Genomic DNA, 144,179 nt, shown 5'->3' with positions numbered 1-144,179 from the left:
TAATGGCCATGCTGTACATTACACCCCTATGGCTTATTTATGTTATAACTGGAAATTTGTACCTTATGACCCCTTCACCATTTTACCTACCCCCAACCCTCTACCTCTGAAATCACCAATCTGTTCTCTCTGTCTATGAGCTGATATTTTGTTTTAGTTTTTTATCGATTCCACATAGAAGTGAGATCACGTGGCATTTGTCTTTCTCTGCTGACTTATTTCACTTAGCATAATGCCCTCAAGGTCTATCCATATTGTCATAAATGGCAAGATTTTCTTCTTTTTAAAAGGCTGAATAATATTTCAGTGCTTATGTGTGTGTGTGTGTGTGTACAGGGTGGAGCAAAAGTAGGTTTATGATTGTTCATATGGAAAAGAATACAATAATTAATAAATAATAATACAAGAATAAACTTTCGCATATCCACAACTGTAAACCTAGTTTTGCCCCACCTTGTATAGAAAACATTTTCTTTATTCCTCCATCTACGGACTCCTATGTTGCTTCCATATCTTGGTTATTGTAAATAATGCTGCAGTGAACATAGGGATTCAGATATCTTTTAGAGTTAGTGTTTTCGTTTTCTTTGAGTAAATACCCAGAAGAGGAATTACTGGATTTTGTGGTAGTTTTATATTTAATTTTTTTTTTGAGGAAATGCCACTATGTTTTTCACAGTGGCTGTCCCAGTTTATATTCCCACCAACAGTGCATGAGGGTTCCCTTTTCTTCATCTCCTCGCCAACACATGTTATTTGTTGTCTTTTTGATAATTACTGTCCTTATAGGTGTGAGGGGATATCTTATTGTGGTTTTGATGGTTAGTGGTGTTGAACATCTTTTCACGTGTCTATTGGCCATCTGTATGTCTTTGGGAAATTTTTTATTCATATCCTCTGCCCATTTTTAATTTTTTGTTATTATTGAGTTATATGAGTTCTTTATATTTTGGGGGTATGAACCCCCTTATCAGATATGTGATTTGCAAATATTTTTCCCATATTGTAGGTTACCTTTTCATTTTGTTGATGGTTTCCTTTGTTGTGCAAAAGCTTTTTAATTTGTTGTAGTCCCACTTGTTTATTTTTGCTTTTGTTGCCGTTGCTTTTGGTATCAAATATGAAAAATCATTGCCAAGAAGATTACCACCTGTTTTCTTCTAGGAATTTTCCCACCACCTTTTATTGAAGAGACTGTTCTTTCCCCATTGTATATTCTTGGCTCTGTTGTCATAAATTAATTGACTATGTATGTGTGAATTTATTTTGGGGCTATTTTATTGCATTGATCTATGTGACTGTTTTGTGCGAATACCATAGTCCTTTGATTACTATAGTTTTGTAATATAGTTTGAAATCAGGAGCATGATGCCCCCAGTTTTGTTCTTCTTTCTAAGAATGCTTTGGCTATTTGGGGTCTTTTGTACTTCCCAAATTTTAGGACTGTTTGTTCTGTTTCTATGGAAAATGCCATTGGAAATTTGATAGAGATGATATTGAATCTGTAGATTGCTTAGAGTAATATAGATATTTTCACAATATTAATTTTTCCAATTAATGAGCACAGAATATCTTTCTTCAATTTCTTTCATTTTCTTATAGTTTTCAGCATATAGATCTTTTACTTTCTTGGTGAAATTTATCTGCAGGTATTTTTTTATGCAATCATAGATGGTTTTTTTTAAAAAAATCTCTTCCTGATAGTTTGTTATTAGTGTATGGAAATGCAACAGACCCTTGTATATTGGTTTTGTGTCCTCCAACTTTACTGAATTTGTTCATTAGTTCGAACAGTTTTCGGTGGCATCTTTAGGATTGTCCATATACAGTATCATGTCATCTGCAAATAGTGACAGTTTTACTTTCTTCTTTCTGATTTGGGTGCCTTTAATTTCCTTTTCTTGACTAATTGCTGTGGCTAGGACTTTCAGTACTATGTTGAATAACAGTGGTGAGAATGAGCATCCTGTCTCGTTCCCGATCTTAGAGGAAAGAACTTTCAGCTTTTCACCATAAAGTATATTAGCTGTTGGCTTGTCAAATATGGCATTTATTATGTTGAGGTTTATTTCCTCTCTACCTGCTTTGTTGAGAGTTTTTTTTTTAAATCATAAATGGATGCTGATTTTTCTGCATCTATTGAGATGATCACATGATATTTATTCTTCCTTTTGATTTGCATCTTTGCATACCTGGGTTAAATCTCACTTGATCATTGTGTATGATAGCTTTAATGTATTGTTGTTTGCTAATACTTTGTGGAGAATTTTTTGCATCTGTGTACATCAGGGAAATTTTCTTTTCTTGTGTGTCCTTGTCTGGTTTTGATATCAGGGTAATGCTAGCTTCATAAAACGAGCTTGGAATTGTTCCTTCTCCTATTTTTGGAAAACTTTGAGAAGGATTAGTATTACTTCTCTAATTGTTTGGTAGAGATCCCCAGTGAAGCTATCTGGTCTTGGATTTTTGTTTGTTGGGAAGTGAGAATGTCTTATTCTTTAGATTACAACCTCTAGGATAGTACCTGGCTCATAGTGGGTCATGTTAAATATTTGTTTAAGGATAAGTTAATCATAGCAGCTAACAACAATTGAATAGTTCCTATTCAATATAAGACACATTATCTCATTTACTCTTCACAATAACCCGGCAGGATATGGACTTATTTTCTTCATTGAGAAGACCAAGAAATCTGGCTTACAGTCTACAGGGCTAGGTTGAGATCACACAATAAGTAAGTAGCTGAGCCAGCACCGGACTTCTGAGCTGGTGATTTTTACACTGGGCAGCAGCTGCTATGTGATCTTGGGGAGAGCCCCCTTTCTCTCTGCTACTCCTCTTCCTCTTTTGAAACTGATGGGGCAAACTGGACCATTTCTAAAACTTCTCCCAACTCTGCTCCTCTATTATTCCATTAGAAGCAGAAGACAAAGTTATAACAAATACCACAAAGATGAAAATCTACTTCATAGAAAGATGCCCCCAAGTCCCAGTTAGTATTCCATTTCTCTCCAAACACTAAGCCTTACTTTGAATTTCCCATTGAATTAAAAGAGCTTTGATGAGTTCTCGGAGTTCGTTGCCTTCATATTTGGCCAACCCAGGGGACAGGGACCTTGAGCAAGTTCTTAGTTGCCATCTCCCAAACCCACTCTGGCTAGCTGAAGGAGAAGTGGAAACTTATTGAAGATTATTAGATGGCTCACAGGTTCTCTAGGGGACTAAGAGTGTCAGACTGAGGCCAGGGACAAAATCCAAGCCACAGTGACAACCTGTCCTGGAACAGCCCAGGCCCAGATTGTAGCTCACGCCATGCCACGGGCCCTGGACACCCGGCTTCTCTCATGGCTGCTCTCAAGCACCAGAAGCTCAGGCCACTGCTCTGACCACGAAATGGGTTCTGCATGTTAGTCTTGTAAATAGAAGGCTCTCTGGCTCTGTCTGATTGGAGAAGACTGGTCACACATCTGCACTCCATCTTCACGGGAAGCCAGGAAGGTGGGCAGGTATCTTCTCCCTCTGGGATTCAAGCCTTACAATGTGGGCAACTCCCTAAACTGGGAAAACCCCAGGGGGTGCTGGATGACCACACAAGAGGGGACACTTGATCACTGCAGAGATGCATTTACACTGGCTCGAGGAAGTCAGCTGGATCTCATCACGTAGGTGTTTGTCTTAAAGCCAAGAACCTCTTTGAATCCAGACATTGGAATAAATCTGCGAACATTCACTCTGTTTCAGGCCTTGTGCTAAGCTATGTACATACTTTTTCCATTTAGACCTCACAACAATTCTGTGATGTGTCTACTCTTGTCCTCAGTATGTGTTGTTATTCTCATCTTATATCTGAGGAAACTGAGGCACAGAGGGCGAGTACATGTCCTACATCACTCAGCTAGTGAGTGGGGGAGCATGGACCAATGAGCCACAGCCCACTTCAGACTCCAGCAAAGAGGTTTATTGGGTTGAAACCAAACCCAGGCGCTGGGTCACCACGGGCACTGGCCCTCCTCAGACCTGAATGTAGAATGTGCCAAAAGCAAAGAGAACTTCCCAAGAAAATAAGATTGACCAGGTTTGTAAAAATCATTATGCACGTTTCTCTTAACGTTTTTGGAGGTTTAGGTTTCAGACCTAGGATGCTCTTTTATCTACTTTAAATAGAAGATGTGAAAATGCTCAGTGTCTTTGTCCTTCTTTACCCTGACGTGCTGGGAACTGAGTCCCGATGGAAAAATATCACATAAACTCAGTCAGTGCCCAGGGGTCCCACTTACTACTCTGCTGCTGCCTCGAGGAGAGGAAAAAAAGTTTTCTTGACCCTGTTAGGGTCCCTGGCTGAGTCTGAAAATTAAACTGACAAAGGCAAATTAACAGGAGAAAAACACAAATTTATTGAATGTCAATTTTGCATGCGGACACACATAGGGAAATGAAGAACTGCTATAATAGAATAGAACAGAGACTATGAGCTCGGGGCCACTTGGCAAAGCCTGTTTGGATTCTCCTTGCTGTCCCTCTGTCTTGAAGATGCTCCTTTTCTCCTCTTAGAGAGATGAGGGTCTTAGGACCTGCTTCAGGGGAGGAGGGCAAAGGTCAGAGGGACCTTCCTGCTTTTGCCATTTTTTTCTCAAATTCCTTCAGCTTAAGATATCCCATATGCCACAGTGCCATCTTTTGGGGCACTGTGTCCTGAACCCCATCACTTGACAGAAATGGCTCTGTTCTCTTCACAAGTATTCTTACAGCTTTTTTGGACAGAGTAAGCAGCCACTTTGGAGAAACAAATACTTAAAACAAAACAACCCCGCCTCCCACCTTGCTGTAAGTACATAAACTCTGGTTGTGAAATTCAAGGCATATTTGGCCTGAGGCTAAACCATAAAGGAGTTTTATGGGCCTCATGCAGGATGGAGATAAATGCACAAGTGAAAATACATATAACTTGGGGAACACACGCAATTAATGATGGCGGCGGGGGGGGGGGGGGGGGGGCGGGAGGGGGAAGAGGGGAGGGGGGGGAACACCCTCTCTCCCGCATCTCCTGTGGGCCCTGGTCAGGGAGAGCTGGCAGGAGGCAGGAAGGAGGGGCCACTGCTGCCTCAGGGAGAGAGGACAACTGAAGCCAGGAGGGGAAGGAAGTGGGAGGAGAGGCCCGAGCGGAGGGCCATAATCTCATTATGAATTCCTTCCTATTCTGAGCAGATTGTCCCCAAATTTGTCATTAAACATGCAATTTCCTTTCTGAAAACTGTCTTTGCAAGGACCCCAGGAAAGATGATGAGAACAGGAAGTGGGGTATCCAATTATTCGTGCTGGTAATGAACTTTATTCTGTGTTCATTATTTATGAATTCCGCATTCTGGCCTATCTTTGCTTAGTAATAAAGTTCGTATTACTTTTTGTTTCTTTATCTGGGCATTTGTCTAACAGATGTTTACTGATTGCTCCCTATTTTGGGACACTGGGCCTGCTGAGAAGGTCCTGGTTAGTGCTCTCTGATGCTTACGCTCTATCAAGAGAGGCAGACATTGAGGATCTAATTACAGACCGAAGCTATATAGTTATCAGGTTGGCGTGTGCTATGACGGATGAAAGCAGGTAACAGGAGGAGCTGACTGTGTCCAGCGGGTCAGGGAAAGCTCACCTGGGGAAGTGACATTTGAGCTGAAGCAGGATGAATAGGTGAGAGAAAGAAGAAAAAGCAATCAGATGCAAGGAATGGCTGTGCAAAGATGTAGAAGTGGTTTCTAAACCTGGGTTTATCGTCGCATGTCTCATCAACTTGACATTAACTCCATGAGAGTTTTTCCAAGTGTGAGCTGTGAGGCACCCGCGTCAGAATCATGCGGAAGAGTGTTAAACATTCAGATCCCTGGGTCTCACACCAGGCCACTGAATCAACACCTCTAGGAGCAGGGCCCGGTGACCTGCACTATAAATTCCGCACCCTCCCCTCCCCCAGTGATTCTTACACACACCCAGTTTGACTTGAGAGCCACTTCCTTGTAGTAGAGGGAGCCTTATAATTCTTGCATAGGCTTCTGCTTGTAATACCCTGTGATCCCTACAGCAACCTTATGGTCCACAGTTAAGCATCATTATTCCATGTTTACAGGTGATATAACTGACACCTGGAAAGGTGAAGAGATTTACCCACTGATCACTGTCTCTCAGAGCAGGATGACATGACCTTACCCACTTTACAGATGTGATGGAATCTACCAGGAGTGGATGGCTAGCTTGGAGGCTTACTCCTGGTTTCCTCCCAGTGGTTGTTCTTGCCTTAATGTTACCTAGTAGCTCAGCAGGTCTGCAGTCAGATAGCCCTGGAGTCTGGTCCCGGCTCTGCCACTTACAGTAGGCTCCCCTTACACTTGGATTTGCTTTCTGCCCTTTCGGTTAGTTACCCATGGTCAACTGCGGTCTGAAAAGATTCAATTAAAAATTTTCAGAAAGAAACAGTTCATAAGTTTTAGGCTGTGCACCGTCCTGAGTAGCATGAGGAAGTTTTGTGCCTAGTAGATCCATCCTGCCTGTTCCCTCTGCCCAGTGTCTCCGCGCTGTATACACTACCTGCCTGTTAGTCGCTAGTAGCCGCCTCGTTATCAGATCGGCTGTCGGGATCGCAGTGCTTGTGTTCAAGTCACCCTTATTTTGCTCCAAAGTGTCCCCGAAGCACAAGAGCAGTGATGCTGGCAGTTCGGATATGCCCTGGACAAGCCACAAAGTGCTTTCTTTAAGTGAAAAGTCTCCACTACAGGGGAAGAAAAACATTAGGTTGAGGTTGCTAAGATCTACGTTAAGAATAGATCTTTTTAAAAAAGAATAAATCTTTTATCTGTGAAACTGTGAAGAAGGGAAAAGAAATTCATGCTTGCTTGTTGTCATACCTCCAACTGAAAAAGTTATGGCCACAGTATGTGATAAGTGCTTAAATACACTGCATTTTGAAAGCAAGAGAGCGCATATTTATGTAACTTTTATTGTAGTATATTGTTATAATTGATCTATTTTATTATTAGTTGTTGTTAATCCCTTACTGTGTCTAATTTACAAGTTAAACTTTATCATCGGTATGTGTATATAGGAGAAAACACAGTACATTTGGGTTCAGTACTATTTATGGGGGTCTTGGAACACATCTCACGTGGATTTCTTGGATAAGCGGGACTGCTGTATTAGCTGTGTGACTGAGCAGGTTACCTAAGCACTCTGTACCTCACTTACTTCATTTGTAAAATGGGGATAAAAACGCCCATATCATTGAATTATTACAAAGATTAAGTGAAGCCCTGCATGTAAAGCACCGAGAGCTTTGGTGCACATATTAAGTATTTTTAAAATGGCAGTTGTTATACCTATAATATTTAGGACACACTGGATGTACAATAGTGTTGCCAACTAACGGAAACCCACTACAAATCACAAGAAATGTTACACGTGGGAGATTTAAATAAATGCTGAGTCATTTAGGCAAAAACATTTGAGACAATGCCCACATCTAGCACCCCAATCCTGGTTTCTAAATACCATTTTTCACTAAAAGGAAGCAGGTTTTCTTGTAGAAATGCCGATTTATGGTTCAGAGAAGGGAAAATATAAGGTTAATGTGGAGCATTTTATTGTGTCACAAGGTAATGAAGTGCTTAAAGACTGATGAGGACATGTTGAAAAGAGCTGGCCCACACTGGCTCCCACTTCTCAAATTTGGGACAGTTTGGGCATCAAAAAAAGAAAAAAACACAAAATAAAATCTATAATAATAAAAGCATTATATGCTAATTAGACCAGATGTTCTTCTGGACGAAGCTGGCCGGGGCTGCGAGGGAATCCCGGTCCCGGGTGCCAGAGGGAAGCTGGTGCTGGCAGCCGGGGGAAGGAAGGCCTACTCTTGCACGAATTTTGTGCATTGGTCCTCTACTGCTACTAATAATGACAATGATGTTGATCATAACACACTGAGAAAAGAAAATCCACAAGTTTACAGTTGTGATTTAAAATGTGGGCTAGAGCAGGGAAAGATTCATTTTTATTTTTATTCATTTTATTTTTTACAAAGTTCCAACAACATATGTGGAAAGAATTATAGATTTGGAAAAGTCCGAAAATTACTATTTTGTAACACCATTATAATAATGGATTGAGGCAAGGATCACCGTGGGCGCTAAAACCTTTTGTTAAAGGCTGTTGGGAAATAAGATATTCACACAGTTTTAAAGACCATTTATATTAATATTACTTATTTTAAATTATACAAAAAAGTGTATCTTTTATATAGGGAGATGTGGTAAATACCATCTAATCAAACGACCAAATTTAGCATCACCAATTATGAGACCAGCTGACATTATGTCCTTCTAATGTGATGCAACAGGAAGTATACAGCCTCACCCATGGGGTACTATTGCCAAAATTTTCTACCTGAATCAAATTCTAGGAAACAGTCAGAAAAGTCCACCAGGACATTCTCCAAGACAATCAACCTGTACTCTTTAAAAATTTCACTGTTATAAAAGATAAAAAGAAAAAACAAAAAGGTAAGAATGTTATAGAATCTAGATTAATGTTCTAGAATTAATATTGTAGAATTTAGAATGAAAGGAAACTAAAGCCATGACAATTAAATGCAGTGTATATTCTTTTATTGGATCCTGGCTTTAAAAAAAACTATGAGCCGTGGTCAGTGTGGCTCAGTTGGTTAGAGCGTTGTCCTGTGCACCAAAGAGTCACAGGCTCAATTCCCAGTCCAGGGCACATACCCAGGTTTTGGGTTTGATCCCCAGTCAGGAGGCAACCTCTCTGCCTCTCCCTTCCTCTCTCTCTGGGATCAAGGAAAAACATATTCTCTGGTGAGGATTAAAAAACAAAAGAAAACAAAAATTGTGAAATGACAATGTCCATCAGCTGACGAATGGATAAACCAATGTGGTATTTCCATACAATGTGATACAATTCAGCCAGGAAAAGGAATGAAGTGCCAATACATGCTACAACATGAATGAACCTTGAAAACATTATGCTAAGGGAAAGAAGCCAGACACAAAAGGCCACATATTTTATGATTCCATTTCTAAGAAATTTTCAGAATAGGCAAATCCATAGAGACAGAAAGGAGACTACTGGTTGCCAAGAGCTGTGGGGAGTGACTGCTAACCAGTTAATGGGTTTCATTCTGGATGATGAAAATGTTCTGGAATTAGATGGTGGCGATGGTTGCACAACCCTGTGAATATATTAAAAACCTGAATTGTACACTTTAAAAGGGTGAATTTTATGATATGTGGGTTATATCTCAATTTGCAAAGCTGTGAAGACATTGGGACAGTTGGGTAAATCTGAATATGAGCTATCAGATAAAATTCAAATGTCAAATTTCTTGGATATGATAATAGTATTATGGCTACGTGGGAGTGTGTTCTATCTACCATGTAGGAAATAGTTAGGCATGTATTTTAGTATGGCATATTTAGGGATAAATGTCATATTTGCACTTTACTTTTGTATGAACCAGAAAAAAGGTATTGGAAGAAAGCAAATGTGGTAATATTGTAACAATTGGTGATATATGTAAAGGAGATTCATGGGTTTGTTGTATTATTCTTTCTTATAGCTTGAATTTTTCAGACTGAAAGGTGCAAGGGCATTTAGTGAGTGTTTTTTACACTCTAGATAGGGAGTGATAGATTCCTGTGGACTGGGACAAGGAAATTAGGAGTGTTGACATATGACCCTTCCTCCTTTCGGAGTGAATCCTCAATGGAGAGTGAATTCTGTGCTTCCCTTCAAAACTTCTCATGGTCCCACCAGCATCAGAGACAGATGGTCAGGCTGTTTGTCTCCCAGGAAAGTCCTTCTGTACTTGGGTTTCATAGGTAAAGTGGGTGCCCCACTGTGTTGTCTGACATGATAGCATTTGGGGGCGGGGGGGCGTGTCTTGAAATTTTCCAGAGAGCTAGTGTTAACTTCACTGGTGATGAGATACAAGTCGGTAGGGGGTGAAGAGCTAGGAACAAGAAGGAAAAAAGGGGTGAACATGGTCTCCTCTGTTGGGGAAGACGAATGGTCAAGGCCAGCAACCAAAGCTTGACTCGCTGAGTATGAGTAACAGACAGGAAGCGAGGTGAGCCAATACCCCAGGCCCATGTGTAGATGCTGAGTAGCAAAATTGATCCTTGGGCGCTTCCTTGTTCTGGACCCAGCTACTCCTATGGGTGGTTAGAAAAGGGGCTATTTCGTGTCCTCTGTTGTCCCATCTACTCAGGTTACTTCTCTCGAGCAAGAAATCATGGTCATCTGCCCAGCCTCATTTGGGGGGGGGGGGGGAGGGGGGTCTTCATTTCATTAGTTTTCCCTTAAGGATTCGAGGAGAGAGAGAATCTGATAGAGTTGAACTAACTGGTGTTTAATTTTGAACCGAGATCAGGGTCTCAGTTTGGAGCAGGGGTTGGGGTGTGGAAATGGCTGAGCGGTGGCAGCAACATGAGAGAGGTTTTTGTGACTCTAACTGGGGAGAGCAACTGGATTTCTGGTTCACCCTGACCATCAGCGCCTTCTGTTTTTAAAACAGACGTGCTTCATCTTTCCCAGAGCAAGGGCCAAGGATGGGAACTCAAAATGCAAAGTCCCAGCTGGGGAAATTTAGGCTGCAAGAGCTCAACGCCTAAAAAATATTGACTGTTTCTTTTTTTAAGCTAATATTCCAAATTTCTTGTGAAAGTCAACTTAGACATCCAGGACACAGGAAATAAGGCAAGAGGCCGCAGCCAGCTGCCTCAGAGGACCTGGGACACTTTCTTAATAACATCCAGATGGTTCCACAGAAATTAACATCTTGAAAAAAAAAATCAGCTGCAGGAGAAATGAGATTCAAGTGGTTTAGGAAGGACAGCCTGGAGGAGAGTCCCAAGGGGCCGAGTGTGGGTCTGAAATAGAAACCTCGGTGGTGGGATTACTGCTTCCGATGGCAAGACTGGAGGGGAGTGGGTGTAAAAATCAGGGCTTCTAGCTGAGCCTTTGGGAGGGCAAGGGAACCTCAACAGCATTGGCCTGCTGGTCATATAATTTCATTTCACTAACCTGGGTTTGCAATAACTTTTTACATTCCTATTTTTTCTTTGCTATAGAGAGTACTATTTACCTCCCACTCTGCTGTCTACCAGGCTCTGTAGGCCTGGGCCTTAGAACTCACAGGATTTTAAGGGCCTATGGCAATATTTAACGTTGAAAAAAATTACATAGTATATTTATAATCATGTATAGGATATATAGGGTGCCCCCCAATGTATGCACACACTTTGAATAATTATAAAGGCAGTGTTTATTAAAATTACATTTCATTTTCAAAATTGCCTATCAGCTGTTAAAGTGTGTGTACATATTTTGGGACACCCTCTATATAGAGAGCAAAATATATATTTCAACATCTGAAAACCCCCACAAAATTTAAATTCGTAAATGTCTAGTGACATGGCTCCAATGGCCAACATCTTGTCAACTCAATCATAAGTTTAGTGTTAATTAAAAGTTTATATCATTTGAAAACAATTTGGAAGTTAAATATTCTCATTTCCCACGCATTGTTTATACATCAGTTCTTTGGAGCCAAATAATTTTAAAAGCAACATTTAAAAATCTTCTCATAATTTGACCAGGAAAAGAAGCATGCATCTTTAGCGTGGGATGTTAGTGTTCTGTCGTATGTTTGCATCAAGTAGGGAAAGAGTGGAACTCTCAGACAAAGGCCAAGCGCCTACGCAGGCCTGAATGCGATCCTAGTTTTCTGAAGAGGTGTGTGCTTCTTCCTCTCAGTCCTCTCCATTGCCTTCCCCCAAGGAAGAGGAAATGGCTTGTTTGTGGAATGTAACTGTTTGCACGCAAGTCATTTATTTGGAACCAAGAGTGAAGGAAAGGGAAGTAGGAGCCACAGACTCAGGGCTTGATCAGCAATCAGCAAGCCTCTGCATTTTCCCACCCCCCACGGCAGCCTCTCTCACCTGGACCACTTCAAAGCCCATGAGAGGTATCTCCTGCCTCCCGCCCGGGGTTAAGGGTTTCCCTCTTCCCCCTTCCGCCCTCCCCCCGCCCCCAACAGGTTTCCGCCGCCTTTGTCTGGCTGTGACAGTAGATCAGAGGTGGCCTTCCTTGCAGTTCCCACATTCTAAATCTGGAAGCATGCAGGAGTGGGGATGGAACTTTGGGCCTGAAATGCCTAGGGCAGGGGTGGGCAACCTTTTTGTGAGTGCGTGCCAAAACCAGCAAAATCTCTGACTCAAAATTCTTCTGCGTGCCAACCCTAATTTTTTGAGAACATGTTACGCCTACTTGATATCTCTTAAGGTGTACATATGTGAGGAACCTTGAAGAAATAATAAAATTCATTCGAGTGACAAAAACACAGTATATGATGATGAAAAATACATTTATTTTTTAATGTATACATGTACACTGATAGTCCGACAGAAAACTTTATGACTCCGTTTGATATTATCAGTGGGACTTTTGCTGCTGCGTCACTGATGACAGAGATTTTACATCAGGTTTATATTTCGTGACCTTCAGAGATATGCACGAGCTACTACTTTCATCCGTCAGGCTACTCCTATTATGAGACTTAACAAAATTCATCACTGAGAACAAAGATTCACAATTGTAAATGGAAGATTATAAGAGAGGGTTTTGCGTGCCAGCAAAAGTTACTGGTGTGCCATATTTGGCATGTGTGCCAGGGATTGCCCACCCCTGGCCTAGGGTATTTAGCATGAAAAATTGCTGTACATTATAAAACCAAACCAAACCAAAAACACCTTATAAAAGAACCAGAATATTCTGCAACAAGCAACATTACCCAAAAAAGACAAGCAAAAGCGAGCCCTCCAGAACGGGTTATGGAGCGTTAACCAGGTAAACTCATTAGATGGAGCCCCCATTTTCCTTTGGGAGAACATTGACATTTAAGCTCTGGCTTCTTGAGATTCAGCTGGAGGACTCTTCGGTGGGATGCAATGACTCCTTCCTTTCTCTCCAAACTGAAATCCAGGCTATTACAATTCCAAATGGACACAGAGTCCTGCCAAGTTTATATGAAATTGGAATGGCAGTGTAGATTCCCACCACCAGGGATAGCAAAAGCTCAACACTCAGAGAATAAGTAACATTTCCCATGTGATTTCCAAACACATCTATTTTTATTTTAAGGGGTTCTGGGTTTCCATTTAGTTTTGTGAACAGAGGAATCCATATGGAATTTTCACCAACTTCACTAAATTAAAAGCATGCAACTTCCCAGCAGTGCACTGAAATAGCCACGAAGATTTAAGGATAGGTCGGAGAGGTTTGCAGACATCCACTTGCAAAGATCTGTGAGAAATCACCAACTAATTTTCAATGGGTATCTTCTAGGCACTGGGCAGAGTACAATATTAATTGCTAAATTCATACATGAGAGATACTGTCTTTGACATAGTAAAATTCATCATGTAAAAGAAAGTGTAAAATAAATGGTATTAGCTTAATCTATGTGAAATATGAATATATATTTTTTATTTATAGTACAGGATTTTGGGGGTGGGGGTGAGGAAAGAGACTCATAAGTAAATCACCACGCATAAAATAGGTATATTTTTGTTGGTAATTTTCAGTAAGATTTCTTGAAAGTGTATATTATTAAGAACTATTTGAAACTATCTTGTTCATTTATCTGTGTGCTTATTTATGATATTCTTCGTAGCTCTGTCCACTTCCATCTGTATCCCCGTGTTCTCCCTGTAACATAAGTTGCACAAAACGGTGCATACCTTTTTTCATGCTGTACCTCCAGAGCTAGAATAGTGCCTGAGACATAGTAGGTGCTCAATAAATGATTTTCCTCCTCATTCACCCAACAAATAAAAACTTTTCTTCTCTTTTGATTTTTAATAGGTTAGCTATGAAAAAACTAAATGATAGTTCCGTCATGAAAAAAGACATTACACATATCTGAATAGCTGACTGTTTTCTGTTGTACTTGTGGCTGTTTGTTTTGCTTTATGCTGCACACTAACTGGGCAATGTGCAACATCATTTGTTTTTAAAATACCTGTCTGCTTTGTTCTCAGGAGAAAGACTCCTATATCCATGGAAGTTACATCCTAGTGGGGAGAGGCAAACAGTACAAAATACATACATACTCTGTGAAGTGGGGATAAGTATTACGAATAAAAGTAAAGTAGGATCAAGGGGTGGGCAGGGAAGGTTTCTTATCAGCGGGCATTTGAGAGCAACGTGAAGGAAGTGAAGGAGCAGACCTTGCAGATAGCTGGAGGAAGAGCAGTGTGGGCAGTGTTCAGCTCTTGTCTCCCTTGTGGATTGGCAAGGAGGCTGGAGCAGAGCAGAGGGGGAAGCACAGGAAGTGAGGTGGGGGAGCCAGGACATGTCACCGAGGGCTTGGAGCCCTGGGATGGACTTGGGCTGTGACTCTGTTATGTAGGGAGGTCCCCAGAGGGTCTGGAACCAAGGGGTGCCTGGACTCAGCTTTGGTTTTCAAAGGTGGAGAGAATGGGGTGAGTGGTTGGTGAGAGGAGAGCAGTGAGACCGATTAGGAGAATTTGTAATAACCCAGGTGAGGGAACTGCCACCTGGACCAGTGAAAGTGGTAAGAAATGGTCAGTTCTGGATATACTTTGAAGGCAGGGCTGATAGGATTTGCTCGTGGCTTGGAGATGGGATGTGAGAGAGGGAGCCAGGGAACGCTCCAAGGCTTTCAGACTCAGTACTCAGCAGAATACACTGGCCATTTAGTTGGAGGGACAAGGCTGGGAGCCACACGTTTGGGGAGCGCTCAAAGGTTGATTAGAGTTGCACTGTAATTTGAACAGCTTGGTAGAACCTGTAGGGGAGAGGCCAAGTGCACGGTTGCATTATGAGGCAGGATTCCTGGTTTGGGTCTTCATGGGCATGATGACCACTGAGTCCCCACTAGTCAAGGGCCCTGGAGTACGGGGCCAAGGTTGGGGTCAGTGTCAAGCTCCCCACCGGTGCTGAAACGAAGTCCTCACGTCCGGAGCAATGGTCCTTCATAGTTACCAGGAAATTCTGTCAAGGAGCCTCTGAACTCCCACCTCTCTGAGTCATCCGCAGGGCCTTGTTTAGTCTGTTGCTTTCATGTTAATGTTCTGTTTCTTTATCTCTAAATCCTTATACGATTTACTGATCAAAGCACCATAAAGTGACTTGTTTTTCACAAGACAGAAGACCACAACATGTAGGTTAACTTTAGGGTCTAAACATTTGGCTTCATACGGTTACATGGTGACCTGCAAGCTGGAACACATAGAAGCACCCTCGTTCTAACTCCCAATGAAGAGCCGTCCTGTGTCTGGGAACCTGCGGTAAGTGATGTGTGGCAGGGACAGGAAGGCTTTAGGTCTCCTCTTTGCAGAGACTTACTGAACTGCCGTCTTTGGTGGTTCCAAAGGTGGGAGTCCAGTAGAAATGCTCAGAGAGCCTGCCATGATTACTCCGGAACAGGATTCAGTCCTTCCTCATCTTGGGAGTCTTGGAAGTCCCAATTCCTTTATTACTGTTAAACTACTATCCTTGATCCCCAGGGATCCAGTGTAATCAGCTGGTGAATTCCTTTTTCCTTGAACCTAAATCTGAAGCCCCACGGGCCTTTCCCATAGCATAAATAGAACTCTATTCCGGTACATATTGTCCCGCTCACAGGAAATAGTCTCTGAATGACATCACAGGCCAGTTCTGTATTCTGCTGACGTTTATTGTGGAACTATTATGGGAATGACACGGTTCCTGTCCCCAGTGGCTAGTATATGCTATCCATGTTTAGGATTCTAGAGCTGGAGGCAGAGAGGGGAAAAACATAGGCGAGTGAAATTATAGATGTCTCACCATCCTTTCAATGATAAAAAATTAGCAAAACTTTCCTAGAAATGTCTTCCTAAGCTCATAAAGGTGGGTATATGGCAAAACAGAATGTTTTTCCTTATCTATGCCATCTGCTGAGATGATAAAAAAATTTATCATTGGAAAGTAGCTGGAATGGAGGAAGTAGATTAGGTCAGTGTGGCAGAAACCACTGGTCATCTCCCAATATCTAACCTTCCCTTCTTCTATGGTAATAACACAGAACCCCAATTTTAAGCTGTGTCTATAGCCACTTGGCATTATGACTACATTTTCCAGCTTCCCTTGCAGCTAGGCAGGACATAAGACCGAGTTCTGACCAATGTAAGTAGGTGAAAGTGTCTAGTGGTAGCTCCTAGAAACTCCACTTAAGAGACATTATGTGCATATACTTTGCTCCTTTTTCTTCATGTCTTCCTCCATCCTGCTTCCTCCATCCTAGACCATGAGGCTGAAGCCATGCTTGATAGAGCAGAGAGGATGTACCACATCATACCCTGACTATCTCTGAAGCCTTTTATATGGGAGTAAATAACTTTTTTAAAAAAATGTTTTTATTGATTTTAGAGAGAGGAAGGGAGATAAAGAAAGAGATAGAAACATCAATGATGAGAGCATCATCAATTGGCTGCCTCCTACTGGGGATCGAACCCATAACCTGGACATGTCCCCTGATCAGGTAAATCACCTTGACTTCCTGGGTTCATTTGTTGATGCTCAACCACTGAGCTATACCGGCCAGGCGAATAACTTTTATTTAAGACACTGTTATTTGAAGTTTGCTTGTAATCACAGCTGATACAACTAGCTAAAATTTCCTCTAATTACAGCACTCAGGGGTGTGCCTCACAGTGGCATTCTCGGCTGATGAGAACAATGTGCCCGTTCTTGCCGACAAGTCATGGAATCTTTAGTCACTCCAAGACAGTGCACTATGCTGTCAAGTTCATTCATAAAAGCATCGCTTATTACCTGAGTATCAAAGAATGAAAAGAATGGTTTCATATCTAAGGTAATTGAGCTTACATGTTCCCTCAGCCACAGGGACTGGTCCCAACACACACCATTGTCTTCTACTTTTGCGTTTCTAGCACTTGGGATCTAAAGCCAACAAAGTTTCTAAATGCAGCTGGGAGGAGTGCCTACTACTCCTTGACACTGGTTTTTATTGTTACAGAAGTTATACATGTTAAAAATTCAAACAGTACAAAAATATATAAGGGAAAATGTGTTCTCCCTAGAAGTCACTATGTTAACAGCTTTTGGGACATCCTTCTAGAGTTTTTCCTTGTGCATAGAGCCTCTCTTTTATTTTTTTAAGTATAAATATATAAGTATATATTTTAAATGTAATAATAATTCTCAACATCTTTCCCAAGAGCATATACACATTGACGTCTGTCTGATGCATAGTATCCCATTGTACAGTTGATGTACCATAATGAATTTAACCAGTCTCCTGTGAATAGACAGTTGTTTCCAGAGTCTTGCTATTATAAATGTTACTGCAACAGATTCACTTGCACATATATCTTTGTGCACATGTACCAATCTATCTGTAGAAGTGGTTCATAGAGTGGGAATTGCTGGATGAAATGATATGCTTATTGCTATGTACATAGTCATTTACACTCTCACCAATAGTGTAATGCTGCTTTTCATACTCAGGTTCCCATCAGGAGCCACAATTTGACATCCACTTCTTTTCCTACTCACTTATGACTTTGGCTATTTGGGTTTCTTTTGTTCAGAGAAGGTGCGGCATCTGACTCTTTAAAAAACAAATGAGAAGCAGATGAGCTGCTTCAGTATAAAACTGTGTATTGTTTAAGCTGCATTCTGAGCAAAAGTCCCGCCTTATTGCTGAAAAGGTGCTGGTGCTTATTCTTATTTAAGGTATGGGCATATGGGCGCTCAAGAACTGAAGGAGCTAGCTGGAGAGCTTTGTGGGGAAAGGATCAGGGATGCAATTAGGAATTATAAAGGCCAGTCTTGTAGATCCCAGGCTCCAGAGCAGTTATTCCACCATCAAGACAGAAGGAACTTTGAATATCATTGGAAACAGAGAGATACCTTATGTAAGGGCCGGGAAAAGGTCCCAGTTGAGGGCTTATTCAGTATCCTGTGATCTCTAACTACCCATCCATCCCTACATTTAACACTTCCCCTCTTTTCTCAGAATCTTTAAAAAACAACCTTAGAGTACACACCGGTAGTGGTGGTGATGGAGGTTTTTCTCACATTATCTCCAGTGCCCAGTGAGCTGCTTGGATAAGTACTTAGAACACAAGAAACTTTGCATCGGTTCTGCTACGTTCATGCTCCCTAGTTTCCCGCCTGTTGTCGGTTTAATTTAAAAGAAGAGTTCCTTGTATCAAAGGAGGGCTTGGGAAGTTGGAACATTTTCCCTGCAATGGTGAAAGGGCTGTTCAGAAGCTCAAACCCCAGCCTCATTTCAGAGGACAGGCCCTGCCCAGCATTCTTGGCGAGCCTGTCTTGGAAGGAGGTAGCACCCTCTCCTGGGCTAAATCCAAATGTTTTCTGTTTGTTCTGAAATCATAGGATAATAAGCAGCATTTCCCTTTCTCTGGCAAGCTCTGCCCCATCACTGCCCCCTTCTGGCCCCTTCTGTTTTTTTATTTGAATGCTGCACTGATCCATTTGCCAATCCAAAGGAATCAAGTTGAAGATTCCAAGTAAGACTTATTGGGGAGCAAGAACTTACTTGAGTACTTACTATGAGCAGGACAACAGGGCAGGGGTGTGAATGAAAAGAAAGAAAAGCTTGTAGTCAGTATAGATAAGGAATATGGAGGATGAATAAATGTACACAAAATACTATTTTAAACAATTACAAGACAACAATAATGCTAAAGGGACTGTACATAAAGCAGAAATCCTAGAGTAGTGAGGTAGTGGCAGATACTAGGATAGGAGTTGCCCAAAAGATTGGGCTAATTCCTTTCCTCTAAGAAGAAGTTTCTGGAAATAGATGTCCTGAAAGGTTCTTTTATTGAACCAGTTAACCTAAAACTGCAAATTTAAAGCTTTTAGGACACCTCTATCACCAAGTTCTACAGCCTTTTTTTCACCAGGCATTTTTTTTCTCAATGAAATTTGCAGAAAACTAAGATATGTTAATGCTACCTTCTCAATTCTATTCAGTATTCTATTTTAGTTTCTGTTTCATCCAAACATTTATTCCAAATGGAATATAAATTCTGCTTTATTTAACTCCGTCTACATGATAAAGACCATGGGCATTGTTTATCTTATAAGTTAAGGATGATTTAAGTCTGTTTTGCTTGTTCAATTTTCAATGCAACAACAACAAAAAATAATTATAATATCGGTCACTTAGTACCTGAAGCCAGGCACATAATAATTTTCCATTCTTTCACCTGACACTCACAATTACCTGCTGGGATAAGAGCTAGCTTTAGTATTCCTATTTTTACATACGGGGAAATGACAGTTCAAAGATGTTCAGTAACTTGCAAAATGGCAGGGGTAGGATCTGAAGCTGGAGACCCAGCTCTAGAGACCTTGTTCATATCCATGTGCAAATTGTCTGCCTCGGTATTTGCAAGAAATTAATAAATGTGCAACTAAGGAAATAACCATGTTATCAAATATAGTTTATTTCATAAAGATTAATGTGACTTGGGCATCACGAAATTGAGCTAGGGAGGAAGTAAAGCAGTTCTGGTGCCTTGGGAATGTTTTGTTAATAGAAGAGGCTCTGAGAGCAGGATTGGGTTACTCTAACAAAGCACACAGCCCAGACCTTCAGGGTCATGGCCAAGACTTAATGAATGCTTACTGTGTTCAGGAAGTGCACTCACTCAAAATGAAACCCGATTGTTTCATTTAATCCCCAAGACAACCTCACCTTACAGAAGAGGCTCAGAAAGGTGAGGCTACTTGCCCAGGGTCACACAGCTAGTGATGGGTGGAGTCAGGGCACTTGACCCCTACTCCCCTGGACTCTTCTCAGGTGCCATGGGGGAGCTTCTAAGAGCCAAACTCTCGCAGGCCAGTCGGAAAAGCCAGATGGTCCCATGGGCCCCTATGTAAATGTCCCACCACCTCCCAGGGGTTCCCCTTTGAGTGGGTGGGGGGCAAGAAGAGGGCTGGGGTCTTCCAGGTTCTGCAAAGGTGTGTGCAGGGAAAGGCTCTCAGTGTGCCTGAGGGTCTGAAGGCGTGTGTCTGCTCCAGGCTAACCCAGGATGGGCCTGGAAGAACCATGTCAAGGCCCAGGAAAAGGCTGCAAATATATTTGGACTCTGTCTGTAAAATGTGACCTCTTGTCTTCAGAAGCAGGGATGGGTCTTGTAATTTCAAAGTATCTAATTCTGCTGGTCGCACCATCAGTACTTAATAAATATACAAGGACAAACAAATGAATGATGGACAAAGCGAAGGCAGCCCCTGCATTTGGGTAGGAATCGACTTAGGCACCCCTTTTTTCCCAGATACAAATATAAAATAATGGTTCTGGTTGCTCTTATGAAAAATCTCCATAAAACATGTTATCAATTGGACTTTGAGTTTGAGGCTCTGGAGATAGAATTCTAGCCACTCCTAGCTCTTTTTCTGTGGCAAGCTGGCGAACCTGTCTCCCCAGGTCTCAGTATCCACCGTAGGGTGCTGTGAGTTAACGCAGGTGAGGCACCTGGCTGGAGTGAGCATTTGGTAGATGCCGGGTATGGTAACAGCAATGCCAGTGTACCGGGCCAGCTGGAATCAGGGCCGCCCCCTTGCTTTACAGGCCCGCACGCACGGGAGCGCAAAAATTCGCAGTCCCAAATTGAACCCAAACAGAGGAACAAACACCTGGCCCCAAATATAATTTCCTCTTGCCGCTCATTGCAGCCCCTGAGGAAGTCGCCGGGGGGCAGGGCTTGGGAGCGCAGCGCCAGCCCCATAATTTCCAGAGCCCTTCTCGGAGACTGACACATAATTGTCAGATTGTTTTATGAGAGCAGCTTCCTGCCCCCTTCCCGCCCCGCTTCCAAATGTGCTCATTCCCGAGGAAGCCTCACTTCTCCCTCTCGCCCTTAATCGCTCCTTTCCTGCCCGCCCCAGCCCTGGGGCCGGGCGATTTCCTAAATCACTCAGGATCGGCTTCCAGCGCTGGCGCCCAGGGTGGGCCGGGGGAGAGTTCAGCGTTTGTTCTAAGTGGCTTGTGACCCGGAGGTCAGAGATGCTTCCACTCTGTTTGATGTCTTTCCCAGGGGGCCTTCCCTCACCCACCCCTCCTCCGTCCCTCCTGAGCTGGTTTTAATTCCGAAGTCAGGAAGAGATTAGGGCGGTGGGTCCTGCCGCTCTTCCCCTCCAGCCTGGCACTCAGGCCCCAGGTGCGCACAGGAGCCCTGCCTCAGCCCGCAGAGTCCCTTCCACGCCGAGTGCAGAGACTTGCGGAATATTTCCTTCCAAACTGAGCTCTGCACAATTTCACACAGGAGATTCCTCTCCTTATGGCATTTCCCTTTCTCTCCAAAAGCTCTTAAGAGGAAGTGAAATGTCCTAACATTTTTAACTTAATTTTCCCCATTTGAGGAATTTCAGAGGAAGTAGCACGGGGCCTTTTGTATTTTAACTATATTTTTTTTATTACTATAGCAATACACGATCATGATAAAAATTTCAAACGGAATCATTTCCAGAGGAAACCACAGTTAACAGAATTTTGTACATCCTTTCAGAAATGTTCTAGGCACATACAAGCATAAAAATGTGTGTATATATATATATATATATATATATATATATATATTTACACAAATGGGAACATATTGGACATCTTGTTCTACAACTTGCTGTTTTCACTTAGTACATTTTGGATGTTTTCATCCAATGTAGATTTCATTGGATGAGCATTTCTAGATTTACTCATTTTAAAAAGTGCTGTGTAGTAATCAATTGTATGACTGTACTAATGTATTTCACCAGTCTGCTATTAATGAATATTTAGGTTGTTTTGCTTTGTTACAAACAATGCTACAACAAATACCCTAAATCTACATCTATATATTATATTTTTAAAGTAACTTCCACTTAGAGCTATATATATATATTTGGATTAAAGAACCTGGGAAGTTAACAGTTTGACAGATGTTGTCAGATTGTCCTTCAAAAAGTTTATGTCATTTTAAACTCCAGAGGGAATGTGAGCGATTGCCTGGTTTTGCACACCATCACATATACCTATACAACCAAACTTTAACTTTGCCAAGCTTAAAATAAGTGCATTCTATTATTATTTAAATTAATATTTCCTTAAGAGTGAGCTTCCAATCTTATTCTCAAATAATCACCATTTTTTTCTGTGAACTTTCTATTCATGTACATGTAACCATTTTTTGATTGTATTATTTACCTATGTCTTATAGATTTGAAGATCTCTTTATATATAAAGGAAAAGAGCCCTTTCCTGTTATAGGTATTTTCCGTAGTTCCCCACTTTATCACTTGTCATTTGGTTTTATTTATGATATTCTTTCCATATAATGTTTGAAATTTTATTTTAATAGCAAATTTGTTTCCCTCTCTCTCTCTCACTCTCTCTTTCTTTGCTTCTGGACATTCTTAGAAAGTCTCCCATAAACTAATTGTTTTTTGTTTTTGTTTTTTAAGTGACCCATGTTTTCTATTTTTTATATTTAAATCTTTAATCCAACTAAAATTTGGGGGGAAGAATAGATCATGCAATAGAGGTCAACTTTATTTCTCACCTAGTCAATTGTCCTCATACTGTTTATTAACTAGTGCATCTTTTCTGGATACTTTAAAAAATGAAACTTCTTGCCCTGGCCAGTGTTGTTCAGTGGTTAGAGTGTTGGCCTGTGTACCAAAGGGTCTCAGGTTTGACTCCCAGTCAAGGGTATGTACCTGGGTTGCAGGTTCGATCCCGTCCCTGGTTGGGGCTCATTTGGGAGGCAGCCAATAGATGTGTCTCTCTCACATCAATGTTTCTCTCTCTCTTTAAAAATCAATGGGAAAAATATCCTCAAGTAAGGATTAACCAAAAAAGAAAGAAAGAAAGAAACTTCTTAACATAAACAAAAACACTTACTTATCACGACTTCCCCACTCTGTGAAGCTCTTTAGAGAAGAAAGTAATGTGATCCTCGACTGACTTGGAAGATGCTGAGGCCCATCTTCCAGAAAGAAGCAGAAATTAATTGCTGGTGTTTGACATGTCTTTGGGAAATGCATGAATCATGAGATGGATTCCGGAGGCCGTTTTCCATTCACTCAGGCAAGAAGCTCTCACGGCCTCTGTGCGCAGTGACCTATGGATCTCAGAAATGATTATAAACAAGACTTGCCCTCAGGGAGTTTATAATCTAATGGGGAAGCCGCAGGTCTTTTGCTTTGTGGGGGCATGTGTGCATTAACAACTCTTCAATGTGCCCTGCTTCCTGGGGGCTTGAAAATGTTTCCATGTGTCTTAGAAACAAAGTCTTTCTGAGGAGAGCACCCCTAAGGGTTAGAATCTCAGAGTAGGGGGAACAGGAAGGAGAATAACTATGCATTATTATCCCCATTTTACTGAACAAAAGCTCTGTATTTCCCCCACTCCTAAGTAGCAGAGGTAGAATTGTGATCTAGCTCTTTCTCCAGGTGTCGTCAGGATTGTCTTCTCCTGAGGCCTATCCCTTGGCTTACGGATGGTGGCTTTCTTGCTGTGTCCTCACAGGGTCTTTCCTCTGTGTGCACGTAGCCCCAATGTTTCTCTCTGTGTCCACATTTCCTCTTAGAAGGACACAAGTCACATTGGATCAGGGCACACCCTAATGGCATCATTTCAGCTTAATCCCCTCTTTAAAGGCCATGTCTCAAAATATAATGACATTCTGAGGTACTGGAGTTTTAAGGCTTCAACATATGAATTTGAGAGGGCAGGGCAGACACCATTCAGTTCATAACAGGAACCAAACCTAGTTTGGCCATTGAAACCTGAGAGGAGATTTAAACTGAGTGCTACTCAGATGGATTTTCTTCCCAGATCCACAGGCCCTGGGAAGAGAGAGCTTTTATCCTCCTGCCGGCCTCTTCAGCTTAGGATGCTGATGCCTGGTGCTATGGCAGTTGTCTTGTGATCATGAAGTGGAAAAAAAAAAGTGCATAAAATGCCTCTGTGCTGGGTATGAGTAAACAGAAGGATGGAAAGACCTGCAACCTTCACAAAATTGCTCAGTTGCTGAATGTATCCTGAGATCATCCATTTCCAGAACTTTTCGTTAAGAAAAAAATGTCCTTACGGTGATTCTGCCATTGTTTATTAGGTTTTCTGTTATTTGCCGCGGAAAACATTCCCAACTAATATGAACTTCATTATTTCCTTCACTGAACTATACTGATTCCCAGGGAGAGCATGGCTGCCCTGTCTCATGTCAATTTCAAAACACTGGGATGCGGCTGAAGCCTCTCCAGCTTCCCTCCACAGCCTGCTGGTGCTCATCAGCCAAGAATTCATCTTCAGCTTTCCTGAGCTCTTTTACCTTTTCTATTCATGCCAACTCCCCCGAGAGAAAGTTTTAGGAGTTCACTTTGTGCTAAGTAGAGTACTTTTATTTATAAAACTACTCCAAAAAAAGTTCTAAGGCCATCAGGGTTCTCAAGTTCAAGGATTTGATGAACAAATCTATATTCTCTCTGTACATTAACACTGTTTTTTTAAAAAATATTTTTATTGATTTCAGAGAGGAAGGGAGAGGAAGAGAGATAGAAGCATCAATGATGAGAGAGAATCAGTGATGGGCTGCCTCCTGCATGCCCCTCACTGGGAATCGAACCTGCAACCTGGGCATGTGCCCTGACTGGGAATCAAACCATGACCTCCGGGTTCATAGATTGACGCTCAGCCACAGAGCCACGCTGGCTGGGCTGAACATTAACTCCGATTTTTATGGACCTTAAACATAGCCATTCTTACTCTGATCATTAGAACTAGAGGTTGTATATTCAGGGAGGGTTTTTATTTTTATTTTAGGTCCTTCTTTATAGTTTTACCATGTTCAGTTATTACTTTTATAATTTAAAATATGAATATAAGTTGTGATAACTTGGAAAGGAGGGAACAGAGCCTTTCTCTCCATCTTCCTCTTTCTGAATGAGCTCTAATATGTTTGCTCCTTTATTAGATGCTGTTTTATCTCTTTGAGTTAGTGTTCAAGTAAGTGTTTCCCCATATTGTGAGGAGAAGAAATGGTGGAACAGTAGGTGCCATGGCATAGCAAGTAAGAAACAGTCTTTGGAGTTACTCTGTCTAGGTCTGAGGTCTACTCCTGCTCCTACCAGTTTTGTGATTGGACTAGTTACCTAGCCTTTCTAAGCTTCAGTTTTCTCATCAAAGAAATGGGGATGAAATTAGGATTCATGTCAGAGAGTTGTTGAGAGGATTTGATGTCTACTGTCAGTCAAGGGCTTGGCTCAGTGCCTAACATATCATAAATGCTTGCTAAATGTTTGCTATTCCTCTTGCTACTAGGTTTTTATGCTGTGCCATCATGATTTTTTTGTTTTTTAGATTTGCATTTTTAAAGCGTTTTATTTTGGTATAATTGTAGCTTTAAAGAAAAGTCACAAAGAAGCACTGAGAACTTTTGTGTACCCATTACCCTAGTTTCCTTCATTTTTAAATGTTACATTACCAAGGTGCATTTGTCAAAACTAAGAGACATCGGTACATTACTGTGAACTGAACTCCAGAATCCAGCCCAGGCTATCACACTGCCTTCAGTTGTCATGTCTCCCCAGGCTCCTCTGGTCTGAGAGTTGCTCAGTCTTTTCTTGCTTTTTATGACCACGGTTTTAAGGAATGAGTCCTGGACTTTTTTCTACGGGTAGAAGTAGAACAATCCATACCAATTCTCCTCTTTCCAGAGTGTTTTGAGCCCACAGACAAGAGCAGAGAACACTGATCAAAGGAGGTGAACCGGGTCCTTTCCTCTGAAGGTGCACACCTGCCTCGGAGGAGACCCTTTGAGAAGACTCCGCTTGCAGGTAGGTTCTGTATATCAGTGGAGGGCAAAATGGAGAGTCCCTGGGGAAAACTTTGATGTACTTGTGGTAAGCTTGGTAACTGGTAACTCTTGCTTCTTATTTCTGTTATGCCCTGGACAATGTCAGAAGCTCTGTCCACCATCACTTCCCCCCACCCCACCCCACCCCACCCCATTCCTGCCTTTGCCCCCTCTTGGATAGTCCTACAGCTATTCCCTTTCAATTGTAGGTGTGCAGAGGGCAGAATTGGTCTCTAAAGAAAGAAGAAAGTCTCCAATTGAGCAGACTCACAGCCATGAGCACTACTACCTTCTGGGGCTTAGTACTTCTCCATCCAGGCCCTGTTCAGACAGCCCTGAAACACATGTGAGCCCCATTAAGTCCAGATTTACATTCTTCTCCAACAAATGGCAGCGATTCAGAAAGTTTGTTTATTTAACATAGAGTGCAATTTTAAAAAAGTGTTAGCCCCTCGGGTATAGGACTTGATGCGACTTCATGGCCCTCTTTCTGGGGTGGAATAAACAAGACGGGGGAATGGCAAAGTCTACAGGGCTTGTCCTCCTTCCTTGTGGATGGCTGGCCTTTTTTGTTTATGATACTGTGGGGCAAAACTCCCATGTAGGAAGGAAAAGGAAGGATTGTTTTCTCTTGAGCAGAGTTGTTTGTGTTCATATTTATGGAAGCTGATTAGTTTTGGAAAACCTAATTCTTTCCTTATCACTTTTCAGTTAACTTTATTGTTTCTATCTCAAATTGGGAAATTTTCTTGCCTGTGTTTGTGTAAAGCCTTGGGATGGATCTTAGAACTGGTGGAACCGAATTATTTAAAGCTCTTCCTTGTGCACTCACACACACATGCCTGACTTGGTCTTCTCACTGGGGTTCTGTCATAGCTGCAGGGCTAATCCGTTCCAGCAGAGCTTTTTACTTAACCAAACCCAGAGTAAAGAGATATCCCTGGAGTCAGACAGTCCTTCCCAAAGTGGATTTCAGAGATTTAAGAAAAGTTGTGAACAGCTTTATTGAGGTATAATTTATATACCATAAATTCACTTTTAAAAATTGAGGTACAATCGACATATGACATTATATTAGTTGTACAACATAATGATGTGATATTTGTGCATATTGTGAAGTGATCGCCACAATAAATCTCATTAACATCTGTTACCCAGAGATTTTTTACAAGAGTCTTTGAGCCAAGAGATGCCATTTTGGGATGAATCAGCTATCAAGATAGAGGGGCAGAGAGATAGCATATAAATAACAAATGATCATAATGGTATTTAAAAAAGAAGTAGGTCTTGATATTAAATGTCTCAAAGTGCTATACAATTATCAGTCATTGATGAGAACAACATGTTAAAATTATTCAATATCTGACTACAGAGTTTTTCTCCTCAGTATTAATAGTCAAATTTAACATTTATTTATTTATTTTTTTTTAAATATATTTTATTGATTTTCTACAGAGAGGAAGGGAGAGAGACAGAGAGTCAGAAACATCGATGAGAGAGAAACATCGACCAGCCGCCTCCTGCACATCCCCCACAAGGGATGTGCTCGCAACCCAGGCACATGCCCTCGACCGGAATCGAACCTGGGACCCCTCAGTCCGCAGGCCGACGCTCTATCCACTGAGCCAAACCGGTCTCTGCTCAAATTTAACATTTAAAAACTCCAAGGGATTATCAGACTCCTGGGTGGTACTAGAGTTACATGGTATTAAATATTGCCAGAAATGAGTGGGTCCTGGGAAGAGCTGGGAATTATGTCTGTTGCAGTTGTATTACTGTATTGAGATTTGTTCTACGTGGAACCAAAAACTCCTGCCAGCACAGCTTTGTTAAAATTCACACATCTCTCCAAGGTTTTACAATAATATGAAGAATTGCCTCGTTCTCATTGCAGAGATGCAGGGCACAGATTGAGAGGCGTGGCATGAAGTCACGTAGCAAATTGTTGACAGGCACATTCCCCGCCACAGCCCCTTTGCAGGGCTCTGAGAAGCAGTGTTCTGAGCTGCTTTCCTACTCTCGAGCCTGCTGTACTTCATACATAGCACTAGGAGCGAGACCGGGGACCTACGGGTCCTGGAGAATGAGCCATGACTGCTCTTGGAATAAGCAGTTGGGGCAGGTGAGCTATGTGGAGGTAAGGCCAGGTCTTAGACCAGTGGTTCTCAACCTTCTGGCCCTTTAAATACAGTTCCTCATGTTGTGACCCAACCATAAAATTATTTTCGATGCTACTTCATAACTGTAATGTTGCTACTGTTATGAATGGTAATGTAAATATCTGATATACAGGATGGTCTTAGGCGACCCCTGTGAAAGGGTCGTTCGACCGCCAAAGGGGTCGCGACCCACAGGTTGAGAACCGCTGTCCTAGTGTGAAAGTGGTCAGCCCGGAGGTGGGGCCGCACTGCCCCCATCCCCGACCTCAAGGTTCCAGGCGAGGGTGTAAAAGAGCCTCCGCCCTTTAACTTCCTTGCCACGGAGACTCGCAGTCTTGTTTTCTTGCTGCTTTCTCTGATGTCTTCCATCGTGATTCTAATGCCATCATGTCAACAAATTGTCTTTGAGAGTCGTCAGAAAGGCACCACTTTTGGAGAGTGTTCCACGGGAGAGCAAGGGTGTCTCCTCATGCCACCCCAGGCCCCGTGGCTCCTTTCCCTAAATGAATCTGTTTAATGAGTCAGAAATATTCCATTAACCAAATGGGCGCGGTTGCCAACAGGACTGTTCCAAAGAAAATAAATGAAAACTTGTCTACTTTGTACTGTTTTGATGGGCAGTCTCTTTTTAAAATCATGGTGCCCGGCTGTTTCTGCTCAGGTTGTAGCATATTAGAACAAACTTACACTGAAAGGCCTGGAAATGTTTTTATTCAGTGATAATTCACAGTTCAACATTTACAGTACTTTATTCTCCTCTTTTCTTAGTGCTGAGGACACCGCTGGGTAAGAAACTAGACATTGAAGAAGGCGCCTGAACTCTTGGAGTCACTGGCTTAAAAATCTAAACACTGAATGCAATTACAGCAGCAACAACAAAACACTAACAACAATTTTCATTTAAAGATGTAATCTGTTGATCAGACCTTATATAAATGCTCTCATATCTTTTAAAATGACAAGTTCTTGTCAACTAAGTTGGAAGGAGCGGAGAAAACGCCATCAAATGACCAATGACATACTTTTCTCCACGTTAGAAAATAGGGGATTCTCTTGGTAGAAATTGATGACTCTAAAGCCGTAATGTTGAAGGGACTGATGCTCCTCTCCAGGCTCCAAACTCTCCTGCTTAGTATTATCCCTACTTTTCAGGTGAGGAACCTACTTATATTTAGCTAATTAGTCTGGAGAGCCCATGTGGTGAAGTGGCTAAAAGTCTTGAGTTGGTCTCAGGCAGACCTGAGTTCAAGCCCCAGCTCTGCCACCCCCATCTTGTGTGGTCTTGAACAAATTATTGAACCTCTCTGAGCCAGCGTTTCTCCACCTATGAAGGGCACAGTTATGAGAATTAAACAAGGTCATATATGTGGGCCTCCTGGTTCATGGGTTGAACCTCAACCACTGAGCCACACTGGCCCGGCCCTGGACTGTAATTTTCTTAAAGGTCTGGTTTTGGTATCAAAGTAATACTGGTCTCATAAATTGAGTTGGGGAGTATTTGGGACATTTTGTTGGTATTTCCAGATGGCTTTTCTTGTCCATTTTTGGGCATTGTTTCCCCAAGAGGTCCAGGGAAGTCCTTCAACAGGGAGGGCTCTCGGAGTTTTGTGGCTTAGCCGCGGTTCTTCATTCCTGTTTGGGGTACGGCACGTCAGTAGGGCACAGATGGTCCAACACCAAATCTCAAAAACCCTGACCTTCCGAAGGATTTCAGCCACCCTCGAGTCTGGCTGCTTCTGCTTCTGCTTCTCTGGTACAAGGCAGAGGCCTCCATCGAATACAATCCTCCTAAATAGAAAAAGCAGTTTCATTGTAAGAGGAAGAGTGAGAGATGGGGGAGGGGAGTGGGAAAGGATGAGGAGAGGGATAGGATGCTCACACCTTTAAGAAACAAATCCAGGCCCTGGCCAGGTGGCTCATTGGTTGGAGCACTGTCCCCTACACCAAAAGTTTCAGGTTTGATCCCCAGTCGGGGTGTATACGGGCAGCAACTGATTGATGTTTCTCTCTGTCTCTCCCTTCCTTTCTCTCTAACCATCAATAAAAACATATCCTTGGGTGAGGATTAAAAAAATAAAATAAAGAAACAAGTCCAGGCCTGGACTGAGAGTAATGGGGAAAGGAGACACTTAATGCTCCATTGTAAGTACCCAGAAGCAAAAATTCAAGAAAAAGTTACTCCTCCTCTGAAACATTCTCTGTCAAACCAAGGAAAATTTAGATCCCTATATAAACTTCCAGGAAAGGAATTTTACATATCATATAATGTCCCTCCTCAGACATCTATTCTTTACAAATGTGGAGGCTGTCCCTCATACATAGCCAGAGATATTTGAACTACTGTTTTATGAGGTATTGGGGGCTCTAGGCAAATAAAATTCCTGCTGACCTAGGCTGATTCCCCAGATATCCTGAGCTGGCATGCAGATCGGGCTCTGAGTCTGCCTAACAAAATCAGGACAAGGAACACATTATGATGACTTCCAGCCCAGGATGGAGTTTACTGCATCATGCTGTGCAAAATCCCATGATCTTCAAATGCCTTTGTTGATATTTTTGGCTAAATATTACAGCAAGAGTCATCATCCTCAGTATATAAGTTCTAATTCTTTTTCTTTTTGAAAGATTTTTTATTGATTTTTTTGAGAGATAGGAGAGAAGGAGAGAGAGAGAGAGAGAGAGAGAGAGAGAGAGAGAGAGAGAAACATCCATGTGAGAGCAAAACATCCATCAGCTGCCTCCTGCATGCCCCCTACTGGGGATGGAGCCCATAACCCAGGCATGTGCCCTCACCAAGAATTGAACCAGCAATCTTTTGGTGCGTGGGATGACACCCAACCAACTGAGCCACACTGGCCAGGGCAGGTTGCAATTCTTATTGTGTGAGTTTGTGTGTGTATAAACACACATACATGTGCATATGATTAAGGCATAAGTTTCTTGAGAATGTTGTTTGGGAGACTCACCTTAGACTCCTACAGAGGCTGGAACAAGTTACCTGAACCATGGCCATTCATAGACTCAAGGATGTCAGTCCCCATTACCAGGTAACTCCACTGAACACCAGGCATGTTGCTTAGATAGGAAGCCAGAACTGAGCGGAAAGTTTATCGGATACATTGGTTTGTTAGAGGGGGTGGCGTCTGATTATGAATATAGCAAGATATTTGAGTGAACCAGTTCTCAGGAACCAAGGAACCAAGATGGTGCTGGGAGGCCATGTAGTAGGGAGCTCAGGAGCCGTGAACCTTAGGATGGAGGGAAGGAACAAGGCTTTTTTAATAGCAGTAGCTTGAGAGAATGAAAAGTACATAAGATGGGAGGAAAGTGACCAAGTTCAGGTCAGCCTTTGCCACACGGCAGTTTTGTGGCCTTGGGCCTTCTCCACTTACTCTCGCTGGGCATTTGTTTCCTCATTTAGAAAAAGTAAGTGAAAGAGGTTGGTGATTAGAGTATGTCTAGATTTCAAGTCCTAAGACTGTATGTGAGGACATGTGCTCTTTATTATTGTTTGCTTGTTTGTTTTATAATTTTCTTTATAAAGTTGTCAGCTGGTTTGAGATGTTATAAGTGGAAACAAAGGAAGGAGAATTTTGTCTAAGCTTCAATTAGAGGCAGGGGCCGTGAACAGCAGAAGACCCTCAAAGAGGGGGCAAGAGTCAGAGACTGCTCCACATTCATTTCGTCTGGAGGATTTTTCTCACTTTCTTTAGAAGATTTTGTATTTTATTTAAGCATACGGTGACTTTACTGAAGAAAGCTAGATATCCGAAGACTTAAGCAAATTCCACATAAATGTTGTAATTTTTCTTATCCTATAACCAATAAGGTAGGTCCTATAAACAATTATACTGGACAGAAATATTGACATCTCTTAGAGTTTGCAATGTATCATTCCATCAACCTCCCCAACTTTCAGGGAATCACGTCTGTCTCCTGGGAACTGCTCCCATCCCCTGTTCCCCTTTCCTCCCCACACCCATCCGCCTAGCCTCAGGGAGAGCAGGCGTATCTAACACAAGGCGGTCACCCTCTGGTCACCTTCTTGCTGGAAATCTGTTTTGAGACTGAGACAGCATCCCAGGAATCATTCTGGAGTAATTTTTCCTTCAGAGCTCAGAATTTTCATACATGAATACAAGAGGAGGAATGGATTTGGGTCTGAGGAAGGGACAGCTGATGACTTTCAGGATGTTTGCCGATCATCCACCTGGCAATATCCAGTGGGCAATTGAACTTACTGACCCATAGACCCCAACAGAAGTACAGACACAGCCTGGGAGTCATCAGGGAGCAGGCTCTCTTGTAAAGCGAGCGAACAGCTGTAGTGACCCAAGGAGAATGGAAGAAGCCAAGAGCAGACCCTCATGCAAGAGAAGAGGAGAAAAAAACAGCCAAAAGAGATTGCAAAAGATGGTCAGGGCTGTGGGCCAGGCCTGGGTCGCTGTCCTTTACTCTCTGAGGAGTCAGTCTCTGGCTCACTCGTGTGCCCTCTGTTTGTTCCACAGCCACCAGTTCTTGATATTTTGTGTCTAGGATGTCCATGTTTCCAGGATATATTAGTGTTCCTGCTTGTCTAGCAATCTGTCCACATGAACCATTACTTGCTAACGAGGTGAGATAAATATCTGGCCTTGCTGTGTTGGCCACATTTAGCATCCTTCTGTCCTGTGCAGATTGAAAGGTACCCATTAGACCTTTTGGAAGGGATCCAAGTGACTGGACAGCCCTGGTAACTTGCTCTAGGCCAAAGATAATAGGTAAGCATTAGAATCTATCTTTTGGACTCTTAATTTTTTATTGTGATTGGAAAAAACAGGCTCTGTAACTTTCTTCTTTTTAAAAAAAAAATTTTTTTAATTGATTTCAGGGAGGAAGGAAGAGAGAGAGAGAAACATCAATGATGAGAGAGAATCATTGATTGGCTGCCTCCTGCATGCCCCACACTGGCTATCGAGCCCACAATCCGGGCATGTGCCCTGACGGGGAATGGAACACTTCTGGTTCATAGGCCGACTGACACTCAACCAATGAGCCACGCCAGCTGGGCTGTAACTTTCTTCTCGTAGGGAAGCAACAAAGGAAGAGATTCTGGTTCTTGTGATCAGGTGAGAATGTCAGAGATTCAAATAAAACCTAGGTCCTGCCCTTGGCCTTTGTGAGACCCATGGAGACGATGTCCCTAAGTCTCAGCAGATTCTACCAGGAACAAGATGGAGTTGGATGCCTCGCTCCGATAGAGCCAAGTACTTGCCTCCCATTCCCGCGATACCGGCAGACTCAAACACATAGAAATATTGGTTTGGTTGGGTGAATATTTTTATATTTCAGTTCAACAGTCAGGAGAAATAAATGGACATGGTTTCAGTTTGAACTGTGCCCCTAGGGTTTATTTATGCATATAAAATAAGTTTAGTCTGCCCTTGAGTCAAAAATAAAAGGAATACTTGGACTCAGTTCAAAATTCAAAAAATGTGCAGTTTGGGGTACACAGGATGGTTTAAATCCCAAGCTGTCTCCTTCAGGGAGAAGTTGGGTAACATCTTCCCCTTTACTAGAAAGGCCTATGAAAATAGCTTACTTATTATTCCTACTGCATTTTCCTCTGGGTAAAGGTGCATATTCCCAAATTTAGTAAGTCTAAGTAGATCTTCTCCTTGTCATGTCCTTCCTGTTTTGTTCGTGATCTGGCACAATCTTGAGGTCAGATGGGCGGGGGGGGGGGGGGGGGGGGGGGGGGGGGGGCGGTGGTATATTTTTCAGGCGCAAAGTTGCTATCTCTTTTTTCTGCTTGAGGGTTCAGGACACACCCTATGTGGTAATTCCTGAGACTCCTGCCTTCAACAGAAGAACAGTGATGAGGTTAACGAGGTGTCAGAAGATGGCAAAACCAGCTCCAGTGCTACGCCTTTCAACTTTTTAATTAGGAGTCCTGATGAATGGCTTGCTTATAAAATATTCTTTCACTGGGTGACACCCTCTTCCCCATCACCCCCCACCCCCATCACCCCCCACCCCCACCCTTGCGCAGCAAGGAGAGGTGAGGAAATACCTGATGAGATAAAGCAGGGCCGTCCATCTATGTCTGCTTTCTCCCAAGTTTGTCCAGGGCCTGGAGCTGCCATAAAAAATATCCTGGGGGCTTCCAGAGGCTTTCAAAGGCCACAGCTGCCAGTGTGACAGGAATTACCATGGAAACACGAGATAGCTGGGAGCTCACCATTTTTCTCCTGCAGACCATTGGTTTGGATCCAGAGTTTCCCCACAGAGTCATTGTGTGTTTATTCGATGAGGCCTTGCATTTGGACCTTTGTGGGACTGGCTACTTCCAGGTACTCACAGGCATGAAACCAGAAGGTTTTCTGGGGCCATTATTATTAAACGACCGAGGGGACTTTCACTGGGAGGACACACATTTTGCCAAGTTTATTCCTCAGAGGAAGCACGCTGAGTGTTCCCCTCACTGTGCTGTGATGGATGTGTGTTCTAATAATTCCCAGGACCCCATGGACGTTATCGCTGGGACACAGCCAGGTTTCTTTTTCCCAAGTGAGTCAAGGTTTTTCCAGGAAAGGCATCAAGGCTAGAAAGACACCCAGAGTGATTATATGTGCATGGATGAAGTGCAGGGAAAAGAAGCCCTCCTAGGAATAGAAATACGGACCTTTCTTTATCGTTTTATAAAAACATGTTTTCCAGACTGATCTTTGGACATTTTAAGAGCTAGAGAAATCCATGGGAAACACAAGGGGGCTTGAGAGAGGAAGATGTGACCAGTGGTGACAAGAGCAGTGATAGCCTTAGTGCCATTTCTCCTCTCCCCCCATCTTTGACTTTCAGGAATTTTGATTAGTTCCAAAGTTTCACATAGGTATGGATTAATGTAATCACCAGCACAATCAGGGTACAGAATAGTCCCAGCACCCCCAAAAGCCCCTTGTGCTGTCTCTGTATAAGCACATCCTCTCCTGCACCCCAACCCCTAGCAACTACTCATCTGTTCTCCATCCCTATAGTTTTGTCTTTTGGAGAATGTCATATAAATACAATCACACAATATGTCACCTTTGGAGCCTGGCTTCTTTCACTCAGCATAAAGCCCTCGGGATTAATCCAAGTTGTTCTATGTGTCAATAGTTTGCTCCATTTCATTCCAACATATGGATGCACCATCATTTGTTGAAGGACATTTGTGTTGTTTCTAGGGATTTCAGTACATCCTTTTAAAGAATTGCCGTAAAATATGTGTAACATAAAAGTTGCCATACTAACCATTTTAAGTGTATAGTTCTATTGTATGAATTACATTCACAATGTTGTGCAGCCCTCACTACGATCCGTTTCCAACGTGTTTAGTCACTATACACAGAAACTGTGTAGCCACGAAGCAATAACATGGCATTCCCTCCAGCCCCGCGTAACTTCTAATCTACTTCCTGTCTCTATGGATTTGGCTATTCCAGATATCTCATAAGAATGAAAGCAGACCATTTTTGTCCTGTTGTGTCTGGATTATTTCACTTTGTACAGTGTTTTCAAGTGCCGTAGCATGTGTCAGCACTTTGTTCCTTTTCATGGCCGAATAACACGTGTCCATGGTATGTATATGCCACACTGTGTTTATCCACTCACTTGGGTTGCTTCCACTTTTTGACTAATGCGGATAATACCACTATGAACACGGGTGTGCAAGTATCTGAGTCCCTGCTTTCAAGTTTTTGGTCACCTTCCCTTTTTAAGTTAAATTGATTGGGCGGGGTGGGGGGGTGGAGGATATGCGTCTGGAAATTCCATTTTCTAAGAATCTGGTATTTTGTCTGAATCTGGTCATTGTTCTTTGTACTTGATGCTCGTTGAGATTTGAGGACTCCTACCAGTTTTTTGTTTATTAGTCTCCTCAGTATCCCGGGAAAAGGAGAAAGGCAGTCACAATTCAGGAATGGGGAAAGTGGGCTCCGAGTGGGCTAGGCCCGTCCGTGGAGCTATCCTCTGTGCGTGCAGCTTTCTCAGGGTGTGGTGGAATGGCTTGCTTGGGTTGGAGTAGTCTTTGGTATTTCACATGGTCTGCTTTACCTGGCCTTTGCCACATTTCACCCCAGAGCTTGCTGTGCCATCAGACGAAGACTTAAGGATAGGGGCAAAAAGTAGCAAGTGAGAAGTAACTTTCTCACTCGGCAGGATCTGCTTTTATTTGTAGAACTAGAGGCCCAGTGCATGAAATTCGTGCACGGATAAGGTCCCTAGGCCTGGCCGGTGATCAGGGCCAATCTGCGCGGCAACTGGCAGGGTGACTGGGGCGCCCCCACTGGCACCCACTTTGGCTGGCCTGGCGCTGCCAGTGAGGGTCCCCTGATCACCCCACCAGTCGCCCCGCAGTGGAAGGCAACTGGCGGGCGATTGGGGAGCCCCTACTGGCACCCGCCTTGGCTGGCCTGGTGCCGCCCCTTGATGGCCCCGACTCCCATCGCTGCCTCCAGTCAGGGCCTGTGGGCTGGGGGCAGCTCCTGCATTGAGCCTCTGTCCCTTGGTGGTCATTGCGCATCATAGCGACTGATCATTGCGACCAGTCGTTGTGGCCAGTCGTTCTGCTGTTCAGTCAATTTGCATATTAGGTTTTTATTATATAGGACATGCCTGAACCTACCCAGACTCAGGCAACCCAGCTGATCCCTCACCCACTTAGAATAATTGGAAATAAGATGAGTCTGAACTATAACAAATTTATGATTATTTTCAAGGATATACCTTTGGGACCAAGAGCTTAATAGAGTCTCCTTCATTAAGAGATATCTCAGATTTATTTCTAAGTAGCTGCCTTTGTACACAGTAGGGGCTAACGTCATTTAAAAATGCTTGTATGTTTAGGCAGTGAAAAGTTTCTCCTTCAGTGTTGCTCATTTGTTTATTAAATTTCTCTTGATATACGTTGTAGAGATAGTTCAGCCCAACCTTTCTTATCCTAAATTGCCATCCCATAAAACTAATAAGGTTTTATTCTGTACAGACTGGCTTGCCCTCTTTGTAGACTGAACATATAGTGGATTTTTAAAAAAGTGTTATAAGCATTCTGTTGTTCCAAAAGGTTGACAAGCTCTACCATTCACCCGCTTCCTTCCACAGCCTGCCACTCAGTTAATTCCCACCCCGGGAGTAACCCCTTTGGCTTAAAACCCTTCACATTTCCAGGAAGTTGTTAAATCTAACAACCCCGTGACTCAGTCTGGCCTCACTCTTTTAGTTCCCAGGTTTGCATGGGAGTTGATGCTCACTCTGGGGCCTAGGGAAGGCCATTGCCATCCCATTGCAGAGCAGAATGAAGAGAAAACATGGTGTGCCAATTGAGTCATAGGGGGCTCCCACTGACAGAGGCATTCCAAAAGCAAAAGCCTGGTGTGATGGGCACTTTTTTCATTGCTCGTGAAGATGCAACAAAGGGTTAGCTTTGTAGGTCCCAAGTTCATTAGGATTTTTTTTTCTTAAATGGAACTTTTGTGATATTATATTTGGGGGTACCTCATCAAATTGATTAGCCTTTCAAAATAATGGCATAGAAATGAAATGAAATTTATCAAAAGGGACAACTTACAACAACAATAACCTATAAAGCCCTTTTTATGTGCTGGAGCACTGGGCTAAGTACTTTCCTTGCATTGCTGCACTTCATCCTCACAACATCCCTACAAGGAGGTACTCACTATCTTCATTTTACAGAGGAGGGCTGGCGACTTAGAGAGGTTAAGTCACTTGCCAGAATCACACAGTGGGATTTCAACCCAGGAAGTCTGACTCCAAACGCATCTGTCTGAGCCTCCGCCCTGTGAAACAGAAGACATATACCTACATCTTTCTGCTATTAAGCACAATTGCAGTCATTTAACCTCAGCAAAATAGCATCGTCTGTCACATTTATATCAATATTTTGTATTTTATAGTAATTTTGTTTTTAATTTTTTTATAAGTAAATTATATGTATATATACATAAATTTGTTTTGGTTTAATAGTTGTATGAGAACTATAAGCAAACGCATTTATACCTAGTTTTATATATTTGTGCATATTTACGTAATATTATAATTAAAATGGCTTAGGTCAACACTGGCAGTCCACAGTATTAAGTCATTAACACCCTCAACACATTAACACTGTTTACTTTAAATAAAATCCCTTAATAGTTTAAGAGACTGGACATATTTTGATAGACTGGGAATGACGAGGTAATGGGAAGTCTCAAAACAGAAAGCGCTGTTCAGTAATGGCTCTGCCACTGGTTATGAGATACCAATAGGGAGCAGTTGACATTTACTTTATAGGAACACTTTGAAGACCAGATTCTACTCTCTCTTGCCCACTATTGGGTTGAAAAGTCTGCTGCCAGTGTAAAGGCCACTTTAAAAGTTAACTGCTCTTTTTTTTTTTTAAATTCCCATTCCCCACTCCCCTCCCCTTTGGCAAACATCTTGTTTTCTGTATCTGTGGGTCTGTTTCTGTTTTGTTTTGTTTGTTTTTTAGATTCCATATGTAAGTGAAATCATACGGTATTTGTCTTTGCCTAACTTACTTCACTTAGCATAATGCTCTCTAGGTCCATCCAAGTTGTTCCAAGTGGCAAGATTTCATTCTATTTTATTGCTGAATAACATTGTATATACCACATCTTCTTTATCCATTCATCTATTGTTGGACAACCAGGTTGCTTCCATATCTTGGCTATTACTAGTAATGCTGCAATGAATATAGAGGTACACATGTATTTTTGAATTAGTGATTTTGTTCTCTTTTTTCAGCTGTTTTTAAGATATTCTCTTTGGCATTCTCCATCCTCAAAACTGCGTGTCTAGATGTAGAAACAGTGTAATTTATACTACATAGAACTCTATGTACTTTCCGAACTTTAGTGTACATGTCTTTCATCAAAACTGAAAAATTCTTACTGAAAAATTTTCCCAACACCATTGGTCCACATTTCCGCTCTTTTTTAATATTACAGCTCCTCTCATTCTATTTTGTGTGTGTTTCTTGACCTCTCACTGCTTGCACCATGGTACACTCTGGTTAATTTCTTTCAGTTAAAGTTTCTGGTTACCCTTATTCTCTCTTTAGATATATCCAATATAATATTTAACCCATCCATCAAGGTATTTTTAGTGGAAGGGATGGGTGTATTTCATCTTTCCATTTTAACCAAAGCACAGCCATTTAAGTTGTATAATTAGATGTGATTTGATGAATGTATACATGCTTGAAACCACAGTTAAAATACAAAACTTTCCATCACTCTTAAGAGTTTTCTTTTGTCCCTTTGAGGAATTTTCAGTAATTATTTCTTCAAATATATATATTTTTTATTTTTCTCCTCTGCCTCTGGAACTCCAATTATGTGTGTATTGAACATTTGGATACTGTTCCGTCAGGTTTCTGAGGTTCTCCTCATTTTCCCTCAGTCTTTATTCTGTCTCTTGTTTGGATTGGACATTTCTAAAACTCAATCTTCAAGTTCACTGGTTCTTTCTTCTGCCATATCCAATATGTCATTGAGCCCATCTAGTGAACTTTTAAGTTTTAGTTTTATACTTGTCAGCTCTAGAATTTCTATTTTAAATGTTAGTTTTCATTTATCTATTGAAAGTTCCTAACTGTTCATTCAAAACAATGCCATATTTTTCTTTAATTCTCTGAACATATTTATAATAACTGCTTTAAACTCTTTGATAAACCCAACATCTAGAGCCAGTCCGTCAATTTCTATTGGCTGCTTTTTCACCTGAGTATAGACCACACTTTAATTTTCTGGTTGAAAATTGGGCCATGTGGATAATACGTATGGCAACTCTAGATTCTTCTATCTCCTTCTGAGGTTCATTGTTTCTTTGTTCCATATATAATTAACTGGACTCTGACTGCAAACTTTGTCACCCTTTGATATGCAGCAAATAATTCTGTCTTATGGTGTCCTATTGCTACCTTTTTTTTTTTTTTTTAACCTGGCCCTATGGGAGTTTTCCCTGTTTTTGTGTAATTTGGTGGTTATTCAAGGATTTTAACAGAGATGAAAAGCACTCTTTTTTTTATTTCTTTTGGTTTTGTTTCTAGAGATTCCCCTCTCCCTAATTTTTAGCTGTTTGATTTTGAGTTCTGTCTTTGACATTTCAAGCCTGTAAGATGAAACTTTCTGGCATCTGACTTGTGCATGGTTGGAAAGTTTAATCAGTTTAAAAACAAACAAACAAAGCACCCTGGGTGGTGGCTCAGTTGGTTGGAGTATTCAGTTGGTTGGAATGTTCCATTCACCAAAAGGTTGTGGGTTCAATTCCTAGGTTGCAGGCTTGATTTTTGGTCAGGGCACATATAGGAGGCAACCAATCTCTCTATCTCTCTCTCCCTCCCTAAAAATCAATTAAAAAAAACCTTAGCAGGTGAGGACTAAAACAAAAAAAGCAGTGAATTCACAAATAGGGCAACACATACTCTGTTATTTAATAGCTGATTTCTTTCTAATTTCTGCCCACTTTTTCACCAAGCCTGCTATGGCCTCCTCCCACACATGTGTAGTTTAGCTCTTGGCCTAAGATTTGGGTAAAGTTTATACTCGGGGTTTAATATTCTTCCTGTGGGTTTTCTGCTGCTGGTACTTTTCCTGTAGATTTTTAGATATGTTTTCAGCCTTGAACTCTGATATCTGGTGCCTTGGCTGGTAAGGCTGTGGTTTTCCACTGCTGTTATTTTTATAGCAATGGCTGTAAGAGTTGGGCATCACTGTCAGGCCAGGAAGACATAAACTCAATTCTTACCCCTTCCTGTGGCAGATTTTTGAGATTAAACTTTCCTTCTGCTTCTGTATGAGTTTGGACCTTCTCCAGAGTCTTTCAATAGTTATTCTTTAAAAAAAAAAACAACCAAAAAACCAGCAACAACAACAAAAACCCCACCTTTTTAAAATCTTGTTTTTTGTCATTGTTTTCTCTGGGAGGGTTTCATGACCACTCCACTCCTCTGACATTTTTGGAAGTAGTCTACCCATTAGATTTTTAATTTAAATATTTCTGTTTTTCATTTGAAGTTCTGTTTAATTCCTTTCTGATTAAATGTACTTTGTGTTCATGATAGTCTTTTTATTGCTCACATAAGTTATTTTTGAAAAATTTATTTGATTACCTTAAATATACTTATTTTACAGTCTATGTTCAGTTAATATTCAATAATTTCAGTATGTGAATTTCTTAGGTGTTCAGTGGTACCATTTATTGTATCTGCTAACTCTTCTCATGCAAGTAATTTTGGGATTATGAGTGCATTAAATATGGAAAAACCATACTTCCTAACTTGGGAGGTTGAATCTGCAGAGAGGTGTTTGTTTGCTTTTACCTGGTGTCCAAAGAATATCAGAGACCATTGTCTTTTATTAATTTCTAAGGCTAGGGGTTCCTAGGCCAGGAAGGTAATATAAATTTATAGCCCAATTCTACTCGAGGACAGATTCATGATTATACATTCTTAGAGAGAAACCTTTCCTTTCCTTTTCATGATAAAGAAATGAGGATAGCCTTATCCCTAGACCAGTGGTTCTCAACCTTCTGGCCCTTTAAATACAGTTCCTCATGTTGTAACCCAACCATAAAATTATTTTCGTTGCTACTTCATAACTGTAATGTTGCTACTGTTATGAATCTTAATGTAAATATCTGATATGCAGGATGGTCTTAGGTGACCCCTGTGAAAGGGTCGTTCGACCACCAAAGGGGTCGCGACCCACAGGTTGAGAACCGCTGCCCTAGACCAATGGTAGACCCCACCTCCCCTATACACACCCCTGTTCCATCCCTTCACTGACAGTGTAGCTCTTTGAAAATCCTGGTTAACAGTAGTCTCAATTATAGTTCGTATTTACCCTCCAACTCAAGACTTCGTCTCCTGCACCCAGGAGCTTTCAAAATCTCATTTAATGATTACCATGAGAAATGAGGTGAACGCGAAATCTGCCAGTTCTCACTTACTGCTCTGATTTTTCATTTTCTCATTTAATTTGACTCTTTATTCTGGGAAATTCTGAACATGAAGGTAAAAAGAAAAGTATCATACACACCCATGCACCCATATTCTACATTTATTAGTTATTGACATTTTGCCACAGTTGCTTTATCTCTCTGTGTATGTGTTTTTGCTGAACCATTGTAAAGTAAATTATATACATCATGACATTTAACTCCTAAATACTTTAACATGTAGTATCAAAAAATGAAGCTTTTTAAAAAACCAAAAGTATTACTGTTTTCATATTTAACAAATATGATTTTCCAGAGAAATAGAACCGATTATGAGAGAGAGAGAGAGAGAGAGAGAGAGAGAGAGAGAGAGAGAGAGAAATAAGGGAGAAAATGAACTAAATAAATGGAAAGGAGAGAATTATCCAAGAAATTTTACCAGAAAATTCCCACACTAAAAAAATCATCATCACTACCACCAATACACCACCACCACCACCACCACCACTACACCACCACCACCACCACCACCACCACCAATGCAAGTTCTTATTATCTTAAAACCAAGCTCTAACCGTAGCCTGCTGGCTGGTTTTCTCATCTTCTTTCCACTACAGCCAGTGCTATCTGAGTTTAATATGAATGTGGAGTTGTGACTTCCCTGGTTAAAGTCTCCATTGGTTTCTTCTTGCCCAAAGGCAGAGTTTAAGCCTACTTCTGTCATAAGGAACCTTACAAATTTTCCAGAGCAGCCCACTATCCTTTAAACACACCATTCTTCTTTGCTCTTCTGCATCCTAACATGTGCTGTCTCCTCTGATTGGAGTGATAATAAACATTCCTCCCACCTATGCTCCTGTATGAATTTTTTTAGTGCTCTCCTAGGTTGCATTTTAATGATTTGTTTATATGCCACGTTCCCCAGCTATGTTGTGGACTCCTCAATAGAGCCCTTTTCGTTCTTCATTCTCAGGAGTTGGATTACAGTCCCTCCTCCATAGCGGGGATTCAGGAACTATCTTCTTTGTTTGGTTGTCAGGAAGGCAAGTCCCTGTGCCTTCTAGAAAAGGGAATGAGATTAATTCAGAGTGGCTGTCAGATGGCATCAGTCATGTTTCTTACAGAATTCAGAATACTGAAAATAATCTATTCTATCTCTATTTGCTTTCTGTCTCTTCGGTTTCTTTGTTCTTTCTAGGAGGTCACTTTTTGACCACAGGACTTTAAGAAGTCAGTAACTGCCCTGACCAGTTTGGCTCAGTGGCTAGAGCGTCGGCCTGCGGACTGAAGGGTCCCAGGTTCGATTCCAGTCAAGGGCATGTACCTTGGTTGCGGGCACATCCCCAGTAGGGGTGTGCGGGAGGCAGCTGATCGATGTTTCTCTCTCATCGATGTTTCTAACTCTCTATCCCTCTCCCTTCCTCTCTGTAAAAAATCAATAAAATATATATTTTTAAAAAGGAGTCAGTAACTGCAGGGCAATGTGGGCTACTGAGTTTTTCTCATTAGATCTGTGTAAACATGTTTATGGTATCTCTTTCATGGCCAGATTAAGATATTTCCAGCCAGGAAGATCCCTCCCCAAACCCTGAGAAGGGACCATCTCAGAAGAGTGTCCAAGTCGCCTTTCTGTTTTTCTATCTTGTGAAGAATGTGGTTTTGGTTGTGTGATTCTTTTTAAGCCGCTTCATGTGTTTTTGGGCTGATTAATAACATAGCTACCCAAACTTGGACAGCAATATCAGAATTTCTGGAAGCACAGAAATAAGAAGCTACTGAGTCCAGGCTTTCCATCTGAATGAGACTCAAATGCACAACCACTGCTTCCTTGTTTTATCTCTCACCCTTGACTATGCTGGCAAACCTTGCTTTTCCTTTTGGATATAAGGGGTTTACTGGGAACAAAAAGCATTTTCCTGTACTCCACCTGCTGGATGGAATGAATGAAAGCCTCGGGGAAAGATCTAAATATTTAGCGAATATAACCTCAGCCCCCAAAGTTTCAAGTCTGGAATACATTTCACAGTCTCAGATTTGAACCCAATCCAAAAACATGCATGTTGATACTGATTATTTGTGTCCTTTGGCAGAGGGTTTAGGAAAGTGTTATAATTCAGTTACATGGGGAGAGAGAGTGATTATGTATATATAGCTTCCACCTGGTTATCTATAGATGTTGGAGAATGGACTCCACCTAACTTCCCTCATCCATCACTGGCCTCCACCTTGCTGTTTGGCCTCAGTTCACATCCTGCCCCCCACCCCTTGCTCTCCACACTTGAGTCTCACTGGTATTGTGTTTCTTCCTGCTGTAGGGCCTTAGCATATGCTACTGCCTCTATCCAGAATGCTCTTCACAATCCACAGTCACCTCTCTACCTAGCCAACTCTTCCTCTTCAGATATCAGCTCATTTCCTCCGGGAAGCCCTTGAGTGAGTTCAAGTCCCTATTATATATTTTGAGGACGCTGGATACTTCTCTTTTGTAAGCACCTGTCACACTTGCAGCTTTACATTTCTCTATGGGATCCTTTGTGTAAATTGCTTCCAAAGGGTAGTATATGTTTATGACACAGATAATATGCAGGTGTTCGTTGTTTTTTTAATTATTTTAAAGTTATATGTTTATTTTAATGGGTATTAGAAAAAATATTTATAGAGTAAGTAGCCTATCCTTTTGTGACCATTTTTACTTACATGGGCCTAAAGTAGGTAAAACTGTGCATCTACCTTCCATAAGCCATGTGAATTAGAAGTACCATGGTCAGGCAATGGGAATATAGGCAAACATTTTAGAGGCAATATGAAAATGACTGAAACTTTGGAAATAATATGTTCATATATTTCCCTTCACTAGATTGTAAGCTGCAGGAAAGTGCTTTTTTGTGCACCATTCTACCCACTAGGCCTGGTACATATTTGGGCCTTAATAAATATTTGTTGTGATTGAATAAACAGTCTAATGACGCAACAAGGCCCCCTCTCAAGTGACACCAGGCCAGTCATAGATCAGATCATTAGAACGAAGGATAAGGTTTCTTCTGAAGATCCTCCACATGGATTGCACACAGTAGAGACAGGTTGGAACTTTGTAGACTTAGAACATTCAGCTCCAGATACCCAAAGACTTTGTGGAGTCGCAAGGCCATAGGGGACCTTTGCAGTTATCCTGCTCAGAGCAGTGCCTCCAGCATCCCCGACAGGTATTGTCACAGGCTAGACTCCCCAGGAAGCAGACTCTGAGATGAAGATTAGCATGCAGGATGTTTATTAGAAATCTTGAGATCACACCTGTGGAAGGGAAGGAAACAGGATGGGGCAGAAAGAGAAGTTGAGGCAGTTTTAATAGAGGCCTCAGTGAACATTATGAGAAATTCTGAAACTGGAAAGAGCCTTAGAACTGTCCAAAGCTGAGGCAAAGGGACCAGGCCGTAATGCACCTATGCAGACTACCCCAGAGGGGTGTGCAGCTGTCCTGACCAAGGCCATCACTGAAGGGTGCTGATGGCAAAGGCCTGTTGCAGGTAGTACTCTCAGCAGCTGGGAGGGTCACTTCTGAAGGGGGAGCTGGGGACACATCACAGAGTCTACCACAGGTGTCCTTTCAGGCTCTGTATGAAAAACTCTCAATCACACTACCTGTGGCGGGGATTCCACCACAGTTGGAATGCTCTAGTTGTTAGAAATATTCTTTTCTTCATATTGAACCAAAAAATATTGCCTTGACAAGTTCCAAATACTCATACTCCAAATACCTATACTCATTTTGACTACCAGAGCAAGAAAAACAGAGTGACTCTTGAGCTATCTGAAGAGAGCTCTGGTATCTTATTTATTTATTTACTTACTAGAGGCCCGGTGCACAAAAATTTGTGCACTCAGTGGGGTGGGGGAGTCCCTCAGCCCGGCCTGCGCCCATTTGCAGTCCAGGACCGCTTGGGGGATGTCCACCTGTCGACTTAGGCCCACTCCCCAGGGGATCAGGCCTAAGCTTGCAGTCAGACATCCTTCTGGCAGGCAGGGAGCCCTCGGGGGATGTCTGACTAAAGGCTTAGGCCCCCAAGGGAGCTGTGATGAGAAAGCTGGGCTGACAGAGGAGCCACGCTGTCCAGCCATGCTGTCCCGCCCCGCCGCCCTGGGTCGGGTCACACATGGGATGTCCGCCACCCCGGGTCGCAGATAGCAGGCCCTGACGGCGGCAGGGCAGGCGGGATGGCACTGACCCGCCCTGCCTGCAGTATGCAAATTAGCCACCATCTTTGTTGGCGGTCAATTTGCATATTGTGCTGATTAGCCAATGGGAGGTATAGTGAAGGTACGGTCAATTACCATGTTAGTCTATTATTAGATAGGATTTATTTATTTATTTGTTTGTTTGTTTGTTTTAATATATATTTATTGATTTCAGAGAGGAAGGGAGAGGGAAAGAGAGATAGAAACATCAATGATGAGAGAGAATTACTGATTGGCTGCCTCCTGCACGTCCCCCACTAGAATTGAACCTGGGACCCTTCAGTCCACAGGCTGATGCTCTATCCACTGAGCCAAACCAGCTAGGGCTGGTATCTCATTTAAAATTTTCTCTGAACTAAACACACCCAGTTTCTTCAGTCGTTTGTTTTGTGTATATGTTTTTCTGCCCCTTACTATTCATCTGTTATCCTCCACATAACATTTTTCTTAATTTGTAAAACTTCATTTAATAGGCAACATCTAGAATGAGATACAATGGCCCATATGAGGCCTGGCCAACTCAAACTACAGCAGGGCAATTACATTCCACAATCTGTGCCTTATTGAAGGGAGCTTGGAGTCAACCAAGATTCTTTTATCTCTTTCAAAGGAATTGCTGTGAAGCAAGATCTCTCCAAATGTGGATTCATAAAATTGATCATTTGGAACCTAAATGGAAAATCTAAAAGATCATTTTTAGCCATAACTTATTATATAATATGCATAATTATTTTTTCTAAAAAAATAGCAAATGTTTAGTTAACCCTTATCACATGCCAGATATTGTGCTAAAAATACTTGCATACTGCCGTAGCTGGTTTCTCTCAGTGGATAGAGCATCGGCCTGAAAGGTCCTGAAAGGTCCTGGGTTCAATGCCAGTCAAGGGCACATGCCCAGGTTCTGGGCTCAATCCCCTATAGGGGGCATGCAGGAGGCAGTCGATCAATGATTCTCTCTTATTATTGATGTTTCTCTCTCTCTCTCCTTTTCCCTTCCTTTCTGAAATCAATAAAAATATGTTTAAAAAATACTTGCATACCTTCATTTGATTTGATGCTCCCAATAACCCTGTGGGGTTGGGACTATTTGTATCCTTATTCTATAGAGGAGAAAATGGAGGACAGATAGACTAAGTAACTTGCCCAAAGTTACAAGATCAGTAAGTGGAGGAACCAGGATTTCAACTCGGCCAGTGTGGCTCCAGGGCTATCTTCTTCTGTATATGTATATTACATGGATTTGGGTTAATTTAAATCAGGGAATGACTTAGCAATATGTTCTTGAACATACACGGTGGTTTTCAGAGAAGCTCAGAGGGCTTAGAAAGACAGTAGCTTTTCACAAAAAGGAAACAAAACCAAAAAAAAACCTTGGTCCTGAATTTCATGTAGAGACTTACTTCACCATGATAATAAGCTTTTAAAGGGAAAGGACCACATGTATTCATCTTTTAATACTGTGTCTAGCAGAGTATCTAAATCATGGTTACGCCAGTTATCGGTGTATTGCCTATGCTCCAAATCCGTTCTTCTTTGCCACATTTTGACACTGGAGCTGGACCCTCCTTTGCCAGCGGATGCAACTTCAGGTTTGTCAGTAGAGGGCACTGGAGGGACACTGCGAGAGGAAGGGGCTTTTCTTTGGGGTTCTGGTGCTTTTCTTCTTGCTCCTATGACACAGTGGCCAGGGGCAGTTCCTGTGGGAGACCTAGAGGTCCACAACCCCAGCAGGTTGCTTCCGGAGAGTTTCGCTGGTGCTGCAGTGGGAAGCTCCTGGAAGCACTGCAGTGAGATCCTCCACTGGCCTGTGGGCCACAGCCACACCTTCTCCCATGAAGTCTGCATCTCATCCTCGAGAGGAGACCAGCTCGCAAGTTTGTTCCTTCCTTGAGTGCTTTCCTAAGCCTTGGGGATGATACCTGCTTCCCTACACCTGCTGTTCCAATATTCTTTAGAGATCTCTTTACCCTTCTTAGTAGTTAACCATTCTTCCCATTAAAGTTTCTCCACTCACTGCCCTGGCCAGTTTGTTCAATGGTTAGAGTGTTGGCCCATGGTCTGAAGGATTGCAGGTTTGATTCCCGGTCAAGGGCATGTATCTGGGTTGCAGGTTTCATTCCTGCCCCTCTGGATGCAGGAAGCAACATCAATATATTTTTTTCTCTCTTCCCCTGGTGCGTCCCCCCTCCCCCGGTTTCCTTCATTCCTCCCTTCAACTCTCTCTAAAAATCTATGGTAAAAGAGTACCCTTAAGTGAGGATTGACACACATATACTCACAAAAAATTTCCCCATTCAAGTTGTTGGTGTGGTTTCTATCTCCTGATTGGACCCTGACTGACACAATGGTAGACACTCAATACATGATGAATGGATGGATGAGTTAGTGAGGGAACTGAGGAAAGAGGCTTCGTTTTCACTTTATTGATGCTGACTCTTCTGGAGGATTAGTCTGTTCAGGGTAGCCCTCTGCCCTGCCGGACTCTTCCCAGATGTTCAGGTTGCTTGGGAGTTACACATTTTCAAGCAATCTATAAAATCCATCTCTCTTCTTCACCTCAATTAAACATCATGTGACAGATTCCAGTAGCACCAAGAATAGAGAAACAAGTTTTTCCTCTAATTTTTCCTCTCTGCACAGCTGTCCTGGATTTGGGATTTTGTCCCATATTAGGAGAAACAATCTGGCCAGCCCAGCCCTAAAACCTGCACCACTTCGCAGGTCAGAGTCAAGGCTTCTAATGCAGGTGTTCTATTTTGAGAACGCCATAGATTTTACTGTTCATTTCTACAGGAAATTGCTGAATTCTTAACAGTTGACATTCCCAGGCTACAGATAGTCCTACTTTTACAATGCTCACCAAACAAGTTAGTATAGAACAACATTCCTGCAACTTACTTTGGAGAAAAAGTTTTGGGCGAAGGCATATTAGTAAAATAATCTAACATCTTGCCCTTATGTATCTCTGCGTCAGACGAAAAAAACAAGTTTTCCTAAGACAGGAAAACATGAAATATGAAAATCACAATGAAGTGTGTTGCTGTGATGATTTGCACAAATTGCCTGCCTACAGCTACACCCCGCCCCCCAAGCACAGCAGCCAAGTGACCCAATCCTGAAATTGAACACAGTTCCACACAGGGAATGCCCAACCCTTCATTAAGGTTGTTAGAAAAGCACTTCAAAGACACGGTGAGGTTTTGCTTGTTTATGTAATAAGACAGACACCAATGTTTAGCTGCTGAATGTGAAGCCTGTGTGACAGTGGGAAGCGAAGGGAGAAGGAAGCAATTTGGGAAATACCTCCTCCTCACGTCACAAACATCCTCAGACCCATCAGAAGACCCCAAAACCAGATCCTGCAATATATGCATTTCATAAAGCAAAGCCACCCCCTAGCTGCAGGCCATGTGTGGCCTGGTTTCTCTTTTTAATTTTTTAACTAGGGCAGCAAGCTAACAGTGTAGTATATCATGGTCAATATGTCATCCGCAAAGTGGGTCCAATATTACAGAAGGATTCCATAGTCGTTAAGTAAATTTCCCTTGTAACTTGAGAGAACGTTGGGTGAATCCCTGGGATCTACAGCGCCTGCTGTCAGATCCCCACACCGCAGGTTCTGGATTCTTGAGAGTTTAGAGTCAATTTTAAGTACAATGGCAAAGGGAGCTTCTTTCTAGGGGTGGAGGGCAAGTTTAAGGAGCAGAGTAGGAAGGGCGAGCACCACTTTTTATCAGCCGTCATTTTAATTCGAACAGTTGTCAAACGCCTAGTAATTTTGAAATGGAGAACATACAAATCCCACTGCTTGGTTGGGCTTAAGCATTCCTGAAAATAATTTCTGTTAATTTGTGAATGTGCAGTTGAAGGCACATCTTTATTTGACATGTCATTATTCCCATACTTGTTAATATATCAACCCCAAGTGCTAAGGGTTCAGGATTGCCCTCCCCTGCCCACCCCATGGCTGACAGGACAGCTCCCAGATAGATATGAAAAGTGATGACTTCATTTCTATTTTTCTCTTTGTGGTCCAACTCACCCATAAGAGGCCAACGTTCAGCTACCCTAAGGCTCTCAAACATTTAGGGCCTGGAGTTACTCTTTTTAGTTGATAGAGCAAAGATGAAATTTTTAAATCCCTGGCTGGCTAAGATACATTCCAGTAGTAATGGCATTTATCTTATGACTGAGTCATGGATGGTAAAACCTCTTCTTTGGGTAGATAATAGGGGAGATAAAAAGGTAATTTCCAGAAGGTGACGGAGGCTGGTTTTCTAGCCTTTTTTCTGACTCAGTCTACTTTTCATGTCTTATTTAGAAATGGTTGTGAAGTAGGATTTTTTGGGGCAAAACAAACGAATGACGTGAAGATTAGGGGAGTTAGGGAGGGAATGGCCCAAAGTGATGACAATTCCCAAGGAGAGTTCAAGTCCCCAGGGCTGTGAGAGCAGGAATCTGCCAGGACCAGCAGTGGAGGCCTCAGCGGGTGCCTGTGGAATCTGCAACAGTGCATTCATTTTGCATGATTCCTAGCAAACCAGCTAAGAGAATTCACTGAACCCTTAGGACAGATGGTTTCTGGGTAGCAGGATGTTTCCTGTCTTGTTTCTTCAAGAACAAACTGTGTCTTTGAAAACACTAACATCATCACATAGGATTCTAATTGAGTCTCGTTGTCTTTGGGAAGGAGAATGTTTACTTGAAGCCGTGTTTCAAACTTTCATTGTGACCCATACTGTTGTGTCCCAATTTAATTCATCTTGACCAGCATAATTTAGTGGAATGTAATAGAAAAATCTGAGTGCATCTCCTATATGTAGCTTTGTGACCTTTTTTTGTTTCAGTTGTATGTATGTACAAGAGTATGCATGTGCTGGGTTGTGATGGAAAAAGTCATTCTTAGTGTGGATCAAGCCCTAAAAGGGAGAAAAATACTGCTTTAGGCAACTTTAAAAAGAAACGGAGGGATTGATTGTGGTGTGTAATTAGCAGAGTGGGCAAACACTGCTCGTCTTTTGTTGTTGTTAATCCTCACCTGAGGATATTTTTCCCTTGATTTTTAGAGAGAGTGGAAGGGACGGGGAGAGACAGAGAGAGAAACATCAATGTCAGAGAGACACATCAATTGGTTGCCTCCCACACGCACCCTAACCAGGGTGGGGGATCAAGCCTGTAACCGAGGTACATGCCTTTGACTGGAATCGAACCTAGGAGTCCTTCAGTCCGTGAACCAATGCTCTTACCCACTTAGCCAAGCCGGCTAGGGCTGCTCACCTTTCTTTTATTGGTTCACATGCATGTGTGCATATGGGTGCGTGTGCACATGTGTAAGCGTGAGTGTGTATGTGCCTGTATATACATGTGAGTGAGTGTGCATGTGTGTGATCTGATTCTGCCATGATGTTTAGGCAACTGAACTTTTCCCTAAGAATAAGGAGTTATATGATTCAGAAGTTTAAGGAGACGTTGCTTAGTATGATAATTTCAGAAAATCTTCTGGGGGAATCGATGGTCTCACATCAAGGCTCTTGAGATGCAAGAGATGCGCCTCTGACCTTGACTTAAAATTGTAAATACGTCCTTGCATTTTTTTCAGGTCGCAGTACCTTTGCCTAAGCATAAGCTGGTCAACTCTACAATAGGTAGGAGCATAATTTTGCATGATTTATACTATGAAGCTAAAGTGTCAAATGACTTACTTATGGTGCTTGGCTCTTCAGGGGGCAAATTTCCTGAATATATTTCTCTAGTGGGTCCCTAGGGAAGCACCAATATTGCCTTAAGTTTCCAAACAAAATGAAAAATGTTGCTGCCTTACCTTTTCCTATCAGCCTTAGGAAAGAGCAGCCACACCTCGGGGATGCCAGGGAAGTCCTTCCCCAGGGAATTGAGACACCGTGATGCAGAGAAACTCAGAGACATTATTATGTACTAGAACATTTATTAATACGTATAAGGTGCAAAAAAAGAGAGACAGTGATGTAAAATGACAGGCATCTTCATCAGAGGTCTGCTTTGCAGCCCAGGAGCATGGTTGGTCTCGGCATCGTGTTCTACAAGGCTGAGGTCTTGGGCTCCATCGCCTCCGATGCAGAGCAAGTACCTGGTCTTCAGTAATACAAGATGCTCTGATCAGTGTTTGTAAGGGCACACTGTTGGCCGTAGGAGGCTTGGCTATCATCCCTTCCAAGGAAACAGATCACCACCACCTCTACCTCCACCAGCGCACTGAAAACAACCCAAAGCACACACACTCCTGATGCTTTGTACAGAATGGCAGGCAACTCATAAGAGTTGGCTTGAAGGTGAACCCACACGAGAGGCACGTGACAGGCAGTGGCCACAAGACTGACTCCAGGAAGAGAGAGAGCAGCAGGGATGCTCCATGTTTAAGGAACGAGAGCATGTTCAGACGGAGTGAGGAACTTCTAACCACTCGCTTCCTACCAGATCTGACAGGCTCTTTGCCTGACATGGTTCTACAGGTGCAAATGTTAGGTTTACCTTGCCATGTCCTCTGACACTTTGACAGGGGCTTATCTCATGCTGGGGGTTGCTAATTCTTCCCAAACCTGGGTTTCTGGGACTGTTTATTCAGCAGGAACCTACAAAAGTCTGTTTTTACTTGATGGATGAAATGAATCCACAGCATCTTTCATCATACATCTAATGCCCTGGAGAGAATACAGCAGCAAACAGGCAGACAAGGTTCTTTGAGGCCTCAGTACTCTGTACAGTGCCGGGCACACAGTGGCACTTAATAAGTATTCATTGAACAAATACACGAGTGATGACTGGCCGGTGGGGGGCGAGGTCACAGCAGTGTCTCTTCTCCAATGCGTTGGGTCTCTGGAACGACAGACATCTGCCTCACCTGTTAGCAACAGTATTTACATGTTCTTGGCCAACGTTATACTTGAATTTGATTCACATACTAAAAATTATGGACCGTTATAAATATCTTGGATTTCCTCTCTGGGCACCTTTTTCTGGCCAGATCTTTATAGTAAATAGATGTTAAGCCACACTGTACTATCCCCAACTTGCCTGCAAAGATTTACTAATATGAAATGGAATCGTCTTATCCAAGTTACAAAAACAAACAAAAAAAAGTTATGCGATGGTTTTGCTGTACAAACAAACGCAGGATGGTATTATTCACCATTGTTTTAACCCGGTTCAGTTCTCAATTCCACTATTGCTTCGAACCTTCACAAATTGTCATTTTCCTTCCATTCTCCATATGACGGAATTGTTTTTCAATTAGTAATCACTTCCACTCCTTATAAAACATGAGGTAACACTCTCATTGGTTTTCATCCACAATTGTCACATCATTGCGTAAGAAATCCCCATTTTCAAAGAAAAATGTCTAACAGCACAGTGGGAAATAAAGGAAAATCTCATTTTACAGGTAAATGGAGTATAAGTGGCGGATAATTGAGTAGCTTATACATCGTATCCTATTATTGTCATTCTCAGTGGCTGGATGCTAATCAGTTTAACTGCCTTTGCGCTATATATTTTTAAATGTGATTAAAACATACAGTCTCATAGTAAATTTAAATGGCTTATTAAAGGCATTTACAGGGCAACGGGATCATATGTCAAAGATGAATGGTGTTTCTAATTTGCTAGCCACTTGGGTCAGGTTTACGTTAAGCAGGAAGCATATTTATACAAGTAATCGTAACACAAATGGTCTCTTGGGAAAAGCTGTTGGTGAGGGTTTAACATTTTTGAAGTATACTTTTGTTTATCTTCTAAATGGGCATTTTATAGGCAATGGGCCAAAGCGCCTTAAATACATGCTCCTTCACACAGGCATAACTGGGCCGATGTGCCTGAATGCTACAGTGTTGTTAAGCATGAGGAGAGGGAGTGGGGGTGGGAAGGTTGAGCCACCTTCATTTGACTGACATCCTTTCAGGACCACAACTGAACGAATGATGGGAGTCTGCAGCAGCATCGATACACGGGGAGCTTGTTAGAAATGCCAAAACCGCACCCCAGTCCCATTGAACCAGAATCTACATTCAAACAAGCTCCCCCATATGGTGCGTGAGCACTGCCCTGGGACCCCAAAGCCTCTGCCTCCGGGTGACCAAGCACACGTCCCTTTCTCTTTCTTTCTTGCTTCTAGAATCATCCTCTTCAGAGGACAACCACCCCTCGGCCCGGTTTCCCTTTCTTTCTCATCACTCCCACACCCACGCCCAGGACCCAAATGAATTTACCAGCATCCGATGCCCTTGAATCAAGAACCCACTTCTCATGCTGGCCACCTGACATCACCCAGCGGCTCCCTGTTGCCTGATAACCTTCGGAAAGTCAGGGCACCGTAAGGACTTCCAAGGACTTCCAAGACGCTGCGTTCATCTGCTTTCCCATGCTTGAGCCTCCCATCCTCTATCGATTCCACACTGACATCCCTTCCTTCTCAGCTGCCACCAGCATGCCATCTCCCCTTGCCATTGTAACCCCTCCTGTTCTCGTGAAAGGACTTTTCATCCCTGTTTCTACTCAGGGGACGCTGCCTTCCTCTAACCTAGCCATAGCTTCTCTCTAATAATCGTGGGGGATCGAAAAGACAAAGGGTGTCCTGCCCGCTGTTTGGGGGAACTTTACTCGGTGGAGGGAACCGGATGCAGTTACTGAAAGACCCACTCGGCAGCCCCCTGAACACACTTCTTTTGGCCCCACCTTTGCCTTGAGAGGCTCAGCCTGCAGCAGGTGCCCAGAGGCAACTGGACCTCCAAACCAGACCCAGGCTGGCCAGCCGATTGGCCCCTAGAAGCAATTTGGTCCCCTCTGTTCCAAACTGTGTCGGGGTAAAGGGCTCTGCAAGAAAACGAACTGGGCATTTTAGAAGCGCGTTGCTTACAAAGTCAGGCTCTGTGGGCCCGGGGTTAGCGCAGCCAATGGTCAAGGGAACAATCTGGGGTCAGCCGACGAGGACCCCTTCAGGCTCCTCTGGAGTGGTCAGCACCCAGAACAGACCTCTTTAATCAGAGGAGACTGGCAGGGGGAGAAACAAGATTGCTTTCTGGCCATAATGCGTCCGAGGACCACGCTTGCAGCTTCCGTTCTTCTTGAGCCCAACGAACCAATTCTTTTCTGCGTGCTTCTTGGACGTGTAGGTGTTGTAGTGGTTCTCCTCCAGCCTTTCCAGGAACAAACATTCCTCATTGGGTGTTTGCTACAAAGATACAACCGAAAGAGAGGAGGGCTGTGAGTGAGTGGTTTTAGGCGGGGCTCCTCTGCTTCAAGCTGTGTGACCTGGGGCAAATTACCCAGGCTTTCTGTGCCTCAGTTTCTTCTTCAGTGACATTGGGATGATAATGGAGCCTATCTCCAGGGATGGTAATGAGGACTTAAAACGGGACCCAGCACATAATGAGCCTTCAATGTACACCTGCTATTATTGTAAGGCCCCCTTACATTTGTTGTTCTCAGGACCCTATAGTCTGCCCCTGGGGAGATCCTGAATGACTGTAGGCACCCCAAGGGGGGAGGGGGCTGGGCTTTTGTCTCTGTAGAGGCCTGGCACCTAGATAGGCATGGCCATGGAAAACGTCCAAAACAGGTAAAAGCAGACAGTGATGCAGTGAGGGTTGTTAAGTTTGGACTTAACAAATAAATGAAAAACTACTAATATAATTTTTCATCCTGGTGATTTTCATTAACAATAGCAGGATAGTACCTTAGCGTTGTTAAGACCATCAGTGCTTGCACAAAATGTGCCCTAAGCCCAAAACATATCCTGAAACTTAACGCTTTTTAAAAAAAATGAAAATAGCTTTATCTTCTAACATTTATAAAAAGAACTGTACTTCTTAAAACTTAAAATTTTACTTAAGGGGAGGGTTGGGGGGGAAGAGATCAACCAATGAACTCATATGTGTATATTCATAACCCATGGTCACAGACAAGGGGGTGGTGAAGGCCTGGCGTGGGGGGTGGGGACAGGATGGGAGAGGTCAATGGGGGGAGAAGGGGGACATATGTAATACTTTCAACAATGAAGATTAAAAAGATGTTTTTTTACTTAAAAGAAAGAAGAAAAGAAAAAAAACACCCAAAGCCCACCCACCCAGATATAGACAACGGTTAACAGTTGATAAGCATCCTTCCTTGCATCGTTATGTTCGTACGCACAGAGAGTAGATAAGACCAGATGGATATAGACTTAGGATGCTATCAAAATGGCACACTATGTCTGCTGTTTCAAAAACTGGCAATAAGCCTATGAAAACATTCAATCTCACTAGCAAGAAAATGCAAATTTAAAAAATGATTTAACATGTTGGCAATGATATCTGCAAGGAGAAAAAAGACACGTCTGAGTGACGGTGAGAGTGTAGGAAACACGCACTCTCCCGCGCTGTTGGTGAGACGCGTTGGTGGGGACTTCCCGAGGGTAGTTTGGCAATGTGTATCAAAGGTTTCAATATGCACGACCTTTAGGAGCAATTTCACTCCCAGGAACAGTTAGGAGAGAGTTAGAAAGTGTAAAACTATATTTTCAAGGGTGTTCATTGGATATAATGGTAACAAATTGGAAGCAACCTAAATATGCATAGAAAGGTGATTGGTTAAGTAGGTAGTGGCACATACATACAGTGGAATCCAATTCAGTTGTGAATTTATTAAGGTGGAAAAAAGTTCCAACATAATCGATAGGGCAGTTATTATCCATAATTATGTTTTCACTTGGAATGCATCTGTTAGAGAGTGGGAGGAACCCCAGTTATTTGAACTTCCTCTTTGTCAGGATCGTAGAAAACATTTATTATATTTGGACAGAAACCAGTTAGGTGAGCTAAAAACACTTCTGCTGTATATCGACTTGGCTCCAATTCCGAGTCGCATGGTCTCTATATCATCTCCTCACCCGCAGTGGTTGGGGAGCCCCTTTCTGTTGTGCAGTGTTCTCTGTTTGTGGGCACATTTGCCTATTAGACTGCAAGCCTCCCTGAGGGAAGAGATGGGACCTTGTCAGCCCTCTGTCTACAGCCAGACTTAGAACCTGGCAAGTAGTAGGTGCTCGCCAACAAGGTGGTGCGTTGAATTGGACTCCTGAGAGATCAGGTAGAGGCCTCAGGAAAGTTATCTCTGATTAGCAAGGCACTCCGTAGCAGGGAGCACACAGCTGCTTATTCATCTGTAGTCTAGAGCAATGACAATGGGGAGAGACACTGGAGCATTTTAGAACAAGGTGGGACATAGACGTAATAGTTAATTGGGTGACTCTGATGCCTCGAAAGGAACTTAACCAGACATTGGTGTTTGATGCACATTGTCAGGAGTGGGAGGAGGTTGGCAGTTTGGGACCAGTGTGGGTTGCCCACTCCCCCGTAGGGAGGGCTCACCCCATGACAGCCCTCAGTGGGCATCAGGCCCCTGTTCTGTGACAAAGTAGAGGACGGCCACACCCCCCACCTGATGTCTCTATTCCACCACAGCAGTAGACACACAGAGAAAGGCTGAGTCAGAGGCTGAGTCAGCAGGCCAAATCGGAGGTGCTGCCTCTGGCCTCCCAGCAGGATTTGTCAGCGCTCGTTATGCATCTGGAGCAATGTCGAGGGCCTGGGGAGTGACAGCTGATTCATGGCCATTGTTTTCATTATTTTCTTTTTTATATTTAGCACGCTTTCCTCCCAGGTACATAGGTGACATATACCCACTGGAGAAAATTTGGAAAACACAGGAAGGCATTCACATATTATAAAGTTAGCCTTTTACCACCTCCAGAGATAAGTGAAGGAATGTTTTGGGATATAGCCTTTTGAAGTTATTTTTTATAATAAATATGTCCTTTCCACACGCACATAAATTTGGATCAGGATGGACTGATGCCAAAAATTGGTTAAGAGTACGAGGCAGAACTCTGAGATATGTTAGAACTTGTCCTTGTCAATGGGAAATATAAAAATGTTGATGCCTCATATATGAAGATCACCGTCTGAATATTTTAGGTAAATTACAGTGACGGCCAGGATGATGGGGGCGTGGGAACGTAGCGGGTGTTTGGAGCCTAGAGAAAATCAGATTTGAGGAGTCTCCCCCAATATTTTTATATGAGTAACAGAAAGTTATAAACATCAAAACTGATTTAAAGGAGGAAAAAGCCATAAAACTAACATATAACCTATGAAATAATGAGGGCAAGGGATGTATAAACTGAATGTTTCACAGCCACTATTGATGGAGCGTCTCCTGTGAGCCAGTCATGCTGGTGGGCGGGTCTGTTCATTGTCTCCCTGCGGCCTCTCAGCCCTATATGCTGAAGGTACTGTCCATTACTGTCCTCATCTTAGACAAGGCTCAAAAGGGGAGTAACTTGCCAAAGTGGCAGAGGCGTGAGATTCAATTATGAGCCTGCAAGTGAATGACTGATTGGTCAATTGATTTTATTACCAATTGGAAGAACTACCTTAAAAAACACACCACCTACTCCCTATGTAGCAGCCACTGCCTGGCTCCAGACCCTTTAAAGCTGTCCCACTTGATCTGTATTTCAGTAAACAGCTTAGTAGAGGCTACCTGTAACTGATGATCCCATCTCCTGACCCCTAGGGGAGCATGAAAAAAGCTGAACTGCATTCACATCCCAAATTCTGGCTGATGATGGCTTCAAGAGACGGTTTCCCGTGCCCACTGCCTCTTGACAATTCAATATAAGTTAAAGGGAGCCCCAGACTAAACCCTCCCCCCCTTCCTGGATGCCGTCCTGTAGACATGCTAATCTTAATAAAAAGAAAGAAAGGAGTTTGGCTTGGGCTATGAGTTACAGCCAAGCCTTAATTATTAGTTGTTAGGATACAGAGAAAGGGTCATTGAAACCCAGAAATAATTTCAAGACCTGGGGCCATTGGCTTCAGCTCTCTTTCTCATCAAATCTTTTTAAAAAAATATATGTTTTATTGATTTTTTACAAAGAGGAAGGGAGGGGGATAGAGAGTTAGAAACATCGATGAGAGAGAAACATCGACCAGCTGCCTCCTGCACACCTCCTACTGGGGATGTGCCCGCAACCAAGGTACATGCTCGTGACCGGAATCAAACCTGGGCTCTATCCACTGAGCCAAACCGGTTAGGGCTCTCATCAAATCTTTTACCAGAGATACCAGTAAGGGAAAAATCAGATTTCCTCTGTTTCTGTTCTTTTCTCACAAAGACCACCATTAACAGAGTCAAACCTATATAAAGCACTAACCAGAAGAGGGATGGAGAAGGCGATGCAGAGGATGTTAGCTACTGAATAAATTCTTCGTGCCTCTCGAGGGCAGGGATGTGGTTCATTCACCTTCACATCCCTGCCGGTACCTAACTGTACTTAGACACAGGAGGCATTTGATAAATGTTTGTACAATTGGGCTATTAAATGTTTTATTTAGGAGACCCTTTCAAAGTGTTGTGTGTGACATGTTCACTACTAGGATCTGGGCTCTGCAGTTCTTATAAAAAGCACAGGGGTCACGCCTATAACATGTAGTGGGGACTCAAGAAAGATTTTTGGAATGCATGAGTGAAGTGGAACTAGGTATTCTGAGATAAGTGATGGATGACTTACCAAAATTTCAATCAATGTCTCCTCTATGTGATAATACGTTTGAGTATTTTGAGAGAATACCGCAAGAAACTCTTTTATGTTTGTGCCTAAAATAAGGCAGGGTAGAGGGCGGGAATCCTACTGGAAAAAAAATAACAAACAGAGACTAATTGTTGCTTTATAGTGTGTATCACTCAACATAACAAGATTTCTGGAAACCTCAAACCTTGGCCGAGTCTGGAAGCTTGTCAGCCTCATACTTACTGAGCCGTACAAAAGCCCGTCGGAGTCCATGGCCAAGTACTGGCCACTCTCGGTGCTCTTTATATACACCTCCCCCACGCTTTCCGCACTGAGTTGCAGCTGAACTGGAATAAAAATAACACAAGCAAAAGTAAATAAACACCAGGCCTTTGCCAACAGGGCCTGGCAGCCAGGACAGTTAGCCACGGAAAATTCTGCTCATTCATTTCAGAGCCTCAAGGATGAGCCTCAGATTAATCAAAACATAGAAATACAGTTCCTTTTTCTTTGCCCTCCAAAGAAAGCGGTCCACTGGGAATCAAGTTCTTGAGAGAAGGAGAGATGAAGCAGGGGCGCCCACCCATGCCCGTTTGTTACAAAATCACCTGGGGTGCACTTTTCACGGAGCCTCATTCCTTGCTCTGTCTTTGCCACCTGGAGGGAGATAGCCACGGGAGGAAGCCGCATTCACTTCCCTGGGCTCCTGGCCCCAGCGATGGGGGGTGCTGTAGAGTGGGCCACTGGGCAGCCTGAGTGTGTTCCACCTCAGTTGTCAGTCTGCTTTGGGGGTGTCTTTTACAGCCTAGGCCTTCTAGGAATAGGAGCTTCTTGTGGACAGGTTGAGTCAACCCCCCATCCTCTGAGGCAACCCAGCTGGGTAGAGGCAGAGGGAAACCCTGGCTTCTCATTGGGAGAATGACCCACTTACCTGGAATTGCAGGGATACAAAACAGTGGTTCTTACCCAGGGGTGATTTTGGTATTTAGGGGACATTTGGCCATGTGTGGAGACCTTTTTGGTTGTCCCACCTGGAGTGGGATGGTACTATTAGCATCCAGAAGGCAGAAGTTTAGCAGCATCCCGCAATGCACAGGGAAGCCCTTCACAATAAGGACTTATTCAGCCCAAAAAGTCACTAGTGCCAAGGTTGAGAAACCTCGAGGTTGAGGGCAGGGATGTGAATTTCCCTGAGTTACTCTCTCCCCATTTACACCAACTGCCCACTGCTGGGTACCTAAATGGAGTCCAGTGTCATCTGGTAATTATTCAATTGTCCATGGTGGCTGTGATGGTTCACACTTGGGAATCAGAATCAATTTTGGACTCTTCTGGACAATTCTTTGGTCATCAAAACCATCGCCATGACTAGGAGTGGAGTCTAGACCAGGGACCAGTGAGCACTCAGTGGTTGCACCAGAGGATGAGTTGGCCTCTCTGAGGCTCAGCTTTGTCAGAGGCCGAGGGGCAGGGGAAGCTGGAAAGAACACAGGGCTTTGGTTGGCCCATGTAGACCCCGCATGACTTTTTATTTTCCCTTTTTATTTAATTTCTTTGAATAAGAACTACATTCCCATGTTTCAAATCTGGAAACAATATAAGAGGAGACAGTGAAAAGTCTCCCCCACTCTGTCCTAGCCTCCCAATGGGGATACAGCAGTAAACAGGACAGATGAGACCCTTGTCCTTCCTCCCAGAACCTCCTCCTGGGAGACAAAGACAACAAGGAAACCCCTCCGAGGTATATTTTAGGTGAATCCTTCTACTCAAATTGGTGCATATATGAGCAAATACATGTTTTGCCTCCTGCTTTTTTTCTTTTTTACACAAGTGGTAAGATACTAGATGCACAGTTCTGCAGGTTGGGTTTTTGTTTGTTTGTTTGGTTGGTTGGTTGATTTTCGGCTTAGCAACTAATTGGAAATCTTTCCATTTCATTACTGAAGGATTTAACCTCACTCTTTTTTACCAGTTGGATTATGTTCCATTATGTGGCTATACTATGATCATCAAACCACTTCCCTATTAATATGCCTGTATTTTCTCATTTCCCTGTTTTCACTTCAAGGGGATATACACAGTTACATTACCCTACCGAAGATGCAATTTCCTTGTCCTTGAAAGTCCTTGCTACAGAGACTCAGGTAAATGTAGTTTATCTGATCATAGGAAGGAAAATGGAAGCCACGGACCTTCTTTCCCTCAGGTCCTCCTAACTTCAGTTGCTCTGAGAGAACAGGCCAAAGGGTCTCCATTGTGACCTGGGCCCTCCCTATTCTAGCTTCAGATCACACCACTCGCTTCATCCATCAACTCCTTCCACACACCCAGCTCTTTGCCACGTCAGGATCTCTGCACGTGCTCTACCCTATGTCTGGCACCTTCTTCGCCCTGATACTCGTAAAGTTGGCCCTTCTCCTCTTCCAGGCCTCAGCCTAACCCCCTCTCCTCAGAGAGGGCTTTCCCACCCAAATAGCCTATGACACTCTATGATACCCTTCCCACCCCCCACCTCCCCATTCCTGCCACTGCCACCTTGGTCCCCACATCATCTTTTTCTGCCCCTTGTTTGTTTGTTTTTCCATGATACTTTATACAAAGTACAATTTTTTTTTTTAAATCGCTTAGAGGGTTACTCATTTATTTCTGCCTCCCCAGGAGAATGTGCAGAAATCTTTTCTGGGAGAAAGGGCAGGGATCTTGTCTGTCCTGTTCCCATTGAGGTCTCCAGCACCTCACACAGTGCCCTGCCCTCTGGGGACAGCCAGTATATATTTGTTGAGTGAATAATGTTTTGCTAATATTTGCAGAGATGACTCTGCTGGTCCATCACCAATAAGCTGTGAGCTTTGAATTATGTTTCCAACAACGCCTTGTAGAGTGAAGTAAGATGGGACCAAGTTGAGAGTTGTGAGGCTCAAGGCTTCTTCCACCCACCCTCCGTGTGACCTTGGCCAAGCTATTTAACCTCTAGGCCACAGTCTCCTCACTAGTAAAATGAGAGGTATATGGATTCAGTCTCTACAGTTTTCCTAGCTCTAACAGTCTATGAAGCAAGTAAATATGGTTGATAGCAATACTGTATACAATAGAATATTATTGGCAATAAAAAGGAACAAAGTACTGATGCATGCCACAACGTGGATGAACCTTGAAAACATGCTAAGTGAAAGAAGCCAATCACAAAGGACCACAGATTTTGTGATTCCATGTAAATGAAATGTCCATAATAGGCAAACTCATAGAGACAGGAAGTAAATAGTGGTAGCCAGTGACTGGGGAGAGTAGTGGGGAGAGAGAAGGGAGAATTATGGTTAAGAGGTAAAGGGCTTCTTTCTGAAGTGACAAAAATGTTCTCAAATTGATTGTGAAGATGGTTGAATACTCTGAATGTCAGAAAAACAACTGAATTGTTCACGTTAAATGGGTGAATTATATGGTATGTGAGTTTAATCTCAATAAAGCATTTAAATAAATTCTCCGCGTTTTCATTTATGATTTCCAGAGAGCTTGCTATCAATTTCTCAACATAATCCTGTATGTTTAAGAGAGACCAATGGAGGGGGATAACCATTTATTACAGCTACAAGGTCCCAGGCAGCGAGCATCCTAGTTTCTATCTTGATATAGATAGTGTCAAATTAGAGTGTAGGCTCCATAGTCAAACGGCATGGATTTAAATTCTGGCGCGGCTGTGTGTTAGCTGTGTGATCATGGGGCAAGGTATTTACCTCTGTTTCCTTATCTATAATGAGCACCTGCGTCATGGAGTTGTGAGGATGAAATGATCCAACGCATGGAAAGTGCCCAGGACTAACTATCGTTTTCACCGTGCTTAGGTGACGTCATCGCTCCTCACAGCATCCCCTGGAGGAAGGTGGCACTGGCTCTGTCCTACAGGTGAGAAGACTTAAGCTTGGTGACAGCGTGGTTTATCCAGTGGGATACTTATAATCAGGGGTAAAACCATGACCCAGGTCTAAGCATTCCAAGTAGCCTGCTTTATCCTCTCTTTCATAAGACACATTGAGCTTCAGGTCTGGGAAACATTTGTCCAAATGAAGCTGTACTCACTCCCCTCATGGACTCCCTTGTGTTTAATGTCAGACATGTGCAAGATGGCGGTGGTCATCCATGATCCCTTCTGTAGCCATAGCATATGGAGTGACGTTAGCCCCTGGGACTTTTTTCCACTGAGCATCCCCCTTTGTCGGTATTTAGTTAAACACATTATAGGTGCAACAGAAACCCCAAGGGGCAAATCCTTTTAGGTAATCAAAGAAGATGTTTTCTTAAAATAGACTTTATCTTTCAGAGCAGTGTTAGGTTCACAGCAAAACTGAGCAGAAGGTACATAGATTTCCCATATACTCCCTGCCCCGCAAATGCATAGCCTCCACCACGATCAACATTCCCCATCAGAGTGGCACATTTGTCATGACGGATGAACCTGCATTGACACATTGTTATCACCTAGGAAGCTTTTTATAAAGCTCTTGATTTCCTAGTTCATTTCTGTTCTATGCCTTAAATAGTTCCCATTCATCTTGCTGTGAGGTGAGTGAGTTGACTTTGCCGTCTGTGGAGTCCCCTTCTGGCTGTGTGAAGGCCTCACAGAGCAGGAGCCAGTGCTGCTTGGCACACGAGCCAGTTCTCGGCCATGAGCCCCAGCACCAGGGTTGTTACACTGGTGAGAGTTCGTCTCAAGAGTTTCCTCTGTAAATATTATTTCTCCAGGATGTCCAAGTTTCATAGCTCATTTTCACTGAATTTCTTTCTGGCTAAGTTTCCTAAACATATATCCTTCTGCAAGTAGGGCTGGCAGGAAGGAGTAACACCCAGCCCAAGCTGCTCGTGTAACCGACTAGGTGTCCAGCTCCCTAGTGTGACTTCATTCCAGTTTTCCAAGCCTACATCCTCCTGCAGTTGCTGCCAAGGAAGAGTGGGAAGGAGAGAGCATGAGAAAGGGGCTCAGAAAGAGGGAGGAGCTGGCCACACAGCCTGGCTGTAGCCAACCAGAGCTCCTCCCTCTTGGAGCCAAGGGGAAAGCCATTCAGTTAACACGTATTCATTAACCTTCTGTGGTGTGCTGGGAACTGAGCTCAATGCCGGACAATGGCCCTGCCTTCAGGAGCTGATGCCCAGTTAGGGGTACAGATGATCCTCTGAATGGTAAAACAACACAATGGCAAAAAAACCCCACTTGTTTTTGAGCTAAAAGCAAACAAAAGTACAGCAACTACAACAAAAACTCTCCCCTATTCTCTCATTTATATATATACTAGAGGCCCGGTGCATGAATTCATGCATGGGTGGGGCCCAGCTGGCCTGGCCCTGATCGGGGCTGATCGGGCCAGGCTGGCCAGGAGGAGGGAACGTGGGAGGTTGGCCAGCTGGTCAGCCCTGCCCCTGATCAGGGTGGCGGGGGGGGGGGGGGGGGGGGCGGCCGGGGGGTGAGGCCCCAGGTGGTTGGTGGGCCAGCCCCTCCCCCTGGTTGAACTCTGGTCAAACTCCCAGTTAAGGGGACAATTTGCATATTACCCTTTTATTATATAGGATATAATTTTCTTCCAAGGAGAAGCAGAAAATAATATATAGTGAAAAGAGCAAATTAAAAAATAATATTTAGCCCTGGCTAGTGTGGATCAGTTGGTTGGGTGTTGTCCCATGCATCAAAAAGTTTTCCAGTTCAATTTCCAGTTAGGGCATATGCCCAGTTTGCTGCAGCTCAATCCCTGGTAGGGGGCATGCAGGAGGCAGCCAATTGATGTTTTGCTCTCAAATTGATGTTTTTCTCTCTCTCCCTCTCCCATCCTCTCTAAAAATCAATAAAAATATTTTTTAAAATAATATTTATAGTACATCCTTAATGAAAATTTTATGAAAAATACAAAACAATGTGCATAGCTCATGAATATAGATGGAGTAAAATAGAAAAATGTGCCCCAGATACAGATCAAGTTCATATAAGCAGCAGCTCTGGGAAGGATAAGACTGGGGAGGGGAGTAGAGGGAACTTCCCTTTCATCCTAACTCTTCATTTCTTCTTGTTTGTTTGTTTGTTTGTTTATTAATCCTCACCCAAGGATATTTTTCCATTGATTTTTTAGAAAGAGTGGAAGGGAGGGGAAGAGACAGAGAGAGAAAAACATCAATGTGAGAGAAACACATTGATTGGTTGCCTCCCGCACGTGCCTGGACAGGGGCCAGGGATGGAGCCTACAACCGAGGTATGTGCTCTTGACCAGAATTGAACCCAAGACCCTTCAAGTCCTTGGGCCAAAGATCTAGCCACTGAGCCAAACCGGCCAGGGCCTAGCTCTTCATTTCTTTAAAAACACAATTCTGAGGCAAGAACAGCCAGCTGGTAACACTGGTTAACTCTGGGTGATGGGGCTGCGGGTGTTGGTAGGATTCTCCTTTGTACTTTTGAGGGGATGATTCACATAGAAAGCCCAGTTCTCAGTCAATGGGCAAACACTGAGCGCTGGCCAACACTTCCATTTCTTGCTCCCGATGACCCCTGTGATGCTCCAGGACCCAGCTCAGGCTTGACCCCAGGGACCATCTAGTTCTAAACATAGGAATCCGTAAAGGTGAGTCTCCTGCAGGCAGGCAGGGGCCCAGGAAGGCTGGTGAGGCAGGACAGGGGTGAGGGGACCACTGAAGCCACACCTTTCTGCTCAGTTTCCTTTTCCAGCACCTTCCACCAGGTTAGCACCAGGACAGGAGGGGCAGCTCCTCTTTATCCCACCGGGGGAGCTAGGACTTGCTATCTGTGCGCAGGAAGGTGGGTGGCTCTAAAGCACCCCAAGCCTGAAGGGGCGAGTACTTTTTGAAAAATGATACGTCACTGAGTCCATAGGCTCCTTATTGTTCCCCAGTGCTGACCTGGGACTGCGACTTTGACTTAGCTGGAGACATGCAAAGCACTATTTGAAAAGGTACTCTTGTGTGAGACATAAATTTCTTAAAGGAATCCAGTTTACAAAGCATTGCAAAAATGTGCTGTAAGAAGGTGGGAGATGTTTGCTTGGTGGATTTGTGACCATATCGTCAATAGAATCCAGAGTCCTGCTCCCTCGCTAGGAATAAATACATGAGGGTGTGCAGGTGTGGGAATGGCCTGTCTGTCAAAAATAAATGTCAATTGACTGCAATGTGCAAGATCGCCTTGTGGATTGTGCCCCTCCCTGTCCCCTGCGCATCCTTGGGACCGCTTCACGGGTCTTTACTTAGAGGAACATACAGAAAGGGGAGGAGCCTTTGAGTGGCGATGCCGGCCCCTAACGAGGTGTTGTACCTTTTCTTCCGAGCAAGAGCAACCGTAAGCCTGTCTCTCTGGTTCTCTCTTCTGCTCCCCAGAGCCTTCCATTAGCTCTTAGCGATAGTTTATTTGCAGTAAGATGTGTGACTCCTACTTTCCAAGGACAGAAAGGAAAAGGTGTTAGGAGCCTGTCGGCGTCTAGAGAAGTGAGCTCTTGGGACCCTGCACCTGGTGTCTCAGCCCCAGGCCGCCCTCACTCTCACCTTCCTGCCCCGTTCTAGAAATTTTAAAAAATGAGATCACAACTGGTGCCGTTAGTGAGACAAACTCGCCGAGGGAAGTGTTGCTTCTGTAGCTCCGTGGCCTGTGAGCCCGCTTTCCACTTCTCTCCAACGAGAGGCCAAAAGAGATTATGTGCCTGGTTTATTCTGGGTCGAGACTTCCTGTCCTTTGCCGTGTTTACCCAAAGTGAGGTCAGCCTCATTCAGAGCTCTATGAGGTTGTTTTATGTCAGTGGCATTTATAATTAAAGCGTAGCCACAAGCCAGGCTCCGCAAAACATTAGAGAAAGACGGTGAAGAAGGAAAAAAAAAAGGAGTTTATGGGAAAAAAATTCCAGTGGTTTGGAATACATATATATCTGAAAAAGGCTTTTCTTAGTGTGTCAAGGCGTCTGCTTCCCCTTTAGGGTCTGAAAGGGGTGCCTGGAAAATTTTGTTACAGTCCATGGACTGTGCGATATTAAAAAAAAAAAAAAGTTTATCTAGAAAAATACCTCCTGCGTAACCAGATAAGGGGTGCACGGGGAGGAGGAGCAGGGAGCCTCCTGGCATCACATCGACCAAGGTGAGAACCCCGCTGGGAGAGCTCTCTGCCTGGCAGGGGGTCGCTGTGCCCGCGCTGGTCACGTGAAAAGCTACCTTGATTTCCAGCCCGATGTGGCGAGCAAAGTGCCTTTCCCGGTAGGTGCCGGCCGGCAAACCCGAGGAAGGAAGTCTGGCTGCCTGGAAAACGAGGGGCGGGCGGGTTTCACCGGAGAGAGGGAGTCTGCCCTTTGGAAAGGGCTGCACAGTAAAGTAGCATTCTTTGGACCTGCCAACTACCCTAGTGCCTTTAGGATGTGGTTTGATTTATAAATATTTGATTGGCACACACTTTGCTCAGAACATTTCCATCTGTGTGGCGAGCGGTGCCGGTAAGCCTGCTCCCCACGCAGCCTCTGCCGTGCTCGGAGGCAGGCTGCAGGCGGCGGCGGCGGCGGCGGCGGCGGCTTTGGGACTCTCAAACCAGTGAGCGTTCCCCTTAGGAGTCCCATCCATGACGAAGTCATGGTCCCCGTCACCAGGCAGGAAACTCTAGCAAGAGGAGTGGAATCAGACACGGAGCTGTCGCTGCTTTCACGGAGATGCTTGCTCTGCGGGAGAGGGTACCCGAGCAGGGCTTGCTGGGCCAGTCTGGGCACATGAGACCCACATGCCAGGCCTTGGGAGTGCCAAACCTCGACAGTCTCAGAGACACTGAGAGGAAGAGTCACCCTCCGTCTAGCGAGCAAGCATAGCAGTTATTTCACTTAACAGTCTTCAAAGATCAGATGGTGAGAGGAGGAAGGCCAGGGGCCCTCAGGGATGAGGACGAGGAGTGTGTGGCACACTTTTACAAACATTATCACACTTAAAATTCCTACTTTCCTATGAGATGGGTACCCTTGTCATCCTTCTTACTTTAAAATTCAAATTTGTTGATTTAAGTATAGTTCCTATACAATATTACATTGGGTATATATATAATATTACATTAGGTATATTATTTTGAGGTGTACAATATAGTGATGTGACATTTTTATACCTTACAATGTGATCACCCCACTAATTCTAGTGATCATCTGGAACTGTATAAGCTTATCACAATAGTATTGATTATACTTCCCTTTACCTTTTTCACCCATCCCGCCATCCCCCTCTTTTCTGGTAACCATCCCTTTCCTCTCTTTTTCAATGAGTCTGTTTTTGCTTTGTTTGTTCATTTGCTTTGTTTTGTTGATTCCACATATAAGTGAAACCATACAGTATTTGCCTGTCCTTGTCTGACTTATTTCACTTAGCATGGTACTTTCTAGATCCATCTATGTTGTCACAAATGGCAAGGTTTCATTCTTTTTTTATTGCTATGTAATATTCCATTGCATATATGTACCGTATCTTTATCCATTCGTCTATGGGCACCTAGGTTGCCTCCATAACTTGGCTATGGTGAATAATGCTGCAGGGAACATGAGGGTGCATGTATCTTTTTGAATTAGTGCTTTGGTTTTCCTTTGGATAAAAATCTGGAAGTGGAATTGCTGGGTCGTATGGTATATCTATTTTTAGTTTTTTGAGGAATCTCAATACTTTTCCATAGTGGCTGCACCAATTTATACCACCAATAGTGTATAAGCGTTCTCTTTTCTTTACATCCTCGCTAATGCATGTTATTTGTTGACTTTTTGATTACAGCCATTCTGACTGGTGTGAAATGACACCTCATTGTGGTTTTAATTTGCATTTTTCTGGTGATTAGTGATGTTGAGCATCTTTTCACATGTCTGTTGGCCATCTACATGTCTTCTTTGGAGAAATGTCTATTCGTGTCCTCTGTCCATTTGTTTTTAAATCAGATTGTTTATTTTTTGTTATTGAGTTATGTGAGTTTCTTATTTATTTTGGATATCTACCCTTATCAGATATATTATTAGTGAATATATTCTCCCATTCAGTGGGTTGTCTTTTAGTTTTGCGGATGGTTTTGTCATCCTTGTTTTTAAAATAAGGAAACTGATGAACATGGATAGGAGGTGACATCCTCAAGGTGACATGGAACTAGTAAGTGGTGATGGGACCTGCGCCTACATCCATCTGACCCACATGACAGGCTGTGTGAATCCAGTATGTTTATTTAATATGTTTGTGGGGCAAGACCAGTGTCATGGTGTTGATGTCAGGGCAGCAGTGGCATATGGAGAGAGCCTTAATCATAAAGAAGCTGGGGATTCTGTGCAGAGCTTTCCCAGTTACTTGCTGGTCACGGGCCCTATTAGCTCTGTGTTCGTTCACCAAATGATGATAATTTGTAACCTCACGGGCTTCTAGCTAGGCAGAAACAAAAGAATCTAGTGCAGAGCCTGGCCCTTCCTGGTGCTCAATTGGCATTTATAGAATGCTAGTGGCCCGGTGCATGAATTCATGCACATTGAAAGGAAATTAATTAGAAAAATGTTTTAATATCACTATTTGCCCTTTCTCTTTAATAGAAGTGTCAACTAAATTCACAATCAACAATGACAAATTAAAACACATGCGTGCAATTGGCGCCAGGGAGAGCTTTATATGTATCGTGCATGTGCGAGTCAACTTAGCCTTTTATATATATAGAATAAACTTGCTTATTAGACCTGCTTTCTGATTTAGCTAAACTTTTTCCAGCCCAGTGAAGCACCCCAACTTCTTTTTCAGGTAATTGTCAGCAACACAGCAGTAAATATCAACACAAAGCAGATTATTATTGTAGATCATGCAGGGAGAACAAAGGGTAAAATATTTAACTGCAGCAGTGTTTGACTATATTCTGCACAATGAGAAAACCTGAAGTCATTTTCAAGGTCCACCATTTCTTACTTCTTTTCAGTCAGGTGAAGTTTCTAAGCTTTCTAAATCTCTGTTTTCTAGCTAATGAAAATAGGATTCTACAGAGTCTCCTGTCTACCTACTCCAGGACTTCTGTGAGGATCAAATGAGCTGAGGCATGGGAAAATGCTTCACAGACATTTGGTTAAAGTGTAAAATGTTTCCACCTGGCTATAAAGCAAGTCATGTTCGTGGGCTGAAGAAACTGCAAGGAGGCTAGTTGCTAGGGAGAGGAAGCTGGGCGTTGCTACATGACATCATTACCTGGAGCCCACAGTGACCGTTTCTGGGCTGGGCTGGAGGCCGCATTTTGTGCCATGGGGTCTTGGCAGCGTTGGCTGCAATTTGGTGGGGTGTCACTCTGGGATGGTTGTGGGGCCTGTGTCCCACTTGGGGGAAGCTGAGTGTTTTTTTGTCTGCGCCAGATGCATGGTGCTGGCTAGTGCAAGTCATGGCAGCTCCTGCATTGAGCATCTGCCTCCTGGTGGTCAGTGCATATCATCGTGACTAGTCAGGCAGTAGTAGGGACGCTTAGCATATTAGCCTTTTATATATATAGATATTGTGGAATGTGGATCTATCTATCTCCAATGCAGTTCATTCACTAATCAAATTAATGTTTATTGGACATTATATTAACTGTCAGACAATGTGCTAGCCACTAAAATTGCATTGTTGGACTCTAAGTCCTCATCCACATGGGGGAGAAAACCATTAAATAGTCACACAGTTAAATGTGGAATTACAACTCTAAGGAGAGCTGCCTGGTGCACAAGGCACTCTCAGATGTCTTTCCTGCACCTGTTCTTCTTCCAGGATCCTCCCTCTCCTGGTGACATCTCCATTTACCCATCTCCCAAAGGAAAGTCCTGGGAGTCAACATGAATTTTCTGACAACCAGCACCCATGCCCCTTCTCACAGTGGGCAGCTCTTGCTCTCTGCATTTTCCTGGCATTTGGAATATGGTCATGGAACTAGTGCTCACAGCCCATAGGGGTACCTGCCCACCATGTAACGTGAGGAGTTGTAAAGGGGCTAACCAAAACATCTTCTCTACAGGCCCGAGATCCCCACCAGTGGAGACATTCCACTCAGGGCTGCATTACAAAGGCCTGTGCACAAGCACCCCTTGTAGGGTCATGCCACTCCAGGAGGGGCCCTGTGTGAGTACTTGGGGACTTATTCTCCTGGAGGTAGAAGACCAATTTTGAAAACTTCCCAATTTTGCCCAAGGCAGATCCGCTGGTTGGGGACAAAGAGAAGCTGTGAAAGGAGTTATTTTTTACATTGGAGAGCTGGCAGGCATACAGTTCTATCTTGCATGATTTATGTAGATTTATTTAAATATTTGATTGGCTTTTAGAAATCATTCTTCCTGAAGGAAGTCTTAGAATGTGACTCTACCTGTGACTCTAATCGTGCTCAAACTAATGACCAAGGAATATCAATCATCCTCTCACTAGACTGTGCTAATCAGCTAGTCAGGGATCATCCACTCCATGCCTGTCCAGACTAATTATGTTTCTGAATAATAATCCTTGAAATTCACAAGGGTTGTGGCAGTACCGCCACTGGGCAGAAGAGGGCGACATAACCACATTCAGCAGGTGCATTCAAGCCAGGGAGTCCTCTGGGCTGCTGGCTCTCATGAGTTTTCAGCCTTGTTAAGTACACACGGCAGTGTTATGATTCCCATTCTATAGGTGGGGAGACTGAGTCTCAATATGTTCCACAAGGTCAGACAGCTGAAAACACCAAAGATATCTAAAGTTCCAGATGGGAGGGGATGTTTGGAAGGGTCATGGGGCTGGGGGCTCAAAGCTGCCTTTGCAGAGCACTTGATGCAAAATGGAGAGAATGGTAACTGCCCAGTGCTGCTCCAGTTAAGGGGCAACGCAGGAATGTGAACTCAGCTTTCTGACTCTTAACCCCAGGCCCCTGGCTCTGCCAAGGGTGTGTAGATTATCCAGTTCTCCCGGCACTGACAGGTACAGAACCACTCACCCCACTGACTCTGATTTCTGTCCTCCTTGACCTTTGTTCTTAGTCCTAGAATCAGTAAATAGGCCAACACACCAACTCTGCATGTTGCCAGAAAGGCATTGAATCAAAACCTGAAATTAGAGCCCCTGGCCTTCCTGGAAGGCAGTATGTTTGAAGAGAAAAATTCGAGGGAAGGCCCTAAGTATTACACTGGATTTCCACATGCTGGGTCAGATATACGTAAATCTCGATGGTGATGACAACAATAGCAACATTAACCAACATGTGCTTACTCTCAGCCAACAGACTGTGCCGAGAATTTTTACCACATTACCTCATTTAATCCTCTCAAGAAACCTGTGAGGCAAGAAATATTATTTTATAAGTGAGAAGACTGAGGCAGAAAGGTCAAGTAACTTGCCCATGTTCACTTGCCAAATAGTTAACCCAGCATTACTTGTAGGCAGACCTCCTCATACACACCCTAAGGCTCCCTTATGCTGCATTCCAAGGGCCCTGGCATCTCAGGTGAGGCAACTGGACCCTCAGCACTATTCAGAAGTCCCGGTATTACCTACTCAGAGTGCAGTCTCTATGTGGATGATGGAATGACAACAATGAGGACATATACCATTTGCACAGAAATTCCAGCACGTGGAAGTTGTCATTGTCACCTCTTGTCACCCCAGAATTCAAGGTTTCCCGAAGCAGCCAGCTTAACCCAGAGGACTGCTTCACCAAGGTTATCTTTCCCCTGAGAGTCCGAGGACCAGAGAGCATTTCCATTGGTTCAGAAAACTGGTAAAACTTATTAGAAATGTTTAAAACTTTAGAAAATTAGAGCTCATTCCCCTTATGTTGAGTGGGGCAGATCACACAAATTGTGTAACCTGCCTTACACCACAGATTCCAGTCTAAGTCGACTTATTGTCAGTAAATGTTGCTTCTGTACAGTTGGCATACTAAACAGAATCATTTTCGCCCCACTCTGGTGCCTATTTTTCATTGAGGAACAGGCATTCAGAAGGCCCATTTGAAGACAAGCCATCAAAACAAGGCCCAATACATCTAACGCTGCAGCTGCAAGCCCCAACCTCAGCCTTCCTGCTCCTCACCTCAATGTGGCTGGGAGGAAAGGGACAATGCCAATTGGTTCATAAATGCCAGCTTCCCTCCCCACTGCCTACTCATCTAAGGGTAGAGAGCGAACACAGTGCGGTGGTCATTTGTACTTAGATCCTGCTGCATGAGGCATTTTCCATGAATAATGAAGACTATCTGATATATAAACCACCACATCAAAACCAGTGATGTGCGTTCCATTAAAAAAATTTTTTTTTCCTTTTAAAGATTTTTAATTGATTTTTAGGGAGAGAGACACATCAATGTGAGAGAGAAACATCAATCAGCTGCCTCCTACACACCCTGCTACTGGGGATTGAGCAACTCCGGCATGTGCCCTGACCAGAAGTCTAACCGGCAACCTTTCAGTGCACAGGACGATGGCCAACCAACTGAGCCACAGCGGCTCAACCTGTGCATTCCATGTAAAAGCCATCCTATGGAACAGTACTCTCCACCTGTGCTATATTCTGTGTCTCCTAATTTCATCCATACTTTCCTTCTCCTTATTCGTGACACGTTTGGCCCTGTGACCCTCTTTGCAGGGACCAGATCTGACTTTTGCCTTCTCTACAACATCTAATGCATCAGTGGTAACTCAGGGAATTCCCGATTACATCACAGAGGACCCAGACACCTAATATCAACACACACCAACACCTGAAGTACTAAAGCAGAAGGAAGACATTTTTATTCTTAGATAGTCAAGAAGATTCTTTTCTCCGGAGTTATCAATACCGTCTGAGAGCTGGGCTGGCAAGAAAGCCCGGAAGAGATGCTCAGCTTTTGGCTCGAATCTCTCCGGCTCTCTAGTTTCTATAAGGTCTGGAGAATGACTTTACCCCTCCCGTTACCACAACCACATCTGCACGATATGCAGAGCGGAAGCTGCATAATTTATGAGGTGCAAGCTACTATTCAAACCAGGATTTCACAAACCAATCCCAGTGGAAAGGTAACGCGGAGAGTCGGTAAACTTGAACCTGAGCCCATGTCTTTGTGCGAGGTTTACCCGCCCTGCCCCATGCGGCTCTTCCCCGCAAGGAGCAAACAGGACCCTGACCAGCCTGGAGGAACAGACCTCTCACTACTTACAGAAATCTGAACATCTGAACACTGGCCGCCACATCTGAGCTCAAGGCAGTTGTGTAAGCCAACAGAGAGTTTCCTTTAGGCAGGCTGTGGCCCTCACAACTCTAGTTTCCACACCCAGACCCTTCCCACATTTCTATTGCGCTGCCTTTGAGAGTGTCATGCCCGGAGAAGAAGGTACCAATCTTTAGATGTCCTCCCTTTCCCCACCCTTGACTAAGGAAGACACCAGAAAGGGGAGGAGCTCCAAGAAGGATGCCTGGGTGCTTACTGTGCTGGTCGCTCCTGTCCCTCGTCCCGTCCACAGTACCGTCTGGGAGGATCCGCAGGAAGTGGCCCCCGTTGCTGCAGTAGAGAAGCTTGGGCTTCTTGTAGTTCTCCAGAGGCAGATTGAACCTCTCGGTCAGGGCCGTGAACGTGGTGACTTCCCCCTCAGCCATGGCTCAGCCGCTGCCGGTTAGGGTGCTCTCAGGGCTGTAAGAAATTGAACAAACCTGTAGAACGTTCTTCCAGCAAAGGGGCAACGTACAGGCAGGGAAAGGGAGCCTGGGGGGCAGGGCTCTGGTCAGCTGGGAACCACAGACTGGCCAGGTGATGCCCACAGTAATGGGCCCTCGTGGTGGCCGGCGGCTAAGGAAGGATAGTCCTGGCAGGGGAGGGATTGTCTGGCCATTTCTCACTTCCAATTGGACACGGCTTTGGATCAAGCTGCGTGTTTTTTAGAACTTTAAATTTAATCATTTGGCCAAGGGAAAAGAAAATAATGTGTTGGTTCCTCCTTCTGATCCACACACATCCTCAAATTAAATACCGAAGTTGCACTAAAATAACCCCCAGGGTCTGGCTGGAACCCACAAAAGCCGAGAGGCCGGCGCTGAGGTTTTGCCCTCTATCCTCCCACGATTTTGACTGGGCACCGCCAGGCCCAGGTGCAGAGATAGCAGAGAGCCCAGGCTCGAGACCGGGAGGACTTGCATGGCAGCCTCCCACAATAGTGACAGCCAAGGGTTAATGTGTAAAGGAAAATTCTGGGTTTGCCGGTGGGAACAGAACCGGAACTGGGGAGCCATATGTGAGGGTTTACATGGGGTTTTTAAAGGGCAAACACTGTGCCAAGGGAAGTTTTTTGAAACAGATCGTTATGAAGGCTATGCCAGTTGTTGCCTACTTCCACAGCTCTCCACACATCCTCATGACACACAGAGAGGGTGTCCCTTGTGCAAAGGCCATCTTCATCCTAATTACTGTCTAATGAGACATACTTATGATGACACAGAAACCACCATATTGCATATTATAATCCTCTAATGTTCTCCATGCCCACTATCTACAAATTTGTAATATATTAGTGTAAAAATGTATCAGTTATGCCTCTGAGGATTAAAAAGCAAAGCCAACAAACACTAGAATTTTACAGCATCTACTTGTCCCCACCATGTAGGAGAATGGCGTGCCGGTGACTCAAGGACTGTACAAGGCAGAGGCGAAGAGACCAGGACCCTGACATGGAACGTAAGTGTGAGTAGATGCTGGTTGTACACATTGGTTATCAGGTGGCCTTATCATAATAATGATCATCATCATTAGCATTCTGGGCTACAAGCTGAGTCATATAATTCTCACCACCACCCTTTGAAACAGACACTAATATCCCCCCATTTTATAAATAAAATGTAGCCAAAACGTAGAGATGTTCAGTGGTCTGTCCAAGGTCAACAGCTGGTACATGGTGTCTCTGAGCCTCCAGACGGGGCTCTTGGAACAAAGCCCTAATGTGCCCTTACTCACCAGGAAAAGGTTCAGTGACCTCACTGATACTGCAGTGCTCTAGTCATCCCGCCCCCTCCACGGTTTCCCTCTCTGTGGTTTCAGTTACCCACGGTCAACCGTGGTCTAAAAATATTAGATGAAAAACTCCAGACATAAAACATTTCCTAAGTTTTAAATTGTGCAGCGCTCGGAGTTGCCTGATGAAATCTCACACTGTCCCGCTCCATCCCTCCCAGGACATGAATCTCCCTTTGGCCAGCATATTCCTGCTGGACACACACCCACCTGTTGTCTCTTAGTGGCCGTCTTAGTTATCAGATTGTTGCGGTATCATACTGCTTGTGTTCAAGTCACCCTTACGTTATGGCCATTCACCTAACTTCCACTACAGTATATTGGTATAATTGTTCTATATTATTATTCATTATTGTTGTTAGTCTCTTACTGTGCCCAGTTTAGAGATTACACTTTATCATAGGTATGTATATGTAGGAAAACGTAGTATACAGGTATAAGGTGTGGTGCTGTCTGTGGTTTCAGGCAAAAATTATTTACTTGTGACCCAGTCGTTAGTTATCACCATCACCAACAGCCTCGGCTTTCGCCCCCATGCCAACCTTGCAGGGGGACTCCCGGTGTCGCTCATTCCCCAGCGGAACCCACGTCACTAGGTGTCAAGGAGCCCTGGGAATGTCACAGAAAGCCAGCCAGCCCCCTGCATTCTCCACACTCGCCATCCATCCACCCATCCCTGGAACAGCCTCATGGAGCTACTCCACAGAAATTAATTGCACTGTAAATGGAGGCAACAGTTTGGATAGTTTGTCCTGGTGACTTTGGAATTAGGGATCATTTTGGAAGTGTCCATTTGTTTTCTCTGCTCTAGGCATTTTAGTGTTTCTGGTACATCTGCTATCTGCAGCCACATGGCCCAGTCACACTACCCCCACTTTCAGTTAATAGTTTGATGTCCCTCCACAAGCCCCCAAAGAGAATTTTGCATATTCCATGTAAACATATATTTAGAGTCAGACCATCCCAAATACGCTCTTCGCATATGGTAAAACTCTGTCCAGCCCTTTCACATAGTACAATAACAGATAGAAACTTAATTCTGTTTACATTGATTCCACAGGGAAGACGGCAGATTTTACCTTGCACAGCACGTTGCACTTCCTTCTCAAACCCTCATTCTTTCTTTCAGACCCTTTTCTTTCATCCGCAAACCTCTACATCTCTGTGTCCACCTCTGTTTTGTTCTGTTTTTTTCTCTCTCTCTCAGCCTCTCTCAGCCCTTTTCCCACCTAGCCTCTTCATCTCCCTCCCACTCCACTTGCTTCTGGATCCCTTCTGATATGAAGCAATTTGGTTCTTTCAAACATGGCCCTCTTCACCCATCACCTCCCCATTAGCATAGAATAATTACAAGATGCCCCTTCTTTCAAATACAACTAAGAGATCATTAATATTCTTTGTTTTATCAATTTTTTTCCAAGCACTTACTAAGTTATGTTCTTAATTTGTTGCAGGAGATAATAATTATATATTAGTGTTGCCATTTAACTGTAGAAATAGCCACTTGTAATGTCAGTCTTCAGTGGGCAGACTTTTGTTTCTTGTTGTGCCTGGGTTTTCTCAAATGGAAGTCCCACATGCCCCTGATTGTGCGTGTTAAGGAGGCCGCCCTTCTGGATCCAGCAGCCATGGAGAGTCTCCATTAGGACATGTTCTAAGTGTTGGGCATGGATTTGGCTCTATTTGCATTCTTGCTTCCATCCCATTGGGATGAAGGGGAACAGATGCACAGAAGGCGGACTGAGGTTGGAGGCACCAGCTCTGGCCAAGGACTGTACTAATGCTCCCCCTCCCGGACTTCATCACTGCGGGGCTCTCTCCAGCTAAACCACCTCTGCAGGGGCCAGCAGGCACCCCTCCTTCCTGATTACAGGGCAGCCTACGGTTATGCCAGGCTGAGACTCTGCTCTCTGCCTGCTCCCCCAGGAGGAGGGTCGGTAATGGGGTGGTTTACTGGCTTCAGATTGCTCCCATCACCCCTCAGTGCAGATCCATACCTGGAAACCCGATAGGGACCTGCTGACTCCTGAAAATAAGCTTTGAGTCAACATGAAATTGACAGACTGTGGAAGCAGCATTTATGAATCAGCTGACACTTAAAAAAATGAAATCCCTTTTGTTGCTGAAGGAAACCCCAGAGACACGAAAAGCCCCCCCCCCCCCCCCCCCCCGCTTTTTTTGCCTTATTACAGTTTACCAATATTTTAAGCAGTGGTTGGTCCACAGTTCCTTGCCAATCCAGTATTTGTTAGAGGATAGGAATAAAGGAGCTCTATGAGGTGATAAAACCATTAGGCAGCAGCCTTAGCAAGCCCTTGGGGATTTACACGAATTGCTCTAATAAATGAATCCATTAACTCCATGAAATCAGGCATTAAGCATAATGGAAATTTATAAGCTCTGCTTCTTGTTATTACTATCTTCTTGTTGGCTGTTGGGGGAAGGAGTTATGTCTCTCTCTCCCTCTCCCTCTCTCTTCCTCTGTCCTTCTGTGGGTGCATGTGCGTGCGTGTGCGTGTGCGTGTGCGTGTGTGTGTGTGTGTGTGTGTTGGGAGATGTCAAAGATCAAGTGGACTTCATGCCATTGTTGTGTGCTAAGCCCAGCCCTTTGAAATTTGGGGCACTAGTGAGATTTTGGGAAAACCTGAAGATTTTCTTGACTTATTAGTGACACCAAAGTGAAGAGAACACCAAGCCTTTGGAACATCCGTGTTAAATGCTGACATATTTTGTCAGCTGTAGCTTTTGGAGGAGAGCATGAACTCTCACACACGAACAGGATGCTAAGTGTACACCCTTGCCCAGGAATACACGGTCACTTTTCAATGTGATACAGTGAGCAACACCGTACAGCCCCTTCAATGCACTAATCGGCTCTGGGAACCTGGGCGCGTCATTCACTCCTTCCCAGATGTGTCCCCTAACATTCCCCACCCTGCCTGGGCTCAATAGTCATGACAGCACTTGGAAAGAATAGAACTATGACCTGAGCGATAGGAGATATGAGTAACTGGTTATGTTGAACCAGTCAAGGCTTGATGTGGACTAGGTCAGCCCTGACTGAATGCTTAATTTAAAGTAATTTTTAAACTGGTATGAAACTATAATTTTTTAGTTCCTCTCATATTTGGCAGAAATTAGATAATCTCCCCAACCACCCCTCCCCCCCAATCATTTAAGCCACCAAGATAGCAGAGAAATGAAGAAGGGAAAGCAGTGTTATGTGTGGCAGAATCCCGATCATCATTTCAGGCTCAGTCCTCAGTTTACCACAGTTATTGAGGTAACCTTTGTGAGGCCTGCTATAGGGACAAGACATTTGTGCTCAGTTTGACCCTGGCCACTAAGCTGGAAGGAAATACTCACAGTTCTAAGAATCAAGGGAAAACAAATGCTGATTTTTTATTTTTGTTTTTATCCCCTGTTACTGCTTACACATGCAGAATACCCATGAAGGGAGATATTTTGCAAAATATATAAAGCCACTGAAGGTAGATGCACAGGCATCTGTTAAGGTGGTAATTGGATGTGTCCGCAAACCCAGCATATGTAAAACAGGCCTCACCTTTGGTTCCAAATACACTTTAAGTCTTCCCTCCCTATCTCTATGAATGGCATCACCTCATAACTTAACTATTTCTTATAGATATTAATTAACCTAGATCTTATTAACTCAGAATGTGAGCTAATATTAAATATTAAAGTTAATATCAAATATTAAAGGTAATTACTAAAGAAAAGAAAAGATATAGAATTCATTAATTCCAACCAACCAGCAACTGGCAAGGATAAGGGAAATGAAGCAAAATAAATAAAACTGTACTTATTCAAAAGAATCCAGGGAAAGAAATAGAAAAATTGCTCAAGATTAGGTGGTAGAAATTAATCCAAATGTATTATGATCACAATAAATGTAAATGGGCTAAATTTACTAGCTACTGGATTTTTAAAAAATTCATCTACACTGATTTCAGGAGACATATTTAAGACACAACAATACAGAAAAGTTAAAAACAAAAGGATGAAAAGTAGATACCAAATGTTAACAAAATTAAAAGTTGATATGGTGATAGTAATAGCATATAAAGTAGGTCCAAGGCCAAAAGAATGATCAAAGTAGGTCTAAGACCAAAAGAATGATTAAGGGTAAAAGGCATCACTGCATAGAGATAAGTAGAATAATCAACAGAAAGATATAAGAAAGCCTAAGCTTGTGGGATAATGACAGAGCCTGAAAATATATAAACAAAAATTGACAAATACATAAGGAGAAGTTGACAAATCCACAATGGTGGTGGAAGATTTTAATATATTTCTCTTATAAATAATAGAGCAAACAGACAAAAAATATTAAGGATATAGAAGATTGAAATACACAACAAGCCCAATTGAATGAACATGAGAGAACTCTGCACCCCAAAATTAATGAACACCATTCTTCTCAAGGCCACTGGAGCATTTGTAAAAATTGATCATGTATCAGGTCATAAGGCAAGACTCAACACAAATAGAAGAATCCATTTTGTCCATACTATTCTTTAGGTGGAGTGGAAATCACTCACACCCCTCCTATTGGTGACAAAACCCTTTCTTTTGTACCTTTTTAATGTTTCCTAAAATCATCTTCCTCAGTCCCACTGTGGCTGCTTTAGTTCAGATGCAACACCTTCTCTCACCTGGGCTGCTGAGACAGGCAGCAGTGGTCCCCTTCTTCAGTCCGGCTCTCTTTCAGTGCCCTTTGACCCTGCTGCTAGTGGCCTTTTAACACATGACTCTGACCATCCGTCTCCTGCTAAAGATCTCTGACTGTGTCCATGGGTTCCCTGCCACTGTCAGGATAAGTATAACCCAGACCCCATCATGACGTATGAGGCTTTCATCATCTGCTCCTTGCCTAACCCCGTTGCCTTTTCTCTTACTGACCTATTTTTCTACTAGTCCCCCCACAGCCTCACACCAGCAGCGTTCTTTCTCTCTCCCTTCCTCCACCCTTCAACCATGGCCTGGCTAAGTCATACTCACCCTTCAAAAATTTATCTCAGATATTCTCTCCTCCAGAAAGCCTGTCTGACACGTCCCCCAACCTAACCTCCCTACTCTTCCTCCACACCACGAGTACCAGTTTAGATGAGTTTATTCCCTAACGCTTCCATAGCCACGCTGTGTTTGCTCTCGTACAGCACTGGTTGCAGTTGCCATACAGAGTCCCTGTTTGAATTCTTCCGTGGTGTCCCAGCAAGGCCTGCAGGGCTCTGTGAGAGCCAGCCTGGCTTCCTCCCCTGCCTCATCTCCCACCACGCTCGCTTTCTAAATTAGCCTTTCATTTCCTTGAAATCACTGCCTCCCTCTGCTCCCTAACCCTTACCCATGCTCTTCCCTCTCTCTAGAGCACTGTTCCTCTTCCTCTTCTCTCTACCCCACCCACCCTGTTAACTCCTACTTTTCCTTCAAGTCTTAGTTCAATTGCCAAAATCCTCGAGGAAGCCTTTCCTGACTTTCCTTAACTGGGTCAGGTTCCTCCAGTTCTCATAAGACCATTTAACACCTCCTCAGAGCTCTTACTTCAGTTTTTAATTACACATTCATTCTTTTCGTTATTTAATTAATGTCTCCCTTTACGTCGGGCTTGTCAGTTCCATGATAGTATAAATCAATGTCTTGCTCACTGTGGTATCCCAGTGTCTGGCAAAATGCCTGGTGTCTAATAGGCACTTGATAAATATTTGTTGAATGAGTGAATGAATATAATTTAATTATGTTTACTTGACTGTCTCCTTCATTCGTCTCTAAGACCTTGGGCTATTCCTTTCCCCCACCTAGACCCAGCACTTAGCAAATGCCTGCACAGAATCAGTGTCCTATGGGTGACTGAATACCAGGCCAGTTCCTTCTCAGGGTCCTAGTGGAAGCATGTTATCAGGAGACTTAATCCTCAGGTATTAATAGAAAAACTAAGCCAAGAGCCTAAATGCATTTTAATTGGGTTAAAATTAGGCTAGAATATCCCATCCTCGGGTAAAAATAGGCCCAACCCTGGTTCCCGTCTTGTAGAAGACACTTCCTTACATCTTCAAAAGAAGTATTATGGAAATTAAGAATCTAAAGGAAGATTTCAGACTTTTGGTCTCAAGTCTAACCTTCTTATCTGACCCAGAGAACGTCTGTGTGGTCTGGTTTTACTATTTTTGCCAGGGAGTGTCAGGCTGGCAGGGACCCACTTTACACCCTCTGGTGAAGGAAAGTCTGCCTGAAGAGGGGGCGACAGTGTGTTCTTCTTTCTCTTTTTCCTCTACTCCACCCTCCGTGATCTGTACCAGGTCTGAGGTAGGAACATACCATGGCTGACTGGCCTGGGATAGCATCTCAGCGTGCTGTCCCCAAGCCAGTTCTATTCCCCGAGCTGAAATCTCATCTTCCAAAGTTGGCAGTAAACCGTGGATGTGGCCTGGGATGGACTTGATAGTGGTGTGCAAGTTTGTAAAAGCCAATTATTAAATATTCAGGAATTTTTGCGAGCCAATTGTTAAACCATTAGTAGCTTGATATCAGCCCTGGTGAGACTATTTACAACACAAAAATTGGCAAATACTACAAATCAGGGCTTTTTTTTCCTTCTCAATTTCTATCCTTTCTTTCCCTTCTGTTATTCTCCCTACCCTCCTCCACCACCCCCCTTCTTTATTTTCTCTGGTAGCTGGTTTACCAACATACTACTGAACTTGGGTTTGAGTCCTGGCCAGACACTTGCTAGCAAATTACTCAGTTTTGCAGTCTCAGTTTCCTCATCTGCAGAATGAGGTTTCATAACAGCAGCTATTGCACAGAATTGCTTTAATTGTTATGTGATAATACACAAAAAGTGCTGAGCCCTATACTTGAAAACTTGTAAGCATTCCATAGATGTTAGTTTGGTTACCATACTCCACGTATCATATTGTTTAGTTTTGTCAATCTGCACTATTCATTTTGGATTGAACAGACTTGATTTTAAACATTGAGTAATATTTTGGCAATATTTAAAAAATATTGTTTTCTATATATAGGTTAGAAATTTTCATTATCACTTATATGTAATGAATGTCTCTTCTCATTTGCTTGGGTGCTAACTAGGATATATTAGGAAAAACACTATTTCATAATTTTTTGTGTTACTGTCCAGGATGACAGAGAACCTAGGGTTTAATAGTCTTTCTTGTCTGTTCTTTAATTTCAGATCCTTTTAATTCTAAAGAATCCCAAGTCACTGATAAACTGTGCTTTGGCTTCCAGAATCAAATATTATTTGAGGGAGATCAAGATGTCATACTCTAGAATAGTGATGGCAAACCTATGACACGTGTGTCAGAGGTGATACGCGAACTCATTTTTTTGGTTGATTTTTCTTTGTTAAATGGCATTTAAATATATAAAATAAATATCAAAAATATACATCTTTGTTTTACTATGGTTGCAAATACAGTGGGGCCTTGACTTACGAGTTTAATTCGTTCCGTGACGGAGCTCGTAACTCAAATTACTCGTATGTCAAATCTTAAAGTGAACGAATGAGACATGTGATGCTGGGCTGATATTGTGGCGTTCACTGTGACGTTCGCTGCGCCAACTAGCGGTGGGGTATCTGAAGCTGGCTCATAACCCGAATTTTAGCTCGCAACTCAAAGCAAAAAATCGGCCCAGAGACGGCTCGTATCTCGAAAAACTTGTTAGTTGGGACGCTCGTAAGTCAAGGCCCCACTGTATCAAAAAATTTCTATATGTGACATGGCACCAGAGTTAAGTTAGGGTTTTTCAAAATGCTGACATGCCAAGCTCAAAAGGTTCGCCATCACTGCTCTAGAATGCCAACAACTTTTATTCAGCACCTGCCATGGGTAGAATCCTGCAGATGTCCTGGGAACTTAAAAAAGAAAAGAAAGAAAAGGAAAAAGGAAGGCCCGGGATCCCTAGTCCACAATTATAATATGCAAAAGGCTCTGAACACTAGAAGTTCTTTCCTAACTCAAATTGTGGCAAAACATGACCCAAACTCTCCTCCAACTAAAATCTGTATTCCACTTTGTGTTAATATTTCTATAATCCAGTGCAGAATTAGTAACATGTTTGATTGATTATAGCGTACTGTCCCAAACCTCACTGGAGTTGTTCCATAATATACAATATGTGTACCATACTGCCTTTCTAAAATCTCCAAAATTCTAATTCGAAAATAGACCTACCCCCAAGGCTTTTCAGATAAAGGGATTCTGGACCTGTAGCGGAAATCACAGTGTCTGCCTTGAAGGAGTTTACACTCTGGCCATACGAGATTCATTAAGACATGCTTCAGAACAGAGGGACATAGAAGCCTGGGCCAAGTAGCTGGCAGGAGCGGGGGTGGTTATAATCCAACTGTAGCACCCAGCAGCTCTCCCATACCCTTAGCTCTCACACCCCGTAATGAAGAGCAGAAAATCTGAGCAGACAACTGCCACCCCTAAGGATCTCCTCCAATACCCTGAATTTCCTCCCTTGATTCTGCATCTTTAATTCTCTGCAGTCTGGCTCATCTACTCCTAAAGCACTTCTCCCCGTCGAGCACTGTTCAGTCGGAGGTCAGGAATTCTTCCAAGTGCTTAGGGAAAACAGCCTCCACTCCGAGGAAAAATGGTGCACTCCCTGGCAGTGGCGTGTGTGCTCTGTTCTGTCTGAACTTTAATGCTCACCCCGCCCCCCCCCCCCCACCCCCCTTCTAGAGCATCCTGCAGGCTCTCCGCCATCCTGAAGAGCTGCACACATCTTAATGGAAATATCCTTCCTGCAGACCGATGCTTCCTGCCTCAGGGCCTCGAGCCAAATGCAAAGTGATTTTGCAGAGGCGCTAGCAGCGCTCGCCCCTTCTCCCGACCTCTCTTACTGATGTGGCTCCAACAATCTCTTGAATCTGTGGTCCAGGTTACAATCTCCAGAACCAGCCCAGCAAGGACATTTCTTTCTTGGAGTTGGCAGACCTTTCAGCTCATAGGAAGATGGTCAGTTTGTTGGGTCTTTCTTATTTTTCTTATCTCCTGACCCAGAAATGTTGGCTTCTCCAAACTCAGTCTTTTGAAGTATGTGTTTGTTATCTCTCTGAAAATGCCAAGAACTTGTTGTTCTTTATGTTTCCCAATAGCCCGCTTTAGACATACCAGAAATAATAAAATATGCCCATAAATAATGAGATAGTAACCTTTTCTCCAACATTTACTATGTGTCTCATACATTATTTTAATTCTCAAATAAATTCTGTTAAGTAGACATTGCTTTTTTTTTTTTTAATATATTTTATTGATTTTTTACAGAGAGGAAGGGAGAGAGAGAGATAGAGAGTTAGAAACATCGATGAGAGAGAAACATCGATCAGCTGCCTCCCGCACATCTCCCACTGGGGATGTGCCCGCAACCCAGGTACATGCCCTTGACCGGATTCGAACCTGGGACCTTTCAGTCCGCAAGCCGACGCTCTATCCACTGAGCCAAACCGGTTTTGGCGACATTGCTTTTTTAAAAATTTCTTCCTCTGTTTGTTTGTTTATTTATTTATTTATTTATTTATTTATTTTTAGGTTGGGAGGTAAATGAATAGAGTGAAATTTTCTATTCAGTCACCTACCCTAGCTGGTTCAATGTCCCAACGTATAGTGAACAGAACAGAGATGCTGCCCTGAACTGAACTCGAGGCCTTTGCTTTCTCAGCCCCCACTCTGCAGCCCAGGACCAGCAGTGCAGAGAGCTTCAACCATTTCCCTAAGGCAGTGGTCGGCAAACTCATTAGTCAACAGAGCCAAATATCAACAGTACAATGATTGAAATTTCTTTTGAGAGCCAAATTTTTTAAACTTAAACTATATAGGTAGGTACATTGTTATTAACTTAATTAGGGTCCTCCTAAGGCTTAGGAAGAGCCACACTCAAGGGGCCAAAGAGCCGCATGTGGCTCGTGAGCCGCAGATTGCCGACCACTGCCCTAAGGTCACACAGCGAAATGAGTGTTAGAGCCAAGATCTAAAGGGAGGGTCTTCTGACTCTGGAGTCCATGATTTTAATTGCCAAGGAATGTGGGAAAGAGAAGAGAAATCCACTGGACTGAGTAATCCTTAGCTTCTCTATGCTTTTTGCCCCACCAGCCTCCATAACTCGCACAGTCCTGTTGACGGTGTTCTAAAGGAGATACGTGTTGTCGTTGGAGTCTGCATGTTCCTACCTTGGCATACAACCATCCTCTTTCACAGCTGTACAGTGACCTCTTGATTGCCACTCTCTTGCTTCCCCTGAATAACCCAGCGTCACCCAAGTCCATCTTGACCTTTGTCACACTAGAGTCACTTGCCATTGATCATTAAAGAGCTGGGGCCAGGCCAGGGACCACTGGACGTGGTGGTGTGTGGGGGAGGAGGGGACTATGTGAATGGTCCTACTAGGTTGGAAACACCATGAAAAAGGCAAGTTCTCACAACCTGAGAGTCATAAACCTGGGTTTTGGCTTCTGCTGTTTCATTAACCCCTTGTGTGACTAGGCAAGTCATTTAATGTTTCTGACCCTCTGCTGCCTCATCTGTCAAAGGAAGCTGCTACGAGTACTGATATGGTCATGGGCCACGAGGAAAGAACGAGACAGGCCCAGGAAGGGCCCTGCATACAGAGAGTGTCTGGGAAATAGAAGGAATTGTTGTTGAAGTATCAGTGTGTTGAATATTGACGTTTTGATAGCAATTGGGCTTTCACAAAGCATTTTATGTGAGTAAACAAGCATCTGCGGGTGCCTGTTGTGTAGACACTACATTAAGCGCTTTATAATCATTTTGTATTTGCTGTTCCTTCTGGCATACGGGTAGATGCACCCGTTCCCTTTTGCTCCAGCTGAGAGAACTGTCATCCGAGAGGCTGGGCAAATCTGTGGTTTAGCTGCGAATGAAACCCTCAGCCCTGAGACATCAGGTTGTTGTGTCGCCCTCTGTAGGCAGCCCCATTTCCAGGAGCCCCAGGCTCACCAAAACATTAAAAAAGAAAGAGGACAGAACTCACATTTCGGCCAGACAGATGATATCCAGGCGTCTCTGGAAGAATGGTTAGCAGTCCTGGTGTGCGGTTTCAGGTTTTAAGGTGCTTGGATACAAAGGAGGAATGTAAACTCCACGGAGCTCATTTCACATGTCAGAGTCTATTCCTGTTCTTGAAAGTGGGCCCAGAGGCCCGGGAGCCACATTCCTGCAGAGGCGTTTAGCAGCACGCAGAGCAGGACTCCAGCGGGGCAGGGCCCAGGGTTGCAAAGGGACCCAGTGAGAGCCACAGCCAAAGGGCAGGAAGAAAACAGTCACCTGCCCCAGAGCCAGCCTTCTAGTGACTAGTTTCGGGAGCGCCTACATTAGACTAGTATAAACCTTGCTTCCTTTCACGTTTTTTCTTTTGAAGGACTCTGGCTAATTTTAGAGGTTTTACTTGCCAACTCTCTCTGATCTCACATGAAAAGTCCAAAAGCGGCCATTCTCCCATCCGCACTGTTTGCCCTGTTTCAGCACGCCCGATGGCTCACGTGGTCCCGTGGCCACGTCACTGGTAGTCCACACACGGCTCCACACGCAACCCAGCTGTAGGCAGGGACCAGGTGGGTTTATGGGAAGGAGATGGTGTCTGTTAAGGGATGAGCTGAAATCTTGTATCCAAGAAGCTAAATAAGAAATAAATCTGCCTTGGGTATCTAGCATCTCCAGGGTGGTGCACATTGCAGACAAGATGACACTTATCAGAAAAATCACTGGGATTGGTAGATGCTGATAACCACGACAGCACACTCATCTCTCAAACTTGGCCTCTCAGGGGAGTTTTCCTTCGTTTTGGCAGGGTGCTCCAAACATGGTTTCAACTCCTCCTGATTTCCCTCCTGGTTTATTTCTTTCTTCTCACTGACCTTTCCAAGCCATTTATATTCCCCACTGTCCACTCCTCCCCTCTCATGTCTTCTATATCAAAGCACCACTATATGGGGTGGGGCTGTTTGAAAAATGGCGAATTTTTACGTTATTGGCCTTCGAAAGCAGATTAGGCAACAAAAGTCAGGAGAAATGTCAGGGTGACTTCTGCCATGCTTTCGCACATAACTGCTCTCAGCTTTTAAAGATTCTACATTCCTGGGCTCCTCCTTAGTTCAGAGGGCTCCTCTGGAATTTGATAAACCTAGACATTTAGATGGGCCCGTGGGGTAGGACAGTCAGAAGGCAGGACATTCCCTAATGTTTTTCGTGGTGCTGTATTCTTGAACCCTCAGTGGTGTAAATCACTTTTCTATAGGTCTGTTCATTAAATAAATAAATAGGTGTTGTACTTCAAAATTGCCCTCCATAGGAGTTGTGAAATTTCACATTCTGTAGGGAGTTTAATTGATTTGATGTTCAAAAATGTTTAGCACTGAATTTTCAGCAGCGTGACTATGATGAGCTTCCCTGAGTCTATGTCGGACCCACCGTATCTAGGATAGTTCTCATCATTTCCCCATCCTCTACCTCAGACCCAAATTGTATCTTGTGTAACATTTATGATTCCACTTATGTGTTTGTTTACTTGTTACTGTTTGTCTCGCTCCACAGCACCACACACACACACACACACACACACACACACACACACACAGATCTGTAAGCCTCACGAGGACCCAAATCAGGTTTGTTTTGCTCACATTATATGTCACCACCTAGATCTGTGCCCGACACATAGTAATTGCTCGATAAATAATTGGGAACAAGTGAATTTAAAAAGTCTGTTCTCAAAAAGCTGTTGGGTTTTGAAAAAGTAATTTACCAAAAATTAATCCCTATGGAAAAGGGAAATAAGGTTAGTTTCCCTTTCCTGCAGATCCTTTTCAGTTTGGTGGGTAGTGTTTGTCTGAGAATTGTGTTTACAGAGGAGGGGGTCGGAATCACTGGTTATCCATAGAGTGGGGAGAAGGAATAGAGTGAGGCCTGCCACTTTCCCCCCTCTCTTTATCCATCCTTTCTTCCTATATTTACTAAATGTTACTCAAGTATATGCCAGGCATAGTAAAATAGGGGTAATAGTATACCTACCTCATGGATTGCTGTGAGGATCAAATGAAATCATTGTATTTAACAGTTCTTGGCAAAGTACCTGACATGTTAAGAACATGGAAAATGCTAGCCATTAACATTATCATCAGAAATATTTATGGAGCAACTCTTATGCGCCTTCTGTTTCAGACTCTCCAGAATAAGGAGAAAAGATAATGTCTAAATCACCAGGGGCTTGTGGTGATTTATGTCATCAGCTTTCTTTCCATAATATCTGTTTTCAGAGCAGAGGGTTATATGGTGGCCTCTTCATTTTACAGGGGGGTCAGCTACCCAAGGACAAGAGTGAGGAGAGTTTTGAATGAAGACACAATGCCTACTACTGATATTTTTCCTTTTACCTCAGGCTCGTTGTTTGACTTGGCCCAGCACTGTTACCAATCCTGTCTTTTTTTTTAAGTTGATATTTGTTTGTCATGGGTGGTTGTTTTTTCCGCATGAAATTTGACTTTTTAAAAATATTGCATTGAAATACCATTTCTGAGTAAATTTTGCACCTGAAGCAAGTACCTCCCTCATCTCACCCTAGTCCCAGCCCTTTTACCTAGTTTAAGTTTCTCTAATCTCTCAATATTGAGCCCTTCGACTCTAGTAGAGTTAGCAAATTTAGGTACGTATTATCCACCCTGTGCAGTTCACCATCAGCTCCTGTCTGAACTTCTGAAACGGCCCCCTCTTTTGTTCTGGGCTCCTCCGATCATTTCTATACACAAAGCCAGAGGGATTTTTAAGAAGCCTACATCAGATTGGCCACTCCCTCTTTCAAAACCTGCTGTGCCTTTCCATTGTCATGAACCCTTACCATGGCCTACAAGACACCGTCCGGTCTGGCCTTACCTCCTGCCACTCCCTCCCTTTGCCCACTGCATACCAGCCACTGCTGTCTTCCCTGGGATCCTTGACCCAGAGTGGTCTTCTCCACATGCTGCCTTCATGCAAATTGCTTGCCTGCCAGCAATGCCTTTCCCCAACACGGTCCACTGCCTTGGCTCCTACTCACCTTTCAGAGGGCAGCTGACGCACCACCTCCTCGGGTCTACCCTCACCTCCTGACCTGAGTTCTGTCCCCCCTCTGCCTTCATTATTCTGTTTTGTTGCCTCCTGTTCTCTTCCTTTCCAACAGGTCCCATCATTTGTAATTCATTAAATATCCACCCATGTGTTTACTTGTTTGATGTCTATCTCCCTTACTAGACTGTCAGTTCCCGGAGGGCCATGTTTAGTCACCATCTTCTCCTCGGTCCCTAAGCGCTGCCTGGCACAGAGGAGTTGCTCACCTATCTGTTGAATGAATGAGGGAGGGAAGGGAATGAGTGAACAGATCCGTCTTCAGCCTGTAAAGTCATGACCTAAGGATGCTGCCACACACTAAGAGACTTACTTCCATGTCCCATTCTGCTTTCTGTCGCAATGAACTTTGCTCTTCTAAAGCAAGTGTTTTTCCACTAGATTATTTTTATAGAAAAAAAGTGAAGCAAATATAGAGATAATTATTGATTCTCACTCACGAAGTTCCTGCTCCCTATCACCAACATCCTCCTGAAAGCCTGCTGCTGGATTCCTGGGGACCACAGGAAATAAGTCCGCTGAGCACTTGAAACGCCGTTACGAAAATAGACCAGACTTGACCTTCCTCCTGTGGAAGGGCCTCTTCCTCAGGGAAAACCTTGCAAAGAAATTTTACCTGCTCTTAGGTGCTTCCTTCTGCAGTCATCCTCCCAGCGGCATTATCTGCACATGCTCTGAATCCTGTTCTGAGATTGTCCCCCCACAGCCTAGGTCACTACCTGAGCAAATTGCTCATTTTAATATATATATATATATATATATATATATATATATATATATATATATTCTGATCATTTATAACCTGACTTTACTCAATACATTAGGATTTTTCCTTATTAATAAACATAAATCTATACCTCCATTTGTAATGGCTGCATAGGGTTACACTATGTGGACATGCAAAACTATGTTCATTAATCCCCTTTCACTGAGCATCTAGGCAGGGGACTGAGTGTCAGTATTATAGACATGGGTCTGGGTTGGGCTGACACCTGCAGCCTCAACACACCTCCTGGGGGATTCTGATGCACACCGGAGTGTGAGAGTCCTGGTCTGGGGTAGCCTTTTGTCCCCCCATCAAGATAGAGGAAAGGAATTCAGCCTGGGAGGGGCCAGCTTGATTATTTTCGTCCCTTTAGCAGAGTCACGGAAATATCTCCAAATCTACTCTCCTTGTTTTCTTTAAAAGCAGGAGCCCAGGGGACACTGCCCATTTTGATGTGTTTATTTTTTTCTCTTTCTTTCCATTACTCATATTTTCTTTACTGAATTATTGTTTGTCCCTGCTCAGGGGGGAGAAGAGGAAACAGGTGAGGCGACATGGGTGCAGGCTCCAGGTGCTCCTTGCCCTGCTCCGCCATGTGAGGTGGGGCAGGAGGGCTTCCTGTCTCTGCAGCGAGAGGCCCAGGCCTCTGGCAGGCACCCCAACACGTCTTGACTTAATTTGGGTGGGTGGCTCCAAGGCTCTGGTTTGCTGGTTATGGCGGCACCTGATGGGAAGGCCCAAATCTCTCTATGCTGAGCTAGAAACCAGTTTGGGAGAATTAATGGGCATCTAATCACAATATACAAGCCCATGATAAGATGAAATCAGGCCTCCAGGGTGAGGAAGGTCACATGGCTCAGAATTTCAATGAGGTTCTGTTATGTTTGTGTTTCTCTCTGCCTCTTATTTTATTGGTAAAGTTGTTCCCAGCTTTTCAAAGATCTGAGTACTCCTTCATTCACTTGACACATATTTAATGAGCACACCTACTAAGAAGGCCAGACTGCATTCTTTCTGGAGAAAGCCAAATCACTGTGTGTTGGACCATGGGGTTTTGAGCTGCCTTTTGACCGGGATGTGGAAAGAGTTGCGGTCCCCGAGGCCAGGCATGAGGAATATAGTGGGGAACAGGACAGACTGGATGAGGCCCTCTTGAAGTTCACATTCCAGTGGGGAAGACCCACCATAAAGGGATTCCCAGTGAACTGAATGTCACTGTGGTGAAGTCCAGGGCACCATGGGAGCCAGATAATAGGTGACCTATAAAGCCTGGGAGATGGGAAGACTTCCTGGAGGAAAGGACATTTATATTCCTACTGAAGAGGGAATAGTTATCAGGAAGAGCATGTGCAAAGGCCCTAAGCCTAGAAAGAGCATGTTTCATTTGGGGAGCTGAAAATGATCCACCAGGGATGAGAAGAGAGGGCTGTGGTTGGAGACGTGGGCAGGGACCTATGCAGAGCCCTATAGGTCCTTATCTACAGGACAGTGGAAAACCACTGAACAATGCAGGCTGGGGTGAGACCTGGTCAGAAATGCATTTTTAAAAAGTCACTCTGGCTGCTGCATGGGCAAATATTGGAGGAGAGGTGAAAGCAGGGAAACTAGATGCAATGGTCCAAGTAAGAGGCAGCAGGACCTTAGATAAGACAGTAGATGTGGGTGTGGGCCAAACGGTCTAGCCATTTTGCGCAGCCTCCGCCAGGGTATCTGGGGTAGACGGGCCCAGTGGCCTTCTCTCAGAGAGACAGCAGCGTTCAGCCAGTGCACAGTCCCAGGAGAAGAGCTAAACTGGGATTTAAAAACCCCACCACCAAATATGCCGGGAAATAGAGTTTTCAGATGAGATAGTGCTGCTTTGGGAGTGTGGGCTTCTTCATCTTCAATAGCAGGTTTGGAAGTGAAGCACCAAACCATAAAGGGATTCTCAGTGAACTGAATGTCACTGTGGTGAAGTCCAGGGCACCATGGGAGCCAGATAATAGGTGACCTATAAAGCCTGGGAGATGGGAAGACTTCCTGGAGGAAAGGACATTTATATTCCTACTGAAGAGGGAATAGTTATCAGGAAGAGCATGTGCAAAGATTGGAGGAGAGGTGAAAGCAGGGAAACTAGATGCCATTTGTCTTAACAGATGACAAATAGTGCTATGGAGCCGGAGTTCCTCTCTGCCTGACCTGCCAGGCTAGGCAGTAAGGACTCTTGTCCCTGCTCTTCTCCATCCTGTCCTGACTCACCAGATGACTGGACAAGTCGTCTGTCCCTCGGCTGCATGTGTCTGACCTTAAGAACTGAAGTTCCGAGTCATGCTACCTACAAGACGGTGTCATCTCTGGGAGTTTTGAGGGCAGGTCAGACACTCGGAGGAAAGGGAGGGGAACAGCAGGCTCTCATGTGCCTCCTGGCCTTATGATTCGGTGGGGCTTGGTGACACCAGAGGAGATGGCTGAGGTCCTCTTCAGGGCACTTCATTCATTCACTCAACAAATGGTTATTAAGAGTCTATGTTCCTGTCCCCATTCTCAGATGGTGAACAAAGTCCGCAGCCTTCCCGCCGTGGAGCTTATATCCCAGCCATTTCCTGAGGCACGGCCAGTGGCCCACCCTGCCTCCAAGCTCTCCTGGTCTTAGTATTGAGTAAGAAGGCCCAAGAGTTCCCTGGCATTGAATCCATCTGGCCTCTAACAGAACTGAACTTCCGGTTTGCAAATGTGCCAGGTTCACTCTCACCTCCAGGCTTTTGGACTTGCTTTTCCCTTGGCCTGGACTAACCTTGTCCAACATTGCCACTTGCCCTACCAGCCCCCAGGATATTCCTACTTCTTCAGACTTCACCTCAGATTTTCTCAGACATAATTTCCTGTCCATCGGGCCCAGGTCCGGCCCAGCGCCCCAGCCAAGTTCCCCTAACCCCTCTGTATTTCACTGGAGCTATTACTGGGCTGTTTCTCCCCCTTGACTTTGCTCCATTAGGACAGAGTCCTTGTCCATTTTTTTTCTCCAGTGTCCTGCACAGGCTTGGAACATAATATGTGCTTAATAAATATTTGTTGAAAGAAGGCAGGGTGGGCAGGGGGAGTGCTGATCCGTGCTGTGCTGTGCAGCTTATTGGTTTTGCTGGAAAGACACGCTCTACAGTTAGAAGTCCCTTCAGGAACCAAAGCCTGGGAAGCCATACTAATTTGCCAATTGCCATACTGAACCCAAGTGTGTGTATCTTTTTTTAAAAGATCCTTAAATTAATTTTTAGGGAGGGAGGAAGGGAGGGAGAGAGAGAGAGAGAGAGAAACAACATTGATTGGCTCCCTCCTGCACGCCCCCTAATGAGGATCGAGCCTGTGACCCAGGCATGTGCCCTGACCGGGAATTGAACCGGCAATCTTTTGGTGCATGGGTTGATGCCCAACCAACTGAGCCACTCTGGCCAGGGAGAGATATTAAGTTTTATAATAGACACTTATGTATTGTTTAACTGTTTACTTTGTAAGTAAAGATAAAATCTAAAGAAGAATGAAAAAACAAAGCAAAAAAGCAAGGGTAGAAAGGAGCTCTGAACTAGGGGTATGAGGTAGAGCATCTACTGTTACCCCTTGGCTTCCTGGGTCACCACATGGATGCACTTGGCAATGACATCACCTCAGTTCAGGACGAGGAACGGCCCGGTGAGAAAAGGGTTATGTGGAGAAAGAGAAGGAAAGAGAGGAACCAGGTGCTTTGCTTTCCTCTTGGCTATAACTTATTAACTAAATTCAAGTTCGTTTTCTCTGTCCCCTTGGACTGAGGGTAAAGTCCTGCTGGAGGCCTGAGTATAGTTCTTTGGGGCCTTTTCAGGGTCAGAAAACTCACATGCAAGCAACTTTGTTTACATCAGCAAATCCAGCTGCGTTGTGCAAGCACTTGACCGGCCCCGACTCCCAACATAAAACAGATGTCTGGGCAGCACAGGGAAAGCACGCGGGGCTCCTGAACTGGTAGGACTTTGTTTTGATGAGCTGGGAAAACGACAGGAGAGGGCTGGCACTGGCTGTGACAAGAGTTGACAACAGCAGTGACCAAATAGACCTGGCTTTGTGCTGGCTTCAGTCACATGGGCTCCGAGAAGAGATGTTCAGAGGGGACTGTAAAGGCCAGACTGCATTCTTTCTGGAGAAAGCCAAATCACTGTGTGTTGGACCATGGGGTTTTGAGCTGCCTTTTGACCGGGATGTGGAAAGAGTTGCAGTCCCCTAGGCCAGAGAAGGGGAAGTGGGATCAGAACCAAGATTCCACTTGGCGCTCAGTCCTAGAAACTGCTCTTCTACTTTTGTCTGCATAACTTGTTGAATGTCATCCACATGGTAGATTGTAGAATAAATCTCTCCCTAATAAGTAAATGATTGCTTGATTAGGTTATCATTATGTTAAACATTTTTTCAGGTAATGTTTACCAGCTAGAAATATTAATAAATAATGAAAAACCAAGTCCTCCTCAAAGAACCAGGCACATACCCTATCTCCAGTGTGCCCCAGGGAGCATCATGTCATCTGCCCACTCATTTGAACAAAGTAACTTGCATCCACTATCATGCTCTACTCTACTGATATTCATTTAGTAGATTTGCAAAATTGCATCCTGTGGTAAAATTCTCCCTTGAGGAAAGTGATGAAATTAAAACAACAGTTATTTAAGATCTTCAAAACTGTGAATTTAAAAGATAATACCTATACATCTGCATTGGAAAAAGACTACAGATTACACACACGCGCACCCGAAAATGTGACAACAGCCATCATTGGCTGGTAAAGTTACAAGGATTTTTATTTTCTTCTTTATATTTTTCTGTATTTCCCTAGTTTATTTAACCAGTGGCATATATTATTTGTATAGTCAGAGGCATTTTTATCTTAAAAATCCATTCAAAATGACAATAGCTAAGATCTGGAAACAGCCCAAGTGTCCATCAGTACATGAGTGGATAAAAAAGTTGTGGTACATTTACACAATGGAATACTATGCAGCAGTAAAAAAGACATGGAGGGACCTGGAGAGTATTATGCTAAGTGAAATAAGCCAGTCAGAGAAAGACAAGTATCACAAGATCCCATTCATATGTGGAATCCAATGAACAAAATTAACTGACAAAAAAAACAGATCCAGAGACATGGAAGCATGCAATGGACTGATGAATCTCAGTGGGAAAAGGGGGTGAGGCAGCAGGAAGAGATTAACCGAAGAACCTATATGCATATATGTATAACCCATAGACACAGACAATAGTGCTATGAAGGCCTGGGGCGGTGGGGGGGGGGGGGGAATCTGTAATACTTTCAACAACAAAGATAAATTTTAAATACTATATATACCTCTTGCTGCAGTCCAGGGGTCAATAGCCTGAGTTAATGCTAAAAGTTTCTCACTTAAGACTCCCTCTAGGAAAATAGGGCTTTTTCTCCTTGGATAGAATTGGAAATTTCTCAGTAGGGAGCAATAGCTGACCTTAAGATTCAAAATGGTGCCCATGAGAGAGGTAATAGCTGGGGTTAGGCTTCCAATCCCTCATCATGTACTTAGTATAGAAACAATAGTTTTCTCCCTCTCTAATGACCATTTTTAAAATCTGATCCTCACTTCTTGTCTTCTGTCATCAGACTCTTAGTTACCATACAGTAGGTCTCCATTTGCAGCCCAGCTCTACAATTTGCTAAGATCTTGGCCAAGTCATTTCTAATCTTTGTGCCTCTGTCTGCTTGTCTGTAAACTAACAGGATTATTATGAGGATTAACTGAAATAATGCATCTAAGCACAGCCATAAAGGTTGGCTATTATCATTATCCCAAACATCTTTTCCACCATTATGTGGAGAACATCTCTTCTGATTTAGGTGGGCCCTGTAATATAAAGGCATATACTGATAACAATGGCCTCAGGAACACTAACATGAAAGGAAAGACTTAAAACATTGTTCCTACTTACCTGCTGTCACACAGCTGGTTTCCTCACAGAGGCCTCGAAGTCTTTGGTTGAGCAGCAAACCTCACTCACCAAGGAAACCCCTGCGAGCCTGGCTGCCTGCCTCAGCTGCTTGCCTCAGTCAGTCAGCGCTCTCTTTTAGCTGTTCCTTTTGGTTTCTCTGACTCAGAAGATCTTAGGTCATTCTGAGACAGCCTCCCCACATTCCCTACTTCTACCTGCTGTCCTGGGCATTTGTCATCCTTTGACTGCCCAGCCTCTGAAGCCCCCCTCCCCTACTTGAGGGATACCCACCCCTGCAAAACACACACACACACACACACACACACACACACACACGTCTAGTTCTGGCTGGATCATTCCTGCAGTGTGATGCTAGGCCACTACGCCTTCCCAGTGATTCTGTGGGCAATGCAGGTTCTCTAAATTCTCTTTCTGCTTACATCAGTCAAAGTCAATTTTGGCTGTTTAGAATTAAGAAACTTAGCCTAGCCAGTTCCTACTTGTCCTTCATACCTCCTCTGGCATAAATCTTTCAGCTGTTGATCCCCCAAACTTGCTGAGCTTCCCATGTCATATCATTTATTACACTGGTTATAGCATTTTGTTATACTTGTCTGCTTATCCTCGCCTAGACTATTTGCCCCCACAGCCATTTAGCTCACTGTAGTATATCCATCATGGAGCAGAGTGCCTGGCACATAGTAGGCCCTCTGCCAATAAACCTTACTATACAGGCGGGAACCAGAACAACCACAGTAGTTCCACTTGGAGAACCAATTAACTCGCCAGCTTCTGGATAACCTGGCACCATTCCTAGTCTGATTCCAGGGAAACTAGATTTCCTTTAGCCTTTTGGCAAGGAATAAGATATTCCAGCGGCGTCTTGAGTGGGAGAGTGTGATGTTGGCCCCGTCTTGAAGTGGGTGAGTAATCCCCCAGGCAGCACTTAGCTTTAAATCCTGGCTTAGAACGTGGTCATCTCATGAAGCTCCGGGCTTAAAATGGAAAGTGGCATTACTCATGGCGAAGAGCAGACAATAAAAAAACATGTAGGTGGGGCCTGACACAATGGAGTGAGTATTCTCTAGCGGTGATGAGCATCTCTGCCCTGAGTGCTCGAAGGACTGGCAGACAGCTCAGTCATGGTGGGGCTTTTGAACTACACCTCCGACTTAGTTCATCACCCAGCACCTCACTCTCTGCGGGTGTTGAGAGACATTGAGTTTCTCACCCTCCAGCAGGCATGGAGGTAGGAAATGTCCCTGAATCAACATCAGAGGTGGCATAAAATGATGGTTATAAACATAGACTTTGGCACCCAACAGATCTGGGTCTGAATCTCAGCTCTTCTACTTACAAGCTCTGTCACCCTGAGCAAGTTACTTAACCTCTCTGATCCTAAGTTTCTTATATGCAAAATGGATTAAATAGTAGTACCTACTATAAGGCCATGGGAAAAGTGAATCAGACAATCTGTATAAAGCCCTTATCACAATTCCTGGCAAGTAACCAACACTTAGTAGGTGCTAAGTGCTGGTATTTTGTTGTTGTTGTTAATCCTCACCCGAGGATATTTTTCCATTGATGTTTTAGAGAGAGGGAAAGACAGACAGAAATATCTATGTGAGAGAAACACATTGATTGGTTGCCTCCTGCACTCGCTCTGACCAGGGCCTGGGCCAGGGAGGAGCCTGCAACCAAGGTATGTGCCTTTGTCTGGAATTGAACCCTGGACCCTTTGGTCTGCAGGCCAACGTTCTACTCATTGAACCAAATCAGGTAGGGCCCAAGTGCTGGTATTGATAATGTTATTTTTACCATCCTCCTGCAACAGCCTCCATATCTTCTCTATCCTTTATGTTTATACAAATGCTCCTCAACTTCTGATGGGGTTACATCTCAATAAACCCATTGTTAGATGAAAATATCGTAAACCAAAAATACACCTAATCTACTGAACATTCATAGTTCAGCCTACCCTACCTTAAATGTTCTCAGAACACTTACATTGGCCTACAGTTGGGTAGAATCATTACACACAGTGAATACGCTATAGAGTATCAGTGTTGACCCTTGTGATCACATGGCTGACAGAGCTGTACTCACTGCTGCTACCCCACATCATGAGAACGTACTGTACTGAATATCCCTGGGCCCAGAAAAGATCAAAATATAAAATTTGAAGTACAGTTTCTACTGAATGCATATCACTTTCACACCATCATGAAGTTGAAAAGTCATAAGTCAAACCATTGTAAGTCAGGGACCGTCTGTATTACTCTGTTAATCTCACTCAGCCTTCATACCCTTCCTTCTTCATTCTTTCCCTCTCACACCCTTCTGAGCCGAGGTCACACCCTGGCCTCCTTCCAAAGTCACTACTCTCCATTTCTATCTCGTCTTTCTCTCACATTCTAGGTGCCCGTCAGCTTGCGTACAAAGACCCCACTACCCAATATCTGACCTGTCATTGTCTCTTCCCCACTTCAGAATCCATGACCTGACACATGGTGAAGCAAAATGCACTAGAATAAATCAGTCTGATTTTAATGGACAGATGGGGCATAAGGACGTAAAATGATCAGGATTCAACACCAGTTTCCGGTGCCCCAGCATAAGGTACATGCGCTAAAAGAAAGCAAAGTGGACCAAAGTGCAGCTGATCAAAACTGGGCATGGAGCAGCAGTGGTGCTGATTACACTGTAAGCATTTTTCTTAGGAAAGAATATACGACCAGCTTTTCTAATAATGGGTTCTTTAGTGAGTTCATAAATAAAATTCAGATATTTTTAAAAATAATATACTCTTGGCCCCAATCAGATTATGGACAATACTATATGGAGATACACAATGACGTACATGTGTCAAGGCTCTTAGCATTGCACTAGGTGGTTTCATGCCAATGACCCAGAGACTCGGCAATCAGCAGGTCCTCCAGGGTTAAGAAAACTTCCCACCTTTGATCACCAATTTCTAGGTTAACCTCAGACTATCATCTCAGGACATGTCCTAGTCACTCATTTATTCAAGACATTTAATGAATAGCCTTTCATGTGCTGGGCACATTTGTGGATATCATGGAAGATGGCCTAAGGGACAGGATGCCAGTCCTGCCCTCCAGGAACTTACAGCCCAGCAGGGGAGGCAAATATACACTGGGTGGGGAGGTGTGATGAATGTTGCAAATAAGACATCACATTTTAATGGGAGTTCCCAGGAGGCACAAAGCACTGAGGATGGAGATATAGGGGAGGAGCGGTTATTTGAGATGGTTCGTATACATGATTAGGGTCTCAAAAGGCCAAGATTGGCAGGTACACTGGACAGGGGACACTACATGGGCAGAGAACAGAGTTGGGGAAATGCAAGGTGAGAAGAGGAAGCAGGACACTTTGAATTAAGGATGGCTTATATATGATGAGTTCATAGGAGAGGGAGGTAAGGCTGGAAAGATAATTTATAGCCAGGTCTTACAACACACTTCCTGCTCAACATCTCCACATGGATGCCCAATAATTATCTTAAACTTATGATGGCCCAGACAGAACTGTTGATTCCTTCTACTCAATTTCCCAGCTTTTCTTTCTCAAATATTTCAAAACTTAATAAATGCCCCTAGTGCCTCAGCCCCCAAACAGAGAAGTCATTCTTTTTCTCTCCTCACTCCATTCAATTCATCAGCAAGTCCTATTAGTTCTATCTCCAAAAACTATCCTGTCTGACCTCTTCTATCATCTCCATGACTGCCACCATGTTCCAAACCACAATTATTTCTTATCTGCCTCCTTGTTTCAATTTTTTGCCCTCCTAGAGCAGATTGCTTAGGTCAGATCACAACCCCTTGCTGCTTAAAACCTTCTCGTGACTTCCTGTTGCTCTATCCATAGGAAGACTGTGTCCTACAGGCTCATGATCAGGCTCCAGCCTCTCCATGGCCTCCTCCCACTCGTTTCCTCCCTTGTTCATTGTGCTCCACCTACATCATTGGCTTTCCTTCTCTTCCTTGAACTCACCAAGCATGGACCTGCCACAGCATTTTTGCATTTGCTGTTCCTTCTGCCTTAAACACTGTTCCCTCAGCCTGAAATGCTTCTCTTTTCTTAGACCTTTGTGTGTCCATCTCCTCAGGGTTCATATTTCAGCTCCAATGTCATCTCTGCAGAAGGATCTTTCCTGAAATTCTGATTAAGCTGCCCCTTCTCAGATTTTCTTTATCTCAGAACTCAAAATTTTCCTTCGTAGCACTTGCTGGAAATGTTCTCCAGTATTTGTTTATTTTTCTATTTTATCATCACCATTTCCATTAACATGTAAGTTCCATAAGGCTTTATCTTATTTACTACCATCTCTTCAGTCTTGAGCACAATCCTAGCCCAACAGAAACTCAATAGTTATTTATGGAATGCAGATGCCTGGGCCACATACCCAGAAATTCTGATTCATTTGTCTGGGTTGGGGCAAGGCAGAAAAAAGAGGTAATTTATTTGAAAAAAAATTTTTTTTTACCATATACACATTTTTGCTTGTTCCCCCCCCCCAATATTCTGTTATTTATGCCAAATAACACCATCCAGAAAGTCAGTCAGTTTAAAAATATGACGGTAAGCTTTACCATATCTATTGTGAGAACGGAGACCACTCTCAGCAATCCAACTGTCGACGTCCCAGAAAATGGGATGGAACACACAGTTATTGCAAAGGGCCTCAGAGGCACCCTGTGACGGAACTTCAGTCACATCAATGTAGAACCCAGTCTCCATGGAAAGAAAAAGAAGAGGCTCCGGGTTGACAAATGGTGGGGAAATAGGAAGGAACTGGCTACCGTTCACACTATCTGCAGTCATGTACAGGACAGGATCAAGGGTGTCACACGGGGCTTCCATTACAAGCTGAGGTCTGTGTACGCTTACTTCCCCATCATTGTCATAATCCCAGAGAATGTTTCTCTTGTTGAAATAAAAAATTTCTTGAGCAAAAAATATGTCCACAGGGTTTGGATGAGGTCAGGCATTGCTTGTTCAGTAACTCAAGCCCAAAAAGATAAGTTAATTCTTGAAGGAAACAATATTGAATAAATGCAGCTGCTTTGATTCAACAAGCCACAACAGTTAACAACAAGGATATCAGAAAAATTTTGGATGTCATTTCTATTTCTGAAAAAGGAACAGTTCAGCAGCCTGATGAATAAGGTCTAAGTTGTCCATCTATAGAATGAGCGAGATGCCAGATGATTCCTCATACTTATTTGTGATATTTTATTTTATTATTTTTTTTAATTTAAATTTATTGGGGTGACATTGGTTAATAGGATCATATAGGTTTCAAGTGTACGTTTCTATGATACATGATCTATATAGTGCCTTGTATGCCCACCACCCAAAGTCAAATAATCTTCCATCACCATATATTTGGCCCCCTTTACCCTTTATTACTCCTACCCCCTTCCCCCTGGTAACCACCATACTGTTGTCTGTGTCTATAAGTTTCAGTTTTATATCCCACAAATGAGTGAAATCATATGGTTCTTAGCTTTTTCTGACCGACTTATTTTGCTTAGCATAATATTCTCAAGGTCCATCCATGTTGTCTCAAAAGGCAGTATTTCATCTTTTTTATGGCTGGATAGTATTCTATAGTATATATGTACTACATCTTCTTTATCCAATCATCTATCGAAGGACACGTTGGCTGTCCCCATGTCTTGGCCACTGTGAATAATGCTGCAATGAACATAGGGGTGCATATATCTTTGCAAGTAAATGTTTTTGAGTTTTTCAAGTAGAAAAGAAGAGGAGTTGCTGGGTCATATGGTAACTCTATTCTTAGTATTTTCAGGAACTGCCACACTTTTTTCCATAGCCATATGTACATTTATTAAACATGCTATAACTGGCACAATCCCCAGTTGGTTCTGATTTGCAGAGTTAAGAACCCCTGACCTGGAGAATGGAAATCTCTCTAGCATGTTGCTACCCAAAGTGGGGTCCTTGGACCAGCAGCATAGATATCACCCAGGTACTTGTTATAAATGCAGAATCTCAGGCCCCACCCCAGGCTTACAGAACCAGAAGCTTCAGCTAGCAAGATGCCCCAGGTGATCCGTATGCATATTATTAAATTTGAGACACACTGAAATACAGAATTCCCGAAGAGTAAGTGCATTGGATTTGGCAGGCTGAGCTCGCTGTGCTCCTCAGACAGTTGGAAATGTGGTTCCGAAGCCACTTAGGAAGAGAACTCAAGAGGATATGAGTATCTTCACCAAAATGCTCATTGTGGTTGGAGCAGGGGCTTGGTGAGGTCATCAGTGGAGAGAAGAGGACAGAACTGGTGGGCGTGGGGACTCCCAATATGGCTGTGAGAGAAGGGGAGCTGAGTCGAAGAAGAAAAGAAAGAGACTGATAAAGAATGCTTATGGAAGTCAGAGCAGGAGACAGGGTCAAGAAAGGGGCGACCAAAAGTATCAGAATCTGCAGAAGAGTCAAGAAACATAAAGATCAAGAAATGATCATTGAGTTCTGCTCCCACAGATGGGTGGATGGGGAAGCCAGGAGAGGGGAGGAAGTGCTTTAGTCAGTGATGAGGAATCGGAGGCAGCGAGTCCACACCACCCTCCTGGGAAGGACTGTGGTCAGTCACACTAAGAGAAAATCATGTCTTGAGGAAGTAAGAATGGAGAGAACTGGAGAATGGAGAATTTTCTCAAATGAGAGACCTGAGGATGTTTGTCAATAAGAAGAAACCTACAGGAAAGGGACTGGATCAATTGAAGATCAAAAGATAATTTAATTGTAAGACCAGGTCCTGGAGAGGGTGGGGAGAATCAGATTAGATTTCCATGCTTGTTAAGGTACAGACTGACCTAGGCAGGCACAAATAACATCGGGCTGCCTTCAGGGAAGGAAATGATGACCAGGGACGGCAGGGTCGGCTTTCCTTTTATTTAAGAAAAACAAAAAAAGAACTAGCAAGAAACACCTTTGTGCACTCTACCCAGATGTAACAAATGTTAACGTTTTCTCAAATTTAGTTCAGATTTTTTATAGAAAAGAAATAGAACATTAGAGGGAAAGTTGAAGTTCCCTTTGTTTCTCTTTTTCATAATATTTCTATCTCCTCCTCCAAGGCAACTACTATTATGGTGTGTGTGTGTGTGTGTGTGTGTGTGTGTGTGTGTGTGTGGCCAAGACACACAAGCAGTGTGCTCTGTATGTATAGTTCCACAATTTGCTTTTATTCACTCAACATTATATCTGAGACTATCCATTTTGATGTATTATCTGTAATATTTGTTGTATAAGTAAATTATGTAAGTTCTGACCATTCCAATTGCCTACATTGTATTTGCCTGCATTCTCTAGGGATGGATACTTAGGCTGCCTTTAGCTTTTCACTATTATCCAAAATGCTGCCTTGAACACCCTTGCACATGGAGAGGCTTACTTTTTACTGTCCACTCTTTTGAACTATCTGTTTTTTTCTTTTTACCATATTCATTTATTTTATTTTATTTTAAATAATTCTTTATTGTTGAGAGTATTACATATACCCCTTCTTTTCCCCCTTCGCCCCCCTCCAGCTGCCCTCATCCCCCCCTCCTCCTCGCCCCAGGCCATCAGTACCCTATTGTCTGTGTCCATGAGTTAAGCATATAGGCATTCAAGGTCTTCGGTTGATTACCTCTCACCCACCCACCCTCCCCTGCCTTCCGTCTGAGATTCTGCACTCTATTCCATGCTTCCATGTCTCTGGATCCACTCTGTTCATCAGTTTATTTTGTTACTTAGATTCCACATATGAGTGTGATCATGTGATACTTGTCTTTCTCTGACTGACTTATTTCACTTTTTAACAGGTGATTTAAATACGAAAATATGATTTTCTTTTAAAGCCCACAGATTAATGTTTCTCAAAGTATGATCCAGGGAACAGCAACATCAGAATTATGTGGGACATTGGTTATAAAATGCAAATTCCTGGGCCCTGGCTCAAACCTACTGAATCTAGATGGTAATAAACCTTCCCAGGTGACTCTTAGGCATCCTCCAGTTTGGGAAGCAGATAGGTGGTGGGAGGAGGAGTGTGCAAGGGGAGGGATGGAGAGTAGCATTGATTGACAGTTCCCTTTGCCAGTCACTGTGCTAGGCATGACATTTAAAGTAGGAGGGAGAGGAATCCATGAGGATTTATCAAGATAACATGTGCAAAAGGTTCAAAAGGTCAGCAAAGGTGAACAGTCTATGGAGTCCACTACTTAGTGGCTGTGTGCCCTTGGGAAGTCACATAACCTCTCTGGGCTTCAGTTTCCTCATCTACAAAAGGATGATATAATACCACCCACCTCAAAAAAAATTCTGTGAGGATCAAATTACTTAAGGCACATAACTTGCATATACATTTTATAGTTTGGCTCCTAGCCTCATTATTTGAAACTATGGCCGAGGTTTATAGTCACTAGATTTTGCTTTAATATCACATTACTGATAGAGATCCTAAATAGGTAGCCCTCAATCACTCTATTCTTCTCATGGGAAAAATAGGATCAACCCTTACCATCAGCTACAAGACGCAGGTTCTGAAATGTACTAAAGTGGAACATGGGAATTTCTTATGCTGGTGGGGGTGAGGGGGGCTAAGTCAGAACGATCAACATTTTAAAGTGTAAATATATAGCTGAACACACACGCTCATTCCTAGCGGCACACAGCGCAAGCTATTCCCCCTGGGAGCTGAATGTGTGTCAGTGGAGGGGCCGTGGTGCATCACTGTCCACACTTCCTTCCCACAGACACCCTCATTCAGGCAGGGCCTGGGCTCAGAGGGCGAGGGGACCAGAGGTGAGGGGAAGCTGCTGCGCGGGCTGGGGATGGCCTGTAGACCAATGACCACACCATGATAACCAGAGGTGTCTAGCGCCCTTCCTTCCTGAGTCTCCACCTGCTTCCTTCCTGTGACTTGCTTCCGCCAGCAGGAGCCTGATGTGTCCCTGCAGCCGAGGGGAGTGGACAGGAGCCTGGCTGAGCTCACACACGGCGAGCTCTGAGTCCCAGCTCCGCCTCCCAGAGCTGTGCCACTTAACCTTATTTTTAAAAAATTAATAGACTTTTTTTTTTTAGAGCTGTTTTGGCTCACAGCAAAATTAAGAGGAACGTGTAGATTTCCCATAATGCCCCCCGTCCCACACGTGCACAGCCTCTCCATGATCAACATCCCCACCAGAGGGATGCCTCTGTTACAGTTGATAAACCTACACTGACCCCTCAGGATCACCCATACTTTACGTCAGGGTTCACGCTTGGTGTTGTACATTCTAAGGGTTTGGGCATGTGTGTACCATTAGTATCATTCAGAGAAGTTTCACTGCCCTAAAATCCTCCTTGCTCCACCTCTTCTCCCCTTCTCTCCGCCCCCACCCCCCACTTTCCCGGAACCCACTAATCTTTTTACTGTCTTCATAGATTTGCCGTTTCCAGAATGTCACACAGGTGAAGTCATACACTATGTTGCCTTCTCAGATTGCCTTCTTTCACTGAGTGATATGGGCCTAAGTTTCTTCCATGTCTTTTCATGGCTTGAGAGCTCATTTATTATTATTTTTTATCATTGAATGATATTCCACTGTGTGGACATGTAACCATTTTTTAGCCTCAGTCTCCTGGGCTGTAATACAGGGTACTGGGTAGTACAGATGGGGAGGATTCGTGATAATGCTCATCGTGCAGGGTCAGTAAGCGCTCTCGGTACCGGACACTGTACTAGTGCCTCTTCCTGAGCCATACCTCATCCAGTCTTTCCGGGACCCTGTGACTTGGGTACTATGACCAAACCCATTTCACAGGTGAAAAAAACCGAATCCCAGGGAGGTTAAGGAATTGCTCGAGGCCACGGATCCTGGAAGGGACCGGCCTGGGATTCGAACCCAGGCCTTCTGACTCCAGGTCTGAGTACCGGGGCTCTAACCTCCCAGGAAGGCTCTTAACAGTGTCTGGCACATAGTGAAACATGTCATCAAATGTTGCCCTTTATTATGGTTAACATTTTTGGAGTAGAGCCATTGAAATGGTAAGGTCACAATTCTTTTCGAATGAGAAGTATTAGGCACTGACATGTTCAGAAGTTACCCAGTGCCACCCAGCAAATGGGCTGAAGAACTGGCGCTAAAAGCCGAGGGTAATGGAGCCTCCAAGTTGCTCGGAAGAGAGGACTGACTAATTGATAAGCTGACATTCATTGGGTGCTTACTGGATTGGTTATCTCACTCAGTGCTGCAACAAGTCATTTTAGGGAACAGAAGTGGCCCAGGAATGCCAGCCCTGCTCCCCATACTCCCCTGCGGCTTCTCCCATGTTGCCTTTTCCCAGCCCGGCTCCCGCTCCCCATCTCAGCTGTGGGCCAACATTGAGCCTGGGCACATGTCACAGCCCAGACACAGCCCAGGAGCCCAGGGTCTGTTTAGCGTCTGGCATGAGGTGTGGGTGCCGTGGCAGCTGCTGCAGCCCTTCCTCATTGTCCCCGGGCAGGCAGCCTCGGCCTGGGTACCCCTGCTCACCCCTGTCCCCTCCACTTCCTTCTGCCCTGGATTTCCAGACAGAGTCAAAAATGGGTTCACATCAAATAAGATGTGTTTTCTCCCAGGGTAATTTTCCATTTATAGCCAGCCTTCTTCAGGAGGCGCTGTCCTCCTTCCTCTGTCTCGTTTTTTTCTGGTTATTTGGGGATAAACTCTTGGTGGTTGTTTTTGAGCCTTGTGGTCAGCAGCCCAGCCGGTCACTCATTCAGAATGTCTCCAGAAAGCCCATGGTTACTCTTATAGGAGTTTATGCTAATTTCTGTGGCCTCTGAGACCTCATATGTGACCTGGGCCAGTGTGGCCCTCATTCACAGACTCATCCTGGTGAGATGATGAGGATGATAATTACAGCTGATACTGACAGCACACTCCTTAGTGCTACAGGGATTCACTCACTCCCACAGGGTAGTAGACAATGCTCTGATCCCCTTCGCACCGATAGGAAATGCGTGCACAGAAATGAAGGCCATGGCTGACGAGGGCTTACATGGGATTGGCCCTGCTGACCTCTCTGGCCCAGCCACCCAGCTCTCCCCTCCAGTCCCAGGCTCTGGCCCCAGCTTTGCTTTGGTCCCTTGATTACAGCCTGTGACCTCCTGCCACAGTTCCTCTGCGCATGCCCTCCCCCCCGCCCCTCCCCCTCCCGCCTGGACCACTGTTCCCTCCACCCTGCCGCTCATTTGCCCTGACCCATCTTTCAATCACGACTGCAACTTCTTCAAGGATGTCCTGCTGGACCCCCAGGCCAGATGCCCCATTAAAACTCCGGTGGCAGTTATCATCTGGTTCTTTTCCCAGACCATACCTCCACGAGAGCGGAGGCCGTCAAGTGCCGCCTTGTACATGATTCTGTCATGCGCTCACCTCACTGGACTGAAAGGATTCATTTATTCATCCGTCTCATCCCTTGGTCTGTGAATTTCCTGAGCGCATGTCTGGGTCTTTTTCTAACAGTGCTCAGGTCAGTAAATATTTGCTGAGTTGAGTTGAATGAACTGGATTTAATTGAACAGTGTAACTGGGGAAAGAGCACCTGAAAATTCAGAACTTTCGATGGAGCGAGCCCATAAAATACAGTCGTTCAGAACCATGGCTTTGGAAACCAGGAGTGGTTTTGGAGAGAAGGTTAGCTTTTTTAAAAGCCGAGTTCACGGGTATTTTGGATAGCAGGCTAGAAGGATCCACGACTTTCCAAAGAAGCATCATATTACAAGAGAAGCGGGGAAGAAAGGACGTCTGCCTCTCCAAGTTCATCTAAAGTTTAGTAAAAGTCAGAGAGAATATAAATAACCAGTGGATCTCATTGGGAGCTGTGTTGGGACTTGACTTTTCACAGCCCTTGACCTTGCGTCATCCCCTTATCTGTCTGGGATGCCCTTGCCGGGTTCCCCAGCTGTCATTGCTGTCTTCAACTCCACAAAGGCGGTGGTCGGGTTGCAGGAAGCACCCCTCTTTGGGGCCGGCCTTTTCCAGGACCTGATGCCCCTCTGTCTGGGAAATGGCTCCCACACCCCAATGCGAGAGAGAAGGGGCCGCGCTTGCCTGGAGGATGGGCAGGGTGAGGAGGCAGCTGTGGGCTGCAGGCTGGGCTCCCCCAGCAGGGTTTGTGAAGCCTGTGCCAGGTAACCGCAGGCTGCCACATCCAAACAGGGCCCGGCCTCAGCGCTGCCCACCCTGGCTCCAAGCAAAACAGGCAGCTGTTTTCTTTCATTCTGCCTCCTCCGTCCTATCCTAACAGATTATGAGCGTGTTGCTTGGAGGATTGAATAGCCCCTTTTAAGAAGTTAGAAAGAAGCCGTTTCTGAATTGAGAGGAGTAAGCTAGTTAAATTTAATAGGAGCAGGACGTGAAAGATTAACAGGTAATTTGAAAGCACCTTATTGAGGCTCCAATAACCCATTATGACGCTCTTAGATTTCCAAGCATTTTGCAATAAGTACACTGTCTAGTTATTACACACGATGGATTAAAGCGACACTGTCGTCATCTTGTCCCTTACTGTGATCCTGCTCCTAGCACATTCCCTGGCACATAATAGGTGCTCAGCAAATATTTGTTAAATGGATAGAGGAAATATGAGGCTGACTGAAGGTTCTGACTGCATTCTAGAGTGAAATAGAAAACCTCAATCTTAACTATGTTTTGCTCAAATGCATTGGGTGAGGACACCCAGAACTATCTGCCCTTCTCCTCTGGCTTCCAGACCTCGTTCCCACCTGTCCAAATCATGAATGCATTCCCGACAGTTAAAAGTAACTGGAATCCAGTGACTTAACTCAGATCTAAGGAGGCTATTTTTTGAAAACAGTAACCAAGGAGTCATTTTTAAAAAGGAGACAAATTCTGTGAGACCTGAAAAGATAGCACAAATGTTGAAAAAGACCATCTTGGGGTTTCAGTGGCTAAAGCAGATGTGTTGAAGTTAGAATTGGAATAGCTTTCTGGACACTAAAAATCAGACTTGTCATGCCTTGGTGGGTGAGGCCCGGGCAGGTGCAGTGGAGCCTGAGTCCAGAAGAGGGCGCTTTGAGCTAAGTGTGCCGCCTGCGGGGCTGAAAGCCAGGGCCCCTGCAGAAGGGCTGTTGAGGCCTCCTCTTAGTTTCTCCTGCGTGTTTTCGTGTTCTCTGTAGGATGAGAGAGGGGTTTTCCCCGCTCAGGTGGCAAAGAATGATCTTTTGAAAATATAATTAAACCGATGATTTCACAGATTAAATACCAAATCCCAGGGGTATAATCATGTTTAAAAAAATAAATTTAATGGACTTTAACCTTTGATCTCCCTGAAATCTGTGAACAAGTTTCCCACACCAGGACTCTTTTCACATGTTTCATTGGGCCCTAGGGAGTCACTGCCTTCTTCAAATATTGACTCTAGGCCTAGAAGATGGATGACCAAAGGAGAGTAGAGGTAAAAGTTCTCTCTCTCTAGTTATTTGATTCATGACTAAGAGTTACCTATTCATAAATACAGCCCTACCCACAAAATCTTTTTTAAAAAATTTCTTTATTGATTAAGGTATCTTGATTAAAAAGAAAGCTGTGTAGGGTGGGGCAATAGTAGGTTTACAGTTGTGAGTATGCAAAACACAGAGTTTATTCTTGTATTATTATTTATTATTGCATTGGTTTCCACATGAACAACTGTAAACCTACCTTTGCCCCACCCTGTATATTTGTCAGGTGGAGATCCTTTAAAGCTTTGTTTTCCATTTACAAGCTTCCTTACACATACATCTTCCCTGCATTTTTCATTCCCAGGCTCGAGGGAAGAGCAACTTCAACAAGTCCTTTGAGAAAACAGCACACTGTGTGCAGATCTGTGACTGGCAGGTCTAGTGTTAAGAATTTGTCCTGTGGAAGGACTCACCAGTGCCCAGAGATCAATGAATGCAGTTCACTGCAGCACTGTGTGCAAGAACAACAACCTGGAAACCATGTGGCATCAATAATGAAATGAGAAAGTGAATGCTACAGCCAAGCAAATATAGGGCAGCCGTGAAAGAGAGCTGGATGTATATGTACATAGACGAGTGCGGGGAAAGAAGCTCTAGAATAATATGCATGAATTATCCCTTAACTGATTCTAAAAATTATATGTCCTACTCCTTCCACCAAAACTCTCCTTAGAAAAGCTAGGCCATGTTCTCTGACAAAACCAGGGTTGTAAACATTTTATCCAGGAGCCAGATGTGGCCGGAGGCTATCTAATTTGCTGGAGCCACCACTGGTTGTGGTTGTTCTTAATTGATTTGACATTTACCATTTGGGAGATTTTGCCTAGAACTCCCGCTGTCTGGCTTCTCTTTAACCACCAGAATATCTGGCCCATTGCACCCACCTTCCTCATGGCTAGAGATGCTGCAGCCTGAACCGGGGTCTCCACACCCCTCTCTCATGGACTTTCCTGCATGTAATCCCATTCTAGGCTGTTCTCCTGTATCTGGTTTCAACAGTAGCACTGGTTTCTGGGTCCTCTCTCTCTCTTTAACTGCCCTTGCGTGGCATCCTGTCCCGGCTTCTTTCCCTGTAGCCACCCTTTGCAGTCCAGCATCCCTCAGAGCCTGTCCTCTCAACAGTGTGTGCACTCTCTTTGTCTCCCTGGTGCCCTTGTCTACCTCAGATTCTACCCATGTCTCCCAAATCCCAAATTGCCTCTGCCTGAATTAATGACAGGACGGTGGTTACAGAGTATCCCAAACAACTGACCTTAGCCATATTCCCTTTCCCTCACTGCCCACAGGCATCTCCTGATTCAACCTAAATATTCCTTACATTTTTATTTCTTTCCTTCCCTACCTACCATCAATGTCTTGGGTCAGGCCAACAAAATCTTGACCACTATCCCAGGCAAGTGTTTCTAGTTTTTCTCTGTGTAGCTTATTCTCCTCACCTCACCCACAACATCTCCAGACTTGTCCTCCAAAACCACAAATCTGATCGTGTCCCTTTCTTGCTCAAACATCCGTCATTATTCTTCACTGCCTTCAGGCCAAAGTACAAACCTTCATTCATTCAGTCAACAAAAGGAGCACCCACCCTATGTCAGGCCTTGGAGATATTTTTATGAAAAAAGTTGTGGTCTCTGTTCTAATGGAACCGCGTTGTACCTGGGACTTTACAGACCACACCACCAAATTAAAGGACAAAGAAAGACAAATATAGGGTCAAGGAGCCAAGAGAGGGAATAAAAAGTAAAGCCAACTTTAGAATAAATGGTCAGGTAAGATGCCTTGAAGAGGCAACATTTAAGTTGATACATTTAAGAAGAGAGGTGCAGAGAGATCTGGGGTAGTTCATTGCCTCCTTCTCATGCTGAACTCTCTCCACTCCCCTTCCCTATCTACTCTCACTGCACGCATGCTGAACCAATATTTAGTACCCATATATACTATACTAAGGTGGTGCTTCTGCCCCAAATGTGAACTTCTCAAAGGAAAGAACTGCCTGGTTTATTTGGGTCACTAGTGCCTGGTATGTGGCAGGCTCAATAATTGTGAAATGAAAAACTAAATGGATGGATGGATGAGTGGATGGATGGATGGATGGATGGATGGATGGATGGGTGGATGGATGGATGGATGAGTGGGTGGATGGGTGGGTGGATGAATGGGTAGAGAAGTGGGTTGGCAAATGGATGAGTGGAAGCACATATGCTTTGGGCTGAGCTGAGTATAATGTCTTTGTAAACAATTGCATAACTAGCAAAGCTGAGGCCTTGAGTTTATTGGAGCTGGCTTGTGCCTGGGGAAGACTGGCTATGCAGAGTTCTCACTCAGGTTTCCTACTTTGGTTACATGTCATGTTTCTATTTAACCATCCTTATTATTGTGAAATGGGAGAGTTTGTTTTTTCTACAAATACAGAACAATAACCTTTAAAAATTTTTCTTCAATAAAAGCTCTTAGTCAGCTCTTGCTTCGATTCTACGGGGAAGTTTTAGGCAGGAGAAGTGAGAGGCAGCGTACACAGTGCCACGAGCACAGCCTTAGCAGCTAGATCACATGTTCACATACTTCTAACCACTTACCCACAGAAGATCCTGGAAGCCTCACCAAGCCCTTGATTCCTTATCTATGAAATATGACTAACAGCAAATGGTTGTTGGAGAATTCATTGGCACATGTAAGAGTGAGTACAGCACCTAAAACAAAGTAAGGGCTCCAAAACTGGGTGGTGCCACTGTTAGAGGAGTGATGTTTCTCTAGCCTGGCCCACCCAAATGCCTCCAGACGCTTCTTAAAAATCATAGCCAGCCCTGCCTGCTTGGCTCAGTGGTTGAGCATCCACCTATGAACCAGGAGGCCATGGTTTGATTCCCGGTCAGGTCACATGCCCAGGTTGCAGGCTCGTTCCCAGGTGGGAGATGTGCAGGAGGCAGCCGATCAATGATTCTCTCTCATCATTGATGTTTCTATCTCTCTCTCCCTTTCCCTTCCTCTCTGAAATCAATAAAAAAATATTTTTAAAAATCATAGCCAAAGGTGACAAAGGAATGCACTTTGAGCTGTTTTACTGATTAAAGAAGAGAGATTCTCTTGCCCAGATGCTCCCTGGCTCCATAGCAGGCCCTAGAATTGGACACAGACCAGCCACACTCTCAGACTGAGGTCAGGTTCCGACCATGTCCCTGCTCCCACTGCCCTGTGTGGGGCTAGTTCACTGCTGTGCTAACCAGCCCAAAACAGGCCCAAGTGGTGGGCACCGACTTTCTCACACAATATGACTGCAGTTCCTCTTCGCTTATCTGTAATCTGGGCTTCCTCACAAGAGCTCACCTGCTAGGTAGTTGAGAAACAGCTTCAGTTTTATCCAGTGCAAGAATTTAAAAAGCCTTTTAAGTCCTGCTCTGCCCCTGAGATCCCTCCATCTATGACCTCTCTCCAGTCTCCTCTTCTGAGTATCATCTCGCGGTAAGAGCAGTGGGTAACTCAGCCTCTCTCTAGAGGAGTCAAGACCCTCACTCAGAGGCCTCTGGGGCCCAGGGTCTTGGTGTGGAGCCCTTTGACTGCCCACCACAGCCTTCATGGCTCAAGTTGAGGTCCTGGTCTCTCATGGCTTGGTCAGGGCCAAGGGCGGCTCCTTGGCTGACCAGCATTTGCTGGCTGTGGGCCCCGCTGGGTCTCTGCCTCCCCACCCAGGTCTGCCCCTGGCCTATGGCTCTTGTCTCAGCATCCGCATCACACAGGAACAGCAGGAACCCCTGAGTGCAAACTACACCCACTTGCCACCAGATCACACCTATCCACCCTCTCAACTCTCTGGGACTCCACATGTTGCAGGGCCAGCTGCCCTGCCCTCAAATGCCCCCATACAGTGGTAGAAACTGCACAGTCTGTCTGCCAGAGTCGCCCTCACTATGCCAAAGGGGAGCTCAAGCAATTTCGCAAATGTCTCCGCAAATCTGGGCGGTTGAGCCAACTGTCCTCTCTCTTTATTCAATGTTCCCCTTCCTTCTCAGGCTCCAGGCAACAGGCCTCCTGGCCCAGCCTCTAGGAAGGGAGGCTCCAAATGGAACATGGTTTAAAGGCAGCAGGATAGAGTGGAAGGGATCAAAATACATTGCTTTATATTTGCAAAATATTCTCCCTCATACAACCATTCCCTTTCCAGGCCTGTCATAGCTAATAGAACCAATGTCCTTCCAGGCATGTTTCTTGGCTTCATTCTTGGTTATGTTCATTCAACAGTGGTTACTGAGCATCCATGATATGCAGGCACTGTCTGGGAATAAGGCATAATACGGATGTTGTCATCTGTACATGAAAAGATGTTTAGCATCGTTATCCATCAGGAAAATGCAGATCAACTGTGAGATATCATTTCACATCCACTAGGATGGCTATAATCAAAAGCTGGATAATAACAAGTGTTGGCAAGGATGTAGGGAAATCAGAGCCCTGGAATTGCTGGTGGTGATGTAAAATTGGTGAAGCCACTTTGGAAAATATTTTAGGAGTTCCTCAAATGATTATTCATAGAGTTACATATGACCCAACAAACCCACTCCTATGGGTAGACCCTAGAAAAATGAAAACCTATCATACAAAAATGTGAATACTGTTGCTATGAACATTAATGTCCATCAATGCATAAACAAAATGTGATATACCCGTACAATGGAATATTACTCAGCTATAAAAAGGAATGAAGTACTAAGAACATGCTACAGCATGGATGAACCTTGAAAACATTATGCTAAGTAAACGAAGCTGGTCACAAAATACTATATATTGTATGATTCATTCATATAAAACATCCAGAATAGGCAAATCCATAGAGACAGAAAGTAAATTAGTGGTTGCCAGGGGCTGGGAGGGGAGGGAATGAGATATGACTGCTTGCAGTGGTTCTCAACTTTCCTAATGCCGCGACCCTTTAATACAGTTCCTCATGTTGTGGTGACCCCCAACCATAAAATTATTTTCGTTGCTACTTCATAACTGTAATTTTGCTACTGTTATGAATCGTAATGTAAATATCTGATATGCAGGATGTATTTTCATAGTTCACGACCCACAGGTTGAGAACCGCTGGCTTAGAGAGTGTGGGGGGTTTTAGTGTGATGACAATGTCCTGAAAACAGATAGTGGCAATATTTGTACAACTCTGTGAATATATTAAAGGCCATTGAATTACACACTTTAAATGGGTGAATTGTATGATATGTACATTATATCTCAATAAAGCTCTTAAAACATGCTCTCATCTCATTCTCTAACCAACTCTTCTTCCCAGTTTCTTAGCGATTCTAGGACAAATATGAATTCAACTTTTAGTCATTTCAAGATTTTCTCCAACACACTTAGCATCTAAGACTAGGTGGCTAGACATCAATTTAATCATTTTTTTTACACAGTCATTTTGTAGGAGAAAGTAAGCTCCAAGAGAGCTTGAATTTTTGTTTTGTTTATTATTCTATCTGTCATGCTTAACCAAGCGCTGGCACACAGTAGGGTCTCAGTAAATATTTGTTGAATGGGTGCCTTCATGGAGCTCCCATCCCAAATGGACACAAAAGCCCATCAATGCCTGCTAGCCATTCATTCACAGAGCATATATTTATGACAACAGCCTTGCCGTGTAAGGAGTGAATGAGTGAAGCAGACATATCTGCCCTGGGGGAACTTAGAGCAAAAAAACTATACTGAGCTGGTTAGCGCTTTGATCAAACACTGAAAAGAAACATCCAATAAGGGTTTACAGATACTGAAAGTGTGAATTTTGTTAAAGTTCCCCTTAGTGGGACTTAGTGGGAAGTTAGGCTGAGTTGAGACAGTCATGCAAAGAAAAAGAAGAGAGATTGTGAAGGATAGAAGAGGAGTGAGAAGAGGGGTCATGGGGGGAAAAAGAGAGTGGGCGTGTCCCAATAGAATAATTTTGCCCTTTAAGAGGCATTTCCAAGCTGTGATTTTAATTTCTTATTGAAGTGGGGAGTAATATTGGGAAAGGAAAGTGCCAAGTCCCATCCTTCATCTCCAGTGCCGGGAAGTCTTTGAGAAGAGACGTGAAGGGAAAGAGTGACTCAGTGGCTGGGAGGGGAGGGAGCAAGGGTGTTTCCAAGAGATGAGGAAGGTTTTGTTAAATACAACTGCCTTCTTCACGATGGAAAACTATGGGAAGGACAGCCAAGAAGTCAAGACAGAGGGCGAGGGGATACGCGATGATGACATAAGTTGGAAACTAAGAGGCCAGCTTGCAGATACAGAGCACACAGTGGATGATGGACATCTTGAGGTTAAAAATTAAAGCAAGAAAACTTGTCCAGTTGGCTTTTTCCACACATACAACCTCCTTGTTTTCCCCCTTTTATTTTAACCAGCAAGGATGCTAGAAGAACTTTAATAAGGAAGAAGAGTGAAATAGGACTGGGAAGTGATTAATACACAGCGATAGTTCTTAAACAAGCCAGGGTGGAGCCAAAGAGTTAAGACATGGGAGGAGGCAAGGAAGATGTGGGAGAAGAAAGTTCAGGGTCAAGGATGATGTTACAAAATCTGGCACAAATCACCAGCTACAGTTTGGAAAAGGGGAGAAATGGGTCAGAAGAAGCTTATGAATTAGGAAGTGAATGGGCAGAGCTGAAAAGATCATCCTGAACTTGTAACCTGAAGATGCATCCCCAGAGTTCAGGGGGAGCTTGAGACTCAGAGTGAACCCAGTCACAGATGAGGCTGTGAAGAGGAACAAGGCAAGGTTTTGTTTTCTCTGGAGTCAGGTGCCTCCATTGTGTTTCTGCTTGGCCCAGCAGGCTGTCCACCAAAAGGAACAAATGACAAAGGTGTCCTCCCATCTCTTTCAATGGCAACGTGGTTAAGGACAGGAATTTCGGTGCAGGAGGTTGCCGAGGACAGATCCAGGCTCGCAGCTCTCTAGCTCTGTATCATTGACCTCGGGCACAGGCTCTGCTGCTCTGAGCCCTGTGTCCTCATCTGTATTGCAGGGGTGTTGAGAAAGGGCTAATGTTGAGAGGAAATGAGATTGTAGAGGCAGACCTCTTGGCACAGAATAGCACTTAAAATATTTCACCAAGCCTCAGAGGCAGTTTTCTTTTGGTATTTTAACAGCTCTAAAACCAGGATGTACAGCATTTTTTTTCTTAGTGGCACATAAAATAATGGTGTATCTTACATATCTTACAATTTATGGTGTTTTAGATTTGATAAAATATGGAAGTAGACATCCAGTAAGTGGCGGTTGAGGTGTTGTGTGGTTGTGTTTCCTGTGCTAGATTCCTGGCTCATGTCTGGGATTTCCTTCTGCTCTTTAGGCTGGTTGGGCCTTTTCTCTGGGGGTCAGGAGCCTGGGCCCTGGAGTCAACCCCACTGAGGGCAAGTCTTGACTCATCTACTACTTTCCATGAGACCTGAGCTAGGCAAGGCATGTTTTTCTCTTAGAATCTCATTTTCCTCTCCTCCACAAGAGGGATAACAACGTTACCTTCACTCATAGGGTTATTGTGAAGATAAATGAGATAAAGTTATGTAAATTGCTTACTTAGCATGGTGCTGCATTGGATAAACATTAAGTGAGGATGATACAAATAAACAATAAGATTACATAACAAGATGGCATTTCCTAAAGAGGGGTGTTATTATTCCAGAGGCACCTCAGGAGCCCCACTATAAAATATCCACCTCTGACTCTCAACGGGGAGGGACCTGAGAACCCAAATCAGCCCTCCTGAGCTCATTGGTGTCTAGGACTGCAGCCTCCCCCGCCTCCCCTTGACCCCCTCCCTCTTTCCCACCCTTCCCCTCCCCACCTCTGCCCTGCCACCCTCCTTTCTGAGCTAGCTTTCCATCTGCCCAGCATTCTCCTCCTCAGGACTCTGGACACTTTCCTTCAGGAACTATTTACCTTGGAAAGAAGGTTGGCTGCTGCCCCTGGAAAAGGCCACCACAAACCCTGGCTGGGTTTTCTCAAGCAACGAATGTCCCAAGACCTCCCCCAACAAGGCTTTTCTCTGTCCCTTCATCTTCCTGTCTCCTCTGGTGCCCTTGATCGCTCCCCCCAGCCCTCTGCCTCTGTTCTTGCTGGAGTCCCCTGTACACACAAGTGACCTAAATGCAAATGGTATGTTTTTCTCAAAGCCTCTTACCTCTGCCTAGTAAGTCTGTGTGTCAAAATCAATCCAGCTTTCTGTTTGACACATTAACGACTCACACACCCACAGCCTCACCATTTCTTCAGATTCCCCTTGGTCTTTCCCTCCCAAAGTTCTCCGTGGTCCTGAGAGCATTGTCCAGCCTTCCTTGGCAAGCGCAGCAGACAGGCGACAGGCTTTGCTTGGGGAAACTGCAGAGTCTCCTGGGTAAACGGGCTTTGCCAAGTCCATCCTTGAGTGCTAATCGCACCGAAGATGGAGCTCCCGACTTTTCCCCAGGTTGGCTCTCTGGCAAACCTTCGCTTTCTGAGGTGAGACCCCCTTCTGCAACCTACCTTTCATAGCTGTCCTGCCTGCCACATCAAGCCCAGTGTCAGCCGAACCCAGACTTTCATCTGTAACTTTGCTGGCTCACCTTCAAGGTCTGGTGTCACAGGGTTGGATCAGGAGCAGCATCTGGGCCCTGCCCCTTGGGGAGGATGTGGAAGTAGGATTTGTTGCTGGATGTGTAACACAACAGAGTGACGCTCATGGCCAAAGGAACGTGCCAAAAACTCTCAGCTTCTCAGAACTCCTTTCTGCTCACGTAAAAATCTCAAGGACAGGATGCAAAGTGCTAGATGGGGTGGTGTAAGGTTTCATGAAAAGTAGCAACAGCGTGACACCATTGAATCAGGGTAGAAAGCATGGCGTGTTAGACAAGATCCCCCACATTTACTTAATTATTGGTCTGTCCATCTGCCTGTCTATATATCTTCTGACCTATTCAGAAAATAACCTGGGGAATTTAAGCCAGGGTATGGAGGACAAGGGGGCATATAAAGATATCTACATGATCGCAAGACAAGCCAAACTCCAGCCAAGTGAAGAAATTAAGAGAGAAAAAGCCACCTTCCTTGTCCCTCCTGAGTCACTGGGGAGAAGCAATCGGATGGCAGGGGTGGACATTCTCCAGCTACCAAATGTTCTATACTACAGGCGTGTTCTTTTGGGGGGTCTCTGGAAGGTCAGAGTGCCTGATGCTCTCAGGCTTTGGAACCTGGCCATCACTCCTACAGGCTCTCTGGGCATAGCTCTTGCCTCGTTCATGCCCAGAAAGGAATGAAGGAAGCACCCTGGCTGGCCTGGTAGTGCTTGCCTGGGTACAGCCCTCTGGAAAACCAGCCCTTTCCCTTTGCCAACCTTCCCATCTCCGTTCTCCCCTCTGGCTCTCTTCTACCTCCTTGGGATGCCACAGAGGTCCTGCCCACCTGAGCTCACAAAGGCAGGTCTGTCTGGAGCAGAGCAGGGCAGGCCCACGGGGAGGGCCTGAGCTCCACACCACTTTCCTTCCTTAAGGAAATGAATGGGTCCAGTCCGTGAGGTGGAGAGAGGGTATTCCCCTCATTAACTAGCTCCTCGCAGGCGCAGGCAGAGGCAGTGGCTGTGTGCGAAAGGAAAGTTTTCTGCTTTGGACCCCCTGGTCCGACAGGGCTGTGTGCATGAGGCACGTCACCACCCAGATCAAATCAGATTACATTAATCTGGATTCAACTAGCCTTCATCTAATCCTGTGCCACTGACTCAGTCTGAAATGTTTAGCTTTCTTTTGAAAAGTGCCTCTGTTTCCTAGTTACTATGTGTAGGGAAACAAGCGGCCACCTCTCAGCAATTGCAATTTGCATACGACCTTGAGGAGCCTGCTCTGGGCTTCACTGTCCCCATTACTCCCCTGAGCCACCCCTATTGAGGACTTTCAGCACAAGGGACCTGACAACACACAGTAAGGAAATAAAGGGGGAGTTGTGGTCCAAAGCGTGGGCTCTGACGTCATGCTTCCTGGACATACGTCCAGAAGGTCAGTTCACCTCTCTGAGCGTCAATGACTCCACCTGTAAAATGAAGGCAGGGGCAGTGCCTGCCCCACACGTAGGGCATAAGGATGCAACGAAGCAACTCCAGTAGAGCACTTAGCATGCCACCTGGCATTCACAGGTGCCAATGCTGGATTGCCTTACAATGATGTGTTATCTATGATTTTTAGAGCCGTTTTTATACACTGTACACATATACTCAGATTTTTCTGAGCATTTTCCGTAGTTAGACAGAAATGGAAAAACCATATAGGCTCCCCATGATAGCAGTTTAGAGAAATCCCTACACAATTCCACTAAGATCATACACGTATTTCAAGAGCCGTGAATTAGGAGGAAAAAGTTTCCCAACACTCAACTTACAAACTCAAAGAGCATCTGTTCACTTAATCATCTATCATATTTTTCTGACCCTCTGAACAGGCCCCGACAGTATTGAGATTAAATGAATATACTGATTTATTTCTCACCAGCCTGCTGTTTGTAAGGAAAACATACATTCAAGAAATGTCGTCAACATGGTTCAGTGAGCACCTACTCTGTGCCAGTAGGGAATCTGTGTTAACAAACGGCGTATGCTACTTAGGTCAGATTAGTTCCTCCTGTGGTCTCTGTTTTCGGGGTTATATATTTTTTACTTTGTTATATAAAACTGAGAGCAATTCAGAATTGATGCAGACAGTCCTGCTTTCTTTGCCTGCTTTGTTTTTATTTTAGGGTAGACAGTTATAAAACACAGCTGGCTAAATGGAAAGGAAGGCTACATTGCTTATGCAGCTGTGAACAACAGAATTTAAATATAGTCTCTCCACTCCAACAAACCTGGTTCTTGGCAAGAAAGGGAAAGAAGACTTAATTGGTTTTTTTTTTAACACTTTAGACTTACACACACACACACACACACACACACACACACACACAAAGGTAATATAGCCAGAGCATATGTTGAGTGATTTTTAAATTCATTTCCCTTAGACCCCACAGTGTAGGTTGGGAGGGAGTTGTCCAAAGCACTGTGCTTGTGAGGAAATCTCCCTTCACCTTCATAACAATAGTCATCAGTGTTTCTGAGCATCTGTCCGTGCTGGGCAGGTACTCAGGAGAGTGGTAAGGTTTTTACCTCCTTACACCCTCTGAGGTGTGTGTCATTTACACATGGGGAGACGGAGGCTCCAAAAAATGAACTTGCCTGGGGCCACACACTGCTTAGAGGTAGAATTGGAATTTAAACCCAGTTGTATAACTTCAGGACCCATATTTTAGCCACAACTGGGATTTTTCTTAACTCACTTGCATTGTGGTAGAATTGCACCAAAAATATATTTGAAAGGTGAGTAATGACAAGGACCTGGGAAAACGGGAAGTACTCTAAATGACATCGCTTAAGATGTAAGTGATACTGAAGGATACATGCAAGAAACATGCTAGTTGGCCTACCCAGGAGAACCCTAAAATTAAGTGTCTTTCTCCTTTTTGTATTTCAGTATATTGTTTAATGTTCTTTTGTCTTTGATAGTGATAAAGCTATGCATAAATGATTTGAGGATATTCAATACAGCATTATTAATAACTAGAGGCCTGATGCACGAAATTCATGCAAGAGTAGGCCTTCCTTCCCCTGGGTGCCGGCATCAGCTTCCCTCTGGCACCTGGGACCCGGGCTTCCCTCCCAGCCCCAGCTTTATCTGGAAGGTCATCCGGAAGGACTTCTGGTCTAATTAGTATATTATGCTTTTATTATTATAGATAGTGACTACAAACTGAATATCCAATAATAGAGAACTTACTAAATACATTATAGAGGAATGTGCTGCCACCATTAAAATTTCTATCTTAGAAGAATTTTTAGAGGAATGGAGCCCACCCATGACATAGTGCTAAGTGAGGAAGTAAGTTAAAGTCTATAAATACAGTATGATTCCACTTTTTTGTATACACACACATATGCATAGATAGGGAGGTAGACAGACAGACAGACATAAAAAACACAAGAGGAATAACTGAAAAGGCATCAATATTACCAACATTTTAACAACGATTATCTCTGGATGATGGATACATTTTCATTTTTAAAAATTTCTTGTTTTATTTTCATCATTGCTTACATTTCCTATGATGAAATATTACTTAAGTATGTAAAATAATTTTTAAGTAACACATTCTCATTAACTCAACAATGTCATTACATGTTGGATGATCTCCTTCAGGTCTTATCTGTGCAGGTTTAAAAACACAGTAGTGATGAAAGCAGACAGCAGCTGAGCCCGGTACATAGTGAGGCGTTGCTCCAGTGGAGGCCAACTGACTCCGCCTCTTTCACCACTGATGTCATTGACTTCCCTCTCAGCCTCAGCTCTGACATCAGTAAAAAGGATTAAGAGTGGTACCTACCTTATCAGCTTTGTGGAGGATTAAATGAATTACTTCAAGTAAAGTACCTCAAAGTACACAACAATATTAGCTGCTATTATTATTATTGTTGTTGTTGTCATCATTATTGTTATTACTCTATGTAGAATGGCTGCATTGCTGGACTAGTTCATGTTCCATCTCCTTCCTCCGGAAGAGCAATAGCACAGTTGTATTTCTCTTGGAGAGTAGGGACCACTGTTCAGGTCATTCGGGCACATACAGTCACCTGTGAGTTTTGCGCGTAGGTGAGATCACGCAGTCACAGCCATTTGGCCTCATACCCCAGCCAAAGCCATAAAGGACAGAGAGAGCTGCCATGGTTCAAAGAGAAACTGGAGTGTTTATGCACCTTTAGAAAACCAGGGGAGCCAACATTGGATAAAGATCTTAATTGTGTTTGGAAACCTAATAAACATGACTAGTTCCAGGCAATAGGATAGCTCCACTCTATTGCTTATCCTGGCCAACGCTATAACTCTGGGCCGGAGTGTTCTATTCTGTTTATAAGCGTGAGATACTGTGCTATGAGCTCTTTGGAAGGAGAATGTCTAGTAGCAGGCTAATTCCTGAGAGAGCCAGCCTGTTTCTCGTTGCTTCCTCCAGCCTCCGCCGCCATCACCTCCTTTCTGCATGACTCCCAGGTCTCCTAACTCATGTCTCTGCCATCCTCCTGCCCTCTTAGAGTCAACCCTCTGCCCGAGACCAAATGAGGGTCTTCACATGTCAATCCTGGCATGTCCCCTCCGGATTCTAATCCCCCAATGGCTTCTCACTGCACTCAGAACACATTCCAAACTCTTTGCACACCTCTTCACCCCCATCTTGACCCCTGCCCCTGCCCACTCTGCTTGAGGTATCCTGGCCTTCTGTTGGATTCCAGGACATACACTCATGTCCACTTCAGGGCCTTGTCACATGTTCTTCCCTCCACGAAGATCGCCTTCACCCCTCCTCTCTGCAGGCAGGGCGCCCCTCATTATCCTGGTCTTCAGTCTGTCACCTTAGAGAAGCTCTCTCTGTCCACCTATTTCTAACAGCTTCTCATGTTCCAAAGCCTAGTTTGTTACCTTTACAGACTAGATCTTATCACAATTTCTACTTATTTTATTTACTTGTTGGCTTACTGTGTGTGTGTGTGTGTGTGTGCGCGCGCTTTGTCCCCTCTCCACTGCCCCAGTAGAATGTAAGCTCCTCTAGGGCAAGGACCATATCTGCCCTTTGTTTTTGAATTCTCAGGGCAGGGCCCCTCAAGGAGAAGGTGCGCAATAAATATGAAAGGAAGAGAGGGAGGAAGGAAGGCAGTCTCCGAAAAGGGGGCTACTTTTCCAGGCTGCCCAGTTTCCCGTGAGTGTGGGCAGTGTGTCCCGCTCAGCCCTAGCATTACTGTGCAAGTTTAAAAATAAAACCCTGGCTGGAGTGGGAAGCCTTTAAAGAGGATGGGAGAGAGATAATGAGAAACATGAGCGGCCAACGCAGGCCCAGCAGGATGTGGGACTGGCCAGGAAGGGAAAGGAACCTGAGCAGGGGGAAAGTACTGACTTGGGGCTGCGATTGACGAATGTCAGATGTGCTTAGAGGTTGTTGTGTTGTTGTTTTTTAAAGGTGTTCTTTACAATTCCTAAAACAGGGGCCTCTACACCGACATCTGACTGCCATGCCATCAGAAGAAGAGGGAGAGGCCTGGAGGTAACAGAGGTGACGCGGCCTGATTTGGCTCAGCCTGCTCTGACCTTCCCCAGGGTCCATCCCAGCGTGGGATCCAAACCTCCCACCACAGTGGAGCCCCAGCCAGACATCCCAAGGTGTAGCCGCCTTCCCAGGGCTTGGCTCAGTTCTGGGGCAGTGCAACGCGGGGAGGGTCGGGTCAATGGGTCACCAGAAACAACTCGGACATCGCCTTGGAAACGCTCTCCCCCACTCGCACTGCCTGTACTCGGACCCACCCAGAACCAGCTGTGTGCTTAACCTTCAGGCCTCAGTGGGAGGTGGGGAGGGCTCTGGGAAGGGTCAGATGGGTCGGGAAGAGGTCCACCTCCTTAACTGGAGACCATCAACCTTCATACTTTACTTAGTAAGAGGTCTGGCGACACAGGCGAGCAGCAGGCTGACAATCCATATTCTGAGCCTGACCCTGGTGGTGCAGGGAGGGGCAGAGCTGAGTGTGGGGCTGCCAGCACCCCCTCTCCAGACTGTGACAGGGACCCCTGCCCACGCAGCTCTCTGTGCCGCTCTAGAAGCCAGGGGATCTGCTCATGGTCACCTGGTGCAGGGAATATTCACAGCCTCTAAACCAGCGGTCACCACCAGGTTCTCCCCACACCCGCAGCTATGTGACGGTCAGGAGGGCCACATAGGGAGGGAAGGAAACAAACAAGTACCTTGAGAGAGACAGCTGGAGCCTTCACACCACCTCTAGGGAACCTCCACAACCACCCCTGGAAAGGCACTCGCCACTCTCCCTAGAGAAGGAAACCAAAGCGCCAGAGGACCAGTTTCTTACCCAAGCGCACCCGGGGAGGGAGCACGGTGCAGCCCACATGCTAAATGTCGGTGCAATTTCCACAACCCACAGCCGGCCATCCCTTTCATCCCGGCAGTCAGTTTTCAAATGATTTAAACTCAAAGCCCAGGGCTAGGGCCGGGGTGAGAGCCTGAAGAGCTGCACCCATCCCCCTGGATGGGTGGGTGGGAGTCCCAAGCGTTTTTGTGAGCCCAGGAAGAGAAGCCCGCTGAAGTTCACGCTGCTTTCCTTGGTGGTTGGAAACGCCTGCCGTTTAAAGCTGCTGCACAAGGAGCCTGTGTCTGCTCCGCGCTTAAACTCTTTAAGGAGTTTTTGCTGTTTTGCTAGTTCAAGGTTCCTGGCATGAGGATTTTAAGTGATGGAAAAGCACAGGCTGGTCATTGTCCCTGGGAACAAAAAAGACTAACAAGGAACAGCAGGGCAGTGGGTGACCTTCATGTCGCAGGATCTTTTTTTGTTTTTGTTTTGTTTAAATGCATTCATATGGAGGCTTCCAAACAACCTTAGCCAGACAGCAAACTTGACAGTAGTCATGATAATTACTACTTTATTGATAAAATACTATGCGCTATGCATTGTGTACTAAAACATTGTGGGTGCTTTACCTGTCTTATCTCACTAAATTCTTAAACCAACCCTGTGGGATAGCAACATCTAACACTGATAACATGACACTGACATGCGTTATAGACTTCCCCTATATCAACTCACACCTGTATCCTAGGGTTGTTCCTGTCAACAACCCTAGGATACAGGTGCCATATTATCTGTATTTTCTAGAAATGGAGAGGCTTTGTAACTTGGCCAGGGCTGTGGAGCTATTGAGTGTCAGAATTTGAACCCAGTCTTCCCCCAGGGCCCATGCTCTCAGTTCTATGCTGTCCTGCCAATACATCCCACAGACTGTCACTCTGAAATCATGACAGGGTAATGGGAGATGGATCAGAATTGGAACTGTCAGGAGAATTCCTGGTCTCCCCTGTCAGCTCTCTTTCCAAACTTGGCTGCTGCTTCCTGAGCCCTCAGCAAAGACATCCAGGACCGACCTGGGAGAAGGGCACCAAGTTTTGTGTGGCCAACCTAGTGGAGATTTTATCCTTGGGAAGAAGCTATTCTGAAGCCAACCTGCATCTCCATTGTCACCTCAAACATCAAGAAACAAACAAACACAAAAACCCTCGGATGGAGGCGTTTAGGAGGAACACTGGCTCCTGTGGACACTGCCCTATCACTGCAGGCCAGGAAACCTGAGCCCACTCCACCTGTGACTCCTAACCAGGGAGGTGTTCTCCTGCTGTGTAGACTCCAGGGAGTGATTCTGGAATATTCTCAGCTTTCCCCCAGTTGCCAGTTTCTAAATTCTGATGGAAGTTATGAGGAAGGACAAGAAGAGCCTCATTTTCTAGAAGCTCTTTATGTCCCCAGAGGTATCGGTGCAGCACTTTGCACACATTGATTCATCAATGCCAACTGCCTCTGCTATTCCCATCAGACTGATGATGGGGGCGGAGGCGAGCCCTCTGTCTGCCTCCATGGGTGCGAGGGCCGGAACACCCTACATCAATGACTCCCTGCTGGGTTCTCGGCATCACTTCTTTGCCTTGGATGCCCATCAGCCACACTTTGGAGAAGAGGTTATTTTCAAGAAGGTGAGAAAGCTGCCAGGAGGCCTCTTTGGAAATAAGTTATTCATCTCTCAGCATGAATAATATAACTAAGCAGATCATGGTGTCCTGGGGGCTGTAGCTGCCATGGTCTGGCCCTCGCCTGCCCCTAGAGCTCCGACTACCCCCCCCCCCCCACACACACACACACACTCACACACACCTGCTTCCTTGGGGATGACACACTTCCTCACACCATGTAACCTTTGCACGTGCTCTTCCCTCCACCTGAAACAGTCTGCCCCCACCCAGTTGATGCCTCCTGACCTTCCAGATCGCACCCCTCCTCTCCAAAGCTTTTCAGACCCCCTGACTGGGTCGGGCCCTCTACATATGCTACTATGGACCACTCAGGAGAGTTACTGTGTGATTGATGTTGGCAACCCCATCTGGCCTCAAACTTTCATTAGATTGGGACTAACAGTTCCAGTCTCTGTTGCAGCCCAGAGTTTAGCATGCTCCCTGGCATGTAGGAGGTGCCCACAAAAGAGCTGAATGAACCTGAAGTGGTCATTAATGGCCCTCAAATATCCCAGACCCCACTCTCTCTCCTCTTCCTCCTCCTACCTCCTTTTTTTTCTTTACTTGCCCTTCCTTCCTTTTCATCCTTTCTATTCATTCCTTCTTCCTTCCTAGGCCTTGGGCCTACATGTAGCTCCAAAGAACATTGTTTAAGCTAACAGAAAAGCACTGAAAGTTAAAGAAAAAGAAAAGTTGCCACAATTTGGCATAATGCATTGGCCTTCAACTTCATCGCCCCCAAGTGAGGGACTAGAGCGAGAACCCAGGTTCCTCCTGTAGTAGTTTTCTGGGGCTGCCATAACAAGTACCACAGATCCATCTTCTCCCTGCATCTTTTCACATCATCTTCCCTCTATGTGTGTCTCTGTGTCCCAATTTCCCCTTTTCAAACGGACACCAGGCATCCCCAATGGCCCCATGTAAACTGTATTACCTCTTATCTCCAAATAAGGTCACATTCGGAAATACTGGGGGGTTAGGGCTTTAACATGAATTTGAGGGGGAACACCATTCAACCCCTAATACCTACCTTCCACTGCCCATTGCCCCAATCCTTTTTGACTTCCTGAATGAGGTAAAAGTAGGAAAGCACGGGGACACATCATCTTCTGAAGAAATTGCATGGGCGTCTGGGAACCGGGGTGAACAAGTTAGGAATGTGAACCGGAGAAACACCCACAAGTGAGAAAGAAGAGTTGACTGGACAAAGAACAAAAACTCTCAGAGGCTAGTCTAGGGGCCGCACACCTGCGCCTTGGTAATCTGCCAGTCCTGAGTTCATATCCCCGATCCGCCAGTCACTAGCAGTCAGACCTTTCCCCTCCCGTGTAAAATGTGGATAGTAACAGCACCTCACTCATGGGATGGGTGTGAAGATGGAATGAGAGGGTAGCCTATGTGAAGGGCTTAGTGCTGTGCCGGGTATGTGATAACTCAGTATGTAGTAGGTGTGCTGTCGCCGTTATTATTATAAGTAGAGGTCTAGTCCAAGAAAAGTGGTAATTCAGGACAAAAGTGATGACAACAAAGAGGCTAACTGCTATGTATTCAGGCCACACGACTCTGTGTTCTCATTAACAGTAATGAAGACAAAGGAACCAGAACAACTGTCAGACCTGGGCGTCCACAATGGTGGTCTGTGGACCAAAGCATCAGAGACACCTCCCGCTACCCAGGAAATGCAGAATCCTGGGTCCCTCAGGAGCCCAGCTGAATTAAGATTTCTATGGAAGGACCCAGAAACCTAATTTTTAAGCAAGCTTCCGTATGATTCTTATGCACATTGAAGTTTGAAAACCCCCAGACTGGACCGCAGGTCCTAGAGGGGCAAAGGTGAGTCTTGTCCACTAGAAACCCCCACACCTACACAGCCCTAGTGCAAGGTGGGAACGCCTTTCTGATGGAGTCAGAGAAGTGGTTTTGAGCAATTATGCATAAAACAAATTTCTGTAAATCACATTTTGAATGTTCTACTTTGAGGGATTGCATTGGCAAGTCAAGTCATTTATATCAGTGTAAACTTCACTGCACCCAGACACTAAGTTCTGGATTGTCTATTTCTCCTCCCTCCATAACTGGAGTCATCCAGTCTTGACCTCAGGCTTAGCTCAAGATGACCTCCTACCTTAGGCCTGAGGGATAAGGAGCCATGGCCCAGCACCCTCTGTGCCTCTGTCTCTTGTTAGGCACCATTTCCTCTCTTCTTAGACACCATCACTGTCTGGTTCAGGAGGACCTGAGGCCACCTTGCCTGCATTCATGTCTTGTTCCTGAAGACCTGGTCCCAAAGGCTGTAGGTCCTCAAGGTGGCGATTCTGCCCATGGGCCAAGCTGATGTCCTGTACCTCTAGGCAGGGCTTCAAATCCTGGCCTACTCTCTAGATCTTCAAATATCATCTGCTATTGAATTCCTGTCACCAAACTCCACCTACCTCTTAAGACACCTCCAGTGATTCCCCAAGAACACAGATGGCATACCGGTTAGGAACACAGCCTGGTGGGAGGTGTGGCTCTGCCACTTGGTAACTGTGTGACCTTCAGCAAATGGTCCAGCCCACCAAGCCTTAATTCCTGCAGCTACAACACCCCTATTTTCATAGGGTTGTTATGAGAATTTGGTGAGGTCATACACGTAAAGTCAAGCACAGTGCTTGGCACAAAGCAAGGGCTCAAGAAACGCTGATAATCAGCAAATCTCCACACAGCACCTCCAGGCCGCACAAAATGTGGCTCTAGTGGTCACTCACAGAGTGTCATTTTGGACTTTGGAACAAATCCACCTGTGGGCAGCCTTTTCAGTGCTCGCCTTTCAATAATCTATATATATAAAAGCCTAATATGCAAATTGTCCCCGTGGGAGTTCAACTGGTAGACCGATCGCTTGCTATGACGTGTGCTGACCACCAGGGAGCAGCGCGGAATGAAGGGAGGCCCTGGCCGGCAGCTGGAAGGCCCAGATTGTCCCTGATCACCGGCCAGGCCTAGGGACCCTACCTATGCACGAATTTCATGCACCGGGCCTCTAGTAATAACAACAATAAACAATAATAACAAATACATAGTAATCACTATAAACTAGGCACTGTGCTAAGAGCATTACTTATTTGGTCCTTTCAACAACAAGGTTGGTATTTTATTACCCCATTTTACAGATGAGGAAACTGAGGCACGAGGTCACCAAACTAATAAGAGTCAGAATTTGAATTTGAACCTCATAGAGTCTGGCTGCAAAATCTACACACTCAGCTGCTATGTTATGCTGCCTTTCTTAAATAATGAAATTTAGGAATCAAAATAATTAGTATTCACACTCTCCCTCTTCTCTCCCTGTAGGCCACTGGCCCGGTGCTTGTCTTTACTCCTATATCTTGGACACCTTCACTTCCCACCTGAGTTGGACATTCTGCCAGCCCAGCTCGTTCTCCCAGGTAGGTCCCCTCCTTTCTCTATGGTTGAGTGGGCTGGATGCTGTCACATCTTGAGTTGGGACACCTTGTCAGTACTCAATAAATATTTGTTGATTAGCAGATCCTTTCTTGAGGAAAAGATACTCATTCCCGTCCTTTATGTGTCATGTATAGGTGTTAAATTTACCTAAACCAGGGTATGTCTGTGGCAGAAACGACTGAATATTATCTTTCCCATATCTTAAACCGAGGATATTGCCTTCGCCAGGGATGCCTGTTAGATGAGGACCTTCCACTCTGCAGGACCCCTCATCCAGAAGCTAGCAAGCACTACAGGGCTGGCTGCTTCATGAGCTGTAGTAGTTGATTCAGGGTCCGCAGAATGCTTGCCTGCAAAGTGAACCAGCACACACTCTGTCCTGGGATCAGACGTCTGTCTGTCCCTTTGCTGGCGTGGAAGGAGCATATGGGTGTCCATCCACCATCGTCACCGAAAATATGATCATCATGATTGGTGCTGCCATAAACTCAAACCACTTAACTGAATTCTGCTTCCTTAAATCCTTTTTTTTGAACCAGGCAAGCCACACATGGGTAAGTGCACACCAGATTTAGGAGGAGCTTACAAGAAGCTCAGTATTTTCTCCCTTCATTTTTTTGTGTGTTAACTTCGCCGTTGATCAAGTACTTCATTTGCAAATCCATCTACTCCTGTAATAAAGGCAGGCCCTGCAGGAGAAGGGCAGCCCGCCAGCTGCCCTCAGCAGCAGGTTCAGTGATCTTGCCTTCAGACACACAATCTCAGAAGGGGACTTTCCTAGGAAGCCCTCAATGACCAACACAAAGAAAACAAAGGAAAAGGGAATTTGTGACTATGAATCACAGTCTGAACCAAAATCCACACTTGTTCACACTAATGGCCCCAGTAAACAGCTGGCCAGCCCTTCGCTAGACACCGCTCTGCAAAGCCCATTTCTTTTCAGCCCTTGGCCACCCTCGGGCTGGCTCATCCCCACGCAGAGCCTGGCTCGCCCTCTGCCCAGACGCTCGTGTCCTCCCACTGGTGTTTGTGGAGTGAACTCATAAACAATCCAATCCCTGTAACGAAGAGAAGGGAAAGTGCTAGTCACCAAAGCAGAAAGGAAGACACAGCAGGGGGGGTGGATAGACACAGCGAGAGAGAGCACCCTGCTTGCGATCTGCTGGGGCACAGAGAGAGCTCTTGGACCTGAGAGGTGGGATCAGGTGGGCGCCTGCCCTCTTGGGTCTCCGAAAAATGTGTACTTGGTCAAATGCCTGGAATTCCCACCCCACTACCCAGAGGTCTGAATTTTTTGAGCGCTCCTGTCTGAAAGCCTTGCATACTTTGGTCATGTAATCGCGATGTGGGTGTGGCTTGGCGTACGTGCCAGAGAATGTGCCCACTGGCTTAGCCATTCCTGCTCCTTCTCTGCCAGTGCCTATCTCAAATGAGGATGTGATTTTCCCAGAAGATCAGAAGGCCAGGTGAGAAGTAATGCAGGTGACCCGTGGGGCCCTCGGAATACCACCCTATTGAAACACATGCAGATAATCCTACATGTCAGCCTGGTTTTTATAGGAACAGGTTGATTACAATCTAAGGCACCCACCCAGTGGACAAGCTTTCTGAGGCAGCTGAATTTCCAGGCTCCCCGAGTGGGTGAGTGGGACACACCAGAAGAATGCCAGCCACTCGCTAAGGCCACAGCTTTCGACTCTGCCAACCACAAGGGCCGCATCCAGCACTTTAAGTAAATGAGAACATTCCGCCCCCTCCAGTCACCGGCCCGGCAGCAGGGGGACAGAGATAATGGGGCAGCCTGGTGCAGGATAGTTTTGACAGTCTCTGAACTCCAAGTTCTGGTTTTACATGCCGGTGCCATTGGCAGGCCCTCCCCACAGAGCAGTCTGTACCACAGTTTATACCCAGCCAGAGGGGAGCCCCTGGGTGCTCACCTGCAGGCATGCTCTTTGCAGTGGTATCTGCTTAAAACATCGTACTGCCTTCATTTTCCCCTTTTATCTTCCCTCTCCATGGAGATTATACTTGCACTCGGACGGACACACACACACACACACACACCCCTCACATTTGGATATAACCTGCTCTTGTTCCCCAGAACAGAAGCCTGATTCTTACCTGAGGGCTTGCAGGCTGAGGGCTGTGCCTCTCTCCCTCCGAGGGGAAGAGAATCTGCCTGGCGTCCTCTGCTGTGTTTGTCACTGTCACTGCGCTGCAGTGCTTCCCTGGCAGGCTCAAGCCGGCTCGCTCGCTCTCTCCCTCTCTCTCTCTCTCTCTCTCCCCCCGCAGTTCTGTGTGGGGAGAGGGAACGGGCCGTGGCATGCACACCGGGTTGCTGGTCCGCCTCCAGACACCATGCCACAGAGCCGGCTACCAGTCCACGGGGCTGTGTGGGAGGCAGGGAGGCAGTTGGGGGGCGGGGGGACCTGAGTGTCAGCCTTTGGGTCTCTCCCTGGCCTTGTTTATCAGCAGAGGGGACCTGCCTTTAGACAACCACCCACAGAAACGTACACAGAGCTCTAAGCTTTCCCCACTCTGGATAGCTAGCAGTAGGCCCAGGAACGCGGAGCTATTGGCCAGCAGGGAAGGGAGGCCGAGACAGCAGACAGTGGCAGCAACCATCCGGGTGTTGTTTTAGCGTGGTTTGTCTAGGGGCAAATGGCTGCACCGAACGGACTACTGGCCCGTCTGAGCAGAATCCTGTTTATTTTGAGGCCTTGGTTGCCAGGGAAACAGCAGGTCGTGGCTCAGAGATGCTTCTCTGGAATCAGAAGGCTGCTCTGTCATCTGGCATTGCTGCACAGGGTGTAGGTGTCTGTGTGTGGCAGAGTGTGTGTGTCTGTCTGTCTGTGGCGTTCCCAGAGCCAAGCCTTGCAGAGGATGTTTTGCAAAGCCACGCGAGGCAGTGGCCATCTAGGTTAGGGCTGCAGAGAGACTATTCCGCACCAGTGGTCAAGCCTGTCCCTGCTGCACCAGGCGGACCGTCAGGTGAGCCCAGCTGCAGGGGTGGGGATTTCTTCAGAGGACCCTGCACACCATCGTTATGCCATGGCCAGCAATGGGGTAAGAAAGTCAGGAAGCGGCCCGTGCAAATCACTCTTTGGCTAAGAGGTGGGGACGGAAGATGGGCTGAAAGGCATGGACCAGGAAGTGTCTTTGAAGAGACCAAAATGGAAAAAGGATGAAGAGTCCCCTCCGTGTTCATGTGAGCCTGGGAGGTGTGAGTGTGAGAGTTGTGTGTGTGCGTGCGTGTGGGCAAGCCTCCCCACCTGATGAGTCAGATAGACAGGTACAGCTTGACCTGTTGGAACTGGAAACATGCTCTCTGGCCTCTCTCTCCTCCGGGAAGCTGGAGGTGGAAGCTTGTTCTCCACACTCATCAGGGTCACCCGGGGAGCCTTTCCTGTGCCCTCTGCAGAGCTGAGCCTCGGAGAAGCTCATCTCACCTCCCGTGACAGAGAGCTAGAGGCACACCCATCACGTGACTCGGATCGTGATGAGCAGCAGCTCTCCTAAAAGGGACCTGAAGGAGCAGAAAAAGGTTGTTTCTCCAAACTTTATTAACTGGAACCTCCATGAACTGCCAATTACTTCCACATAGTCAGGTACTGACAGTTTACTTTGAAAAATAATAATCTTGCCCTGGCCGGGTGACTCAGTTGGTTGGAGCATTGTCTTATGCACTGGAAGGTCACAGGTTCTATTCCCAGTCAGGGCACATACTCAGGTTGTGGGTTCGATCCCCAGTTGGGGTGCTTATGGGAGGCATCCAATCAATGTTTCTCTCTCGCATCGATTATTCTCTCTCCCTTCCTCTCTCTCTAGAATCAATGAAAAACATACTCTCGGGTGAGGGTTTAAAATAATAATAATCTCCCTGAGTCTCTGCATGATTCCCATGGGCCTTCTGAATAATAGAAAGATAAAAATATTTCAGATAATTGTCTTCTCAGTATTGGAGAATTATGCTGCATTGATGTGTGTGTGTGTGTGTGTGTGTGTGTGTGTGTGTGTTAACTCTTTCACCACGTGGAATGATAGATTTTTAAGTGAGGAAACAGCCTAAAAGTCCGAGGCCAGGTTGAGTGTCCCCAGGTTGCACCCCTGGTTAAAGTCCTCCCGGTGCCTGAAACCAGGTCAACACCCTTGAACCCGCCCACTCTATGGGGTTGACCATTCTTGGGCAACTCAGCTCTTCAGGACTTGGAATTTCCTCCCTCTTCACAGAGATTAACAAGATGCTCATAACCACGTCTTCCCTGAGCTGGCAGGATTACTGTGACAATCAAACATGCTAAAGTGTGAGAGCACCTTGAAACTGCAAGGCAGTGTAAAGCATTACTGCAGTTTTGTTTCTCCATTACGTGCAGCTGCGAGATGCTGTTAAACACAAACAAACTGCGCAGCTCTTGGGCAAAGGATCACCCCCTCACTACAGAGAGAAGTGAATTTCCTTACTGCATATCAGGTGTTCAGAAACAATCCTGTCCAAATGCTGGGAAAGAATGGCGCCTTGGGTCCTTAAAGTATTTACTGTAAGAGAATTCCCTTCAGTGTTGAAATTTCTTAAAATTGCAGTTTAACATCCCTCAGGTTCCCTATTTATTTCAACTTCCAGGTCAAGTATCTAGATTTATCTTTTCAATAATATACATTCAGATGGTTTGAGTCATGAAATATGTTCATGCTTTCTGGCCTCACGGTTATTTAGTGTGGGAAGGGACATGGAGGTTGCCTGGCTTAAAAGTCTGGCCTCAGAATAGCTCCAGCTCCGGGCCAAGAAATAGTCAATTGAAATAATAGCTGTGGAAGCCATGTATTAGGCACCCACAGTACGCTAGACCCAATACACAGAATGTAACAGAAACCCCATCTCCCCTCAAAGTTCTGAGACCACTTTTAATGACCTTTCTGCTGTGAATAAAACCTTATAATCAAGTCTGCTAGCGCTGCAGAGGCTGGGTCTGAGCCAGGAAGAAAAGGACAGATTTGGAGGACCAACAAAAGTCCTAGTAGAAGCCCGGTAGGTTCATCCACAGAGGGGTGGCCTTGGGCGAGTCATCCACGTCTGAGATGTGGCCGTTGCCGAAGGTGAGACTTTGTCCTTCCGCATCCTAAGAGATTGACTCACCCCCGAGCATTTCCACAGCTGCTATTTTAGAAAGTGGCTCTAACCCTCTCATAAGCACTTCAGAAGGATAATAAAAGAGGATGTGGCATTTCCACGATTTTACTTATTCTGGGCTCAGTGCCTCTGAAAATCAGGACATAAAACAATCATTTTTAAATTTTTTTGTTGTTAATCCTCACCCAAGGATATTTTCCCCCTTGACTTTTAGAGAGAGTGGAAGGGAGGGGTAGAGGCAGAGAGAGAAAAACATGGATGTGAGAGAGAGACATGGATTGGTTGCCTGCCTCTCCCCTGCACTGGACCCGGGTGGGGATCTATCCTGCAACCGAGGTATGTGCCCCTGATTGGAATAGAAACCGAGACCCTTCAGTCTGCAGGCCAACACTCTAACCACTGAGCCAAACTGGTCGGGGCAGAGGACCACTTTTTAACTGCACCAACAAGAAAAAAGAATCAGAGCATGAGAGAATCAGCAGGGTTCAACATGTCCCCAATAAATACATTTTCTTTCTCTCCAGGTATAACATATATAAGCCCTGGCTTCTTGTGCTTGGATCTTAAAGCTGACATTCAATATTTGCTGTAAAATTTCTCCTTTGTTCATCCTGTTTACATAAGTGATACAGTTAGGTGGAATGCACACCAGACACACTGCATTTTCTTTCTAATCTCATTTGACCTTGATGGGACTCAACAAATCCGCATCAGCTGACAGGAGAAATCAGACGCTGCGTGCCACTCTCTCCCTCCAGCGAAGGATTTCTTCTGTTTATGCCCAATCATGCAATTAGATGAAGGGCACGCTGGCCTCCTGGTGAACCAGCTGCCAAGAAGAAGGAGGGGAGCGATCTGACAAACAGGCAGAGGGAAATGCAGCAGACGTCCACGGGAAACTGTAGTAGTTGCCCAAGGAGACCTCATAACCGCAAATATCACCGGAGCTGCAGGGCTGAAACGGGGTCCAGCGGTTTCCAGTGGGAAGGTGCCTCGCCCTGTCCCCATTATAATACAAGAACAGGAGTCACACCACTTTTTCAGCCCGACTCTCCATCACCCTGTGGGCAGGATGCTTGCAAAGGTCACACCGCTGGGAGGTGGGCTTCTTCTCTCTGACATTGATCACCCATCACTTATTCTCTTTTATGTTTCCCTCTATCTCAGTTTTTCAATCTTTATTTTAAAATATTTTATTGTTAAAGAATAGGAATGCGGTGTGTACATCATAAAAATGTACAATACACTGAAAGGTATAAAACGACCCTCACTAACCCCCTTTTCCCCAAAGGTAACCACTATTAACTTTTTTTTTCTGGATCCTTTCAAGGGAAAAAAATGTCTTTGTACTCCTGAATGTGCATATGCTTAAAAACAATTTCCTATGCACAATGTCCTGCATTGCTGTTTGTTTTTCATTTAATAATGGATCTTTGCACATTGGTCTAGTGCTCCAAGCACCAACATTCCTTGTCTTAATTATTGCAATATCCTCCCAGCTGCCCTCCCTGCTTCTACCCTTACCCCCTACAGTTCATTCCAGAGGGATCCTGCTAAAAGGTAAACAGATCATGTCCCTACAAAATTCTCCATTGCCTTTCCCTTGCACTAAGAACAAAACTCTCCATTGCCTTTCCCTGCCTCTCGAAGCCCATCCCCTGCTCACCCCTTGCTCATTGTGCTCAGTCACCCTGCTCCTCATATAAGCCAAGCATGGTCCTACCTCAGAGCCTTTGCACTTGGTGTTCCCTCTGTCTACAGTGTCTGCATTTATTTTCTGCCCCTGAATTCTTTGCATGGCTGGCTCTTGCTTACCACTCTGGTCTCGTTTTAGACCATCTCCTCCCTGACCACCTGTTCTAAATCAGCCCCTCTCCACTGTTCTTCACATAGATCTTTTCCTTCCTAGATCCTATTACTATCTGAAGATTACTGTATTCAGTTATTAGTTTCCTGTCTCTTCCTACCACACACACACTGGGACGTAAACTTCATGAGGAGACAGGAATTTTATCTGTCTTATCACCATTATAGTCCCAGTCCCTAGACCAGTACTTCTCAAACTCGCACGTGCATCAGAACCACCTGGACTGCTGGGCCCCAGCCCCAGAGTATCTAATTCAGTAAGTCTTAGGTGGGCCTGGGAATCTGCATGTCTAACGAGTTCCCAGGTGATGCTGATGTTGCTGGTCCAGGGACCACGCTTCGGAACCACCTGTCTAGATAGTGCCTATTAGACACACAGTGGGTGTTGCATATATATTTGTTACACGAAGGCATGGGTCTGAACATAGGATCTGCCACCTTCTTTGTAGGGGCATTTCCACTTTGTAGTTCTATTTCCACTTTCATATTTATTTATACATTCTTTGTGATAGGAGGCCCCCAGTTTTTTTCAGCTCCATTGATTTGTCAGCGGATGATTAGAAACCTACAGTTTGGTCCACGGGGAGCCAGTTAGAATTGCATCTGGTTCTCCGTCTCAGTAAAATGTCAAACTGAAAGGTGGTGTGACCCTCACCTGACACGTGACAGAGAACTTGACCCAGGACTCATCGATCAGGCCTCCCCTGAAATTGTTTAACAACAGATCTGTTGGCTCGGACTCTGTGTCAGTCGCTGGGAGGTGCTCAGCTGGCCTACCTGGACCCCAGGTTATGAAATACAGAGAGCATGGTGGCTTTTTGTGAATCACAAAAACACCCTTGAGACGCTCACAAGGTCTATAACCCTTTCCCTGTGTACAAACTTTCTCTCTCACTCACTTTTTTTTCTTACATTTAATTTTAGAAAGTTATAAGGTACCCTAAACTCATTTTAAGCCCACATTTAAAATTCTCACTCTCATCATTAGTTAGCTATTTGGCGAAACAACAACACATGCACAAAAAAACCTGCATCCCCCATTTGTTGCTTAAATTCCCGAGGAATTGCAGCTTTAACTATAATAAGACAAACCGTAAAGGAAAACATTACAGAAAAGCATGAGAGGAACTCATCGTTATCATTGTCGAATGGGGAATGCTTTTGGAAGCATGATTGGAAACCCAGAAATGGAAATAGAATAGTGAGACTGAGGCCATAAAAATTTAAATGATCTATACAAAGAAGAAGGAAAAAACTCCCCCTAGTTTAGGCTGTGGAGAAATCTATGGATCCAATGTTTCCCATCTATATATTTTCCACCTAAAGTGTCTGGGTGGCCTGTGGCCAACGCGGTGAGTCAAGACATAAGCTCATCAGGGCAAGCAGGGTGAGACCACATCTTTCAGCGAAGCCCTGTCACTGGGTTCATGATCTCATTAGCCATGGTTTGGGCTTTTCACATCTTTACTGTGATATAATTCCCATACCATGCAGTTCACCCATTTAAAGTATACAACTACGTGGTCTTAGTATATTCACAAAGTTGTACAGCCCTCACCACTAATTTTAGATTTTTGTCATCCCCAAAAGAAACCCCAGGCACATTAGCAACCATTCCCCATTCCCCGCTCCAGCCAGAACCAGGCAACCACTAATCTACTTTCTGTCTTGATAGATTTGTCTGTTCTGGCCATTACAGATGAATGGAATCATACAGCCTGGGTTTCTTTCCCTTAAAAAGCATAATGTCCTTAAGGTTCATCTGTGTTGCATCATGTATCCAAACGTCCTTCCTTTTTATTGCTGAGTAATATTTCATCGCATGGATATGCCACGTTTTATTTATCCACTCACCAGTGAATGGACAATTGGCACCTTTCCTCTGGCTGTCGTGCATAGCGCTGCTAGGAGCATTAGTGTGCAAGTTTTGGTGTGAGCATGTTTTCATTTCTCTTGGGTTCAGCAGTGGTTTTCCTCTTAAAGATTTATCCAAAGAATTGTTCTTACTTTTGGTTTTCACTTTTTTCTTTTATAACCCCCAGGAGAAGCAAGCAGGCTTGGATCCTAAAGACTCAGAGCTCCTTTATCCCCAGTCCGGGCCCTTCTCTACTCCTGTGTGATCTGGATGTGACTCAGTCTCACGGCGACTCAGTTGTGAGCACCAGCGCTGGGACCCTCTCACGGGCTATTGTGAGGACTCCCGACATCAATCAGATAGGATCTGCTCTTGAGAAGATGCTCACCCACAGGTTAGTATGCAGATACCCCCTGCACCACAGGTGACTGCACCAGCCTTGAGGCCAGTGTCTGGGTGTAGAGGCACAGATAGTATAAAAAAAATCAGTGACCATTTTCTCAAGAGTTTGGCTTTCTTTGCGATCAGAATTTGGTTGCTTTCAGAATCCTGCAAGCCACCTCGGAGGAAGGCCTCCTGCCTGGTCCCCCTGGTCTGGGGGCAGGAGAAAGGTCAGGGTCATGCCTAATGATGGGCAGCCAGAGGGGCAAGCCCACATTCTAAGGCCCACATTCCAGCTACTGTTTCCCAAAGACTAGTCTACCCTCATCTAATTAAAAAGCACCTGCTCTCTACAGACCCCGGAGGCACCTCCTTTTGTACAGTCGCTGTGCTCTTGACCTTCTTGTTGGCTCTGGGGCAGGGTGTGACCCTGCACCATTGGGTACATCTAATAAGGACCCCTTGTAGAGGCACTGGGAGCACAGGTGGCAGAAGAGGGATCTAAAATATCTGAGCTCCCCCATGCTTCCTGACCAATCACTTGTGCCTCTTGCTCTTTAAAATCAGGCACCAGGAAGCTCCACTGAGAAACATGTAAATGATTAATTTAACAGGAAATGAGATGGCAGGCATGCCTGGGCTCTAACTCCCATGTCCCCAGTTACTAGCTATATGATCTAGATCAAGTCTGTTCTCTCAGACTCAGTCTTCCCATCCAGTAAATGGGAATAATAGCAGTAATTGCCCGTTAGGGTCATTGTGAGGATTATCTGACACAATGCCTATAGGGACTCCAGCATGCCTTCAGAGTTCAATCAATGTTTGCTATAATTATCATGTTACTTTTTAAATCAGAATTAAGGACCTCAAGAAACCTAGCCATCCTTTCTAAGCTGTTCAGTAAGGCAGGTTTTCTATTGCTCAATTAATTGGAAGCACTTAATCGGGCACCAACTATGCGTTAGACACCACAGAGAGGGCTGGGGACGAAATTTAATTTTCCCCCAGAAATGTAAAATTGAAGCTGCGAGAGAAACTTAGATGCATGAAGTTCTTCACAAACATGTGCGCAGATAATGCTGAGAGTCAGTGCCGTCCTGCTCAGAGAGAGAGACAGCTGAAAAGGCAGGCAGGCCCGATGAGGCCTCAGGGAGGCAGTACCCCTGCCCTTGAAAGGCAAGATGGGTTCACAGCAGCAGAGCAGAGGGAGACAGGAGTGGGGAGGGGAGACCTGCATGAGCACAGGGTGTCCAGTGGGTCTGGACATGGTGTTTGATCTGGGGACTGAGCCACAGTCACTTCCCACTGCCAGGGGTCTCTAGCAATGCCATGCCCTGAGTTCTTCTACTCACCCTTTCTGATCATTGTCCTTACATTGCAACCCCTGCCACTAAGAAGTGTGTGAGGCTATAAGAGAGAAAAGGAGGAGGAGTTGTGTTGGGAGAGCTTTGACTCTTATTTTATTTTATTTTATTTTAAATATATTTTATTGATTTTTTACAGAGAGGAAGGGAGAGTGATAGAGTTAGAAACATCGATCAGCTGCCTCCTGCTCACCCCCCACTGGGGATGTGCCCGAAACCAAGGTACATGCCCTTGACCGGAATTGAACCTGGGACCTTTCAGTCCACAGGCCGACGCTCTATCCACTGACCCAAGCTGGTTAGGGCAAGAGCTTTGACTCTTAATGGAGACCATCGCACAGAGCAGCAGAGACACAGCCTTGGCTGTCCTACCCCCTTCTCCAGGCCCAGCACCTTCAGCATCTGTGGGGACCCAGCCCTTCATGGCCTTCAGTCCATGTGGTTTTGGGACAGGGATGACTACAGCCCCAGGGAGGGATGTGCCCCTAAGACAGTAGCTAGAACTGCTGTAGGATGGCCGTGCCAGTAGGGTGTCAGCCTGGACTTGGCTGCCAGCCATCTCGCCACCATGATAGATAAGTCTTCCTGGGAATAGAATAGGACACAGGGAAGCAAAGCCAAAAAATGGGGAAAGATGGATGCCACTGTCTGCGCAGCTGGATCTTACCACAGCAGAGCCCTGGCCGTTTCAGTCACACAAGGGGGAACATTTCCCTTTTGTTTTGCCTACATCCCCACAGGCTAGGTTTCAGTCCATTGTTACTAAAAGAATCCTGGCTTATTCAGGCAGTTGTCTTGTTCCCACCAGCATTGTGTTGGCCTATCCCTAGCATACACATTTGTAGTCCATAGCCGAGGGGCGGTGTGCGACCAGGAATAATGGTACCTGTGTCCGAGTGATGGAGACCTCTATACATGTCCCTAAATGCGCAGCGGTACATGTCACCTGTTTGGGAGTGTGCAGATGTGAGAAGGAGAAACCAAGAATCTGCAAAATATCTTTCTCTTCTTTGTGCTTTGACTCTGCGTATAGAATAATTCTCCCTAAACCTTTGATTTAGTTCCTCTTGTTCTCAAACAAAAAAAGCATTCCTTGGATCTGTTAGGTAGGTTTTGCGGGGCCCTGAGAAGCCAGGAAGAGGTGGAGAAGGAGCTGAGGGGAAAGGAAGCTCTACATACCCCATTTCCGTGTTTTCCCCTTTTGCCCAATTACGACAAGTCAGCTGGCATCCCTTCATTTCCTACTTCATGCAGGGCTTTTAAACACGAAGCATTAACTCTCCTGTAATGGGATTTGTCTAACGATTTCCTGCGAAACGTCTTCGTGGGTCTCAGCAAAGATAATTCACTCCGTAGGAATCGCTTCCTGCTTCCCCCGCTAAGAACTAGACCTACCCCATTCTTTCCGGGAGCAAATGGGCCTCCGAATGCAAGAAGGGAGTCCAGGGATATTTACTCCAGCATCCATCACGGACTCAAGCCTGCCGCAGAGACTCAGATCGGGGAGGAGAAGGGGGAGGGGGAGGGGGTGGGGAGAGCATTCATGCTGAGGCAAGCCTGAAGCCAGGCAGAGTCCAGGGCAGTCTGAGCCCCTTGGAGAAACGGATGTACTCACCTCTGTGCTTTGGCTCTGGGGCACTTTCTCTCTGGGGCCAGGGCAGCCGCAACAGTCTACAGCGGCCACCCTGTCCTACCAGGAGCAGGGCAGGCCGGCCGCTGCAGCAGGAAGGGAGTTTCCATTCGCCATCAGAAGGGAGTGTCCGTCAACAAAAGGAGGATTCGAGGCTGTTGAATCGCTTGTCTTCTCCCTCCTGCTCCTTCTCTGGTGTGAGTGGAGCTCAAGGGAGCCCCAAGAGATGGGCTGGGTGCCAACCACACGCCACACCCTCCCCGGTACAGGTTGTTTTCCCCGTCTCGGAGCCTGGAGAGGAGGCGGCAGAGGGGTCCCCAGGCCACCCTCCTGGGGTGCCTGTTGGTGCGGCCGATGCTGGTGCACCCACGGGAAGCCCAAGGACAAGCACTTGCGTATTTATTTCTCCCCCTCCCTTGTGATCTTATTTTTGGACTGGACACGAGAGCTATTTGGGGGCTGGCCAGCTGCCAGGTGAAAGGACAGTTATCTCGTCCAAGTTGTCTCCATGCCCCTCGGAACTAGTCCCTGGTACCTTTCCTCACGTTAGGCAGTGGGGAGGGGTCTCGCTCAGAGCCTTACTTTGAACATAGCCAAGCAATTGGCCCAAATGTCT

General features: G+C 44.6%; 1 protein-coding gene, 1 non-coding gene and 1 pseudogene across 5 annotated transcripts; 1 reads left to right on the top strand and 2 right to left on the bottom strand.

Moving 5' to 3' along the window:
• Positions 1-52,233: 52,233 nt before the first annotated feature.
• FGF1 (fibroblast growth factor 1) lies at positions 52,234-143,882 on the bottom strand. Of its 4 annotated transcripts, none has more exons than XM_070414710.1 (4): positions 143,549-143,882; positions 75,287-75,489; positions 60,132-60,235; positions 52,234-55,511 (listed from the first exon to the last, which is right to left on the bottom strand). In XM_070414710.1, exons 2-4 carry the CDS (start codon positions 75,453-75,455, stop codon positions 55,317-55,319), a joined length of 468 nt encoding a protein of 155 aa, XP_070270811.1. In that variant the 5' UTR covers positions 75,456-75,489; positions 143,549-143,882; the 3' UTR covers positions 52,234-55,316. The 4 variants fall into 4 exon arrangements, with proteins under 4 accessions (XP_070270811.1, XP_070270812.1, XP_070270814.1 ...); XM_070414711.1 differs by lacking the exon at positions 143,549-143,882 and adding an exon at positions 133,461-133,760; XM_070414713.1 differs by lacking the exon at positions 143,549-143,882 and adding an exon at positions 97,747-97,809.
• On the bottom strand, positions 86,434-86,564 carry LOC139011896 (small nucleolar RNA SNORA36 family). Its single transcript, XR_011471709.1, has one exon. It is a non-coding gene; the product is annotated as a small nucleolar RNA SNORA36 family (small nucleolar RNA).
• LOC139010105 (large ribosomal subunit protein uL6 pseudogene) lies at positions 102,343-102,935 on the top strand (annotated as a pseudogene).
• Positions 143,883-144,179: the final 297 nt, after the last annotated feature.

This window comes from Myotis yumanensis, unplaced genomic scaffold (assembly GCF_028538775.1).
Source record: "Myotis yumanensis isolate MYYU_CA2020_CCGP unplaced genomic scaffold, mMyoYum1.0.hap1 SCAF_5, whole genome shotgun sequence".
Lineage (NCBI taxonomy): Eukaryota > Metazoa > Chordata > Mammalia > Chiroptera > Vespertilionidae > Myotis > Myotis yumanensis.
The sequence above is the reverse complement of the archived record's forward strand: the minus strand, read 5'-3'. Positions and strand labels throughout refer to the sequence as shown.

Excerpts from the sequence above, each read along its gene's own strand:
- FGF1 (XM_070414710.1), bottom strand. The coding sequence starts at position 75,455 with ATGGCTGAGGGGGAAGTCACCACGTTCACGGCCCTGACCGAGAGGTTC. Across the intron at positions 60,236-75,286 it reads GGACAGGAGCGACCAGCACA|TTCAGCTGCAACTCAGTGCG; the intron begins GTAAGCACCCAG and ends TTTTTATTCCAG. Across the intron at positions 55,512-60,131 it reads ACGGGCTTTTGTACGGCTCA|CAAACACCCAATGAGGAATG; the intron begins GTAAGTATGAGG and ends GTATCTTTGTAG.